The sequence below is a fragment of the Scyliorhinus canicula genome, chromosome 12, assembly GCF_902713615.1.
Source record: "Scyliorhinus canicula chromosome 12, sScyCan1.1, whole genome shotgun sequence".
Lineage (NCBI taxonomy): Eukaryota > Metazoa > Chordata > Chondrichthyes > Carcharhiniformes > Scyliorhinidae > Scyliorhinus > Scyliorhinus canicula.
In genome coordinates this window covers 143,284,418-143,428,596 of record NC_052157.1, presented here as the reverse complement: position 1 = coordinate 143,428,596, position 144,179 = coordinate 143,284,418, and positions in this window count along the sequence as shown.

Here is a 144,179-nt window from a genome sequence, read left to right as displayed (position 1 = left end):
AATTTAATTTGGGGTACGAGCCCCAGGGGAATTGATTGTGACTTATATTGCTAAACTAAGGCAATTATCAGAACATTGTGATTTTGGAATGACCCTAAATGACATGCTATGGCATTGGTTAGTTTGTGGTTTAAGCAGCCATACATTGCCAATTCCTAGCAGAAGCCAACTTCAATTTCAAATGGACAAGGGAGATAGCGCTGTCCATGGAAAGCTCTGAAAAAGTCTCACAGGAGCTGCAAAGCGTACAAAATGACCAATTAGGGCAGGAACTTGTAGCCAATCATGGCGCCAAAATCACTGAAGCAGCCGTGGAGCGGGAAACGTTGCCAGTCACCCACAGAGGAAAAAGATACAGCAGAGGCAATCAGACAATGATTCTTAAGGTGAACTGTTACCGATGTGAGGGTAACTGCACTCCTGAATCATATGGTTCAAGGAGACTAAGTGCCATTATTGTCACAAAAGAGGACATTTGATAAAACAGAGCAGACCCATGTCAAGATTGCCGAGTAACCAATCAGCCAGGATGTTACAAGTACACAATGTGAAAGAGCCTGATATCATTGATTCTGATATTTACTCTCTTTTTAATCTTAAAGCAGTCCAGCCAGACTCTATGGACTGGATTTTCTCACCCCGCCCGCCACAAGAGCACCACAGGCAAGACGCCGACTATGGAAAAATCCATTGACCTCAGGCCTGATTCCCCGGTCGCCGGGTGAACGAGGCCAGAGAATCTCGCCCTATAACTGTGACACTCCAGGTAAATGGGAAGCCTCTAAGTATGGAAGTGGATGCAGGTGCATCCGCCGCTGTGAGGGGTAAGCACCCATTTCAGTACCTGAGAGAATGCCCAACCATTGAACTTGGAGAGAACTTCTGCTACGTTGACCGTGTACACGGGAGAAGCAATAAAAGTTAAAGGTACCACAATAATACCTGTGAATTATGGGCAGCAGTCTGCTCATCTCCCAGTGATAACAGTGATGGGTGATGGGCTAAGCCTTCTGGACTGTGATTGGCTGAAAGAAATCAAGTTCAATTGATCCAAGATCTTTCAAATGTGGGCAGGTGGACAGTCAGATTTCTTAATAAAATACGGCTGCACATTTTGTGACGAATTAGACAAAATCAAAGGCTTGCAAGCTAAGATTTACGTTGATCCAATGACAACTCCCTGATTCTTTAGGGCAAGACCTGTACCATATGCCTTACAAGAAAAAGGGGGAATGCTAAGTTAAGCAGGTTGAAAACACTAGTCATCGAGTCAGTTCAATTTATGGAAAGGGCAGCACCCATCATCCCTGTATTGAAACCATCCGCATTTGTGGTGATTATACGCTGACAGTTAATTAGGCCATCAAAGTGGGTAAATATCCAATCCCAGGAATTGGAGACACATATGCAAAGCTGGCAGGAGGACAATCTTACACAAAACGGGACATGCGACATTGTACCAGCGACTATAATTAGGTAACACTTCCTGGGGTACGTCACAATAAATAGGCCTATTCCAATACAGGCCCCTGCCTTTTAGCATGTCTGTGACATGTACAATATTTCAAAGGATGATGGACAATCTGCTGTGCACCTTGACGATGCCCTTATAACTGGATTGACATAGAATCCTGCTCAACTGGCGGTCAGCAGCAGCACCACCGAAAGCTACAGATTGGCTGTATCTGAATTTCTCCAAATGGAGAAAATCAAATATCGCCATCCGGGGGTCAGAAGATGGCTTCCTCAGAACATGGGAGCCATTCACCCAACTGCTTCGGGAGCTGTTTGTGGCCAACAAACAAACAAACAGATAAACAAGTAGCCAAGAGCCAGGGGAAAGTAGCCAAAGCATGAGAGAAGAGAAGGAAGGGAGGGAGGAACGGGGGGGGGGGGGGGGGGGGGGGGGGGGCAGTGCAAGGGGGTGTAGCCAAACACAGCTGAAAAGGAAAGGGGAGCAGCAGGGAGGGAGGGGAGGGGGGAAAAGCGGGATAGGGGAAGGGGGGAGGGGGGATACAGGGAGGGAGGCAGGACGAGGGGAGGAGAGCAACAGAGGGGAGCCACAGGGAAGGAAAGAGGAAGGAACACAAATTGGAGGGCGAGCACAGGAAATGACAATGACCACAACAAGCACAGCAAGGTAAAAGAGAGTAAGAAAGTACAAGAAGAAGGAACGACAGACGGTTGAAGCGGAGGCAAATAGACGAAAACAAAAAAGAAAACTGATCAAGAGATTCAAGTGACATCGGGGCCGGTTTTGTTTTGCTTGTTTTATGGAAAAAAACCCAGAATAGAAGGTGGGGAGAAAGCCCCCCCCCCCCCCCCCCCCCCAGTGGCATGTGTAATGATGTTTTCTCTTTATTGCTTCTCTGTATATATACTCGCCCTGTTTTTATTTTCCCACCTCTTGGTTTTTTTTAGTTCTGTAGTGTTTTTGTTATTTCTTTTTGGTTTCTCTGTGTGTACATCTGTGAATATACCATGTATAAAACCCCAATAAAAACATTCTTAAAAAAAGAAATAACTGGATTGAAAGAGGCATAGCATCCAGTAAAGAGTTTTCAGTTGGCTCACGAAAGACAAGTGCGCCATTCAAGCTACCGAGGTGACCCACAGAGGATTACCTTTGTGGCAAAAAAGGTCAAGGCAATAAAAGAGACATCTCTCCCCCCCCCCCCCCCCCTCCCCCCCCACACACACACACACACAAAGATAACCAAACTCAAATGGTGTTGGGGGAGGTAAACTGCAATGGATGGTTTTTTACGCTGGTTATCGACTGTACTAGCCCCCTTGCATCTTCTGCGAAAGAAGCACAATTGTTGGACTTGGAAGAATCTGAAATCCCCTCCTCAAAACCATTTTGTCTCCCTCTCTCTCTCTTTCTCTCTCTCTCTCTCTCTCTCTCTCTCCTCCCTTAAAATACTCCTTAAAATCTACCTCTTTGGCTATGCTCTCGATCATCTGTCCAAATATCTCCTTGAGTGACTGGGTGTCAAGTTGGCTTTTATTACAACCCTGTGAAGCACTTGGGAGATGTTTTAAGTATCAACCACTCTGTATAAATGCACTTGTTGTTGTATTTCTCTGGCAACTGCCATTTAATCCTCTCTGATCCATTAACCAGCTTCGCTTTCACAATTCAAATGGGTTTTTCACACAGAACCGCATAACTCCTGGATCCTCGCTGGATAAGAGGCTGCCTTCTAATCACAATGCATCCAACTCATCTTTCTAGTTTCCTATATAGCCCTTTATTTTTTTAAATATTACGGTTGTGAAGAAACAAGCTTGCTAGGTACACGCATTGCCCCCATCACACTAATGGGGCAAGCCTACAAAATTCATTTGTTTGTGAAGATATAGGACGGGCTTTCGCTGGCGGTGGGATTCTCTTCCTGCTGCTTGTCAATGGGATTTCCCATTGAAGCCATCCCAAGCCGCCGGAAAGCCCACGGGCGGGGTTGCACTGCCAATGGGAACAGAGACTCCCAACGGCTGGAGGATTCCAGCCACAGTATTATGGTTGTGGTATTGCCCTGTTCTCCAAATCAAACAGAGTCTTTACATTGCTGCCTGTCGATTATGCGGCATTGGACGTGGGTTACAAAATGTCAAGGCAAAGGAGACGCAGATTTATCATTCCTGAGCATCTTCAATCGGTAGTGATTCATATTTTGCATAAACCTGTTCCGCCAGGTATGTTATTATGGAAAAGGCGAGTCACCTAACGAAATATCACAAATTATCATGGGAAGGTGAAGACGATGACAGATTGCACCCAGCCCACTCTTACTGAAATGGTATGGAATGCAGAGTACAACTTAGCTAATTGTGGTGCTATATTTAGAGTTAAACCAACGTCCAAAGGTCAGGGGGAAGAGCTTTTGCTTTGGACAGTGGCTCGTTGTCAGAAGTGCTTTGTTCATGTTTCTACTCGCGCTCATTTACGTATCGGTCAGCATAAAATCTTCCAAGAACCAGTGCAATCAGGCAATGTTTCAAAACGTTGGGTGGGATTTTCCAAATGTTTCCCACCAACGGGAACTTCCGGTTGCACTGATGTCAACCCTGCAGCAGCGGAGGGCGCAAGCAGCGGGAAACGCTATTGGCAGCGGCAGGACCGGAAGAGCCTGTGACCGGCCAATGGTGGCCCATCGCCGCCAAACACGCTATGGAGGGTACGGAAAATCCCGCTCATTGTTTCCTGCATTGAAAATATCACTCAAGATATTCAAGAGTGGTAATTTAATAGAGACAAAAGTTGGTCTATCGTAAAAAAAAATACGTTTTTAATCAGTGTCTAGTCCACTATCTGTGTGCATTTTTGTTTTGAGTACCTAGAAATGAAACTAGAATGGGGGGGGGGGGGGGATCCAACTCTATTCACCTCCATCCCTAGCAAGCTCTGGGGCTCCTGGTCTCCCTTCTCCGCGTTTTCACTCCAGACGGATGTCTCTGTGGCCTTTTTCAAGTCCAAGGAAGGTTCTGCCAGCAACTTGCGTTGGGTCACTATGTTGTTGATTCCGCACACAAGGCGGTCCCTCAGCATCTCTGGAAGGGATGATTCATAATCACAGTGTTCAGCCAGCTTGCCGAGGCAGTCAAAGATTCCTGACTGACTCTCCCGTGTTGAACCTGCACATTTGTACAGCCACCAATGGTTTTGGGTCATAATGGTTTGCACGAGGGCTGCCAGTTCATCAAAGGTTTTGGAATTTGGGGCCGCAGGGTAGGTTAGGCTTTTGATGATGTTAAAGGTAGAGGCCCCATAGGCGATCATCCCCTATTAATGGCATTCACCCTAAAAAAGTAATGCATTCACTCAGCGTACTGGGCCCAGTCTTCTATGCTCATATCAAAAGCATCAAGCCTTCCGAAGAGCGGCATTTTCAAATCTGTTCTGACCTTGTGCCCTTGTAGCGAAATTCAAACGTGGTCCGGACATCCAGAATCGCAACCTGTAGTTCCGTTTTTCCTTGTAGCCAGTATTACAATCACAGGAGTCCTGAGAAGGAATGGAACTCAGTGGTTTATTGAGTAAATCAATGCAATGGAACTCAGTGGTTTATTGAGTAAATCAATGCAAGGCTGCAGGGCGGCGGGCAGTACATCTAGTTCCAGCCGGGACCATCCGAATATGCCTCCGTCTCTCAATCGGGTCATCACTGTGGGTCTCGTGGGAGTTATTGCATTGAGAAATGTGAATTTCTACATGTGAACCATCATGGTGGATATACCAGAATGATGAGAGAAGAAAGATGGGCCCGATTTTCTCAGGCTGCAGTTTCCCACTGCCGGCTGTTGTAGCAGTTTCCCGGCCCTTATCAGCTTCCAGGCCATTTTTGAACAGGCTGGATTGGGTGCTGAGGGTGCACGGGGCGGCGATGGCCACTTGAAGGGCTCCACCTCACTGAGGGAAAATGCAGCACAGTTCAAGAAGTCTATGGCAAGAGATGGACAGTTAAGTGGAAAATTAATGATAACATAGATAAATTTGAGGAGGAGCACTTTGGTAGGAAAAATAGAAATATTACCTATCCAATATAATAATCTTTATTAGTGTCACAAATAGGCTTAAATTAACACCGCAGTTAAGTTACTGTGAAAATCCCCTAGTCGCCACACTCTGCCGCCTGTTCAGGTACAATGAGGGAGCTTCACCACTCTGATTGCAAGGCGGCGAATTTTGCTGGAGTGGTTGTCGGCATTGCCACCAGGGTTGCGGTTTGGTTGGGTGACCTGTACGACTTCCTGCGATTAGAGAAGATAAAGGATGAGTTACGGGGCTCTGCAGGCAAGGTTTGAGGAAAGGTGAGAGATGTTTGTGACCATGTTTGAGGGGCTGTTCGTCACGGGGAAGGGGGTGGGGGGTGAAAAAGGGGAAAAATCTGTACAGACTGCATAGTTGATTGTTGTGTTTATTCGCTGTAACCTGTTCTGATACATGTTTGTCATAAAATACATTTTTTTTAAAAAATGTCCGATTCACCTAACAAGCACGTCTTTCGGGACTTGTGGGAGGAAACCCACGCAGACATGGGAGAACGTGCAGACTCCACACGGACCCAAACCGGGAATCGAACCCGGGTCCCTGACGCTGTGAAGCAAAAGTGCTAACCACTATGCTACCGTGCCACCCATGCCTGATTGTGGTGGAAGAGCAGGGATCTAATACAGGTGAACACATCATTAAGACATCGTCTTGGCCAGCATAACAATATAAAATGCTGACATAAGACTGGATTTGTTTCTATGAATTTAGAATTCAATAGCGCTGCTGCCTCACGGCGCCGAGGACCCGGATTCGATCCCAGCTCTAGGTCACAGTCCGTGTGGAGTTTGCACATTCTCCCCGTGTTTGCGTGGGTTTCGCCCCCACAACCCAAAGATGTGCAGGGTAGATGGATTGACCACACTAAATTGCCCCTTAATTGGAAAAAAAAAGAACTGGGTACTCTAAATTTATTTATTTTTAAGTCAGTGGGGGCGGAATATCCTGCCCAGTGTTAATTCTGTAAAAGACCCCGTTGAAGCTGCACTTTGAGCAGCGGGCACGATTCTAGCTCCCTGGCTACAAAAAGGACTTAGCAGTCCTGGAGAAAATGCAGAAAAACACTTACGAGATTGAGACAAGAGCTGAGCCATTACAGCAATCGGAGAAGGTTGAATACAATGGGGGTCCTTTTTCTTTCGAAAAGGGAAGGGTTAGAGGTGGCCCAGTAAGGTCTTTAAAGTTATGAACAGGTTGGACAGGGTGGATGCGGAGAGAATGTTTTCACTTGTCAGAGAATCCACAACTGGGGCCATAAATACAAGATAGTTACGAATAAACTCACAAAAGAATGTGGAAACTTGATTTACACTGCGTGTGATTTATGCTTGAGGTTCCTCAATCTTTTGTGCTGGTATGTCCAATTCAGGGCAAATTGCACTGACAAAAGAACCAAGCAGGAACCCAAGGCCCATATTTATAAAGTTTAAAAAAAAAAAAATCTTTATTGTCACAAGTAGGCTTACATTAACACTGCAATTAAGTTATCGGGAAAATCCCCTAGTCACCACACTCCGGAACCTGTTTGGGGACACTGAGGGAGAATTCAGAATGTCCAATTCACTTAACAGCATGTCTTTCGGGACTTGTAGGAGGAAACTGGAGCACCCGGAGGAAACCCACACAGACACGGGGAGAGCGTGGAAACTCCACACAGACAGTGACCCAGCAGGGAATCAAACCTGGGATCATGGTGCTGTGAAGCAACAGTGCTAACCACTATGCTACCATGCCACCCCTTGTTTTATTTATTTACCATGTGGCCCATTGTTTTATTTATTTATCAATAATATTTGAGTACCGACTTTAACTGGACTAAGAAGATGGGTTGGTTGGACGTTTTGCTTTGTAATGTTGAAACTTTAGTCGACTGCGCAGCAAAATCTAAATTTAAACAGATGCAGAGATATGAAAACCATAGCGTCTAACTCAAAGGCAGGAGGGATTTGCTAATGCTCCTCAACATGTGTGAAATAATCCCCCTTTGATCTGAATCCTCAGTTCTTCTCCACTTAGAATCATAGAATTTACAGAGCAGAAGGAGGCCACCGAGTCTGCACCGGTTGTACGAAAGAGCACCCCACCCAAGCCCACATCCCCACCTGATCCCCATAACCCAGCAACCCCACCCAACACTAAGGGCAATTGTGGACACTAAGGGCAATTTAGCATGGCCAATCCACCTAACCTGCACATCTTTAGACTGTGGGAGGAAATCGGAGCACCCGGCGGAAACCCACGCACACACGGGGAGAACATGCAGGTTCCGCACAGACAGTGACCCAAGCCGGGAATCGAACCTGGGACCCTGGAGCTGTGAAGCAATTGTGCTAACCACTATGCTACCGTGCTGCCCACTTCCACCAGTTTACGACAGAAGGAACACCACTTGTGTTGATAGTGCTTAAACTATACCTCAGTTTGCACCGAGGACAGAGGAGATGTTGTAGTTACACTTCTGCAATGCTGCATTTATCCATATGCAATTCCAGGAGCAAATGATATATTCTGCTGCTTCTGGTCTGGCACTTTGATCCAAATCACACGCTGGAGCCCCTGAAATTCAAACCCCATCTGAACTGGGCTTTTAGGAATACACCTTCTACTGTAGAACTTTGTGTGCAGATTCTAATCTAGGCAATTTCTCCAACTCTTTTCACAAATTCTCGAGACGCTGGACCCCAGTATCCGATCGACTTTTATAAATAAAGAAGGGTGATACATAGAATTCCTGTCTTGGACAATATTTATCCCTCATTTCACATCACTTCTAAAATAAAAATAGGGGGTGCGATTCAGCAACCGCCTTGCACCCGGCATGTATCGCGGCTCAACAGGTGAATTGCGTGACAGCCCCAAAACACCGGGCATCAGGGCGATCGCGAGTCACCCGGTGGTATCACCGTGGAGGCACTGCCATGGTGCCCATGTGGCACAGCCAGGGTGCCAGGGCACTGCCAGGGTGCCAGGATGAAAAATTAAAAATGGTCAGGATGGCTGTGCCCAGTGTCCTTGCCCACAGGAACAGGGGTAAGGGGGGTTTTGTGGGCCCCAGAAAAGGTTTTGTTGGGGGGGGGGGGGGGGGGGGGGGGGGAGGGAAGGGGTTGTCCTGAAAGCCGGTGGGGGGTGAAAACAAGAGATTGGAGCAAACTTCACCTGTATCATGGGTCCAGTTTTCTCCCTGCTCCCCAGCAAATATGTCGGTTGGTGCTGCTGGACAATAGCTGATGATTCGCTCCCAGCATCTCCATCCTGTGGGGGATTCTGGCTCAGCATGGGTAACACATTAGCATGGACAGAAGATTGGCTGGCTAATAGGAAACAGAGAGTAGGTATAAATGGGTCGTTTTCTGGTTCACAAGATGCACCGAGTGTTGCGCCACAGGGATCAGTGCTGGGGCCTCATAGTTTTTTACTATTTATAGAGATGACTTGGCCAAAGGTATGGTTGCTAAATGTGCTGATGACCCAAAGATAGGTAGGAAAGTAAGATATGAATCTTACCTGGAATGGGAGGGTTGCCTTATAAGGAAAGGTTGAACAGGCTCGGCTTGTGTCCACTGGAGTTTAGAAGAGTAAGAGACAACTTGATTGAGGGGTCTTGACAGGGTGGAAGTGGAGAGGATGTTTCTCTTGTGGGAGAATCTAGAACAACAAATTTGGGTTATCGCATTTGAGACAAAGATGAGGAGAAATGTTTTCTCTGCATTTTCGGAATTTTGTTTCTCATAAGACATAGGAGCAGAAGTAGGCCATTCCACCCATTGAGTCTGCTCTGCCATTCAAGGAGATCATGACTAATCTGATAGGACAATCCTCATCTCCACTTTCCCGCCTTATCCCATAACCCTTGATTCCGTTACTGAATAAAAATCTGTCTATGTCAACCTCCAATATATTTAATGACCCACCCTCTACAGCCCTTTGTTTCAGATGGTTGTTGCTAACACACTGTCCTCCAAACCAGGCTTTCAGGTTGAGATTTCTGCTTTCCAGTCTGCAATAGTTTTCCTCGTAGATTCATTCAGGTCTCTGTAGTTTCAGCTTTTCTGGAGAAAGCATAAGAGAGAGAGAGAGAGAAGAGCAAGTAATTTCCTCTGAGTGGCCAGGATTCATACCCTTGGGATGGCTCAAAGCACTTCCTGTCCATTGAACTACTTTTGAAGTGTAGAAACTTGTAATATTGCAGCCAATTTGACCACAAACAGCAATGAGATAAATGACAAGATAGTCAGTTCAGAAAAGTCCATGTCCAAATACAGCAAGACCTGGACAATATCCATGCTTGGCTGACAAGTGGCAAGTTGCATTCGCGCCACACGAGTGCCAGGCAATGACCATCTCCTACAAGAGAGGATCTAACCACCACCCCTTGATATTCAATGGCATTACCATCGCTGAAACCCCACAATCAACATCCTAGGGGTTGCCATTGATCAGAAACTGAACTGGACTAGCCATATTAATACTGTGGCTACCAGGGTAGGCCAAAAGCTAGGAATCCTATAGTGAGGAACTCACCTCCTGACCCCCCAAAGCCTGTCCACCATCTACAACGCACAAGTCAAGAGTGTAATGGAATACTGTCCACTTGACTGGATGAGTGCAGCTCCAACAACAATCAAGACGCTCGACACCATCCAGGACAAAACAGTCCGCTTGTTTGCTCCTCATTCCATAAACATTCAAACCCTTCACTACCAATGAACAGTAGCAGCCATGTGTACTATCTACAAGTTGCACTGCTGTAACTCACCAATGTTCCTTTGACAATACCTTCCAACCCCATGACCACTACCATCTAGAAGGACAAGAGCAGCAGATACCTGGGAACCCCACCACCTGGAGGTTCCCCTCCAAGTCACTCACCACCCTGACTTGGAAATATATCGTCCCTCCTTCACTGTCGCTGGGTCAAAATCCTGGAATTCTCTCCCTGACAGCACTGTGGGTGTACCTACACATCAAAGACTGCAGCGGTTCAAGAAGGCAAGTCACCACCACCTTCTGAAGGACAACTAGGGATGGGCAATAAATGCTGTCCTAACCAGCGATGCCCACATCCCATAAATACATTTTTAAAAAGTAGCACATACACCTCGGGTTGAAGCAGCACATTAGCGACCTGAGCAATGTAACCTAGGCTGACACCAGAGTGTATTATCATGGAACTGCTGTGAACTGTGAACTTATGAAATAAACACAAAATGTTAAATTGCCCTTCCTCTGAGGGGAATGTAGAAGATTCCCCCATGGCAATATCTTCTAACTTCCTGATCGATACCCTGTCCTTGGCTGCTCTGCTGTGTGAAGACTGGTTGCTGTCTTTCCCGTTGAAAACAATGACCAGCCACTCATAAAAGTACTTTTGTGGAATTTTGTTTACTAGTTTTTACACTTTGGAACATCCTCGAAAACGCTATAGAAATGCAAATTCCTTTTTTTTTTACTGCACTGTTGTACTGTGACTCATTTACAAGCATTGGGGATATATTTCAAAATTTTAATGGCAAAGCGCAAAAAGATTCAAAGACGCCGAGAAGCAGTTTAAAAATAAAGGTTTCTTGCATAAATGTCTCACCACTTATTTCTGTCGGCTCACCTTTGTTAAAAGTCTACTTGCTATAAGGAAGGAGTCGTGACACATAACAGCTCTTGTTTCCATATATTTGACCTGTACTCTGCTTCTAATTGCAGGCCTTACTGCAGAAGTTACAAGCGTGGGAACATAAATTTGAACACTATCATTTTAAAAATGGTTGCCCACAAAGCTGGAAAATACAAACCTATTTGTCAGAGAAAAAAAGCTCGGTGAGCCTGAGGGGGCGGGTTCTGTTTTATCGTGCTGTCAATCGGTAAGTGTGAAAATCTGTAACATCCATAATCAGATGTCATCCCCAACAGAAAGCCCTGAAGATAGAGGCTTGTAAGTGGAGATTGTAACATACTATTAGTGCAGGAGACTTTAATTTCAATACTTGTAATCATTCATCTTCCGCTATTCATTCTTTTTCTGCCTTTTTACAACTGCTGTGTAATAAGTATTATATGAAGTGGTCACTGGTAGATTTGGGTCTCAGTCTTTTGTTGATATTTATTGGATTTTTTGATCCAATTGAGATTGATATTCTTGTCTGTCTGCAGTGTTTCAGTTCTCAATCAGCCACGTACCTACTGATCTGCTTGACTTGCAGCCACCTTTGGGAAGGCCTCTATTTTGTTTTGTTCTGTGATTTACATTAACCCAACTGCATCGATGATGCCATGAGGTAGCAATAAATCTCTCATTCAGAGGTAAGTGATCTCCAAAGATAAGAAAGTTTGGAGGCGCTAAAATCTTGCATCAGGTATAACCAACAAGAGACGGAGAACCTCCCAAAGTATTTCTGATCCTCGCTGTTGAGTTTAGTTCTCTTTTAGATTGGCAACTAGGGGAGCTCTCAGTCGCCATCTTAACTGTTAGACCTATGCGAGGATGGAACACAAAATGCCACAGGAAGAGTACTTTCACACTGTGGCGCGATTGTCTGTTTTTGGGATGGACAGATGGGGTCACATCGAACGATACGGCATGGTGGCACAATGGTTAGCACTGCTGCCTCATAGTGCCAGGGACCCGGGCTCAATTCCAGCCATGGGACACTATCTGTGTGGAGTTTGTACGTTCTCCCGTGACTGCATAGGTTTCCTCCGGCGGCTCCAGATTCCTCCCACAGTTGACAAATGTGCAGGTGGATTGGCCATGCTAAAATTTCCCCTAGTGTCTAAGAGGTGAGATGGGGTTAGTGGGTTATGGGGATAGCATAGGGTCTCTTTCAGAGGGTCGGTGCAGACTTGATGGGCTGGATGGCCTCTTCTGCACTGCAGTGATTCTATGATTCTAAATAAGCCAACTGGGAGGCCAAGCTCATCACAAACTCTCCCTTTTCCCAGCCTCAGCTCGCACTAGAATAAGGGGGGTGGGGGGTCAGGGCAGGGGGGGGGGGGGGGGGGGGGGGCAGAGTGTAGGATGGATGGTGGATAAATTGGACAACTGTCATCAGAGTCATTTCTGATGGGATTTGTTTGTTTGATTGATTCCGTTTAAAGATATACCCATGGTCTGGGTACGTGGATGAATAATGAAAGAGGGATGAAGCCGAGGTCCCATATGAATACATTTCCGAATGAATGGAGGCATTTCAGTTTTATATGGTTTAAGATTATTAATTCTTTGCTTCTTATTGAACTCGAGGAGAAAGAAGATTTTATACATGGTTAAATTTGACAGAAGAGCTCAGAAAAAGAAAGTTATTGCAACAAGTGTCAAAGCAGAACTCAAAAGCTGGAGGCAAATTACATTTCAGAAATATGTCATCGTCTTGTACATGGCTGGTTTGTCTTTCAATCTGTCTGATGTGACCATCAATTCACGCGACACGTTGTTGGAAGTGAACAGTGGTTTTAATGATCTTACAACGGAGCCTGCCTGTGCCGAGATGAACTGGCAGGCTGGCTCAGACTGCCAGGCTTTATGCTTCCGGTTAGTGGGAGGAGCCACGGGCAGAGCCATGGGCGGAGCCAAGGGTGGAGTTCAGTACAAACTCCTCATCTCCCCCCAGGGGCAGAGCCGCGCATCTGCTCGTATACCGAGCTTACACAGAGACAGTACATCATATATAATAACAGTGTGAATTACACGGACTGTGATTCACCACATTCACCCCCTGTAAAAATTGAGTCCAGCGGGGGTGATGTGTCTACCAATTCCCAATTGCGAATTACAAGTTACAAGTTACAATTTATAGGTTATAAATTACAGGTTAAGTCGATCTGGCGGCCGAGTCGTCCTCTGGGATCGACGAAGCACTGGGGTTTCAGCCTCTTCTGGTGGCTGGGCAGTGGCGGTCGGCGAGGGAACCATGGCGGACTCCGGGGATGATTCGGCCAGAGCTTCGTATCCGACTGGTTCGACTGGTGACGGGGAGCGCCGGAAAGCCAATGGCGCGGAAGCGCGGAGCACGAGCAGCGGAACTGCAGGCGTAGGGGTGCCGGGCGTGGGGGGTTGGGAGGGGTATAGTGTGAGGGGTATCTCAGTGGAGGTAGTGTCGGAGTTGGATCCTGCAGGTGGCAGGTCCCGGAGGGAAACAGTGTCCTGACGGCCGTCAGGGTACTCTATAAATGCGTAGTGTGGGTTTGAAAGGAGCAGGAGCACTCTCTCTACGAGTGGGTCAGTCTTGTGAGTCCGGACGTGCTTCCGGAGGAGAACCGGGCCCGGTGTCTTTAACCATGCTGGGAGCGAAACCCCCGTGGTAGTGCCCCTGGAAAAAACAAATAGCCGCTCGTGTGGTGTCTGGTTGGTGGCCGTACATAGGAGGGACCTAAAAGCATGGAGCGCGTCGGGGAGGACTTCCTGCCAATGGAGGTCGGGAGCTTCCTGGACCTGAGGGTCAGTAGGACGGTCTTCCAGACCATCGCATTCTCCCTCTCCACCTGCCCGTTCGCCCTGGGGTTGTAGCTGGTAGTCCTGCTCGAGGCAATGCCCTTTTCGAGCAGGTACTGACGCAGCTCGTCGCTCATAAAGGATGAACCCCTGTCGCTGTGCACGTAGCTGGGGAAACCAAACAGGGTGAAGATACTATGCAGGGCCCTAATGACTGTGTGGGAGGTCACATCGGGGCACGGGATAGCAAAGGGAAAATGAGAGAACTCGTCGATGACGTTCAGGAAGTACACATTCCTATTGGTCGAGTGGAGTGGCCCTTTGAAATCGATAGTGAGGCGTTCAAAGGGCCGAGAAGCCTTGACCAGGTGGGCCCTGTCTGGTCTATAGAAGTGCGGTTTGCACTCCGCACAGATCGGGCAATCCCTGGTGATGGCTTTCACCTCCTCTGTGTAGAAAGGCAGATTTCGGGCTTTGACGTAGTGGGCGAGCCGGGTGACCCCCGGGTGGCAGAGGTCATCGTGAATAGCTTTCAGGCGGTCGTCTTGCACGCTGGCACACGTGCCGCGGGACAGGGCATCTGGGGGCTCGTTGAGCTTCCCTGGTTGGTACATAATATTGTACTTGTAGGTGGAGAGTTCGATCCTCCACCGTAAGATCTTATCATTTTTGATCTTGCCCCTTTGAGAGTTGTCGAACATAAAGGCAACCGATCTTTGGTCGGTGATGAGGGTGAAGCTCCTACCTGCGAGGTAGTGCCTCCAGTGACGGATCGCTTCCACGATGGCTTGTGCTTCCTTTTCGACCGAGGAGTGTCGAAGTTCCGAAGCGGAGAGGGTTCGGGAGAAGAAGGCAACTGGTCTCCCTGCCTGATTTAGAGTGGCTGCGAGAGCGACCTCTGAGGCATCGCTGTCTACCTGAAAGGGGACAGATTCATCCACCGCCCGCATGGCCGCTTTGGCGATGTCCTCCTTAATACGAGTGAAGGCCTGACGAGCCACATCCGATAGAGGGAAGAGTGTGGCCTTAAATAGTAGGCGGTCTTTGTCCGCATATTGAAGGACCCACTGTGCATAATACGAGAAGAATCCCAGGCCGAGGGCCCTGGGACAATGAGGGAGAGGGAGTTCTAAGAGGGGGCATATACGGTCCGGGTCGGGGCCCAGGACTCCGTTCTCCACGACATAGCCGAGGATGGCTAGCCTGGTCGTGCGGAAAACGCATTTCTCCGTGTTATACGTGAGGTTGAGTTTCTGGGCAGTCTGAAAAATCGATCGAGGTTAACGTCATGGTCCTGCTGGTCTTGGCCGCAGATGGTGACGTTATCCAGGTACGGAAATGTGGCCTGCAGCCCGTACTGGGCCACCATTCGGTCCATTGCGCGTTGGAACACCGAGACCCCATTAGTGACGCCAAAGGGAACCTGGAGGAAGTGGAAGAGGCGGCCGTCGGCCTCAAACACCGTGAAGTGGCGGTCCTCCAGGCGGATTGGGAGCTGGTGGTATGCAGACTTCAGATCCACCGTGGAAAAGACTTTATAGTGGGCGATCTGATTCAACATATCTGCAATTCTGGGGAGGGGATACGCATCAAGGACCGTGAACCGATTAATGGTCTGGCTATAGTCAACTACCATTCGGAATTTTTCTCGGTCTTGATGACCACCACCTGAGCTCTCCAGGGACTGTTACTGGCCTCTTTGATCCCCTCACGTAGGAGCCGATGGACCTCAGTTCTGATAAATACCCTGTCCTGCAGGCTGTATCGCCTGCTGCGAGTGGCTACGGGTTTGCAGTCCGGCGTGAGATTGGCAAAGAGTGGAGGGGGGTCGATTTTTAGGGTGGCGAGGCTGCAAATAGTGAGTGGAGGCAAGGGCCCACCGAAGCTGAGTGTGAAGCGTTTGAGGTTGCACTGGAAATCGAGTCCCAGTAGGAGTGGGGCGCAGAGTTCAGGGAGCACGTACTGCTGGAAATTTGAGTAGCTAGTGCCCTGGATCATTAGGGTCGCGACAGTGCACCCTTGGAGGTGAACGGAGTGTGAGCCCGAAGCGAGGGAGATAGTTTGCTGTGCAGGGAAAATAGGGAGCAAACAGCGTCTTACCAGATCTGGGTGTACGAAGCTCTCAGTGCTCCCGGAGTCAAAGAGGCACGGTGTCCTGTACCCGTTGATTTTAACGGTCATCATTGAGTTGCGGAGGTGCTTTAGACGCGGCTGGTCCAACGTGACCACGCTGAGTTGCGGGTAGTCGGCGGCTCGATCAGCTGTGCTGGAGTGGCCCCGTGATGACTGCCCTCTGAGTTCGTAGTGGTCGAGGTGAGTTTCAGAGTTTGAAGAGGATGGATCCCAAGATGGCCGCCCCCATGAGTCGCACATGGCCGGCCGCATGGAGGAGGATTGCCAAGATGGCCGCCCCCATGAGTCGCACATGGCCGGCCGCATGGAGGAGGATTGCCAAGATGGCCGCCCCCATGAGTCGCACATGTCGGGTGGGGGCGGAGTCGGCATACAGACTGCAGGATTTCGGGGCTTGCGGGCCTGTGAGTTTTGGAAGCGAGTGCTTTGGGCTGCGGGAGAGTTTGGAGAGGGGAATTTCTTCGCCAGGCAGATCCGGGCATAGTGTCCTTTGCGACCAAAGTTGCTGCAGGTCGCGCTGCGGGCCGGGCAGTACTGCCGTGGGTGCTGGGGCTGCCCGCAAAAGTGGCACACTGGGGCTGCGTGATGACTGGGTGGACGCGTGGCGCAGGCCTGGGGCAGTCGCTGGTCGGGGGCCCAGGATGGGGTTGCTTGGTCTGCGGGGAACGAGGTGAGGATGCGGAATGAGACCTCCATAGTGGTAGTTTTACCGTGTCCTCTAAGTTCTGGGCCTCTTTTTCTAACAACCGCTGGTGCACATAATTCGATCCGAGGCCTGCCACGTACACGTCTCTAACGGCAAGTTCCATGTGCTGTTCGGCTGATACAGCCTGGTAATTACAGTTCCGAGCTAAAATCTTTAACTCCCGCAGGAATTCTTCTAACGACTCCGCGGGGCACTGGCGGCGGGTTGTAAAGATATGGCGCGCGTAGACCTCGTTGATGGGCCTCACGTACATTCGATCTAGCATGGCTAGGGCCCCCGTATACGAGTTGGTACTATTTAGTTGAGAAGATATACGGTGGCTCACCCTTGCGTGCAGTAGACTGAGTTTCTGCTCCTCTGTAGTTTCTGGAGTACTTGATTCAGCCAGGTAGGCCTTAAAACATCTGAGCCAGTGCTGGAAGATTTCTCTTGCCTCTGCAGCCTGCGGGTCGCGTTCTAGTCGGTCAGGTTTGAGGGCTGATTCCATAGTTGTTTCTTGAGTTGTTTCTTCGATTTCTTCTTATCGATTTCTTCTTGTTTCCTAAGGTCATTAAATTGATGTGACCATCAATTCACACGACGCGTAGTTGGAAGTGAACAGTGGTTTTAATGATCTTACAACAGAGCCTGCCTGTGCCGAGATGAACTGGCAGGCAGGCTCAGACTGCCAGGTTTTATACTTCCGGTTAGTGGGAGGAGCCATGGGTGGAGCCATGGGCGGGGCCAAGGGTGGAGCCCAGTACAAACTCCTCATCTCCCCCCAGGGGCAGAGCCGCGCAACTGCTCGTATACCTAGCTTACACAGAGACAGTACATCATATATAATAACAGTGTGAATTACACGGGCTGTGATTCACCACACTGTCTCTATGTGTCTTACCCATGTCTCTTTTTTCTTCTATCTTTTGATTTTACAAATGATAAGTCTGTAATATTTCAAAAATTTGCAGTCTATGAAATGGTAACCAGAGAAGGGTAATCAAACCTTTTGTTTGGATTTTGTCAATATTCTCTATAGGTTTCTGAGATACAATATTCAGCAAAGTTGTAAAATGTAGTTGGGATAACCAGTTGAGGAACTTCAAATGATTTTCAACTGAAGAATTTACTGTAAATATGCATTGTTGCCCGCAAGATGATAGATACTGGGCGCGATTCTCCGACCCCCACGCCGGGTGCAATTCTCCCACCCCCACCCAAAACGGCATGCCAAGTTTTACGACAGGCTGCTCGGAGAATCGCCGCTCGCCGTTTCTAACGGTCGAACGGCGATTCTCCGGCCCGAATGGGCCGAACGGCCTGCCCAATCCGACGGATTCACGCCGGCGCCAACCACACCTGGTCGCTGCCGGCATGAACAGAGCGCGAATGCTGCGTTTGCGGCCTGTGGGGGTGGGGGGGGGGGGTGGGGAGACGGAGGATCAAGCACCAGGGGGGTGCTCAGTAGGGGTCTGGCCCGCGATCGGTGCCCACCGATTGGCGGGCCGGCATCTCTAAAGGACGCACTCCGACATGTCTCGCGGGGAGGACGGCAACCGCGCATGCGCGGGTGACGTCATTTAAGTGCCGCCGATTTGACGCGGCGCCAAGGCCCGGCGCGAGAAGTTGACGCGGCGCCGCTCCTCGCCCCCTGGTGGTGGGAGAATAGGGGGTGAGAAGCGGCCTCCGACGCCAGAGTGAAACACACCGGTTTTCACTCCGGCGTCGGCACTTTGTCTCCCGTTGGGAGAAATTCGCCCACTACCTTTTCTGTTGGATTAGCTGCCTGTTAAATATCCTGTGTAACAATATGAAATAAAGCTGGGAGTTCTCTGTTGTCTGGGCCAACATTCCTCCCTCAACCAACAACAAATTAACTGGTCATCACCTCACTACTGCCTGAGGGGCTACACTTAAAATGGCTGCCAGATTCACCTACAAAGCAATAATGTTCACCCTTTTTTGTGATTCATTGGATGTGAAGTTTGATGGATATCCCTGAATGACGTGGTTAGACATAAACTAAATTCCTTTTATTCATTCAAAAATGTTACCATTTACAATTCAAACACTGTGCGATCAGTTTAATCTAATTCATCTGGTGGCAAACTCACAGGACTGGGTCCAATGGAAGTTGAAATCAATTGAAAATAAAATTGGGCAGAGTGTAAAATGTTCTATATCATTTATAATTGTCTGTACCTTCATAAGATCACTGCTTGAACAAGTTCCTTCCAGAAGGGAAAGACCAGGGGCAGGATTCTCTCAGCCCACGGCGGTTCAGAGAATCGCCGGGCCGGTCACCGGAGAATCTGCGCCATTGACACCGGTGCGGCACTGGATGGGGGCCACTCTACGTGCCCCCTCCCCCCCCCCCCCCTCCCCCCCCCCCCCCGGCGATTCTCCGCCGGGATGCCAAAAAAGCTTGAGTCCCGCCTGTGGTGTTCGCATCTGGTCTTACCCAGCGGGACCTCGCCGTCTATCCTGTCAGTGGTGGCCTGATGGGGGGGGGTTCTGACCCCAGGGGGGGGCCTCCATCGTGGCCTGGCCCATGATTGGGGCCTACCGATCGGCGGGCCGGCCTCTCCTGCTGGGGGCCTCCTTTGCTCCACGCTGGCCCCTGTAGCCCCACGCCATGTTGGGCCAGGGCCAGCGCGGAGAAAGAAGCTACCGCGCATGCGTCCATTCGCGCCGGCCTCAGTGAGCATGTGCAGACCCGCAGCGCTCATTTGACGCCGGTATCGGCAGCTGGAGCGACGTGGGTCCCTCCAGTGCTGTGCTGGCCTCCTTTAGGACAGAGGATCGCTACACTTAGCGGTCCGATGAACTCTCCAGTTTTTACAACGGCGTCAACACTCTGCCATCAGAAGTGAGAATCCCGCCCCAGGTTTCACCAGTCCTCCTTCAGAATGCAGATTCGTGACATGGGGGTCAGCTTGAAGGGGGTGATGTGTTAGGCAGGTTGGTTTGACACTGACTGCAACTGGATGCAGGGAAGCTAGAAACAAACGTCTGACACCGGAGATGATCCAACATTGTTTTATTTAACTATGAACTGCTGTACATGTTCAGCTGTGGGTTGACACTCTACTAATCCTACTGATGACCTCTTACTGGCTCGACCAGACTTACTAGCTACCACATGGCAGTAGTGCCCATTAACTTGTGTAATCTGACTGTCTCAGTATCTGGGTCCCGAGAGAGCGGGAGTCTTCATGCCCTGTGGGCTTTATAGTAGTGGTGTCCTGTCTAGTGATTGGTTGTTCTGTCTTGTGTGTTCATTGGTCATCCTGTGTGTCAATCACTGCCTGTCTGCATCTCATTATATACATGAGTGGATATTATGACATCTCCCCTTTTTTAAAAATAAATTTTGGAACGTGGAGGTATATACATGCCTGACGATGTACAAGTGGTGAGTTAATGAACATATGTACATGGGAAGGTGTCTATCGTGCAGATACAGAGCAAACTGAACAAAATTTACAAAAGTAAAGTCTATAGATTCAGACTTTGAGGCGGACGATGAATTCTTGTTGATCGCCGCAGAGGTGGAGCAGGAGATGCCGGCACTTCGACAGGCGGGATTGCTGGCATTGCAGCGGTGCCATGGACAGGCGGGATCGTTGGCAGATCGGTGTCCTCGTGGCAGGAGATGTCCGGAGGAGGCATGATAGCCGGCGGAGCAATGTGGTTAGGCGGTGGGCAGGGAACTCTCCTCAGTGCCCTCCTGTTGTGCCGGAGAATGGAGCCATCAGCCAATTGGACAATGAAAGACCTTGGGGCGGCCTTCCTGATAACAACAGCTGGGGCCAACCAACCTCCCTTAGGCAACTGGACGTAAACATCTGCTGGAGCCAGTGCAGGCAGATCCATGGCATGAGCATCATACGTGATCTTCTGCTGGTCCCTGGACCGATGCACTTTTTGCAGCACCATGAGGTGGTCAAGGTCTGGAATATGGTGGCTGGAACAGTCGTCCTCAGGTTGCGGTTCATGAGCATCTGCGCCGGAGACAAACCAGTTGACAGAGGGGCCGCCCTGTAGGCCAGCAGCGCCAAGTTGAAATCGGAGGCTGAGTCTGCAGCCTTGCACAACAACCGCTTGACGATATGGACCCCTTTCTCGGCCTTCCCGTTTAATTGCGGGTAATGGGGGCTGGAGCTGATGTGTCTGAAGTTGTAGGATCGTGCAAAATTGGACCGCTCCTGGCTGTAGAAACATGGACCATTGTCACTCATTACTGTGAGTGGTATCCCGTGTCTAGCAAACGTCTCTTTGCAGGCTTTGTTGACGGACCTAGACGTGAGGTCCGACAATTTCACCACTTCCGGGTAACTGGAGAAGTAGTCGACCAAGAGCACGTAATCACTCCCATTGGCGTGAAAGAGGCCTACCCCCACTTTAGACCACGGAAAGGTCACAATCTCGTGCTGTTGCAGCGTTTCTTTGGGCTGAGCCGGTTGAAACTTCTGGCAGGTTGGGCAGTTGAGGGCTGTGTCAGCAATGCCCCATTTTGCCAGCCAGGGGTGAGGTGTTGCATCATGCGCTGCAGTAGAGGATCCTTAGCAGTTTCTTCATGTATTTGGACCACTCATTCATCAGTGGCTGGGAGGTTGCTGGCACACAACTGCAACTGTGCCTCTATGTGGCAGATGAAGTCGCCCTGTGCACACGGTGTGGTGATGGACCGGGATAGGGCATCCGCGATGATCAGCTCCATACCCGGTGTGTAGACGAGTTCGAAGTCATATCGGCGTAGACGAAGAAGAATTCGCTGTAGCCAAGGTGTCAATTCATTTAAATCCTTCTGGATTATGTGGACTAAAGGTCTATGGTCTGTTTCCACCGTGAACGTCGGCAGGCCGTATACGTAGTCATGAAACTTGACTATTCCTGTCACGAGACCCAAGCACTCCTTCTTAATCTGGGCATACCATTGCTCGGTCGGAGTCATGGCCCGGGAGGCATATGCCACCAGGATGAGGAGTTGTCTTGCTGGAGGAGCACCGCCCCAATGCTGTTCTGGCTAGCGTCAGTAGATATCTTGGTGTCCTTGGTTGGGTCAAAGAACGCCAGTACTGGGGCTATGGTGAGCTTCGCCTTTAGATCGAGCCGCTCCTTTTCATGGGCGGGCAGCCACAGGAACACTGTTGACTTCTTTACGAGATGCCGGAGGGCTGTGGTGTGGGCTGCCAAATTGGGAATGAAATTCCCGAGAAAAGTTACCATCCCGAGGAAGCGGAGGACTGCCTTCTTGTCCTCCAGGGTCTTCATGGTGTTGATCGGCAGCACCTTGTCGACGTCAGGTTGCACATCCTGCTGTGAAATGTGGTCACCCAGAAACTTGATAGCGGATTGACCAAATGACCATTTGGCCCTGTTGAGCTGGAGGCCATTTTCATGAATCCGCTGGAAGACCTGTCTGAGGCGGGCAATGTGATCCTCGGGCGTTGTGGACCAGATGATCACGTCGTCCACATAGACTCGCACCCCCTCGATGCCCTCCATCATTTGCTCCATGATGCGATGAAATACTTCGGAAGCTGATATGGTACCGAAGGGCATGCGGTTGTAGCAATAGCGGCCGAACGGAGTGTTAAACATGCACAGCTTCCGACTGGACGCATCCAGCTACATTTGCCAGAAGCCACGGGAGGTGTCCAGCTTGGTGAAGAATTTGGCATGAGCCATCTCACTGGTTAACTCTTCACGCTTTGGAATCGGGTAGCGCTCTCGCATGATGTTGCAGTTCAGGTTTTTGGGATTAATGCAAATGCGATGTTCACCAGAGGTTTTTTTTTTACGCAGACCATGGAGCTGACCCAGTCTGTTGGTTCCGTGACCTTTGAGATGATGCCCTGGTCTTGGAGGTCCTGCAGCTGCTTTCTTAGACGATCCTTGAGAGGAGCCGGCACCCGGCGTGGTGCATGGATCAGTGGGGTCGCGTTCGGCTTGAGCACAATTTTGTAGCGATATGGGAGCGTGCCCATTCCATCAAACACGTTGTGGTATTGTGTGGGAAAGTCGTCTATCCCAGCCTGGAGATTCACATGAGGCGAGGCAGTCGCCAGTGTCGAGGACATGGGGCGGAATTCTCCGACCTCCTGCAGGGTCGGGGAATCGCCCCGGGCCGGAGTAAATCCCGCCCCCGCCGTGGCCGGAATTCGGCGTGAGCAGGAATCACGCCCCGCCGATCGGTGGGCCCCCCGCGCCGATCAGCGGGCCCCCCGCGGCGATTCTCCGGCCCGCGATGGGCCGAAGCCCTGCCGCTGACAGGCCTCTCCTGCCGACGTGATTTAAACCACCTCTGTGCCGGCGGGTTAGGCGGCGCGAGCAGGCCCCCGGGGTCCTGGGGGGGGGGAGGGGCGCGGTGCGATCGGACCCCGGGTGGTGCCTCCGCGGAAGCCACTCCGGCGCGGGCCTAGCCCCTAAAGGTGCGGAGAATTCCGCACCTTTGGGGAGGCCCGACGCAGGAGTGGTTAGCGCCACTCTTCTACGCCGGGACCCCCCACCCCACCGGGTAGGGGAGAATTTCGCCCATGGTGTGGACTCGCTGGAACAGATTCAGGAGCTTGCAGGTGCGAGCACCGAGCAGGGACGCCCTGTCAGGCCGGACGATCTTGAATCGTAAATTTGCCTTGATTTCCTTGTGCGATACCCCTAGCCGACACAATCCACTGGCAGCTATGGCATTGCCATTGTAGTCAAGGAGTTGGCAGGCTGGTGGAAGAATGCTTGGTTGGTCACAGATGCTGTCGAGATCTGACTGTGATATGAGGTTCTCAGACGCGCCGATGTCCAGTTTAAATCGGTTGCGAGCCTGGTTGACTGTGAGGATAGCACACCACTCGTCATCGGGATCCACACTGAGGATCGAAAGGCGGGTTGCAGGTGCAGTGGAGACCAGCTCGCGTGTGGTTATGATGCCCACCTGACAAGGAGAGGCGAGGCAGTCAGCATCGGGGTCCGATGAGCTGTCGCGATCAGAATCCTGCATGTCTTGTTGTACCGAGCGGACACTTCTGCGTCGTGTCTGGGATCGCTGGCTGATAATAGGTGGAGCGGACCTGCAGTAGGCCGCGCAATGGCCAGGCTTCCCACACTGTAGGCATCGCCGTCCTTTGGCTGGACATTGCCGCTTTAAATGGGCGGAGCCACAATTCGGACACGTCATAACACTGACGTCAGCACGTTCCGGTCGGCGGACGTACGCACCTGCGCATTAGGGTTTTCAGCCTCGTCGTCCACCCGATCGTGGCGCGCATGCCTAGGGACCCGGGAAAAGCGCACAAAACGGCCACTCTCCTCGATACTCAGGCATTGCATTGTTTCAATGGCCTGCACCCATTCTGCCTCGTGGGAAGCCAGTTTTGCAGTTTCTGCCGCCCTGATGTGGGAATAACGATTCTTGGCATGCTCATGGACTACGCACGTCTCAATAGCGACTGAGAGGGTGAGCTGTACTTGTTCAGCTGTGGGTTGACACTCTACTAATCCTACTGATGACCTCTTACTAGCTCAACCAAACCTACTAGCTACCACATGGCAGTAGTGCCCACTAACCTGTGCACACTGACTGTCTCAGTATCTGGGTCCCGAGAGAGCGGGAGTCTTAATGCCCTGTGGGCTTTATAGTGGTGGTGTCCTGTCTGGTGATTGGTTGTTCTGTCTTGTGTTTTCATTGGTCATCCTGTGTGTCAATCACTGCCTGTCTGCATCTTATTATATACATGAGTGGATATTATGACAGGGGGCATTTCTGCAATGCCTCGTGGAAGTGAATATCTGCTTTGTTTCTTGATGATCAGAACTGGATACAGCTCAAAATATGCCAGCTGATCTGAACTGGGCACATTTCTGTCACAACTTGGTTTATATCAATGATTTGCACTTCGGAAAAGGGAACTTGATATCAAACTTTACAGGCATTGCCAAACTGCTGAGGATCACCAGCACTGAAGGAAATACATAATACCAAAAAACCATAAGAGGACATACAGACTAGGCGATTAATTGGCAAATTAATGTTAATTTTTAAAAACTAAATTTAGAGTACCCAATTCATTTTTTTTCCAATTAAGAGGCAATTTAGCATGGCCAGTCCACATAGCCTGCACATCTTTGGGTTGTGGGGATGAGATCCATGCAGACACAGGGAGAATGTGCAAACTCCTCATGGACAGTGACTCGGGGCCGGGATCGAACCCGGGTCCTTGGCGGCGTGAGGCAGGAGTGCTAACCACTGCGCAACGTGCCGCCCTGCAAATTAATGTTAATGTAGATAAATATGAGGTGATGCATTTTGGGGGGGGGGAAATTAAAACATCACCTATATCTTAGAAAATGAGAAACTGAATGTAGTGGAAGAGCAAAGAGACCTCGGAATGCAGGTGAACAAATCATTAAAAACAGCATTGTAGGTCAACACAGGGCTGAGATGTACTTCTAGGGCTCTAGAATTCAAAAGTAGTGAAGTTATGTTCATCCTTTCTGGGACTCTGGTCAGACCACAAATTCTGGTGCCCAACTATTGAAAAGACAAAGCAACACCAGAGAAAGTACAAAAATGATTTATAAGATTGGTGTCAGAATTAAGAGATTACAGACATCACCAAATATTGAACAAGTTGGGGCTATTTCCTTAAGGAAAGGGAAGGGTTTGAGGTGACCTGATAGAATACCTTTAAAATTATCCACAGGTTGGACAGGGTAGAGGTGGAGAGAATGTTTTCACCTGCGGGTGACTCCAAAACTGGGGATCATAGGTAAAGAATATTTAGTTACTAATAAATCAAGTAGAGAGATAAGGAGACATTTCTTGACCCAGAGAGTGGTTAGAATGTAGAACTCACTACCACAGTGTGGAAGGGAAGTTAATGAGTTACCAATTTAGAGGCATGCTGGGAATATTGACTATATTCTAACACTGCATTTGAGAGAAAATAAGTAGGTCAAGTAATGTAAACTAAATACTGCTTAGTATTTTGTACTCGGTCTTATTATGATAATAAGTTGCTCTTCCGAAGGACAACAAAATGCGTACTCAAATTGTTTTTAAACCAAGGGCAAAACATTCATATTTCCTCTTGTGTATGTTCCCAAGCTTTATCTCTTCAAAGTTGTTTATTTCACACTATAAATATAATGGTTTTTGACTTTTTTTGTAGCTGGAACACTCTCTCTCCACAAATATATTTGTGTCAATAAATTTCCTTAAATCAAACCTCGAGGAATTTGTCTTTATTATGATTTCCACGACACACAGGAAGTGGTAAAGCCATTAGATTATCTCAGATTGAAAGCAGACCACTGCAAGAAAGTAAAAGGAATATAGAAATATGCTGAAAGGATTAGAACAGAGAGAGAAGGAATGCAAAGAGACTCATGTTGAGTATAAACACCAACACAGATTAGTTAGGCTGAATGGTCTTTTTCTCCACCGTATATACAATGTAATTTTGTCCTCTAATCTACTGCTGTGGCTGTGTTGTTCAATATTCTTTACATTGTTGAGTGCTGTGTTGTGTTGGTTCAATATGTAAAGCGTTATTGAGTTTAACTAAGACTCTTGAGTCTCTTTGCACACCACTCTTATCTATTTCAAATAACATTTGTAAAGTACCTAATCTGTATGTTGCCCATTTCTCTTCCTATGTGAAATACTTTACGCGTGTTTGCATTTAGTTTTTACTACCATTGTTCCACCCATTCTCATATTTTGTTTGGGGCATTCTGTAATTTACGGACAGCCTCCTTCAATCCCATTGGTTCTCTTTGTTTTATATTACTTGCATGAAGTTTCAGTATCCTAGCCGGTGTTGCAAATGAGAAATGCACAAGTCTATTCCCAATAATTAATTTCAGTATTTTACATTGAATTATGGTGAGATTAACAGGCCGATAGTTCCCTGCCTCTGCATTGAATGTGGGTATCACGTTAGTTAGGTTCCAAACTACTGGAATGGCTCCAGTGTCCATTGACTTCTTCACAATTCTGGCTTGTTATTTTGATTGTGTATGTGCGACTGTTAAAAAAAAGATGGATTTTGTAATTAGCCGCAAATGAACCATTCATTGCACTTGCAGATTTTCACAGACCTTTGGAGGTTTTTGAGTGACAATTAGCAATAATAATAATAATTGCTTATTGCCACAAGTAGACTTCAATGAAGTTACTGTGAAAAGCCCCTAGTTGCCACATTCCGGCGCCTGTTCGGGGAGGCCGGTGTGGGAATTGCTGCTGACCTTGTTCTGTATTACAAGCCAGCTGTTTAGCCCACTGTGCTAAACCAGCAATTTAGAGGCCTCTTTCAGCGTGACAACCTCTAAAGGGGATCCTTGGTGCCTGCGGCCAGGGCAAGCAACAACAGTCTCTTCAAACAGTCAGATTGAAGAATTTTAATTGAGACAATTAGGGTCCAAAATGGGAAGTATCAATTCGAATAGTTAATTTGTCGGAAAATCATGTTGAGAAAGCAAAACAGAAAGGGAAAGAATAATGGGATATAGAGGAAATGATCAAAGAGGCATAAAGAAAATGTAATAAAACGTTATTCTTATTTTTTTTTAGAAAACCTCCAACAATGATTAAATTCTGAAGGAATGAGACTCAATACTTACAAAATCAAACTTTCCGGACCAGAGTAGTTGTTTGACAATTTATGATACATCATTCTGTTTAAAGGAAAAGTTGCTTACGCCTGAAAGTGCCTTATCTTATTCATAGTTAGAGCACGGTGGCGCAGTGAGTAGCACTGCTGCCTCACAGTGCCGAGGTCCCAGGTTCGATCCCAGCTCTTTCCATATGGAGTTTGCACATTCTCCCCGTGTTTGTGTGGGTTCCCCCCCCCCCCCCCAACAACCCAAAGATGTGCAGGCTAGCTGGATTGGCCACGCTAAATTGCCCCTTAATTGGAAAAAATGAATTGGGTACTCTAAATTTTTTTTAAAAAATCTTATTCTTAGTTGGTAGGTAGCGGACATGTACAGCAACGTCCCACCCTGGCAAATGTTTAATGCCCTGCCAATTGGTGAGGTGTAGCGCAGTTTATGAATTAACAGGACATATTCTGGATTTCTGGGTTTAGCTACGCATGTGCAGACTCCAGAAGCTGCTGCCAGATTTCTATTCATAACGACACATAATTGGCAACCCCACTGTTATTCTTAACACAAAACCAGGTCATTGTGCCGGTGATGCTTTAATTTCACTTAGTTCACTGTAAAAATTAACTCATTGGATCAATTGCTACAAAATAGATGAGGTAGAACACAGAAGAGTAATTTGGGCATTTCCACCTGAGCTTCAGGAGTTCGATATCTCAAGATACAAATGAAATAGCACAGAATGTTATTTTGAAATTAGTTAAGGTAACTTGAAGTAACAATGTAAAGCATTTATCAATGCAAACTATTTTATTTAATGATGTTTGGAATAATCTCCACGAAGGCTAGTCGGGACAAAAGTAAGATTAGAAGCTTAAGGTAGGAAGTTACGCTGGTTACTGTAATAACAGCTTTGATGGACGTAATTATCTTTTTATGCAATTACAATTTTTTGATCAGCTTTTGGGATATGATGCCGGCAATGTTTTCCTAGGGTATTGCGTTACAAAGAAAGGCTTTATGATTTCTTTCATCAGCAAAATGATTCCGAGTGAGATACATTAACAAAAGTACATGACAGTCAAATAGCACTTCACATAAAATAATTGGACAGAAGTTATTTATAAAGGAGTAATTTGATTACCCTCTCTCACTTCAGTTAATTTTATGAATCCAGTCTGTCAGCATCCCGTGTTGAGGATTCATGTTGTGAACTGCTTACAATGTACAAAGCAATTTTGGAAGATTGTTTCTGAAAATCCCAAGGCTCTAATTTGGCAAAATGTATTAGGTTTTTGGTGGCTTAGCACGAAATGGGGCACTTATTCAGGCTTAAGCTTGAGGTCGATTGGGCGTGTTGCTTTGTATTCCTCAGTAACTGGTAAGAGAGAGAAATAATTTGCATTTATGTAGCACCTTTCCTGACCTCAGTTTGATGACCACTTGGTGGAGTGTTTGGAGGTGGGGGAGGCATCTAAATGGGTGGGAAGGGTGCAGGGTGGGAACTGCGCCACCTTCCCGTCTCCGCCCAATTTAAATCCAGTGCCAGAAGGCTAGTGGGCAGCCTTCCCAACCAGATGCTAATTGAGGCGCATGAGTGTGCAGTTAATTATGATTAAAAAGGGCAGCACGGTAGCACAGTGGTTAGCATTGCTGCCTACGGCGCTGAGGACCTGGGTTCGAATCCCGGCACTGGGTCACTGTCTGTGAGGAGTTTGCACATTTTCCCTGTGTCTGCATGGGTTTCGCCCCCACAACCCAAAGATGTGCAGGTTAGGTGGATTGGCCATTCTAAATTGCCCCTTAATTTGTAAAAATAATTGGGTACTCTAAATTTTTTTTAAAAATTCTGATTAAAGGACCCCATCCAACCATGGGGCAAAGGCCAGGCAGGGAGCCCAAAAAGCATACTCTTCCTGGATTTCCGGTAGATAGGGGTGGGGTTCCCTCCTTCGAAGGTACTCAGTGCCTCAATGAGGTATTTGGCACCGGGAAAGGGGGCCCAATGAGAGCCACTCACTGCCCTTTCCTCTGGGCTTCCACCCCTCCTAGCCGGAAACACCCTAACCATGACCCCTCACTCACCTATGGCCTCAGCTCCTTGTCAATCCGAGGTCTCTGGTTGGTGCATGACTGGCAGCAACCACTCCTCCTGGTGATGCTGATGGACAATGGAGAACTGGCAGCTCCTGGGATATAATTTCCATCCCTGATGGCCTAAATCCAGGTAAAGCTTGGTACTGGCTGGTTAAGTGTCTAATGGTTGATTTTTAATCCAGCAAACCTTCCGCAACAAAGGAGCCGTGGGAGTCCCATCGTTTCTGCAGCCAACAGGTGAGATCTTCATGACCAAAATTAAACTCCGCCCAGCATGTGTTTTCCAGGCTATTAAATACTTTTAATATGTAGCCATTATTGTAATGAATGAAATGCAGCAGCCAATTTGCCTACAAACAACAATGAGATAAGATACAGATATTCTGCTTTTAACGATGTCAGATGAGGGATAAATATTAGATCATAGAATCCCTACAGTGCAGAAGGAGGCCAGTTCCGCCCATTGAGTCAGCACCGGCCCTTACTCCACTAGAGCACCCTACCTAGGCCCAAAACCATACCCTTATCCTCATAACCCTACCTAACCTTTTGGGCAATATCAGCATGGTTACTCCACCTAACCTGACATCTTCGGGCTGTGTGAGGAGACAAGAACTCCCATGTGTGGTGATATGCCTATGCACAGTTATGTATATAGTTGTCTCTCAATGTATATGGTTATCAATGTGGCCTCCAACCAGCTGGTGGTGATAGAGATCTACTATGTGACTTGAGATATCCGGCAGTTGGTAGTAAGTCATACAAGAGGATAGTCGCACCAGAAGTGGATCCGGGACAATTCACTGAATTCATTTATTCATTACCATTATAGATCGTTAGTTATCTTTCCACGTGTTCATCGTGTTAATAAATCATCTTACTAGTCAAAGAACTAGACGTTCTGTGTGAATCTTTTTCCTACGGCCATAACACAGAACATAGCCATGTTCTTCCCAGAACAATAACGTAGATTCTTTTACATTCAAAACAGAAAAAACTGGACAATCTCAGCAGGACTGACAGCATTTGTGGAGAGAAAAGGGAGCTAACGTTTCGAGTCTGGATGACTCTTTTACATACCCCTGAGAGGGCAGATATCTCTTTGGTTCAACATTTCATCTGAATCACCCTACCTTCAGCAGTGCTGCACTCCCTCAGCGCTACGTAGGATTGTCAGTTTAGATGTTGAGCTCAAGTTTCTATAGTGACCCAGAGGACAGAGTGTTGACAAAAAATGGACTTCTTCTGTAGCAGAATGTCAGGCATTTGGTTGAATGACGAGTCATTCATCTTCATTTTGGTGGTGTTAATTGAGGGCTGTTGCTGATCAGGGCAACAGGAAATATCCCAGCTCCATCTTGCACAATGCTATGGGATCTTTACTATCCACCTGAACTGGAACAACAGGCAGCTGGTTTAACATCATCTGAAGAATATCGCCACCAACATTGCAATACTCATTCAATAACAATTATGTGTCAACTTAAATTTTGTTGCCACCAATTTTGGTCTGGAGATAGAAGTGCCTTTTTTGACCCAAGGTCAATAGCATGCATACTGCTATTCACTAGGTTAACAATGTTACATAGGCCAGCATTTTTATGATGGCAAGGTTTCCCGTTCAAACCATCCGACGAGTCAGCAGGTACACATTCCGCTGATACTGCCTGCCCCGCGGACATTTAACACCCCAAACAGCATTAAATGGCTAGAAGCGGGACGTTCACCCCTTGCTCGAGGTCCCACCTCACAGTGCTGATGACGAGTCTGATTAGCCAGCAGCTCTCTAGTCCCTGCAGTGCCAGAAGCTGCAGTGGAAAGGACTGGGACTGCACGCAGTCCCTGTGACATTATCATGAATTAAGGGAACTGTAAGGGTTACTGTAATGTCTAAATTGGCCACTAGTGGGAGCTAGATGTACAACTATGTAAGGCAGCGATGCTAAACCTTGGGGGGGGGGGGGGGGGGGGGGGAGAGGTTGAGGAGAAAACTAGAGGACAGACTGAAGGAAAGATAGTGTGAGTGAGAGCAGATCATAGTTAATGCAATAGTGCAGAAATTAGTAGTACAAGAGTGCAGATGATATGTTTATTATCAACTGTGTATTATATAGGCGTGTCAAATCCAATTAAGTATTGCTAATAAATTTATAGCTTTGTTCAATTTTAAAGCTATTTATAGTTTTTGTGAACGCTACGCCAACCATCCTTAAAATTACCAACACAAAGAACACCACAGTCCCCACAGCCTCAGTTCCGGGAGTACAGGATCAGGTAAGGTTTGGGGGGGGGGGGTCTTGGGGCAGGGAGCGTAGGTGAGGCCTAGGCAGGTAGACAGGCGGGAAGGAGAGGGGTTGGGCTGATTGTGGAGAGGCCAAAGAAAAAGGGAGGATAATATAGGGACTGGGTCTTATGGGACTGGGGTGACATGGTTGCCAATATTAAAAGGGGGGGGGTGCTAACAGAGGTGCCGCACCATCTACCCGCCCAAGGCCTGAACCTCATGTATTTTCTGCCCCCACCGGCCATCCCAGAACTCTTCCCCGAAAGTTGAAGCTGGATGTTTGGGCTGGCAGAAGCTTCCCCGCCCTACCCCCATAACCCTACCGAATTTTTGGACACAAAGGGACGATTTATCATGGCCAATCCACCTAACTGCACGTCTTTGGACTGTGGGAGGAAACCAGAGCACCCGGAGGAAACCCACGCAGACGTGAGGAGAACGTGCAAACTCCACACAGACAGTGACCCAAGGCTGGGACCGAACCCGGGTTGAATTGAACTCTCATAATTGCCTGAAGAATTTCTGATAAATTTACAGATTTTGGATAACAATCTACGTTTTTAACAAGTTTAATGAACTGGGAGGGGGCTGAGCGGAAGAGAAGAATTTTACACAGAGCCAGCCAGCATTCTGGGGACACAAGGGCACATTGTACTGTGGCTGCCAGGTTGGAGCAGCTGTTTGACCTCCGTGCATCATTCAACTTTCTGTCATGCCGAATGCATGTATTCAGTGGGAACAATGTGTCAGTTGGTATCAATTATGATTAAAGCATCCCTTCATTTCCTTTCTCTTTAGTAAACGCAATAACCTGTATATTTAAGAACACAAGAAGAAAAATTAATGAACTGGAATAAAGGCCGAAGATGCTGGATGTGAGTAACAGGTAGCTCTGTGTCTAAGAGTGAAAGAGACGTTAATGCTTTGGGTGCATCAACTAGAGGATCCCTACAACCCGTTGCTAACTGATCTTTCTCTCTCCGATGAGGACTGTTGTGTTTTCAGGTCAATATATTTCTGTGGCGTGGAAAATGAGATCTTTGGTTTGTTTACAGTGTGAAAGCACAATTGTACGGGCGTGGGACTGCAGAAATGGTAGCACACATAGGCAGCCCCTGAGGATTACACAAGCTACTGTTTCTTCACATGTTGATACATATATATATTCATTTTAAAATATCCTACTTGGACTGAATTAATTTTCTAAACGGAATCAGCCAGCAGTGTATAATAATAATCGCTTATTGTCACAAATAGGCTTCAACTAAGTTACTGTGAAAAACCCTTAGTCGCCACATTCCGGCGCCTGTCCGGGGAGGCCGGTAGGGGAATTGAACCCGCGCTGCTGCCTTGTTCTACGTTACAAGTCAACTGTTTCGTCCACTGTGCTAAACCAGCCTCTGCCAGCCCAGAGTTGTTACGCCCAATCTTCAGATACAGCTATTATTCAATTCAGATTCTGATCGGAAATATAAATAAATCACAGGGTAGGGTTTGACAGGGCCCCTATAATTAGTACATTTATAGTTGGCGTGGATACTTCCTATATTAATTTGCAAAGTAGGATTCCAGTGCTCACAGCCATACCACAAACTCGAGTAATGCCGCCCTTGTGCATAAATAGTCCTTACTAAGCCATTTGATTTATGCCTGTTTATGACAGATTTATTGCCTCAGGAGGAAAGCAAAAAGTGTGTCTTTGGAAGCTCCTGTGCGTTTCTTTGACAGATAATTCAGAAGTAGTAATTATCAGTCGCCGCGAATAAATCAAATGGTTTATTGTGCAACCCATGGCACCTTTTCAGAAATAACCTTACAAAAACAAAGCTCAATGGCCGTAATATTTTAAAACTTGAAACATGTCCCTTTTAATCACTAGGTTGCTGGACATTATTAAAGGTCTGTGTAATATTTTATAGATCCCCGTTTTGCTGAGTGTAGTTAAAACAGTTAAGTATCAGTTGCTGGTGTGCACCTTCGCTGAGTGTTGGTATGGTAATGACTGATCACTCCAACATTTTTCCGACGTGCTGAGGGCAAAACCTCAGGCTCAGTAGGTATATTTTGAACATTTTCTTCTTTCACCCTTTTGCGTTTGTCAGAATGTTTCAGGATCGGAACCAGTCTGAGAGAATGTTGCCCCGACAAGTAGCGTCTCGTGAAATCTCTTTTAATTGTTCCTGCAGTTATGCTGACTTGAGGATACAACCGCAAACAGAGAGGTGCCATGAAACCTCAACTTGTTGTTTTTTATTTCTCTCATTTTCTTCCCCTCTCCCCGCACCTCCTTGTGATCGTGCCTCCTGTCAGTTTACAATTCCTTGGATACCAGCTGCCCTCGGCTACCTCACCAAGCAGCCATTTTCCATGTCTGAAGCCAGGAGGTAGATTGGTCAATGACAATTGCTGCCATAGTAATGTCTTCAACGAACATTCACCTATGGACAGGACTCGCGGGAGTTACACGGTGGCCCAGTGGTTAGCACTGCTGCCTCACAGCACCATGGGCCTGGGTTCGATTCTGACCTCGGGTGACTGTGTGGAGTTTGCGCTTTCTCCCCATGTTTGCATGGGGTTCCTCCGGGTGCTCCGGTTTCCTCCCACAGGCCAAAGATGTGCAGGTTAGGTGGATTGGCCATGATAAAATTGCCCTTAGTGTCCAAAAGGTTAGGTGGGGTTGATGGGGTACGGGATAGGGTGGGGACGTGGGTCAGTGTCAGGTGCTCGTTCAGTGGGTCAGTGCAGACTCGATCGGCCAAATGGCCTCCTTCTGCACTGTAGGGATTCTAAGAATCTCTTTGGATTAATAATGATAATCTTTATTGTCACAAGCAGGCTTACATTAACACTGCAATGAAGGTACTGTGGAAAGCCCATGGTCGCCACATTCCGGCGCCTGTTTGGGTACACGGAGGGAGAATTCAGAATGTCCAAATTACCCAACAGCATGTCTTTAGGGACTTGTGGGAGGAAACTGGAGCACCCGGAGGAAACCCACGAAGACACGGGGTGAACGTGCAGACTTTACACAGAGTGACCCAAACCGGGAATCAAACCTTGGACCCTGGCGCTGTGAAGCAATAGTGCGAACCACTGTGCTACCATGCCACCCCAAATAAGGGTTGTATTCCCTAGAATTTAGAAGAATGTTCAATATTTTGATCAGACTTTTCATGGTATTAAGGGGCCTCACCAGGGTAGATAGCGAGAAACTGCTCCTGCTGGTAGGGGGAATGTAGGACCAGGTGACATGTCTAGAAAGTAGAGCTTGAGGAGTGAAGCTAGGAAACACCTCTGTGTGCAAAGGATGGTAGAAGCTTGGAACACCCTTCTGCAAATGATGTTTATTATTATTCTTAAATCTGAGATTAATAGTTTTTTGTTAGCCAAAGACGTCAAGATGTATTTGTGGAGTTAGATCGCAGATCAGTTATGGTCTCATTGACTAGCAGAATGGGCTAAGGAGCTGAATAGCCTCCTACTGTTCCTATGCTCTCATAGTCTAAACCTTGGCATTAACAAAGCAGTAATCGCCTCAATTGGCTCAGCATCCATACTGACCCATTAACGCAGTCAAAGAAGTTGGTAATATTATGATAGTTGCCTACCGCTAGGAGCCAGCCAGCCTTTGGTGGAAGATCCCTACTGATGTAGAACTTGGGTTGCTAGGCACCATGCGCACTCTGACCAGCTCCACAGATGATGGGGCCAAATGGCTCCACAAAAGGTAAGTTTGGAATATTTTTGTGGGGCCCAGAGGGATGCCAGCTCATTTGTGGGCCCCACAAAAATAATCTCGGCGACCATGACCCCAGGACCTCAACCCTCCATGACTCTACCCAACAGCCACTTCCCCTGCATCCTCCAATGACTTTGCCAGCATTTGTCATGGCCTGATTAGGGGAGGCCTCAATTCAACCAGGTTAAAAAGAAATCGACAGGGTTTATTCTCCTCATTCCTCATCACTGTTCCTTACTGAAATTGACAAGTCTGCAGGCAAGTCAGTCAAGGTGAGAATTCCAGATTGTCGGACTTAAATGGATGAAAGCTCAATTCCAATGGTGGGATGAAGGGAGTGGAATGAGAAAGGGAATTTTTGTGCTGGTTGTAAAGACAGAAAGTGCATATAAAGATATAAAGCTGAGGAGATGGGCCTTAAAATGAAGGAGTAAGTCAGCAATGACAAAGATGATGGATCAATTCAATTTGGTGTGGGACACCATGCGTGTATCAGAATCTTGGAAAAGTTGGAGTTCACGGAAGGGAGGCCAGCAAGGAAGACAATAGAGTGCTTGATACAGGTCTGGTTGGACGGTACGGTAGCACAGTGGTTAGCACTGTTGCTTCACAGCGCCAGGGTCCCAGGTTCAATTCCGATTTGGGTCACTGCCTGTGTAGAGTCTGCACATTCTCCCCGTGTCTGCGTGGGTTTCCTCCGGGTGCTCCGGTTTCCTCCCAGAAGTCCTGAAAGATGTGCTGTTAGGTAATTTGGACATTCTGAATTCTCCCTCTGTGTACCCGAACAGGCGCCGGAGTGTGGCGACTAGGGGCTTCTCACAGTAACTTCATTGCAGTGTTAATGTAAAGCCTACTTGTGACAATAAGGATTATTCAAAAAATAAATAAAAGTTGAGTTTTGGGCAGTGGAAATCAATATTCTGAGCATGTCCTATCAGCATTGTGATTGCTCTCTGTTTAGCTCAGTTGGCTGGACGGTTGGTTCGTGATGCAGAGCCAGGCCAACAGGGCGGGTTCAATTCCCATACTGGCTGGGGCTATTCATGAAGGCCACGCTGTCTCAACCTTGCCCCTCGCCCGAGGTGTGGTGATCCTCAGTTTAAATCACCCTCAGTCAGCTTTGTCCTTCAAAGGGGAAAGCAGCCTGTGGTCATCTGCCTATGATCATCTGGGACTATGGTGACCTGTTCTCTATTTCCAGGTCAGCAGATGGAGAGATTGGGAGGCTACAGTCATGAAACAGGGAAGGACGAGGGAGAGGTCGTGGAGGGGAGCCTCCTCCTCTGGAGGAGATCAGAAAGGCCACACCGACCACACTGACCAGAACAGTAAGTATGCATCCTTGACTGATTAAATATACTCATTGAGTATTTACAGTACTTGCGTCAACTGGGGATTCACTTGTGCTCCTGAATATAGGAGCAGACCGAACACGTGGCTGTTGGATTAGGCGATGCATGTTTGTAATCTCTGTAAATACAAGTTTATAAAATGGTAAACAGTTAGGTCCCTGTTCTGTCCCTCACCGCCGGGCTTTCTGGAGTCGGCCAGTTGGTTTGGTGGAAAGAAGAGATGAGACTGACGTTATAAGACGTTTCAGATTTCCACTCAGAACAATGTGTTCGGACAGGATTCGTGTGGGTGGGGGTGGAGGGACGGTACAGGGCACAGGAAGCAATTTGATGAAAGCAGGCAAGAGCTTTGTATATGTGTCAGAATTTCTTTTTTTTTATAAATGTTTTTATTCAGTTTTCATATTTTATATTGAACAAATTACAAATTGTTAGGAGAGAGAAAAAAAAAAACAAACACGCAAAAATTAACATACATATTTACAGGTAAGCATCTTCGTAGTAGTAACTGCGCCCCCCCCCCCCCCCCCCCCTCAACATGTTTATTTAGTTTGGTTTTGGGCCTTAGCTAGCCATCGAACCCCCGTAACGAACCTGTAGCCCCCCCCCCTCCCGCTACCTTCCCCCGACTATTCTTCCTCTTGTACATTGGCCACAAATAGGTCCCGGAACAGTTGCATGAATGGCTCCCACGTTCTGTGGAAGCCGTCATCCGACCCTCGGATGGCAAATTTGATTTTCTCCATTTGGAGAGATTCCGAGAGGTCGGACAGCCAGTCCGCAGCTCTGGGCGGTGCTGCTGACCGCCAGTGTCAGAATTTCTGGCTATGCGCTGACGAAGGAGAATCTCACCCAAACAGTAATGCAGATTAGGAAATTGTGGGCTGCAGCCCAACCAGTCATCATGAATTGCTAATCCATCATTGATCACATATCAGTGACCTTACAGGCCAATGCCCCATTTCCCAGGCAATCCACACTGCCCGTCATTCAACTCTCAAAGAAGATTGCAAGGTTGGGGCCTTTGTTGGCAAGAATGTTCTCTTTAAGTCCTGACTCATGAAACACCCACAACAGCTATGGACACTGACTGGACACAGATACAATGAGATGTATGCAGATACCAGAATCAATTCAATGATTACAAATGGCAATGATTACAAATTGCTCCTGTGCTCGGAAGTCCTCCACTTGACTCTACTGCGCATTTGTATCAGGATCTTCAGAGGACGTGCCGCCCCCCCCCCCCCCCCCCCCCCCCCCCCCCCCTTTCTTTACAGCATTAGTTGCCATGTGGTAAGTTTACATGCTCAGTCTGGATCTTAGTGAAAGGGTGAGGTGGGTAGGGGAGGAGGTGGGGAAGTGGGTGGGAGGGAGGTGGATGATCTGGGTTGGTGGGTTAGTGGGTGAGGTGGATAAATGGGTAGATAGGTGGGTAGGTGAGCAGGTAGATAAGTGAGTACGCGAGTAGGGGGCTAGTTGAGTAAGTATGTTACATGGGTGAGGTGGGTAAGGGCATAGATAGGTAAGTGTGTGAAGTGGGTGAGGTGGCTGAGGTGGTCAGTAGGTGAGGTGGGTGAGTGGTATGAACCTCGCCACATAAGGAGATATTGGACATAATGTGCTGGTCTCTCTGGTGGCGAACTTCAGGGACGGAAGCGTTTCCACCAGAAATAAGTTCTGCGCAGGAGGGCCCAATGGTTGAACTTCCCGCCCTATCACAAACTGAGGCCCTTAAGTGGCCACTTAATGACATCATACTGCCACCGCTGGTACTGACCCAGCTGCAGGCTGATCTGTTGCCATGCAGGGCGCACGATGTGTAACATCATGCATCCAGCTTGCCACCTCCAGGGTTAAGGCACTAAGAAAGGCTGGCTGGGCCATTTCAGAGGGCAGTTAAGAGTCAGCCACCTTGCTGTGGGCCTCAGGGGGTCACATGTCGGCCAGACCAGGTTGTTATGATCTGTGTTATGGCCGTGGTAATGATCTACACAGAACGTCTAGTTCTTTGACTAGTAACACAGTTTATTAACAAGATGAACATGTGGAAAGATAACTAACAACTATAATACAAGCGGTAACTCATAATTGAATTCAGTAAATTCTCCTAGAGCTACATCTAGTGTGACTGTCCTCTCGTACGACTTACTACTAACGCCTGAAACTCTCGAGTCACCTGGTGGATTTCTATTGCCACTTGCTGGTCAGAGGTCGTATCGATAACTATATACATTGATAGATAACTATGTACATTTTTAAAAAAAATTCAGAGTACCCAATTCATTTTTTTTCAATTAAGGGGCAATTTAGTATGGCCAATCTACCTACACTGCACATGTTTGGGTTGTGGGGGTGAGACCCACGCAGACACGGGGAGAATGTGCAAATGCCACACGGACAGTGACCCAGGGCCGGGATCAAACCCGGGTCCTCAGCGCCGTGAGGCAGCAGTGCTAACCACTGCGCCACCATGCCGCCCCGATAAGTATATACATTGATGTACACATGCATATCACCACACGGGTAAGGATGGCTGCTTTCCTTCCTTAAAGGATTTTAGTGAACCACGTACATCAATTCATGGTCATCATTATTGCTGATACTAGCTTTCAATTCAGATTTTATTAATGGAGTTTAAATTCCGCTAGCTGTCTTGGTGGGATTGCATCCCGGGTTCCCAGAGCATTACCCTGGGCCTCTGGATTACAAATCCAGTGAGATTACCATCACGCCACCGTCTCCTCTAAATATCTCCACTTATGGAAGAATCCAAGTCTCAGGACCATGAATGAAAACTAGTTACTAATAAAACCAATAGGGGTATAAGGAGAAATTTCTTTGCTTAGAAAGTTGTTAGAATGCGGAACTTGCTATCACAGGAAGTGATTGAGGCAAATAGCTTAGATGCTTTCAAAACGTAATGAAAGGACGTGAGAGAAGGGGGAATATAAAGATTTGCTGAACATATAGGGTAAGGCAGGTGGAATCGAAATAAACTCAAGGGGTATAAACATCAGCAGAAACTAGTTTTTTGCTGTACAATATACTTGTAAGATAATGATCACCTACCGACTAAAGAAAGAAAAATATTAGCGAGGGAATCTTTGAATATAATTTTAAAATAAATTTTGCAAGAGACAATGATACACTTCATCGCCCATGGAATGAAGAATATGCTGTTTATTTTGCAGTTCAAAGGACTGCCTGCACAAGAAGCACTGCAGGGGTTCATAATGAATGAGTTGGCCATTCAACATTTATAAGGTGCTTCTGAACTGAGGAAAAAAAGCTCGTGCCAATATTCTGCTGCACCTTCACCAGATGGGTGAGGAGGAAGCCTGAAGAGTGAGGCTGGAAGCCGGGGCTGGATGCCAGTGCACGAGACGAGGTCAGCAGTGGGGCAGAGCTGCTCCTCCCTCTCGTCTGACAAAAGTCTTTTGCTTTCAAAAGAAAACATAAAAACTTGCATTTTGGGTGAGCGAAGCCACTCTTCAAGGGCCACCGGGTAAAGGGGTGTCAGTGGCTGGAGAAAGTGGGACAGGCATGCGCCTCAGATTCTTCACAGTAAGAAGTCTTACAACACCAGGTTAAAGTCCAACATGTTTGTTTCAAACACTAGCTTTCGGAGCACTGCTCCTTCATTCACCTGAGGAAGGAGCAGTGCTCCGAAAGCTCGTGTTTGAAATAAACCTGTTGGACTTTAACCTGGTGTTGTAAGACTTCTTACTGTGCTCACCCCAGTCCAACGCCGGCATCTCCACATCAGATTCTTCACGCATTTCTCTTGAACGGGCCTTGCAAAAGATGGAAGTGGAGAGGTGGCACAGTGTCCTGTTGGAAAAGGAATCTGATTTAGGAGGGGGGAGCGTTCACAGTGCTGGGAAATGTTGGGGTGGGGGGCCGGGAGTTGGGGAGGAGCTGTGTTGGTGGGAAGAGCGATTGCCTGGTTTTAAGCAGACAGATTAAGGAATTTAAGAGCTGTGCTCAGCCTGGTTTCTCATTGAACCTTTCTTTCTATTGAATGCAGATCCCGGGGATAATGCTCGGAGAACGGACGGGTTCAGCCCCCTCTCTCAGCTGGTTAGATGTTGCTCTTTGGAACCTTTGTTTCCTTCATCACGGAGAGAATTTTGTCCTTGCTCTCACTTCTTCCATGAGGATCTTCAGAGAGGCACCAGCAAACCTGGGGCTAGCTTCGTTTCTCCCCCAGCAGTGTACACAGTAATCTATGAAAGGAGAGCACCATTAAGGGGTACATTCACACTTTAATTAGGCCTGCCATAGGAAAACCTACACTGCAAGTGAACAAGTGACTTGATAGGGCAGGTAACCTGCCGAGCAAATATAAACAAGGCTGGTAGTTGCAATGCACTCAATGTTACTCTGGTGACAGTAATGTGTCTCTTATGCCCTCTTTTGTGGTCTCTCCCAGTTTTTAATTTGTGTCTCCAGCAGGAAGGGTAGTAAATAAAGCACACGCACACCATCCATGATATTAATACCAGTCACACTGCTCTATATATCCAACTGAAGCATGTCTGCTTCTTTCGAGTCCCTGTGCATGAAGGCTCATCTTGTTATATATAGAAAAATATATATAAGTGAGCACTGACAAAGTATATCATCGCTTGCTAGTTAATGGGACAAGACACTGAAACTATTCCTACTCATATATCGGTGCAGAATTTAGAATTAAATTTACAATATCCCGTGATCCTTATATAAAGTTAGGCAACTCCAGACACTGCAGGTTCCAAATAACGTTCGGAACTTCGAGGATAACAAAATATTAGACAGCGATGAGAATTATTTTTTCCCGTTACATGTAACAGTAGAATGACGGGGCATAGATTAGTTTGTTCTTAATCGAGGACAAAAGTTCGGCACAACATCGTGGGCCGAAGGGCCTGTTCTGTGCTGTATTTTTCTATGTTCTATAACTCCTAATGTCTTAATTAAGTCAAGCCATTTTTCCAATTAACAAAAGACTTATTCATCCCTTTGAGGATAAATGCTCTCGGGCTGTCTGCCATCTATATTCAGTGAGCTGCGGGATTGGTGGAATTAACACCATTTTATTAATCTTGTGTGTGCGCGATTTGTAAGAAGTCAAAATGATTCAATGAGGAGCATGTCTATACATATAGTATTACAGCTAAGCTACCTTGCTGGGTTCGGTTAGGCTTTTGTTCCTAAATTGCCATGAAGGAAAATGTTACGTCATTCCTAGACATAAGTACCAAATATAGTTTTTAAAAAAGGAAACCATTTAGCCCCCATGAAGGGCATGACTAAATTACAGCTTCTTGGCATAAATTGGACCTGCAGTATGAGGTGAAATTAACAGCGTTCCGGTTGTACTTGCCAAAGCTGTATATCTGAGGCTGCGTTGCCGTTAGCTGTCCCTCTTATTGGCATGCAAGTACCTGCTGGGGTGCCAAGGCATTTTATTCACTTTGCACATCATTACCAACTACCCACCGCAGACAATAGGCTCCTTGTACAGGTGGTAGCAGCCATTCCTCCGCAATATCGGGGCTGACTCTCTGAGTTACTGGCAAGATGTTTCTAAAACTGTTTACTTCAGTGTTCTTGACCAAGAGGAAAAAAAGGCACAGTCACCCAGTCTTTCTAATGCACTGGGAGTGCGGAGATTAACAGCAATCTTGTTTACAGGAACGGGACAGGGCCACCTTTGCTTTACTCTTTGGACACTTGCTTTAACCATAGAATTTACAGTGCAGAAGGAGGCCATTCGGCCCATCGGGTCTGCACCGGCTCTTGGAAAGAGCGCCCCACCCAAGCCTACACGTCCACTCTATAACCCAGTAACCCCACCCAACATTAAGGGCATGGCCAATCCACCTAACCTGCACATCTTTGGGCTGTGGGAGGAAATCGGAGGAAACCCACGCACACACGGGGAGAACGTGCAGACTCCGCACAGACAGTGACCCAAGCCGGGAATCGAATCTGGGACCCTGGAGCTGTGAAGCAATTGTGCTAACCACTATGCTACACTGCTGCCCTAACCAGTCCTATTCTATTAAACTCAAGTAAAGAACACATTGTTAAATCCTTGCTATTGATCAGAAAACCTACACAAATATATTTGTCGTCTGATGATTTTTCAATTCTATGAGGGTTAATTTGAATAAAAACAGACCTAAATGGGTGCAGTGCTAAGTCACGACTTAGCACACAATTCTGCTCCTAATTGCTGATTACCATAGTTTGAACTTGCCTGGAGGAACTAAACAAGCACATGCAGGTTTAGCATTCAAGTGCTGATTAGACGCAATTTTCATGATGGCCTGATCGAACCCACTTCCACTAAAGAGTGCTCTAGCTGGCCCATGGCAACAGGTTACAGAATGGCTCACGGGCCAACGGGAAGGATGCACAGATTCGTGCGAATGTAGAATTGGAGGTCTTGGCAGAGGAAGTCCAGAGGAGGAACGGTACTCAAATTAGTCAATCTCATCTTCCTGTTCCTTTCTCCTGCAACAACATGATCTTCTTTGTCTGATATTATTTCCTCATCCAGACTTAGCCTGATGCCAGTGAGCCTATACTCCCTCTCCCCTGGAAGATTCCTATAAGGTGCTGAGGTTGTGCGGCCCCTTTAAGGCGGGGGGGGCACCACGGACCACATGACCAGCTTGGGGCCAATCGGGCGGGAGTATGTGACCCTCGGCCAATAAATAGTTTTTGCAGGGCCCTAGGAGCTGACCCCAGGTAGTCAAAGTGTGTTGTGTAGCGCTCTGTGCCTGTTACTTAACTGCCTTTGTCCTTCATCAATAAACCCCTTTGTTAATTATTGGAAGCCTCCAGTGTATGTCTAGAGCTACCACAGGTGCCTGATAAAGTGTATTAGTACAGCACTGATGTTTTTTAGGTAAAGGCCTCAGTGAAGTTTCAGAATAAACATTGATAGACTCATAACAAAATTCTCCACATAGTGCCATGAGATACACTACACATCTCCAGCAACAACGACCATGAAATACTGAGCATCCCTTGAAGTGAAGCTTGAATTAACATCAACGCCATGTTTCCTCCCAGTTGGTTGCTGTTAGTAGACAGTGTTAGCTGAAGTGGATGTGACCAGAAATCTCTGCAGTCTCTTTGATGAGCGTTAGTGGGCAGTTTAAGTAGCAATTAGCCATATAGCAACCCGCTGGGGTTCCAAGCACTTCTTAGCACTGGCTAAGGTGATGGGCAGGATTCTCCGTTTGGGAGATTATGGGCTGGATTTAACTAAACGGGAGCAAAGTCCCATAGCAAGCATGTTGAGCTGCGCAAGCATTAGCAGCCACCCTACCCAAAGGGCATGCACCTGGGGGACCTCCAAATCCCTGGGTGCCGTTCCATCTGATTCGCCAATTTAACCTTTGTGCACTGAGGCGATCTTTAAAAACAGCGCCCTGAATTTTAAAAACCGAAGTTGCTGGTGGGGTCGGCTCAATCAGTGCCTGCCCCACCAGCGTGACACCGTGGGACCCGCCCTTTAACCTTTATGAACTAAGTTCCTAGCAGTGCGGCGGCGAAAGCCGCCATTGGTGCCGGCAGCTTCAACGCTCATTTTCATGTGCACTGCCAGACTCCGCAAAAAAAAATGAAAAATAGGCCCTTGGGGTTTTCTGTCTAAAATGTGCTGGATGGCGGCATGGTGGTGCAGTGGTTAGCACTGCGGCCTCACAGAGCCAAAGACCCGGGTTCGATCCCGGCCAAGGGTCACTGCCCGTGTGGAGTTTGCACCTTCTCCCCGTGTCTGTCTAGGTGGGTCTCAGCCCCAGAACCCAAAGATGTGGAGGGTAGGTGAATTGGCCACGCTAAATTGACCCTTAATTGGGGAAAAAAAAAAGAATTGGGTACTCTAAATCTATTTTTAAAATCTATCCAAATTGGAACTGTCCAAAGTCCCTGAGTCCGAAGAGTGGAATTGTCCATCGGAAGTTCAAACATTCCGGGCAATTCCTATGGAGGTCAGTGTGTTGAGACCTCCACGTCCTGGAGGCTGGAAGATCTGGGCCAAATTATTTCAATATTAATTTGCAGACGTACAGTTGGAAATGGCATCTTTATGGGAAGAACAGAAAGTGCAGAGATGAACATTTAAATACAACATGAGCCTTAAAGAGTGCAGAATTCCCTGGGGCATTTTTCATAGCTGGAAAATGGTTTTTAGTTCCTGTTATCTCAATTGATAAGAGTTCAAAACAATTGAGATAATGAATATAACAAAAGAAAACTGAATTAAGCACACATTCTTCCTGTACACCATCCCAGGCAGGAATGGAAATATAGATTCTGTATGCTATTTAATATGCTGTAATAACTGCACAATGCTTTATTATGAATTTAACTAATTTTCCTCAATTGCTTTTAGTTCGCAACACCTGCTGCCTCCCCCTATCTTCAGCTTTCTTAGTTTCTCTCCAAAAGACAGTGACTAATGTGGAGTGTAGTCTCACATGATCCTGCTTCCTTTAATTCTAAAGGCATGTAATGTTCTTCAATAGGCCCTACGAGGTGAGTGTTGGAAGACCAAATGATTGGCAAGACAGGGCAGCACGGTAGCATTGTGGGTAGCACAATTGCTTCACAGCTCCAGGGTCCCAGGTTCGATTCCGGCTTGGGTCACTGTCTGTGCGGAGTCTGCACATCCTCCCCGTGTGTGCGTGGGTTTCCTCCGGGTGCTCCGGTTTCCTCCCACAGTCCAAAGATGTGCAGATTAGGTGGATTGGCCATGATAAATTGCCCTTAGTGTCCAAAATTGCCGTTAGTGTTGGGTGGGGTTACTGGGTTATGGGGATAGGGTGGAGGTGTTGACCTCGGGTAGGGTGCTCTTTCCAAGAGCCAGTGCAGACTCGATTGGCCGAGTGGCCTCCATCTACACTGTAAATTCTATGATAAAAAAAGAGAAGGTGGGGTTGAGAAGGTGTTTCCCCAATCCTGTCCCCATCTCATTTTTGTTCAATTCTTTCACTGGCAAGATCATCATTTATTGCCCACCCCTAATTGCCCTTGAGAAGGTGGTGGTGAGTGGCCTTCTTGAACTGTTGCAGTCCATGTGGTGTAGGTATACCCACAATGCTGTTCGGGAGGGTGTTCCAGGATTTGGGCCCAGTGGCAGTGAAGGAGCAGCAGATATAGTTCCAAGTCAGGGTGGTGTGTGGCTTTGAGAAGAATCTGCAAGTGGTAGTGATCCCATACAGCCATTGCCCTTGATCCTTGAGGGGCTAGAGGCCGCGGGTTTGGAAGATGGTGTCAAAGGAGCCTTGACAATTTTCTGCAGTGCATCTTGTCAGTGGTACATGCTCCTGCCATTGTGAGCTGGTGGGGGACAGAGTGAATACCAATTAAGCAGGCTGATTTGTCCTGGATGGTGCTAAAATTCTTTTAAAAGGATATTTTATACAGACATTTTCATTGAAACAAACAAAAGCAGAAGAAAAATGATACAGCATTATACGTAACCTTCCCCCCACCCCCTGCTCTCCATTATTGCCCGCTTCTCCCACCCACCCTGCCTTCTAATTTTAACCCCCTTACCCCCCTCCCCCACCCCCCCCATTTGCTGTCCCCCTCAAAGAAGTAAATGAACGGCTTCCATCTCCAAGCGAACCCATCAACTAACCTCCCCCCTGGGGGAACTTGACCTTCTCCAGTCTCAGGATTCCGCCAGGTCACTCACCGACACCCCCGCTTTCGGCGGCTCTGAGTCCCTCCATCCAAGCAAGATCAGTCTCTGGATCATCAGGGAGGCAAAAGCCAAGACATCAGCCTCTCTCGCCCCCTGGACTCCCAGGCCTTCCAACACCCCAAATATCGCTACCTCTGGAGTCGGGGCTACCTTCACCCCCAGCACCTTGGACATTATGTCCGCAACCCCCCAGTGTTAATATTCTTGAATTGTCTTGGGAGTCATGCTAATCTCGGCAAGTGGGGAGTACTCCATCGCACACCTGGCTTGTGCTTTGTTGATGGTGGAATCAGGAGTGAGTTACTCACTGCAGAATTCCAATCTCTGACCTGATCTTGAAGCCACAGGGCGGGATTCTCCGACCCCCACCCCCCCGACCCCACCCCAACCGGGTCAGAGAATCGCCAGGGTTTGGCGTGAATCCCGCCCCCGCCGTCCTCCAAATTCTCCGGCCCCCCAAAAATCAGCTCAGCATGAATCGCGCTGCCCGCCTCGGAGAATGGCGGGGACCGGCGCAACTCAATGGACCCCGGGCTGACCGACTTCTCCGGCCCCCGATGGGCCGGAGTCCTGCCCGTTTTTTGACAGTCCTGCCAGCATAAATTGAAGTAGGTCCCTTACCGGCGGGACCTGGCGGTGCTGGCGGCCTCCGGGGTTCTTGGGGGGGGGGGCGCGGAGGGATCCGGCCCCTGTGGTGCCCCCACGGTTGCCAGGCCCGCGATCAGGGCCCACCAATCCGCCGGCGGGCCTGTGCCGTGGTAGCACTCTATTGTTCTGCACCGGCGACTGTGGCAGTCTGCCATTGCCGGTATGGAAAAGAAGCCCTCTGCGCATGCGCAGGGATGATGCCAGCACACGCTAGCCCTCCCGCGCATGCGCCAACTCGCGCCAGCCGGCGGAGGCCCTTCGGCGCTGATTCGCATGGCGCCAAGCCCCTTTCCCGCTGGCCGGCAGGGCGCAAACCACTCCAGGGCGGGCCTAGCCCCTGAAGGTGCGGAGGATTCCACACCTTTGGGACGGCTCGACGCCGGAGTGGCTCACGCCATTCCGTCCCGCCGGAGTTGCCCGCCCTGCTGATTACGGCAATATCCCGCCCACAGTATTTATAAGGCAAGTAGAGTCAAGTGAGGGTCCAGCGATGGTAATGACGTTGAATACCAAGGGGAGATGGTTAGATTCTGTTTGATAGAGACAGACATTACCTGGCATTTGTGTGGTACCACTGCTACTTACAATATTGATAATATTGTTCATACATCCACTTTGCAGTTGGCATCTTGAGATTAATTATTCCCTTAACCTTGCTCAGCCGGTTGTGTGCTTTTAACTTACTTCTGTGCTCCAGGGCAGTGTAACGGGGTGGGGGGGGGCGGTGGTGGGGCACCCTAAAGATGCGCTGGGGAAAGCACCCCCCCACCCAGAGGTTTCGGGGTAAGGTTTGCAGCGCAATGGCCTGGGACATGCAAACGTCTGATGGGTATTTGCCCTATTCTGGGAACCACCCAAAAATGTGATTGAAATCGCAAACTTCAGATGCTTCCGACTGTGTTACAGCAGTAGTTACCCAGAAAAGGTCAGAAGAATTAAACGCATTTCTAGCTTCAGGGTAACTATTATACAGGCCCACACCAACACCCTCACAGGACTCCCTCAACCCCAAAACCCCCCCAGAGGACGTCCCCTACCCCCGAGTACCACTCACACAGGTCTACCCCCATCTCCCTTCCTCCAGCCCTCCACGGGACAACTCTCTCCCCCCCCCCCCCCCCCCCCCCCCCGCGTGATTTCCCCCAAACCCTGAATACATGTCCCAGGCCTGATCTGACCCGGGCACCCCTGCCAACCCCCCCCCCCCCCCCCCGCCCCCCCCCCGCCGGTTTCCTAACACTCCGCCCCCAGCTGTCTGACCCCCTCGTGACTGTTGGCCCAATACTAACTGACCACCCCCCCCCCCCATGTCTGACCTTCTTCGTATGTCCGACCCCCACCCCTGACTGTCCAACCCCCCCCCCCCCCCCCAACGACTATCCGACTTCCCCTCCCTGACCTCCTGGAATCTTCACCGTCCCTTCCCTGTCACGACTGCCCAATTCCGCCCCTGCCCCCGACAAAAAAATGAAAGAATCCTATCAAATTGGCAAATGAACTAACATGGGCTTAGTAAAAATGCCAGATGTCCATAATTATTTTATTCAACAAAATAACATGAAAAAGAGCTTTACTAACAAGCTCAGTTTTTCAGTGTATCTTTACCAAGTAAAAAAATCAATATCCAATTTTCAAATTTTTATTGATACCTTCCTACAGTATAGCACCAGAATACAACACATATTGCCTTCTTCAGTTGTGTGTTCATACATGTGTCACATAGAGGGAGAGAGATTTATGTATTGAAAAGCTTAAATGTTGAAATCATTCACCAACACATTGGAACTATTGCAAATTAGCAGGCACCCCAGCAGCAATTCCTTGAATGTTTCACTGCCTGCCAATCAAAAGAACATTCCTTTAATCTACGCTCTCTGTCCACTGCCCCCAACCCGTTTCTCAACCCTGCCGTAATATTACCTTCGATTCCAAGAATCTCAATTTTGGCAATCGCGCCATGTTACAATGGTTGACTTTCAAGTACATAAATAAATGCCGATATGACTTCCTCTGAAGGTTTCAAACTCTAGATAGAGTGGCGATCTGAACTGGATCCTTTCAAATGTACATTATTGGTGAAAACTGAAATTGGCCGGGGTTGTGATACCTTTCTGCTTGTCCTGATCCTTGTTTTTGTTACAAGATATGGTACAAATGGGTCTTGCAGTTTCCTGTGCCACCCCATCTTTCTCCCATCACACTATAGTTGTTTTGAATTCTGGCACAGGTTTTCCTTCTGCGGACTATTGATGTTGGGCACATGTTGCTGGAGGGAGTAATTCTGAGCCCAATAAAAATTGAAAGCGTAAAATTTATTTCCAGCAAAGAGATCAGTCAAATGAGCTGCTACACGCTGGTTTTCAACCTGAGTAGCCTTTTTGTTTATACATAATTAAATTAGCGATGGACTAAAACCATTTAGTTTGACATTAAGATACCACGTGCATGTAAATTTGTGTTTGTCTCCTTAAGTATCAGCGGAACCACTCCTGATAATTGTTTCCCTGCTACTTTCCAACTATAGAAAGAACTCAAGCAAAATGTAAGTACATGACAAAAGAAAATGTGTAACCATTAATTACAATATGGCAGATCTGTTTGTTTGAGGCTTTGGGTGTGCCTTTTAATTCATCGAAATACAAACCTCCGACATGTCCTGCAGCCACCTGTCGGAATGTGATTTTATATTTTGGGTTCTTCCCATTCTGCTCCAGGCATATTCCTTCCGGACACTGTCAGCTTTGTAACAAGAGGCAGTGGAAATGGGGACAAGGTTTATGACTGTCTGCAAAGACTAACATTTATCCCCGTAATGGTGAGTTTCTTTCAACACTCCTCCCTCCAGTTGCTTCTGAGTATTCTTTTTTTTAAATGGCTAACCAGTTTACAAGTTGGCATAATCTATCTAATACAGGGAAGAAAACATTAACTAGATTACTATGTGTGCTTCGAATCTTTTTGTTTTCTGGATTGTGACTTTATAACAATTAATACTTGAATTATTTGTGGCAAGCAATTTTTAAACAATTAATAGGTGATGAACACTCTCTTCAGAGCTAAATATTTAACCTATTAACTCATTATTAATAGCATACAAATTATCCCTATGTGTGTCTGATTCACAATTTCAACTTGCTTTTTAAAATAGCAAGCACGGTGGCACAGTGGTTAGCACTGCTGCCTCACAGCTCCAGAGACCCGGGTTCAATTTTACGCTTTGTCTGCGTGGGTTTCCTTCCGGTGCTCCGGTCTCATCCCACAGTCCAAAGATGTGCACGTTAGGTGGATTGGCCATGCTAAATTGCCCCTTAGTGTCCAAAGGGTTAGGTGGGGTACTGAGTTACAGAAATAGGGGAGCAGCATGGGCCTAAATAGAGTGCTCTTTCCAAGGGCCTATGCAGACTCAATGGGCTGAATGGCCTCCTTCAGCACTGTAGGGGTCCTATGATTCTAACAATGCTTAAAATTTGTTCATATAGGGGCAGCACGGTGGTGGAGAGGTTAGCACTGCTGCCTCACGGCTCCAAGGTTCCAGGTTCGGTCCCGGCTCTGGGTCACTGTCTGTGTGGAGTTTGCACATTCTTCCCGTGTTTGCGTGGGTTTTGCCCCCACAATCCAAAAGATGTGCAGGTTAGGTGGATTGGCCACACTAAAACAATTGTCCCTTAATTGGAAAAAAATGAATTGGATGCTCTAAATTTATATTAAAAAAGATAAAAAGTTTGTTCACAGAACTTGGGTGGCGCGATTTGCCTATCCCTAGTTGCCTTGAGAAGGTGATGGCGGCCTACTTCTTCAATTACTGCAGACTGTGTGATGGTGGTGTGTTCGGTCAGGAATTCCAAGTTATGATAGTGTGTGACTTGTTAGAGAACCTGGACGTTCCTGTGACATCGCTGCTCTTTTGCTTTGTGGTGGTAAAGGTCAGAGGGAAGGGAGGTGCTATCAATTTGAGCTCCGTAAGATAATAATAATAATCTTTATTATTGTCACAAGTAGGCTTATATTAACACTGCAGTGAAGTTACTGTGAAAAGCCCCTAGTCGCCACATTCAGGCGCCTGTTCGGGTACACGGAGGGAGAATTCAGAATGTCCAATTCATCCAACAGCACGTCTTTTGGGACTTTTGGGAGGAAACCGGAGCACCCAGAGGAAACCCACACAGACACAGGGAGAACGTGCAGACTCCTCACAGACAGTGACCCAAGCCGGGAATCGAACCTGGGATCCTGCCGCTGTGAAGCAACAGTGCTAACCACTGTGCTACCATGCCGCCCGATGGTGGATGCATGTGGGTTATACGTGCTGCTGCCACAGTGCACCAGTGGTGGAGGGAATGGATATTAAGTTCAGTGGAAGCAAACTGCGTCCTCAGTAAAATCCAACTTGGCTGATTTCAGAGGCATGTTAACCTTTGATCACCCCATAATCACAGTGATTCCGATATCAATCCAGAAACAGCAATCTGCTGGAAACTCACCGCACCACCACTGGCCGTGTCTTTATTGTTTATTACACGTGAATGAATACGTATAAAGTTAATTGTAATTAGTTGACTTACATTTACACTCAATGAATATGCACCTTCGGAAAATGAAAACCAGAATCTGCTCGCAATTCACAGCCGTTTTCAAGGATGAATTTAAATACTACCCCAAAGTTTACTGATTGTAAATCCTGAAAGATCATCTGAAATCCTTACATGAGGCAGAATGCTCAGTCGACCAGAGAAGGTTCCTGTTATGGGAGCGGCGTTTTCAGAACCCCAAAATGTATCATGGAGTTCAACCAACCTCCCCCTTTAATGTATTGTTGCTTTTGAAGCACACGGCTTGGTCTCCAGGTGTGGTATTACAATTATGGACACATGGGTTTTTATACACAAAACAATGTTTATTCCATGAATTCAACTTAACCTTTTTAAAATAAACATTGGATCATTTACCACTCCTTACTCCAAAGATAACCCCGAAAATAATAGAACACTAAATAATGTTCCTTCAAACCTCCAAAAGACTTAACACCTTTAACAACAGAAACACATCAAGTTAAAGACATTACTATTATGAGTTTAAATCACCCAAATGATTCAGAGATAGTCTTTCATGGCAGAGATCACAGCAGATCCAGCTCACTGCAAACACAGATACACCCAAGCTCTTTTTCTCAAAACTGAAACTAAAACTCCCAAAAAGCAGAAGTGAGCTCAACTCAGCTACCCCCACCCTCTGACATCACTTCAGTCATATGAGCTGCTCCATTTCTGAAAGGTTCATTGCTTAAACATACATTTCTTAAAGGCACTCTCACATGACATTCCGGATATTAATTCCGTGTGACAGAAGCATTTAATGAAATGTATATGCCCCGCTATTGCTGACAGCAACCTGAAACTCCTAGCTCACCTAGAAAGTGGGACCCTGAGTGGCCCTAAGCTGGCTAAATGGGCAGAACATTGACAGAATCAACAAATTCTCATCCTTGTTTTCAAACCTCTTCATGGTCTCGCCCCTCCCTACCATCTGTAATCTGCCCCAGTCCCACAGCCCTCTGGGGTATCTGCGCTCCCCTCATGATGGGTCGATTGAACATCCCTGAAGTTAGTGACTCAACACTGGTGGCCGTACCTTCAGCTGCCTCAGCCCTAGGGTGTGGAATTCCCTCTCCCTCTCTACCGCCTCTCCTCCTTGAAGCGACTCAATTAATGCCTAGATCTTTGACAGAAGCTTTTGGTCAGAACTGCCCAGATATCGACCCATGGGACTCGATGTCGAATTTTGACTTATAGCTTTCTTTTGAAGTGAATGGGGTGTTTTATTACATTATAAACGCTATGTGAATGCAAGTGTTGTTTCAAATGTAGAAGAGCAATTCAAAATCTAGAAGGAGTTGAAAGTGTCTTTGTCCACCACCTGGTGGCTGTGTAGGGTCATGTTCCCTCATATGTCCTTTGGAGAAGGAAATCTGCCTGTGACCTGGGTGTGACTCCAGACCCACAGTAATGTGGTTGACTCTTAGCTGCCCTCTGAATTATCGGAGCTGCCAAAGGAGGCCGTTGGAGTGAAACCGAACATGCCGTTGCCAATCGCGTATCTTGTTTATGGTGCAGCGGGACTTTGCATTCACATGTAAGCATTTGGAAAGCACAACCTTTTGAGGGCCAGACTTTGCAAGTAGCTGAGACAATGTGATGAAGCTGGTTCGTGGGTTTTGCCTTTGCTAACTTTAACAGAAAAGAAGGCCTGAATAGATGTTTTATCACCATATGCAGAAATGAGCAAACGCAGGAATTTAAATTCCCCGGAGCACTGAGGGGAATATAGCTGCACCTATTTAATGTCTAAATCCAATGGAAACAGATAAAATCGTAGACACGACTACTCTGGAACTAATGTGCATGTTTTCCACCTCACATCCTGTCTCTGGCAAGCTCTCCTCCCCACGCGGTATTTCCTCCTCATGTCGAACTGAAAACTGGATGTAAAACACAAGGTAGCAGTGGTTGGTCTAAATTCCGGTGACACCCGAAATTTGGGCGTTGCAAGTGTATTTAATCACATCTGGCATCAACTGGGTCTCAGTTGGTAACCCATCCTGCTTCCTAGTGACAAAATTCCACATTCAAATCACAAGCCAGAACACAAACCAATGCTGACGTTCCATTGCAGCACTGAGGGAGCTCAGCACTGTTGGAGGTGCTGTCCTTGTGGTGAAGCCACGGCTCTGACTGTCCTTTCAGCTGAATGGTGTCAGATCCCGTGGCACTCTTTTAAAGAAGAGTAGGAAGGGTTGCTGTCCTGGCCAACAATTATCCCTCGATCGACATCGGAAAAGCAGATTATCTGGTCATTATCACATTGCTATATGTGGGAGCTTGCTGTGAGCAGATTGGCTGCTGCATTTCCTACAGTACAGCAGTGACAACACTTCAAAAGTATTTTATTGGCTGTATGGTGCTTTGAGAGATCCAGTGGTTGTGAAAGGTGCTACGTAAATGCAAGTATTTTTTAAAGCTCCCGGTTTCACTAACATCTTTAAAAAATTGTACCTGCGTACGTCTCGGCTTTGATGTGGTGAGAATAGGAAATGAATGAAATGAAATGAAAATCGCTTATTGTCACAAGTAGACTTCAAATGAAGTTACTGTGAAAAGCCCCTAGTCGCCACATTCCGGCGCCTGTTTGGGGAGGCTGGTACGGGAATTGAACCGTGTTGCTGGCCTGCCTGGGTCTGATTGGCATGGCCAATCCACCTAACGTGCAGAGTGGAAGAGGGAATGGCTGTCTGGGTGCTGTTCAAATATGGCACCCAGATGTTGGAGCCAATGAGGTGTTGGTGGGGCGGGGCACTTCCTGTACACCCTGCCATGAGATTCGCCATGTTCCTCACAACTGCATAACTAATGAGCTGAGCAGCACAAGGTTTCACGTGCTTGGCCATCCCACTCCCCAGGGAACGTCACTCCAAATCCCACACCCGCCATTAATCTCCGGGATGGAAAGTTCCAGACAACATGTTTTTTTTTGGAAAATAATATTATTAAAGTTTTGATTTTACAAAACACAAAATAAACAAACCCCCCCCCCCCCCCCCCCCCCCCCCCCCCCCGGGACCCCAATCCACTGACTGTGACCAATTCTTAGAGTTAAAAGAGGTTGCCACCTCCGGCTGACCCAGAACCAGGACCGCCCAAGACAGCCACCAACCTGCCCCGAAGACAAGACACTGAAAAGCCAGTCACTCCCTCCCAGTCACCCCCTCCCCCTGAAAAAAGCTTTCCAGAGACTCTCTCCTTGCCTCCCCCCCCCCCCCCCCCCCCCCCCCGCCACTCGCTGAACCTTGCCCCAGCCGGTCCAACAAGCAGCAGCCCCTTACCCCCCATCACTCCCATTCACTAGCTGAAAATTGACAGCTAACAAAGGTAACCCCCCCCCCCCCTCCCCCCACGCAGGGCACATGTTCATAGAAAAAAGAAAAATGCCCTGCTCCTCAAAATGCTTCGCAAATTGTTTTTCAAACTCCTGCGCCATCACCCCAGAAAGCGTTTCCACCGTAATATGGGCGGCCACACTCAAGGCCGCTCATATCACTGAGCAGACGCAATGGGCCGAATGGCCTACGTCTGTACCTATGTTTTATGGTCTTATGGTTGACGCATGCAGCCTCCAGCAGCCTTTGTTTTTGCCTTCCTATATCCCCTTTGGCTGGGTACATGCAGAGGGAACTGGTTATTCCCCGTGATTTCGACATGCTTTGGCTGGCTTATGAACTATGCTTAATTTACCAACACGCTATTGTGGCTTTGTCTTGCCTGCAACAAAGTGGTTATTGTGGATTACAATCAGTAGATGGATAATTTTGATTGGTTTTAAGATCTTTTGATGTTTGAAGAAATATGTGCCTCTCCTTTTCGAAGGTTTTGATTTTTTTTTTGGGTGGCATTGACGTGGGAGGCATTGGCACTGGTGTGGTCCCATGTGGAGGCTCTGCGAGACATTTCTTAATAAACAACTTTCCTCACTGACTACAAGATCCCAGAATCAAGCCCGGTGTGTGCTCTGGTTGGTGATCTCAGTTGGCTGGGCCACAGTGGCACTGTGAGTAAAATTATTGTGGGCTGCAGGAGGGAGGAAGGTTTGGTGAGCGTGGGCACATGAGCAAGGAGGGAGGGAGTTGTTGTGTCTAGTTTAACGCTTGTCTCAGTTGGAGCCCTTTCCCCTCTGGGTCAGAAGGTTGTGGATTCATGTTCCAGTCCAGTGATTTAAGCACTGAATCTGGGCTGACACTTCCAGTGCAGGACTGAGAGAATACTGCACTGTGAGGGGTTCTTTGGATAAGACATTAAACCCAGGCCTCTCTGCTCTCGCAGGTGGACTTAAAGGGTCCCATGGTATTGTTTTGAAGAATGACAGGGGAGTTCTTCCCAGCGTGCTGGCCAGTAGTTATCCCTCAACCCACAGCACAAAAACAGACTATCTGGTCATTATCAAATTCAGAGAAAGGTCACAGCACAGAAGGAGGCCATTCAGCCCATCTTGTCCATGCCAGCCCAAGAACACCCAGGTGCCCTTTCTAATCCCACCTTCCTGATACCCGGTCCATAGCCTTAAAGCAATCTTAAAGCAATTAAGGTGCAGATCCAAGTACGTTTTCAAAGAATTTAGGGTCTCTGCCTCCACCACCAACTCGGGCGGCGAATTCCAGACTCCCACTACCCTCTGCGGAAAAAGTTCTTCCTCATATGCCCTCTACATCTTCTGCCATTTATCTTGAATAAATGTCCCCGGTTCTAGAATTCTCCGCCAAAGGAAACAATTTTATTCTGGCCACTCTATCTCTTCCCCTCAGATTCTTCCCCCCTGCACCACCCTCCCGAGGCCCGCTCCCCCCACCCTATCCCTGTAACCTCATCTAACATGCACATCCTTTGGATACTAAGTGGCAATTTTAGCATGGCCAACCCACCTAACCTGCATATCTTTGGACTGTGGGAGGAAACCGGAGCACCCGGAAGAAATCCACACAGTCACAGGGAAAATGTGAAAACACCAAGATGGGCTTTTGGGGCAGCAGGGTAGCATGGTGGTTAGCATAAATGCTTCACAGCTCCAGGGTCCCAGTTTCGATTCCCGGCTGGGTCACTGTCTGTGTGGAGTCTGCACGTCCTCCCCCTGTGTGCGTGGCTTTCCTCCGGGTGCTCCGGTTTCCTCCCACAGTCCAAAGATGTGCGGGTTAGGTGGATTGGCCATGCTAAATTGCCCGTAGTGTCCTAATAAAAAAGTAAGGTTAATGGGGGGGGGGGGGGGGGTTGTTGGGTTACGGGTATAGGGTGGATACGTGGGTTTGAGTAGGGTGATCATGGCTCGGCACAACATTGAGGGCCGAAGGGCCTGTTCTGTGCTGTACTGTTCTATGTTCTATGTCTACTGCACAGTCACCCAAGACTGGAATCAAACCCGTGTCCCTGGCACAGTGAGGCAGCAGTGCTAACCACTGTGCCACCGTGTCACCCATGATCAGGCTCTTGTCCTTCTAGATGGTAGAGGTCGTGGGTTTGGAAGGTACTGCCTAAGGAGCCTTGGTGAGTTACTGCAGTGCATTTTGTAGTTGGCGCACACGGCTGCTACTTTGTGTCGGTAGTGGAGGGAGTGAATGTTTGTGGAAGGGGTGCCAATCAAACAGGTTGCTTTGCCCTGGAGGGTGTTGAGCGTCTTGAGTGTTGTTGCAACTAACTTATCCAGGCAAGTGGAGACTATTCCACAACACTCCAGACTTATGCCTTGCAGCTGGGGGACAGGCTTTGGGAGGTCGGGAGGTGAGGATTCCTAGCCTCTGACCTGCTCTAATAACCACAGTATTTAAATGCCTAGTCCAGTTCAGTTTTTGGTCAATGGTAACCCCCCAGGAACTTGATAATGGGGGATTTAGTGACGGTAATGCCATTGGATGTCAAGGGGCGATGGTTAGATTCTCTTGTTGGAGATGACCATTGCCTGGCACTTGTGTGGCGTGAATGTTACTTGCTACTTGTTAGCTCAAGCCTGGATAATGTTCAGGTCTTGCATTTGGACAAGAACTGCTTCAGTATCTGAGGAGGCATGAATGGTGCCAAACATTGTGCAGTCATCAGCAAACATCTTGAACTCTGGAGTTATGATGAGATTGTAGCTGAAGATGGTTGGGCCGAGGACACAACCCTGAGGAACTCCTGCAGTGATGTCCCGGGACTGAAACGACTGACATCCAACCATCACAACCATCTTCCTTTGCGTTCGGTATGATTCAAAACAGCAATGGTTTCCTTCCCCCATACTCATCAACTCCAGTTTTCGAAGGGCTCCTTGATGTCAAACTCAATCAAATACAGCCTTGATGTCGAGGGCAGTCGAGCCTCACCTCACTACTGGAATTCAGCTCTGTTGTCCATTTTTTGGACCAATTTGTAATGAGGTCAAGAGCTGAGTGACCCTGGCGGAACCCAAACTGAGTGTCAGTGAGCAGATTATTGCTGACTAAGTGCCACTTGATAGCACTGTTGATGGCCGCTTCCATCACTTTACTGATGATCGAGAGTAGACTGATGGAGGCGGTAATTGGCCGGGTTGTATTTGTCCTGCTTTTTGCGTAGAGGACATGCCTGAGCAATTTTCCACATTGACGGGCACTGTGCCAAAGCTTGGAGCTGACACTGCATAATGTCCTTTCATGGTTACTAGATAGCAGTCACAGGAACAGGCATCCAGCCTGCTTCTCTCTAACCTCCCTAACGTAAACACATAGCAGTTCATTGCAGCACCCCAGCTGCTGCTCTGGCTCAGATGAGGTAACTCAGTACATCTTGGAATCAAACCTGGCATCTGACCCATGGCCATCAGGAAAACTAACAAATATAGTTATGATCCTGGCAAATGCTAACAACCACAATAATGTACTCTGTTGCTGAAAATATAGTTTTAAAACCTCTCCCTCCGTTAGCAGACATTAAAAGGAATGTGCAGGGTAACTCTAACACGTGTGGAGACTGAAAACTCAACCCAGGTCTACCATATCCCCTTGATCTGGTTGAGGTGTTTAAAGTGCTAAAATAATTTCTGTGGGTAGCGACAGAGAAACTATTTCCTTTAGCGGAGAAACTAAGAACAAGGGAGTATAATCTTAAAGTTAGAGCCAGGCCATTGAGGACCAAGATCAGCAACCACTTTTTCACACAATAGATATCTGTAACTCTATCTCCTACAGGCTGTGGATGCTAGGACAATTGGAGCTGTTAAGATTGGCATTGATAGGGCAGCACGGTGGCACAAGTGGTTAGAACGGTTGCCTTACGGCGCCGAGGTCCCAGGTTCAATCCCGGCTCTGGGTCATTGTCCGTGTGGAGTTTGCACATTCTCCCCGTGTCTGCGTGGGTTTCGCCCCCACAACACAAAGATGTGCAGGGTAGGTGGATTGGACACGCTAAATAACCCCTTAATTGGAAAAAATGAATTGGACACTCTAAATTTATTTTTTAAAAGATTGGCATTGATACGAGTTTTAGGTTAAACTATCAAAAGATATAGGGTGGGATTCTCCGCGATCGGCACGATGGCCCAACGCCGGCGTCAAAAACGGCGCGGACCACTCCAGCGTCAGGCCAACCGGAAGTAGCGGAATTCTCCGCACTTCTGGGGGCTAGGCCGGCGGCGGAGGGGTTAGCGCCGAAGGGACTGCACGAGTTAGCGCATGCGTAGAACTGCCGGTGTGGTTCCGCGCATGCGCAGACCGGCCAGCGTATCCTGCCGCATGCGCAGGGGGTGTCTTCTCCACGCCGGCCATGGCGGAGCCCTTCAGGGGCCGGCGCGGAACGAAGAAGTGCTCCCATGGCACAGGCCCGCTCACAGATTGGTGGGCCCCAATCGCGGGCCAGGCCACCGTGGGGACCCCTCTGGGGTCGGAACACCCCGCGCCCCCCGAGGACTGCACCAGTCAACTTATCTGCCAAGTCCCGCCATGTGGGACCATATCCAATCCACGCCAGCGGGACTGGCCAAAAACGGGCGGCCGCTCAGCCCATCGGCGCCCGGAGAATTGCCGCGGGGGCCGCTGCCAACGGCCACCGACCGGCGTGGCGTGAATCCCGTCCCACCTGAAAACCGGTGCCGGAGAATACGGCAGCCGGTGTCGGGGCGAGTTTCAGGCCGTCCCCCGGGGATTCTCTGACCCGGCCCCGGGGGGGGGGGGGGGGGGCAGTGAATCCCGTCCATAGAGTTAAGGCTGGTAAATGGAGATGAGGTACCAATCAGTCACAGTCTAATACAAAGACGGAGCTGATTTAAGGGGTTGAATGGCTGTTCTTAATATTGCTAAATTCCTATCAGGTTTAGCACCCAGTACAAAATTATGTTAGATTTACGATCACTGTATGAGATCGGTACTGGGCCCAATGCTCCTCCCAGTGGCTTCTCTCCAAATGACATTCACAGCTAAGCTGTTCTACAAACCAGCTGGAAAGGCAGCACTTGCCTTTATAACCTGTGCTGGAAATTAACCTATAGAGCAAAGCTACTATCTTCTCAGTTGCAATGTTATCTGTAACCCCTGAAAGAAAGAGTATTTCATTTTGGGATCTGAAGAAAATCATGGAAGGACAGTCACGTTATAAAAGTAAATGAGTTAGTTCAAAGTTAGTTGAAATGAAGTTGCCGAGAAATTATTTTTACAAAACAGCCCGGTCCTCACACTGTCACAAAATGGAGAGGTTACCCTGGAATTACAGTGCATTTCCAGTGATGTCTCTGGATTGACCCTGCAAATATAAAGTTAAGGGCAATTGTGACATTGGCAGCTACTGCCATTGCAGTGCCTTTGAAAGTGAGGGCTGAAATTCAGAATCATCTTATCACATGACTCAATGATGGCGTTCTCTGTGACGCACATGTACACAAGCTCCAAGAGCTGGCAGACCCCCTTGTTAATTTTCGGTCATCCCTTTCTTCCAAAGTGAAAATAGATAAATGGGAATTTCCAATGGAACCCATTTTGCCTTGTCTGAAATGAGAGGGTATGGGAAAAATAGTGTTGGTGTCTGACTGAGGGAGACACTAATTAATTAGGGCAATAATGTGGGTGAAAATGCTATATCTATTTTTAATTTATAAGCCTACTGTCACAATGCTGATGTTTATGCATCATATATGCTTGTATAGAGGAAAATATCAGGTTTAGGTACAAAAGCCAAGCAGCTAATTTATGCAATGCGGGCACATCTCCGACACGTGGAAAGACAATTCTCAGGGAAAATGAAGTGAGATCTTCACTTGCGCTTGTCAATTAGCATCTGGCGTAAGGCATTTATTCAGTCTCAAAACCTCACCCTAAGAATCCCAAATGCAAAAGACCAATTGAGATATATGCAGTATAACAGGAAAATAGCCATAGAGAAGGGAATCACAATTGTGTTCGACTCCTGATTAACGTATAGTTTGCATAATTTTTAATTCTATGCTATTTTTCACTAAAAGTCTTACAACACCAGGTTAAAGTCCAGCAGGTTTGTTTTCAATCACTATCTTTTGGAGCACAGCTCCTTCCTCAGGTAAATTGTTCAACTGAATTGCCCACAATTGTTCACAATTTACATAGATGATTTGGAGTTAGGGACCAAGGGCAATGTGTCCAAGTTTGCAGATGACACTAAGGTGAGTGGTAAAGCGAAACGTGCAGAGGATACTGGAAGTCTGCAGAGGGATTTGGATAGGTTAAGTGAATGGGCTAGGGTCTGGCAGATGGAATACAATGTTGACAAATGTGAGGTTATCCATTTTGGTAGGAATAACAGCAAACGGGATTATTATTTAAACGATAAAATATTAAAGCATGCTGCTGTGCAGAGAGACCTGGGTGTGCTAGTGCATGAGTCACAGAAAGTTGGTTTACAGGTGCAACAGGTGATTAAGAAGGCAAATGGAATTTTGTCCTTCATTGCTAGAGGGATGGAGTTTAAGACGAGGGAGGTTATGCTGCAATTGTATAAGGTGATAGTGAGGCCACACCTGGAGTATTTTGGTCTCCTTACTTGAGAAAGGACGTACTGGCACTGGAGGGTGTGCAGAGGAGATTCACTAGGTTAATGCAGGAGCTGAAGGGGTTGGATTACGAGGAGAGGTTGAGTAGACTGGGACTGTACTCGTTGGAATTTAGAAGGACGAGGGAGGATCTTATAGAAACATATAAAATTATGAAGGGAATAGATAGGATAGATGTGGGCAGGTTGTTTCCACTGGCGGGTGAAAGCAGAACTAGGGGGCATAGCCTAAAAATAAGGGGAAGTAGATTTAGGACTGAGTTTAGGAGGAACTTCTTCACCCAAAGGGTTGTGAATCTATGGAATTCCTTGCCCAGTGAAGCAGTAGAGGCTCCTTCATTAAACGTTTTTAAGATAAAGATAGATCGTTTTTTGAAGAATAAAGGGATTAAGGGTTATGGTGTTCGGGCCGGAAAGTGGAGCTGAGTCCACAAAAGATCAGCCATGATCTCATTGAATGGTGGAGCAGGCTCGAGGGGCCAGATGGCCTACTCCTGCTCCTAGTTCTTATGAATGCACCCGAGCATTCACCTGAGGAAGGAGCAGTGCTCCGAAAGTTAGTGATTCGAAACAAAGTTGTTGGACTTTAACTTGCTGTTGTAAGACTTGTTACTGTGCTCACCCCAGCCCAACGTCGGCATCTCCACGTCATTTTTCAATAAAATCACAAAAAGCTTAGCATGCAGGTAGAGCGAGTGATTAGGACAGCAAATGGAATGTTGATGTTTATTGCAAGGGAAATGGAATATAAAAGTCGGGATGTTTTGCTGCAGTTGTACAGGACGTTGGTGAGACCACATCTGGAGTACGGTGTACAGATTTGGTCTCCTTATTGAAGAAAGGATATAACTGCTTCAGAAACAGTTCAGGGAAAGTTCACCCCACTGATTCCTGGGATGGGGGCAGTTATCTTATGAGGAAAGATTGGACGGGTGGTCCTGTATCCAATAGATGATTGAGAAGTGATCCTATTGAAATGTATAAGATCCTGAGGGAACTTGACCGGATGGATGTTGCAAGGATGCTTCCCCTTGGAGGAGAAGCTGGAACAAGGGGGCACCGTTTAAAGATAAGGGGGTGGCATTTTCTGGTCCCGCCTGCCCGGGACTGGACATTCCCACCAGAGGTCAACGGACCTTTGGCTTGACCGTCATTTTGACCGATTCCTGTTGCAGGTGGGTCTGGAAGATTTAGGCTAAGGATCTCCTATTTAAGACGGAAATGAGGAGAAATATTTTCTCTCAGAGGGTCATGGGTCTTTAGAATTCTAAACCCCCGGAGAATGGCAGAGGACATTGACTATTTTTAAGGCACTTTGCCATTGCCAACCATCCTCAGGGGCAGGGTAAAGAGGCACATCCCAAGACTACCTCAGTCTGAATGGGGATTGATCGTGCACTGCTGGCTTTGTTCTAAACCACATACTAGCCACACACTAGCCATCTAGCCGAATGAGCTAACTGGACCCCATTCCTTAGGAATTAGCTCTACATTTCTCCATTCTCAGCCCAGTAACTTTAAATATTAAAACTGTCTTTCATGGTGAAAGTTTTTTGTGGTGATTCACTCTCTAGCTTGAGCTAGGCAAATCTTCCAGCCTCATTTCAAATCCTCATGAATCTGGTCTCATCAACCCAAATTTGAGCTCTCACTCACATTCCCATATGTTGAACCATAGAGATTAAAAAAAAAAAATTTAGAGTACCCAATTTTTTTTTCCAATTAAGGGGCAATTTAGCATGGCCAATTCACCTGCCCTGCACATCTTTTTGGGTTGTGGAAGAATTCGAATTCGACTATGAACTCAGAGGGCAGTCATCATGGGGCCACTCCAGCACAGCTGATCGAGCCACCGACTACCCACAACTCAGCGCGGTCACACTGGACCAATCGCGACCAAAGAATCTACGAAACTCGATGGCAGAGGTGCATATCAACGGGTACAAAACGCCATGCCTCTTCGACTCCGGGAGCACGGAGAGCTTCATACATCCAGAACTGGTAAGACGCTGTTCGCTCCCCGTTTTCCCCGTGCAGCAAACTATCTCGCTCGCTTCAGGCTCCCGCCCACTCGGTCCAGATCCAGGGGCGCACCGCCGTGACACTCACAATCCGAGGCGCTAGCTACTCAAAATTCAAACTCTACGTTTTTCCCGAACTCTGCGCGCCACTCTTATTAGGCCTAGACTTCCAATGCAACCTCAAGAGCCTCACCCTCAGCTTCGGAGGGCCCCTGCCCCCACTCACAATCTGCAGCCTCGCTACGCTGCGAATCCCCCCCCCCCCCTCCTCTCTTTGCCAATCTCACTAAGGACTGTAAACCCGTAGCCACTCGTAGCAGGCGGTATAGCCTGCAGGATAGGGTATTTGTCAGAGCAGAGGTCCGAAGTGAGGGGGTTATAGAGGCCAGCAATAGTCCCTGGAGAGCTCAGGTGGTGGTCGTTAAGACCGGGGAAAAATTCCGTATGGTGGTCGACTACAGTCAGACCATAAATAGATTTACGCTCCTCGACGCGTATCCCCTCCCCATTTCGCTGGATGGTCGCTTGCTGGTCATTGCAGATTCACTCCAGGTAGGTTCGGCAGGGTTAATAGCACTCTGGTACCATGATGTGTTAGGCGGGTTGGTTTGACGTTGACTGCAATTGGATGCAGGGAAGCTAGAAACAAACGTCTGACACCGGAGATGATCCAACACGGTTTTATTTAAACTATGAACTGCTGTACATGTTCAGCTGTGGGTTGACACTCTACTAATCCTACTGACGACCTCTTACTGGCTCGACCAGACCTACTAGCTACCACATGGCAGTAATGTCCACTAACTTGTGCACACTGACTGTCTCAGTGTCTGGGTCCCGAAAGAGCGGGAGTCTTAATGCCCTGTGAGCTTTATAGTGGTGGTGTCTTGTCTGGTGATTGGTTGTTCTGTGTTGTGTGTTCATTGGTCATCCTGTGTGTCAATCACTGCCTGTCTGCCTCTCATTATATACATGAGTGGATATTATGACAGAGACCATGGCTGTTGGGCTGAAGTGACCTCAGAAAAAGGAGCCTCCAAGGAAGCCTGGGCCGAAAGAGAAGCCTGTGAGGAGGGATGGGCCTGAGGAGGGGGAGCCACTCCAGGGACATATAGTGGCCAAAGTAGGCTGAGTGCTGGACTGACTGAGTTGGAGGCATGGAGAGTAGTGAGGTAATCTGTGGCAGAGTGTGCCATCATTGAAACTGGCTGGTGACTGCTGACTCCACACAGGAAGCACAGGTTCAGCCGTGAGATTTCCAGCAGGTGAACTAAAGAGTTAAATGTAAAGCAAATTTCCCCAAAAAGAATGTTTCAGAGTCACAAGCCTTCACCCTTGCTGAAAGTGAGGCATTTCCTCTTCCCATTACTCAGCAAACAAGTCTGCTATGCTTTAAATATTAAAAAAAAAATTATTTAAAAAAAATAAATTTAGAATACCCAATTCATTTTTTTCCAATTAAGGGACAATTTAGTGTGGCCAATTCACCTACCCTGCACATCTTTGGGTTGTGGGGGCGAAACCCATGCAAACACGGGGAGAATGTGCAAACTCCACACGGACAGTGACCCAAAACCAAGATCGAACCTGGGACCTCGGCGCCGTGAGGCAGCAGTGCTAACCCACTGCGCCACCGTGCTGCCCTCCACGCTCTAAATATAAAACAAGCTGAGGTCTCAATGGTTCTTCTGGATTTGTGATGTCGCACAATGGTTGTCCACTGTGAGAAACATGTTTCTTTATGATGTTTCTTTCTTGTGTGTATTTGTATGTCTGCTGCCTGTGGAAAAAAGGGCCACTGAGCTGGACCCCGTGTGTGTTCAGAGTGATTTCCCGTGTCACACTTGTATCCAGGTAGAAGACCTCAGTTCTCTTTTACTTTGGAAGTAAGTGGACAATTTAATACATAAATGTTGACAATATGACATTCCCAACACCTTCCTTGAACTTTGGAGACTACCTGTCTAAACTCTAAACACAGCTGCTGCTGCCATTGTCTCCACTTTAGAAAAACATCTGGGCACTCCTTTCACCTTTACTAGCTCCGAAATCCAGGCCTGTTGTCAGGCACAGGTCACCTGACTGCCTTCATGTTACCCTAAGTTAAAGACACAGGATGGAATCTCCCAGGCCCACTGGCAGCAAGAAGCTAGGCAGGTGAGAGAGCTGAATTTGCCGGGACGCTGGAAGTGTGACTGAATGAATGTTTGCAATAAAGTTCTTCAAACTTTAAAGTTGGGTCGAACTTCCTGATGAACAATGTCGGGGAGCCCTTTTGCAATCATTGTTGTACATGCCGGTTAAAAGGTCAACTCACCGGCACCCGCCCTCCAAATAAAGTTCACAACCAGTCAGAAATTAGAACGTTCATATTTACAGTTGTACATAAGTGGTGTGCACCAGGCGAGCTCCACTGCTTCCCAGGCTTTCAAGTGAGTAGACGCTGGTTTGGCCTTCTTGGGGAACCGCTCATAACTCAGATCGGGTACTGATAGGCCAAGCTGCACACAGGCTGCTTCTCACTTCTGCAGGTGGTCCATGTGCTTCCTGTGGACTTTCTCCTGGACCCGGACTTTATATAAAACTGGGCGTGTTTGTTTCATCACTACTCTTGGGAGCCACCAAAATTTCAAACATAGGCAACGTCCCCGGTGTGAAATGGGCATTTCCTCACCCTGTACTTTTTGTTTATAGTAAAAGTATTTAATCTCTTTTAGGATCACTGTCTGTGCACGTTCTCCACGTGTCTGCGTGTATGTCCTGCGGGTGCTCCGGCTTCCTCCCATGGTCGAACAACGTGCCGGTTAGGTGGATTGGCCATGCTAAATTGTCCTTAGTGTTCAAGAGATTGGTGGGGTTGCTGGGATAAGGGGATGGGGATGGGGTGGGGGCTTAAGTAGGGTGCTCTTTCCAAGGGCCGGTGCAGACTCGATGGGCCGAATCATAGAATAGAATCATCGAGTCTGCACTGGCCCTTGGAAAGAGCACCCTACTTAAGCCCACACCTCCACCCTATCCCCGTAACCCAGTAACCCACCTCACCTTTTTTGGACACTAAGGACAATTTAGCATGGCCAATCCACCTAACGTGCACATCTTTGGACTGTGGGAGGAAACCGGAGCACCCAGAGGAAACCCACGCACGCACACACGGAGAGAACGTGCAGACTCCACACAGACAGTGACCCAAGCCGGGAATCGAACCTGGGACCCAGGAGCTGTGAATCAACTGTGCTAACCACTATGCTACCGTGCTGCCCATGAGGCCTCCCCACAGACCATCCCTTGGCAAAAACCCTTCAGTTCTTTTTTTAAAAAGTATTTTTATTAAGGTTTTGCAGAATTTTCCATAATAAAACAGTAGTAACCATAATAACAAAACTAACTAGAGTGAACATTAATATAGTGCAAAAAGAGAATATACAATAACAATTAAATAGACATTACCCCACGCGACCCAGTCTTCCCACACCATCCCAATGAAGCACTCCCCCCCCCCCCCCAACAGATTGCTGCTGCTGCTGCTGACATTTTAATTTTCCCCAGGAAAGTTGACAAACGGCTGCCACCTCAGGGAGAACTCTAGCGTAGACCCTCTTAAGGCAAACTTTATTTTCTTGAGGCTGAGAAATCCAGCCATGTCGGTAACCCAAGCCTCTACACCCGGGGGCTTCGAGTCCCTCCACATTAATAAAATCCGTCTCCGGGCTACTAGGGAGGCAAATGCCAAGACGTAGGCCTCTTTCGCTCCCTGAACTCCCGGGTCTTCTGACACTCCAAAGATCGCTATCTCTGGACTCGGCACCACCCATGTGTTAAGCACCTTGGACATTGCCCTCGCGAACCCTTGCCAGAACTCTCTAAGCTCCGGGCATGTCCAAAACATGTGGACATGGTTTGCAGGGCTGTCCTTGCACCTCATACCCCAAAAAACTTGCTCATTCTCGCTGCCATCATGTGTGCCCGGTGGACAACCTTAAATTGAATTAGACTGAGCCTGGCACATGATGAGGAGGAATTAATCCTGCCCAGGACCTCTGCCCACAGACCCGCTTCCAACTCCTCACCTACCTCCTCCTCCCACTTGCCCTTGAGCTCCTCCACCGGGGTATCCTCCGCCTCCTGTAGTTCCTGGTAGATATCCGACACCCTCCCCTCCCCCACCCAGGTGCCGGAGACCACCCTGTCCTGTATCCTCAGTGGCGGCAGCGTCGGAAAGGCCACTACCTGTTTTTTCAGGAAGGCTCGTACTTACAGATATTTTAAGGCGTTTCCTGGCGGCAGATTAAATTTGTCCTCTAGCGCCTTCAAACTGGGAAAAACCCTTGAGTTCTAACACATGTCAGAGAAGTCAGCTAAGACCATGGAAGATGTTGCCAGTTGCTTCGTGAAGACCTTGAAATTCCAAATCCAGTCAGATATTAGTCAAGCCAAAGCTGCTGCGAGTAGACCTCCCAACGTTCCGAGTGGTGCCGTGGACATGAGGAGTCACCCATGGGTGGCACGGCAGCACAGTGGTTAGCACTGTTGTTTCACTGTATCAGGGGCCCAGGTTCGATTCCCGGCTCTGGTCACTGTCCGTGCGGAGTCCGCACATTCTCCCCGTGTCTGCGTGGGTCTCCGGGTGCTCCAGTTTCCTCCCAAAAGTCCCAAAAGACATGCTGTTAGGTGAATTGGGCATTCTGAATTCTCCCTGAGTACACCCGAACAGGCGCTGGAGTACGGAATGGCCTCTTTCTGCACTGTAAATTCTATGGGTGGGTTTCTCGGGGCTCCGACTCCAAAATAGCGTTCGGCGATCGGCCGGAGAATCCATGTTGGCGCCGAAATCGGTGGCAGTGTCGCTTTTGCAATGTTCCGCCCCCTCCCAAATGCCATACTCTAGGAGTACACTGGACGGCGTATGGACAGCCACGGGACGTTACCTGAGGCCCTCCCCACGATGCTCCTCCCCCGACCGGGTGAGTGCCCGACCGCGTGGGTCTCTCACGCTATTTTCTTTCGGGAACTCGGTGTGGTGACTGTGGACTGAGTCCAGCATCGCCACAGTCGGGGGAGAGCCGATCGCGGGTCGTGGGGGGCTTTGACAGGGGCTGGGGGCACAGGTGGGGGTGGTCCGGGGATGGCGAGCCTGGCCAAAGGAGCGGTCACTATTTGGCAGGCCGGGTCAGCGTGCGGCCGGCACCATGTTGCAGGAGACGGCCGCTGCAGGCTGCCGCCGTGCGCATGCGCGGCCATGGACCTGGCAATTCTCCAGCTGTCTCGGCAACTAGAGCCGGGTGGTCTACACGGCGTGCCTGCTAGCCCCCTCCAGACAGAGAATCGGTGGCCGTTTTGAACCGATTGTTCAGTCGTAAAACGCCACCGTTCCCACTCCCTCGTCAGGACATTGTCTCCAAATCTGAGAATGCAGCCCGGCGATTCTTGTTGAAAAAATGTTTCGGCAAAGGTATTAAGACATGTTCTCTGAATATACAAGAGATGAATAAAATGTCTGTAGGAGATATCAGATAACGGTTGAGGAGGAATTTCTTCTTTTAGAAAATTGTGAATCTATGGAAATCTTTACCACGGACGGCTGCAGAGGTGGATTGCTAAGGATGTTCATGGCTGAGATAGACAGATTTTTATCAGTAAGGGAATCAAGGGTTAATAATAATCTTTAAATTAGTGTCACAAGTAGGCTTACATTAACACTGCAATGAAGTTACTGTGAAAAGCCCCTAGTCACCACGCTATGGTGACTGTTCGGGTACACTGAGGGAGAATTCAGAGGGCTGGATTCTCCGCAGCCCCGTGCCGAAATCGCATTCGGCGCCGGGGCGGAGAATGGCCATTTACGAGGAAATTGGGACTGGCGCCGCTGAATCACTTGGGAATCGCTCGCGCGCGATCTACACGGCACGGCTAGGGGGCCATTGACAGAGGCCCCCCCTCCCAGCAATTCTCCACGCAAAACTGGCCGAGTTCCCGATGGCGTGGTTCTATCCACATATCAGCCGTCGGGAACATCGGGCGGCAGCTGTGAACTCAGTCCGCGGCCGCCCTTGTGGGGGGTGGGGGTGGGGATCGATCGCTGGGGGGGGGCCCTCATGGACGGCTGCAGGCGCGGACTCCTGACCGGAAGTGTGAGGCTCCCATATCCGCAGCCAGAGCTGCGAGAAGCCCCCTGCAGGGAGGAGAATCACTCTGGACTTTCTTAAGGAAAGTCAAGAGTGAAACGCCAGAGTTTTTACGCTGCCATGGGGACATAGCCCCATTTTTGGAGAATCCAGCCCAGAATGTCCAATTCACCGAACAAGCACGTCTTTCCGGACTTGGGGGAGGAAACCGGAGCACCCGGAGGAAACCCACACAGACATGGAGAACGTGCACAGATAGAGTGACCCAAGCCGAGAATCGAACCGGGTCCCTGGCGCTGTGAAGCAACAGTGCTTACCACTGCGCTACTGTGCGAGACCGGAAAGTGGAGTTGAGGATTATGATTATCAGGTCGATCATAATCCAATTGAATCATGGAGTAGATTCGATGGGCCAAATTGCCTACTTCTGTTCCTGCTTATGGATTAAAATACCAATAGTAATTTCTCCAGCTCTGGAGATGTTCACAATGTATGTTCCATATAATAGCTCACAGGAATCAACCTCTGATCAAGTCAGTGGAGGTGACCTATCAGGAGAGCCGTTATCCCTATGATGCATCTTAAATACACAGGGCGAGATCTTCCGGCTGATCACATCGGCGGGATCTTCTGACAGTGCACCCGCGCTGTTTCCAGCAGCGCGGGGTGGATTCAATTGGAAATCCCATTGTGAGTGGTGGGACCAGGGGATCCTGTCGCCAAGCAACGCCGGGCCGCCTCCCATTGCCGAGAAACAGGCTGCGTGCGGGGAGGCCAGAGAATTCCGCCCTCAAGTCATTTTCTGAATATTTCTCATTTCAGTTTGGACTGGTTATGTAAAGCCCTTTAAATTCTCAATCGAGCTGTTGTCTGCCTGGAGTTGTCATTGTTAAGAGTAACCTGCAGTTAGAATCATAGAATTTACCTGGCAGGAAGAGGCCATTCGGCCCGTGGAGTCTGCCCCAGGACCTGGAAAGAGCATCCCACTCCTCCACCCTACCCCCGTAAACCCAGTGACCCCACCTAACCTTTGGTGGACTCTTTGCCAGTTCCCACCTACGAGCAGGTTCACAGCACCTCAGTAGGAATTGGAACTCTTAATTGAACAAAAACTTGAATTCTTTTGCCCTTTTTTGCAGACAGCACAACCCCAAGTATGCGCAGTATGTGCAGTAACATTGAGTGATAACCAATCCTCAGTACTTACTTATCTGATACAGACTGAGGAAACATGGATGTTGTTACGGGAGGGGCATTCTTTTTTTGAATACCGCATATTCCAGATTTAACTCCTGCAGCCATGCAGAACATGCAGTGAAATGTTCCGACTTCAAACAAATATATAAAAGCGGAGAAAATAAACGAGCTCTGCAATGATTTGCTGTTAGTTAAATACAAGAGCTCACAGAAATAAACTTTTTTTTGTAATTTTGAGGAGGTGTTGAATGCGAGCCTTTGCAGGCCCTGCACAATGGAGAGAAATCCAGGTACCCGTCCTAACCACTACCGCAGAAATGGAAAAGAACCTGCTCCAATATATTGCCTTATCATACAACAACAACTTCCATTGATGTAGTGCCTTAAATGTGGCAAAACATCCCCAGGGTTGTAATCACACAAAAAATAAATTTGACTCCAAATCAAAGGAGGAGATTTAGGATAGTTGGACACAAATCTCGTCAAAAAGGTTAGAGAAGAGAAGACGTTTTGGGGAGAGATTTCAGGATTATAGGGCCTGGACAGGTGAAGCCATGGGCTAAAAGAATAAGAGAGGGCAGCACGGTGGCGCAGTGGGTTAGCCCTGCAGCCTCACAGCGTCGAGGTCCCAGGTTTGATCCCGGCTCTGGGCCACTGTCCGTGGGGAGTTTGCACATTCTCCCCGTGTTTGTGTGTGCACAAACCAGAGATGTGCAGGCTAGATGGATTGGCCACCCTACATTGCCCCTTCATTGGAAAAAATGAATTGGGTACTCTAAATTTATTTTTTGTAAAAGAACAAGAGGACAGAATTGGAGGAATACAAAACTCTTGGAGGGTTGCAGGGCTGGGTGAGATTACTGAGATGAGGAGGCTTTTCAGAAGCACCCCAAAGTATCCTACATACAATAAGCAGCACCCCACTTCCGGCGGAGAATCGGTCAGAGTGCTGGGTTACTTCTCTCTGGGAAGTCTGATACAATCTGAGTGCAAGCAGGCACTTAACTGGCCAGATTTGGGTTTCCTGCGCAATCAGCCCCCCCCCCCCCCCCCCCCCCCCCCGGAGACCAGGCAGCCCACCCCAAGAGTGGTGGCTGCTGCCGGTAATGCTTTGAAGCCATCATCAGGAAGTAGGGCTAGATCCTTGGAGACGGGTGAGTGGCTGGGGGGGGGTCACCGGTGAGGGTGGGAGTCAGAACCAATTCCTGATGCCTTTGGGAGCCACAAGAGACCCATATGGGTCCCATTAAATCCCTGAGCCACCATTAAGTTCCGGTGGTCTCTGGGATAATTGTCTTCAAGTGGCTCATTAATGAGCCTAATTGACATCCCGCTGTCAGTGGATGGGACTGTCTTTCCAATGCCCCGAATCGGAAGTGAGTATCTCGCACGATTCTCCTGCACCCCTCCCCCCGCCATCCTGCGAGTGTGAGCACTCTGAAGGCAGCAAACCATTTGTAACAAGTTAGGTATGTGAAATGGAAAGGAGTAAAGAATGCAATAAATATGATGACAGTTCTGATATGAATGGAGAGCAGGCTTGACGTTTGATTGCTTGAATTTCCAGCCTTGCCTCAGGATTTTTAGCCCATTTCAGAAATGCAATAGGAACGCAATGGATAGCAGGACACTGAGAAAGATTTTTTTAAAAACCTCCTTTCAAATTATTTTGTTAATTTACTGTGGAGCGTTTCACAAACCTCCCTACACGGTGACAGACTAAAAATCCACAATCTGCGTGTTGTGTAATTTGTGAAATTGCCAGAAGAGGGCTCAAAGCTCAGGAAATTGAAGTTGGCCAATATACAATATTTTGGATATTAAATAAACGTTGCATTCGCAGGGTGGCACAGTGGTTCCTCACGGCGCCAAGGACCCGGGTTTGACCCCCTCCCCGGGTCACTGTCCATGTGGAGTTTGCACATTCTCCCCGTGTCACAACCCAGAAAGATGTGCAGGATGGGCGAATTGGTCACGCTAAATTGCCCCTTAATTGGAAAAAAGGGAATTGGATACTCTAAATTTATTTTTAAAAAAGTAAACGTGCATTCGCTAAAACACTTTGAAGAACATACTCCCATTTTGCCAAGCTTTCAAAGGACATATTAAACCAGTTCCCATATTCCGGGTTTACTGAGACGTGAATCGTCCCAGTATCTTTCGAAGATGAGTAGAGAGCTAACCCGGTGTTCTGGCCGACGTCCTTTCCCCGTCCGGTGGCACTGATTTGAAAACCCAGATTAGTTGCCTGTTCGCCTGACTGCTGCCACTGAAGGCCACCTGTGTTTTCCCTATCCAGGTTCAGCGACATCCTACAGCAGCTTGCAGATGTGCTGCTTGCTGTGACTGATTTAAGGCCTTCTTGTTATTATAACTGCCTCTTAGCCACAAAATGGATTGTTACCGCAACCTGCAGACCTCAGGTTTATCATAGAATTTACAGTGCAGAAGGAGGCCTTTCGGCCCATTGAGTCTGCACCGGCTCCTGGAAAGAGCACCCTACCCAAGGTCAACACCTCCACCCTATCCCCATAACCCAGTAACCCCACCCAACACTAAGGGCAATTTTGGACACTAAGGGCAATTTAGCATGGCCAATCCACCTAACCTGCACATCTTTGGGAGGAAACCGGAGCACCCGGAGGAAACCCACGCACACACGGGGAGGATGTGCAGACTCCGCACAGACAGTGACCCAAGCCGGAATCGAACCTGGGACCCTGGAGCTGTGAAGCAATTGTGCTCTCCCACAATGCTACCGTGCTGCCCGAATACGTATGCTGAATATTATGGGATGCCATCGATGTCCATGTCCAAATACCTGGATTACCTTTGTTCAGAAGTCTCACAGCACCAATGCAATGCTGCTTCAAAATTCAGGGACACGACAGGATGGTCAGGTTAGAGAGCTCGATTGCCTTTCCCTTTCCGGAATATAATTCTGTAGATTTCGCAAAGGGTCTGTTGATAAATTGTCAGGTGGTATTTTCTGTTTTTAATGCAGAGTGTCGCAGTGGGCAGCGAATGCCGCGTTGAACCATCCTGCGTCAGTGGTGGCTTCCTCTACATATAATGAGGAACTCTGAAAAAATCCCAAAGTGCAGGTGGGGTCCCAGCAGAAACTTTGGGCGCGATTCTCCGCAATGGCCGACGCCGGCGTGAAACCCAGAGTGTTTCACGACGGCGTCGGAGGCCGCTCCTCGCCCCCTATTCTCCCCCCACCCCCCCCCACCCCCCGAGGGGGGCTAGGAGCGGCGTTGCGGGGAACTCAGCCGCCGGGCCTTGACACTGGCGTCAAGGCGGCGCGCCGAAAATGACGCGGCCGGCGGGGCATTAGTGACGTCAGCCGAGCATGCGCAGTTTGGCCGGCGCCAACCCACGCATGCGCGGTTGCCGTCCTCCCCTCCGCTACCCCGCAAGACGTGGCAGCTTGATCTTGCGGGGCAGCGGAGGGGAAAGAGTGCGTCTCTTAGAGACGCCGGCCCGACGATCGGTGGGCACCGATCGCGGGCCAGTCCCCTCCCGAGCACGGACGCGGTGCTCGATCCCCTCTCCGCCCCCCACAGGCCCCAAACTTACCTTTCGCGCGATGTTCACGCCGGCAGCGACCAGGTCGGGAACGTCAGGCCGCTCGGCCCATCCAGGCCGGAGAATCGCGGGTCGCCATGAAAAACGGCGACACACTCCGAGCAGCGTGTCGCAAAACGCGACACACTATTTTGGGGGGGGGGGGGGGGTGGGGGGGGGGGGGGAGAATCGCGGGGGGTGCCAGAGCGGCCCTCCCGCGATTCTCCCACCCGGCCTGGGGAGCGGAGAATCGCGCCCTTTGTTTTGTTATAGTTCGAGGCTCCAATTTTAAAGGCCACCCTGATACGAAAAAGTAAAAGCAGAACACCCACTCCCCCACGAACCCCTCCAAGGCACCAACCTCCACCCACCCCTCCACACACACACACACCCTTTACATAGGCGTAGAGGGCTGGTAATTAGATTAAAATTTATTCTAATGGGGTTCCCGATGTTGAACAGGAACCTTATTACGAGTGGATTGGCCACGCTAAATTGCCCCTTAACTGGAAAACCTCTAAAAAAAAAATTTAAGCCTGCGTGGTCTTACCCTCCACAACCTAAAAGATGTGCAGGGTGGGTGCATTGGCCACGCCAAATTACCCCTTAATTGGAAAAAATAAATAAATAAAATAAAATAGAATCCCATTACGTGAGAGGAGAAGCAGGGACAATTATGACAGGACGACCCACTGACATGTCTTGGACCTTTAGTGAGATTTAGCGCCCTCGTCGGCATTCACGCCCGATGTAAACGGAAGTGTAAAATCCCGCCGGTCATCTGTTTTCTGGATGGTTTAGGCTGGGTCACAAGTGAATGCTGAAGGGGTAAAAAAAAATAATTATTTAACACCTTCTGTGACTACTGGACATTTCAAAAGTATTTTATAGCCAATGAGAGACTATCAAAGTGTCGTGACGTGGGAAATGTGGCAGCCAATCTGTGCACCGTGAACTCACAAAAGCAGCAACGTGGTAATGGCCAGTTAACCAGGACACCAGGGATAACTCCCCCAGCTCTCCTTCAAAATGCTATCAAGGCATCTTTACTTGAGAGGGGCCGACATCTCAGTGACATCTTATCCAAAGATCAATTCAAAATACCTTCCAATTTTCTGCCTTCTACAAAGATTAGTGATCCAGAGTGTCAATTTGTTGTGGATCAATAAGGAAAAAAAGGCTTATGAAGTGAATTTCCCTCAAATCATTGACTTCAGTGACTGCAACTTGTGTAGAAGTTGACAGATCAAATGGCAGGCACTTCACACAAAGAAGAAAATAAGGTGAAGTTTGCACCACCAGTAGGAAGTGCCAATTGACTAGTTATCTACTTTCAATATCATAACAATGGAAGAAATAGGAGCAAGAATAAGCCACTCAGCCCTTTGAGCCTGTTCCATCATTCAGTAAATGTCTGGTATTCTAGCTTACCTCAACCTTCCCATACAATCCCTATGTTTCCTGTTTGTCTTCAACCCCAAAGGTTATCCTGTACAATTACTCTGAGGATCTGTTCAAAAATAATTGTCAAATGAATGTGTGTAGGTTTTTTAAAAATTAGTTTTAATAAACTTCTGAGAAACCCAGCCATGTGACTAACCCAGGTCTCTACACTCGGGGGCTTTGAGTCCTTCCACATTAACAAGATCCGTCTCCGGGCTACCAGGGAGGCAAAGGCCAAGACGTCGGCCTCTTTCGCCCCCTGAACTCCCGGATCGTCCGACACTCCAAAGTTAACAACCTCCGGACTCGGCACCACCCGTGTTTTTAGCACCGTGGACATTGTCTTAGCAAAACCCTGCCAAAACCCTCTAAGCTTCGGGCATGCCCAAAACATATGGACATGATTTGCTGGGCTTCCTGCGCACCTCGCACACCTATCCACAACCCCGAAGAACTTACACATCCTAGCCACTGTCATGTGTGCCCGGTGGACTACCTTAAATTGTATCAGGCTAAGCCTGGCACATGATGAGGAGGTATTAACCCTGCTTAGGGCATTTGCCCATAGATCCGCCTCTATCTCTCCTCCTAGCTCGTCCTCCCACTTGCCCTTAAGCTCTTCCACTGGAGTTTCCTCTGCCTCCGAAAGCTCCTGGTAAATAACTGATACCTTCCCCTCTCCCACCCAGGTACTGGAAACTACTCTGTCCTGTATCCCCCGTGGCGGCAGCAGCGGAAAGGCCGGCATCTATTTTCTCAGGAAGTCAACAGTCCAAACTCCACCTGTAACCTCTGCCGCTCCTTCAGTAGCCCCGCGTCCAAGACCTCCGAGTATCTCCTATCCACCTGGAGTATCTCCTCCACTAATCTGTCCCTCTCAGCCTGTTCCACCTTTTCTCTGTGGGCCCGTATCGAGATTAATTCCCCTCTGACCACTTCCTTCAGAGCTTCCCAAACCGTCGCTGCAGAGACCTCCCCCGTATTATTTGTTTCCAGCTAGTTCTGGATGGACTTGTTAACCCGCCCACAATATACTTTGTCTGCTAGCAACCCCACATCCAGTCTCCATAGCGGGCGTTGCCCTCTCTCCACACTAACCCATAGATCTACCCAATGTGGGGCATGATCCGACACTGCGATTGCCGAGTACTCAGTATCCACCACCTTCGATATTAGCGCCCTGCTCAGAACAAAAAAGTCGATGCGAGAGTATACCTTGTGGACATGTGAAAAGAAGGAAAACTCCTTCGCCCTTGGCCGTGCAAACCTGCAGGGGTCTACCCCCATCTGTTCCATAAACCCCTTAAATACCTTTGCCGCAGCCGGCCTCCACCTGTCCTGGATTTTGACCGGTCTGATTCCGGATCAATGACTGTGTTGAAGTCCCCTCCCATGATCAGGTTATGTGACTCTAAGTCTGGGATCTTAACTAACACCCGCCTCATAAATTCCATGTCGTCCCAATTGTGATCATATATGTTCACAAGTACCACTCACACCCCCTCCAGCTTCCCACTCACCATTATGTACCTACCCTCCTTGTCTGACACGATTTTCCCTGCCTCGAATGCCACTCGTTTGCTGATCGTTTTCAAGATTGCTACTGCCCTGGTCTTTGAGTCCAGTCCTGAACGGAGCACTTGGCTAAACCCCCCCGTCCCCGACTAGCCATCACCCTTTTTAGGCCAGCCTCGAGCTCGTGCCCTCTGCTTCCTCGAGTCCCCACTCGGGCTGTCGCTGTTTCCAACCTCCCATTTGTCCCCTAGTAACAGTTCCTCCCCTGCCAACAAAGCAGGTCCCCCCCCTCCCACCCCGCTAGCAACAACACTAAAAATCCAATCCCCTAAATCAAGCTCCAGCTTAACACCTGTCCACCCCTCACTGCGCTTCCGAGAGTCAGCTGACCCATTCTGACTCAATAGCTCCCGCCCCTGGCACCAAGCAATCTGTCTCCCTATTGTACTCTCCTCTCTCTCCCCCTCAATGAACAAACATTTTAAAAGCATCACATTCCCCAGTAAACAAACAACAGGAATAAAACAGTGAAGAAACAATCACTTTAGAAAAATAGTCACCCAAGAAGCAGAACTAAATGCTAAGCCCATCCCCCCCTCTAACAAGGTCCCTACAAGACAGATCAACCTTTAACCATCCACACAGCCCATTATTTCACATAGAGCTACTTAAATTTTTACAATCCAGCACCACAAATCGCTGCCACAGTACTTCTCCAACGCTTAAGTGTCTTTTAATTCGCCTCCAGCTTCATTTCTTTAATAAAGGTCCATACCTCGCCTGGCGTTTCAAAGTAGAAATCCCGTTCCTCATGTGTGACCCACAGACGGGCTGGGTACAGCATCCTGAACTTCACCCCCTTCTTAAAGAGGGGGTCGTTTTTGCCCGATTGAACCCAGCTCGCCTCTTGGCCAAATCCGCTCCCAGGTCCTGATAAATGCGCAACTCACAGTTCTCCCACTTGCTTGGCCTTCATTGGCCCACTGCAAAACGTGTTCCTTGTCCATGAAATGGTGAAAACGAACCACCAGGGCTCTCGGCAGTTCATTCGCTCTGGGCTTCGTCACAAGGGCTCTGTGCGCTCTGTCCAATTCCAGGGGCCGAGGGAACGCCCCAGCCCCCATCAACTTCTCCAACATGTCCGTCACATAAGCCCTCGCATCCGATTCCTGACAGCCTTCAGGGAGGCCAACAATTCCGAGATTCTATCTCCTGGACCTATTCTCCAGGTCCTCCAGCTTCTCCTGCATTCTTTTCTGGCGGTCGTTCAACATCTCCACCTTGCTTTCCAGCACGGTTATATACACCTCGTGCTCGGACAACTTTTGTTCGACTTCCTGCATCGTTCTCCCGTGGGTTTCCTGATTCTGAACCACTTGATCAGTCAAAGCCTTAATCGGGTCCAGTGTGTCCTTCTTCAGCTTGGCGAAGCAATCCTTGAAAAACTTCACCAGCTGCTCCGTCGACCACTGTGCCGTCTCCCCGCAGCCCTGCCCTCCGCCATGCTGTCCCGTGTTACCAGCTCTGCTCGTGTCTTCCTTATAGGACTTTGTCTTCTCACACGGCCACTTCTGGTCCAATTCTCCATGCACCGGAGGGGGATTTCTCTTCACTGTCTCACTAAAATTCGACAAAAAACCAGGGGAAAAAGGTCCAAAAGTCCGGTACAGGCAGGAGCTATCAAATGTGTGACCTACCCCTCCATGGCCGCCGCCGGAAGTCTTTAATAACCTTCATAAAGATTGATCAGGAAAGCCCATGCAAAATTTCACAGCTGAATGAAACCGACAAAGTGAATATTTAATTCACCATATTTTTGAAAATTCATTTATTGGTTATGGCATTGCAGGCCAGCCAACATTTATTGCCCATCCCCAGTTTTCCTCTAAGGCGTGGTGGTGAGCTGCCTTCTTGAACCACTGCAGTCCTTGAGGTATAAGTACATCCAGTGCTGTTAGGGAGGGAATACCAAGGTATTTACCCAGTGGCATGGAAGGAACAGCAATTTCTTTCCAAGTCAGGTTGGTGAGTGACTTGGAGGGGAATCTACAGGTGGTGGCATTCCCAAGAACCTGCTACCTTTGTCCTTCTAGATGGTAATGATCGTGGGTTTGGAAGGTGCTGCCTGAGGAATCTTCTTGAAGTCCTGCAATGCCTCTTGTAGATGGTCCACACGGCTGCTACTGTACATCAGTGGTGAAGGGATTGAATGTTTGTGGAAGGGGGAGCAATCAAGCTGGCTGCTTTGTCCTGGATGGTGTCGAGCTTCTTCGGTGTTGTTGGAGCTGCACTCATCCAGGTAAGTGGAGAGTAGTCCATCACATTCCAGACTTGTGCTTTATAGGATGGATAGGCTTTGGACAACAGCCAGGCAAGACAATGTTCGGGATTCCGGTTCCGCAGCAGCTCAGGTACCAAGACAATCTCAGTGAAAACTGGTGTTGGTTCAGGCAGAGATTCGAGATCTACCTGGTAGCGTCCGACCTAGATGGCGTGGCGGATGCAGAGAAAATAAAGCTTCTACTCATCATCGCGGGTCCAGAAGCAGCTGAAATCTTCCAGACCTTCAAATACTCAAAGGGGCAAAACAAGAGCGATTTCCAGGCAGTCCTGGACAAATTCCAAGAATTCTGCAAGGAGAATACAAGAAAAAACGGTAAAAGAAGCACCAAAACTCACCACGAGGTAGGCTTGCAGCAGAAATCTGCAGTTTTGAATAGCAGCATGCGCAATTGAGAAAAGGGCCCCCAGTACAGGAACAACGATATGCGTATGAGCAAACGCTTCCTACGACTGACGTCACACGCTTTGTGACGTCAGAGGCCCCGGACCACGCTCACTTAAAGGGGAAATGTCCCAAAACACAAAAAAATTATTTAAAGCCGTAAAACCAGATTCTTTCACCTGGAACGACAGCACAATGGCTGACATTCGACCAGCAGCTGAAAGTAACCTCCGCAGAACCCTGCAACAAGCAGTTAGCACCACCCAAAGAGATGATACAGTCCTTGAAGACTATGACTCAGACCCTGACTTCTTCTTTGGACATCGCAAGCTTAATGCCAGCTCCGACACAAAACGTGATGATATGGTCTTGGAAGACAACAGTTACCCCAGTACCAAATCCGAACCGCAACGAAATGTGTTGTATATTCAAGACCCTGATGACGAGTTCTTCGGATTTGAGGATCTTCTGCCCAGCACATATGACATCCCGACTCGTGAGTGCAGGATTATGTTGCGACCTGACACCAAGAGACAGAGAGTGGTACAAGCCCACAGAAAGCGGCCTGCTGCCACACGGAGAGTGGTCCACGCACCGCTAAGGGTCCCAGCCTCCACACAGAAAGCGATGAAAGACTCAACAGCAAGACCACTGCACGTCGCCACACGAGAAGTGACTCCAATGACAAAAGTCTCCACAGCGAGCTGGTGGACAGACTCCACGATAGAAGAAATGCAAGATTCCACACCGCAGTCCTTGCATGAACAAAAAGTGACTCAAGTGACACAAGCCTCCACAGCGAGCACGTGGACAGCCTCCACGATAGAAGCAATGCGAGACTCCAAAGCGCAGTCCTTGCATGAACAAGACCATGAGGGTCTAGCAACCTCTTCTGAGCAACCAGCAGCAGACGATGCAAGTCTGCCACGCTCAAGTGAACAACAGAAAGACTATGACAGTCTGCCATGCTCAAGTGCACAGCAAGAAGACTATGACAGTCTACCACACTCCAGTGAACAACAAAGTGACAATGACAGTCCACCCACATTGTTTGAGCCACAAGAAGAAGACTCTGACAGTCTACCCAGCTCACGTGAACAACAACAAGTTACTGAGGCTCTACCCACTGAATGTGAGACAAGTGACAACAGCATCCCGCTTCCCATACAAGATGTGCAATGTGACATACCTCAGCTAGTGTGTACAGAGGTACTCGACGATCACAGTGAGACCACTGGTGACTCCGCTGACACCACATTACTTCAAACCTCATTTGCTCGAGCCTCTCCACAAGCAAATGCATTCCTGGATGTTTTGACTCCTGACGTGGAGCATCAAGAAACCTCAGCTGACTCAGGTGAACCTGAAATGACTCCGGACGTGGAGCATCAAGAAACCTCAGCTGACTCCAGTGAACCTGCTATGACTCCAGACGGGGAGCATCGACAAACCAACACTGACTCAGGTGAAACAGACCAGACTTCAGATGGGGAGCAACCAAACGCCAAAGCTGAGTCAAGTAACCCGGACATGACTCCAGACGGGGAGCGCTGCAAACTCAGTGACGGCACGCTCAAGGAGACAGAAGATGCCACAAAGGACGCTGACACGAGTAACTGTGTGAAGGACTCGTATTATCCACAGAGTGTGGTCCTTGAGCGCAGCAAACACGGCAACAAAGCCAACCAACACAACATCACAACCTATGAAAACCATATCAAAGACAACGACATGACGCATACCAAAGACAACATCGTCGACAGCAAGCACGGCAAAGACTACACCAATGGAACTACGACTGGTACGACATAGTACAACTCTGCCCATGAGGGACACTATTACTGCTCAGCTCAGTACATACCATGACAGGACGATGTATCTTCCCAATTCACGTGTGCTGCACTACCAACAGGCAACTTGGCTTTCATGATAGACGCCATCCAACATCGCTACCACAAGCATCGGAATAAAAAAAGTCTCCAAATCAGACAACAAAGTGATTTGACCACTTCTTGCTTCCTTATGCACAGGGACACTGATGGCGTTCACAAGGACATGCCACCATCAAAATCACCAACTCACCAACCCAACAAGAAAGACATTCGACCATGATAATTGATGGGTTTTGGACTCATACATATGAGTTGGACTTATTGTTTAATGACTGTTATCATAACTTGTACAGAGCATCGCTTATCTACCTGTATTTTTGTTCAATTTTCTTTAAGTGTACAGAAAATATATAACACGAAAAAAGGGGGGATGTGGTGATATGCATCACTGTAGATACATAAGGGGTTAATGTGAGTACACGTAGACTAGCTAGACACTAGAGGGAGCACCAGAGACATGACACACAGACACTCAACCAATAGGTCAGTAAGATAGGACACGACCAATGGGCATTCACGATACACACAGAGGTGACACTACCACAGAGGGGCATTACACCAACCCATATATAAAGGACACAGCACACATAATCTTCATCTTTCCAGTGGAGACACTCAGTGAGCAGACACAGGGTTGATTCAACATTGCACCCACCACGTGGATTGTAGCGGACTGGTTTGTCAGTCTGAGTAGCTGTAGAAGGATTAACAGTAGTGGCAAACGTGAGGAGAATTGTAAATAGTTCAATAAACGTGTTGAAGTTATCTCCACGTCTGAACCTTTCCTTCTCAGAGTGCACATCAAGGAAGCCGCTTATGCTATGCCAAGAGCATAACAAAACATATCCCACCTCTTAAAATTCACCCTGGCCTCCTCCACCAGCTTCGTTAAGTTCCACTTATGAAGCCCCGTCCATTCCCTCACTACTTGAATCCCCAAGTACCTAAACCTATCCCTCGTTACCGTAAATGGCATCCCCCCCTAAATTAGCCCGCTGTCCCAGCTCATTCACCGGGAATACCTCGCTTTTCCCTACATTCACCTTATATCCCGTGAACCCTCCAAACCTCCCCAACAGGTCCACAATGCTTCCCATACTCTCCAACGGATCCGAAACATACAGCAAGAGGTCATTGGCATAGAGCAACACCCGATGCTCCCCCCGTCCCCTCATTATCCCCTGCCACTCTGCTGACCCCCTGAGAGCCATCGGCAACGGATCTATGGCCAGCGCAAACAGCAGCGGTGACAGCAGGCACCCTCATACCCCTGTGTAAGTCAAAGCTTCGTGAGCTCATATCATTCATCCTCACCCTCGCTCTTGGTGCCACATACAGCAACCGCACCCATGCCACAAATCTCGGCCCAAACCCAAACCTTCCCAAAACTTCGAACAAGTACCACCACTCAACCCGATCAAATGCTTTCTCCACGTCCATGGACACCACCACCTCCGGTAACAGAGCTCTCGCCGGATTCATCGCCACATTCAACAGCCGTCTTATACTACTCGTGAGCTGCCTGCCCTTCACGAAGACTGTTTGATCTTCTGCAACCACCCCCGGGACACAATCTTCCATCCTCCCCGCCAATAACATAGCCAATACTTTCACATCCATGTTCAATTGGGTCTATACGACCCACATTACACCGGATCCTTCCTTTTTTTGGGATTAGTGTAATTACTGCCTGCTTCATCTTCACCGGCAACTCCCCCCTTCTCCAGTGCTTCATTAAACGCCCCCAACAGATGTGGTGCCAGGTCCGCCGCAAATTCCTTATAAAATTCTGCCGGGTACCCATCTGGCCGAGGGCCCTTCCCCAACTTCATACCCCTGATACTATCCAGCACCTCCCTCAGCCCCAGGGGCTCCTCCAATGCCTGCCTCTCGCTTCCTCCACCTGGGGAAATTCCAGCTCGTCCAGAAACCACCCCATGTCCCCCTCCTCTCCTCCTGGGTCTGCCTCATAAAGTCCCTGGTAATACTGTTTCAACCTTCCAGCCAAACCTCTCACTGTTTTCTGCCGGGTCCAGTGATCAGAAGACATACCATTCCAGCGGTAAACTACTCCTCTAACATTCACCTACGCCTTTTCATCAAAATTCCACCCAGATCTAGGTAAAAAGAGCCCTTTTCTGTGACTTTGAACAGGAGCAGACCTTTATGTGACCAATCACTCCGTGGTCACAAGCGGAAGTCTCAACACTAACTTTGTTACTAGGATCGAACAACAGATCTGAAAGAGAAAGATGGGTTACAATGTCATGAACTTTTATTAGTCCTCCTGATACTGAATGACTTGCTTTGCATTGTCAGCCTTTCCCTTCCGTGTTTCTGATTTCCGGCGTTTGTGAATTTCCTTCACTCTATTGATGGAGATGTGAGATGTATATTTAATGGCATCACTTACTTGAGCACCAGTCATTTTCCCTTCTCTCTCTCGGACCATGTGTGTAGCGAGAACGACTGAATGAAGAAATGCGTCTCAAGCCGCTGGCATTTTACAGTGAACGTGTTTTACTGGCAGAGGTATCAAATAAATGAAGAGACCAACCGAGGAACTTTGAGAAGGAGCATAAATACTGATGCGGGAGGGGAGAAAAGATGGGTGCTTTGAAGTGTATGGCCATTATTTCTAGCACTTGTTTTGGCCTGCTGCAGTCTGGGAATTTGAATCTTCAGAGCAGGAGAGCTTTATTAGAGAGCGCAGCATCACAAACATGACCAGGGCAGGTGTCGGTCGCCCTGGTGCTTCAGAGATCTGCTGCATCTGTCATGCGAATGTCACTTTAAGAAATGTTTGGCTGCTCATGTTACTGCAGTGACGTCAGAGTGTGGGTGGAGCTGAGCTCTACTTCTGCTTTTTAGTTTCAGTTTGAGAAAAAGCTTGGGTGTGTCTATATTTTTCAGTGAGCTTTATCTGAAGTTTAAACAAAGAGCTATACGGTTGATCTCTGCCATCCAAAGACTATCTATGGATCATTTGGTGAACCAAGAATTGTAAAAGGTCTCAGTATTGAATGTAAACCTAATGTGATCCTGTTTGAAGGTTTGTTAAGTCTTTTGGATGTTAAAAGGACAGCTTACAGCGTTACTTCGGGTTGTAGTCTTTGGGGTTGTATTTGAATTAATGGTTGCTTAGATGTTCACTGTTTGTTTTAAAAAGGGTTAACTTACGTTCATAGAATAATCATTGTTTCGTTTTAAAAAATACTTGTCCATTTTCTGCTGTACCACACCTGTAGAGTGGGCCGTGTGCTCCCCATACCACAATCTATTAAAAGTTGTGGGTCAGGTGAACACCATGATACAATTTGGGGTTCTCTAAACCCTGACCCATAACACATCCAGGAGGTTTACACTGAAATATGTATCAGTTATGCTGCTCAGGCACTAGCCAGGTTGTGTTACGTGTGAAAGGGTTGAAAAGCTTTACAATTGGCAACAGGTATCAAGACAACGGCAAGAAACCGTGACGCCCAGTGTACATATTTTATCGTTGATCCCGACCACACAGACCAAGTAGCAGAAAGATTCATTTCATTGAGAAGGAATTTTTCGGGATTGCCGATTTTGCATTCTCAGCAAACATGGGCATGTTTATCAAGGTGCTTTACTGTTAAGCATGTGGCCAATCACACAACCTGTCCTGTATTTATCAACGATAAGTGTTTGCGGTGAGAAAACGTAAAGTCTGCTGTCAAGTTATTTGTCGTTGCTCAGATCCATTCGGAAACTAGGGTTTAGGAATTGGACTGTGCATGAATTGAGGGGCTGTCCTGCTGCATCACAGTCAAGGACTAGTGAGGTTGGTGGCAGGGCCACGGTCCTTTGGCAGACTCTGGGTACTGGGCATTGCCCCAGTGGCCATACTCGAAATGTGAGCTAATTTTGCCAACTCCAACACTGGTGATTTCCTCAGGAGAGTCTGGGGGGGTGAGGGTGAGGGGATAATGAGGTTAGCAATTTCAAGGGGAGAGAAGCAAGTGGTTTTAATCTAGAACCAAGGAGGAGAAGCGGCCTTTGTTGTTAACTAATTTTTTTTTTGTTTTCTCACTAACTTTTTTTTTCGGAGTTGTTTTTGTTTTGTTTCAGAGCAGCAGGAAACCGGACGTCGGCCGCGGGGATTTCTGGGAAGGTGTGTAGTACCTGTATATAATTTGGGCGGTTGCTAAACCCGAGACACTACACTTGTAGCGTCCCTCACCCTTCCACCTCGTCTAACCTAAGGGGTTGAGTGAATATCAGGTAAGCTCTTTCTTTCTTTCTCTTGTTTTATCTAGAGGGGATGGCAGGGAAGGCAGTGCAATGTTCCTCCTGTAGAATGTTTGACGCCGTCAGTGTCCCTGCTGATTCCACCTGTGAGAAGTGCACCCATCTCCAGCTCCTCAGAAACCGTGTTAGGGAACTGGAGCTGGAGTTGGATGAACTTCAGATCATTTGGGAGGCAGAGGTGGCCATAGATAGCAGATTCAGGGATGTAGTTACTCTGAAGAATGAAGATAGATGGGGCTGGGAGAAAGCAGTCAGTACAGAATGTGGTCATTCCCCTTAGTAACAAGTATACCATTTTGGATACTGGTGGGGGGGGGGGGGACTTACCAGGGATAAGCCATGGGGTACAGGTCTCTGGCACAGAGTCTGTCCCTGTTGCTCAGAAGGGAGGGGGTAGAGGAGTAGAGCATTAGTGATTGGAGACTCCATAGTTAGGGGGACAGATAGGAGATTCTGTGGGAACGAAAGAGACTCACGGTTGGTGTGTTGCCTCCCAGGTGCCAGGGTCCGTGATGTCTCGGATCGTGTTTTCGGGATCCTTAAGGGGGAGGGGGAGCAGCCCCAAGTCCTGGTCCACATAGGGACCAACGACATAGGTAGGAAAAGGGATAGGGATGAAAGGCAGGAATTCAGGAAGCTAGGGTGGAAACTTAGAGCTAGAACAAACAGAGTTATTATCTCTGGGTTGTTACCCTTGCCACATGCTAGCGAGACGAGGTATAGGGAGAGAGAGCAGTTGAACATATGGCTACAGGGATGGTGCAGGAGGGAGGGTTTCAGATATCTGGATAATTGGGGCTCATTCTGAGGTAGGTGGGACCTCTACAAACGGGATGGTCTACACCTGGACCAGAGGGATACCAATATCCTGGGGGGGGGGGGGGGGGGGGGGGGGGGGGGGATTTGCTAATGCTCTTCGGGAGGGTTTAAACTAATTCAGCAGGGGGTTGGGAATCTGAATTGTCGCTCAATATACAGGAGGTTGAGAGTAATGAGGTCATGAGTAAGGTTTCAAGGTTGCAGCAGTGTACTGGCAGGCAGGAAGGTGGTTTAAAGTGTGTCTACTTCAACGCCAGGCGCATCCGGAATAAGGTGGGTAAACTTGCAGCATGGGTTGGTACCTGGGACTTCAATGTTGTGGCCATTTCGGAGACATGGCTAGAGCAGGGATAGGAATGGTTGTTGCAGGTTCCGGGGTTTAGGTATTTCATTAAGCTCAGGGAAGGTGGTAAAAGAGGGGGAGGGGTGGCATTGTTTGTCAAGGATAGTATTATGGTGGCAGAAAGGACATTTGATGAGGACTCGCCTACTGAGGTAGTATGTGCTGGGAATAGAAACAGGAAACAGGAAACTCCCTGTTGGGAGTTTTCTTTAGGCCTCCGAAAAGTTCCAAAGATGTAGAGGAAAAGATTGCAAAGATGATTCTGGATAGGAGCAAAAGACCCAGGGTAGTTGTTATGGGGGACTTTAACTTTCCAAATATTGACTGGAAACACTATAGATCGAGTACTTTAGATGGGTCCGTTTTTGTCCAATGTGTGCAGGAGGTTTCCTGACACAGTATGTAGATAGGCCAACAAGAGGCAAGGCCACATTGGATTTGGTACTGGGTAATGAACCAGGACAGGTGCTAGATTTGGAGGTAGGTGAGCACTTTGGTGATAGTGACCACAATTCAGTTACGTTTACTTTAGCGATGGAAAGGGATAGGTATATACCACAGAGCAAGAGTTATAGCTGGGGGAAAGGCAATTATGATGTAATGAGGCAAGACTTAGGATGCATAGGATGAGGAAGGAAACTGCAGGGGATGGGCACAATTGAAATGTGGAGCTCGTTCAAGGAGCAGCTACTGCGTGTCCTTGATAAATATGTACCCGTCAGGCAGGGAGGAAGTGGTTGAGCGAGGGAACCATGGTTTACTAAAGTAGCTGAATCACTTGTCAAGAGGAAGAAGGAGGCTTATGTAAAGGTGAGACGTGAAGGTTCAGTTAGGGCACTCGAGAGTTACAAGTTAGCTAGGAAGGACCTAAAGAGAGAGCTAAGAAGAGCCAGGAGGGGACATGAGAAGTCTTTGGCAGGTAAGATCAAGGATAACCCTAAAACTTTCTATAGGTATGTCAGGAATAAAATAATGACTAAGGTAAGAGTAGGGCCAGTCAAGGATAGTAGTTGGAAGTTGTGCGTGGAGTCCGAGGAGATAGGAGAGGTGCTAAATGATTATTTTTCATCAGTATTCATGCAGGAAAAAGACAATGTTGTCGAGGAGAATACTGAGATACAGGCTACTAGACTAGAAGGGCTTGAGGTTCGTAAGGAGGAGGTGTTAGAAATTCTGGAAAGTGTGAAACTAGATAAGTCCCCTGGGCTGGATGAGATTTATCCTAGGATTCTCTGGGAAGCTAGGGAGGAGATTGCTGAGCCTTTGACTTTGATCTTTATATCATCATTGTCTACAGGAATAGTGCCAGAAGACTGGAGGATAGCAAATGTTGTCCCCTTGTTCAAGAAGGGGAATAGGGACAACCCCGGTAACTATAGACCAGTGAGCCTTACTTCTGTTGTGGGCAAAGTCTTGGAAAGGTTTACAAGAGATAAGATTTATAATCATCTAGAAAGGAATAATTTGATTAGGGATAGTCAACACTGTTTTGTGAAGGGTAGGTCGTGCCTCACAAACCTTATTGAGTTCTTTGAGAAGGTGACCAAACAGCTAGACGAGGGTAAAGCAGTTGATGTGGTGTATATGGATTTCAGTAAAGCGTTTGATAAGGTTCCCCATGGTAGGCTATTGCAGAAAATACGGAGGCATGAGATTCAGGGTGATTTAGCAGTTTGGATCAGAAATTGGCTCGCTGTAAAAAGACAGAGGGTGGTGGTTGATGGGAAATGTTCAGCCTGGAGTTCAGTTACGAGTGGTGTACCACAAGGATCTGTTTTGGGGCCACTGCTGTTTGACATTTTTATAAATGATCTGGAGGAGGGCGTAGAAGGATGGGTGAGTAAATTTGCAGATGACACTAAAGTCGGTGGAGTTGTGGATAGTGCGGAAGGATGTTGCAGGTTACAGAGGGACATAGATAAGCTGCAGAGCTAGGCTAAGAGGTGGCAAATGGAATTTAATGCAGAAAAGTGTGAGGTGATTCATTTTGGAAGGAATAACAGGAAGACAGAGTACTGGGCTAATGGTAAGATTCTTGGTAGTGTGGATGAGCAGAGAGATCTCGGTGTCCATGTACATAGATCCCTCAAAGTTACCACCCAGGTTGATAGGGTTGTTAAGAAGGTGTACGGTGTGTTAGCTTTTATTGGTAGAGGGATTGAGTTTCGGAGCCAGGAGGTCACGTTGCAGCTGTATAAAATTCTGGTGCGGCCGCATTTGGAGTATTGCGTGCAGTTCTGGTCGCCGCATTATAGGAAGGATGTGGAAGCGTTGGAAAGGGTGCAGAGGAGATTTACCCGGATGTTGCCTGGTATGGAGGGAAGATCTTATGAGGAAAGGCTGAGGGACTTAAGGTTGTTTTCGTTAGAGAGAAGGTGAAGAGGTGACTTAATTGAGGCATACACGATGATCAGAGGATGACAGTGGGGTGGACAGTGAGAGCCTTTTTCCTCGGATGGTGATGGCTAGCACGAGGGGACATAGCTTTAAATTGAGGGGAGACAGATATAGGGCAGATGTCAGAGGTAGGTTCTTTACTCAGAGAGTAAGGGCGTGGACTGCCCTGTCTGCAACAGTAGTGGACTCGCCAACATTAAGGCCATTCAAATGGTCATTGGATAAACATATGGATGATAAGGGAATAGTGTAGATGGGCTTTAGAGTGGCTTCACAGGTCGGCGTAACATCGAGGGCCGAAGGACCTGTACTGCGCTGTAATGTTCTATGTTCTATTCCTAATATTCTTTGAATGGTTGAAATACCGAATCCGGTATTTTCAACTATTTTCCATTTTTCAGTTTAGTATCTCTGAGTGTGTATTTGCAATTCAGCTTCACACTTATATAAGAATCAGTGGATTAAATATTTGCCTCGACCTATCCTGACTCCAGAGAAACGCTCGTTCGTCCAGAGACTCCTGTGTCTACTTTACTGAAGAATTAGTCCCTGTCTCCGGGAGGTGTGATCGAATGGTCTCATCAATTCAGTGACGCGAAGAGGCCTCTCGCGAGATTTGCAACTTCCCGGAATATGTCATGAGATCTAACGAAAACCCGCGAGATGTTGCAATCTGGAGATTGCCCTCACTGGGCGAGATCCAGATTTACATATTTAAGTGAGCGATTAGGCACGTTTAAATTTGTCGGCGCCCGATTCTCCCGAGGCCCAGGAACATATGGCTGCGCCTGGGTGAATTCATCATAGCGCCATTTAGCACCTATCCACATGAACATGGACCAGCGTAACGGCACCTGGACGGGTCGCCCAGGCCATTTCAAAGCCCAGGGTGGTCAGGCTCTGGGTGAAGTGGTAATCTGGCACTCCCGCTGCCACCCTGGCAGTGCTACCTGGGCACCCTGCCAGTGCCACCCTTAACTCTACCGATGCCATAGACCCCAGCTGGGCGCCATTTAGCACTGGACCCCACAAACGGCGACCAGGTGGAACGGCACTTGAGGGTGTCTCCCAGACGATCGGAGGCCCCCAGTTGGTTGGTATCTGGATAGGGTGGTACCCTGGCACTGCGTATGCCAACTGGGCACCTTGATACTGTCAGGCTGGCACCATGGCAGTGGTAGAGTGGCCAGGTGGCACTGCCAGGCTAGTTGGGGCGGTCATGGTGCCAGGCTGGAAATGCCAAAGTGCCGAGGTGACATTTTGCCCACGCTGGGGATTGGATCCGGGGATGCCCTGTCTGTATGAGATGGGGTGAAATGAAGGACCCCCCAACAGGTGATTTGCGGCATTGGAGGGTTCCATGAGTGCGGATGGTCAACAGATTGGGGCGCCATTTAAAAATGGAGCTCCTCAGTGCAGGAAATGCAATTGAATGCGGCCTTCTATTGGCCCTCTAGCTTCCCATCCTCTATGGTATGGCAAATCCAAAAACCGTTGATGTTGGGTTCTCGCTCCCACCACTCTGACATTGGGGACCTGACTCCAAACTGAAAATCCTGCCACAGATCAGTTTATTCACTTAAATCTTATTTCTCCCTCTTTACCCTCTTCAACATTTGTTTTTCCTCATCTGAAAGAGAACAAGAGAGTGACATAATCTGATAATGATCTGTTATAACCAGTCACTAAAATAAGCATAGGACGGTTGTTTTTGGTTTGACCGAGAAACAGGGGGTGATTATATATCATTCCTGTTGTTTTTCGTGTTTAGTGGGTGTTTTCGATATTACATTGTTGTTTGTGACTGTATTGTTACTTTTACTGACAATATGGTTGACTCTTCCATCTTTCCTTGAGATCCACAGCTGTTATTCAAAGGTTAGACAAATTGGTAGATTAGTGAGAAATGACAACAGGCCACAAACATGTTAATAAATAGTGTACAATGAGTAAAGCAACAGATTATGTTGTCTAGTCTTTTGCAAAATACGTGCTGGGACATAAAATGTCACTCATGACGTGTTCACTCATCTCAAATGAAATGAGACACAAAGGTCCCACAGAGAAGTCCCAAAAGCCAAGTTACATTCGCACCACACAAGTGCCAGGCAATGACCATCTCCTATCAGAGAGGATCTAACCATCACCCTTGACATTCAATGACATTACCATTGTTGAATCCCCCACAATCAACATCCTGGGTTACCATTGATCAGAAACTGAACTGGATGGTCACATTAATAATGTGACCACCAGGGCAGGTCAAAGGTTGGGAATCCTACATCGAGTAACTCACCTCCTGACCCCCCAAAGCCTGTTCACCAATTTCAAGGCACAAGTGAGGAGTGTAATGGAATATTCTTCCCTTGCCTGGATGAGTGCAGCTCCAACAACACTCAAGAAGCTCGACACCATCCAAGACAAAGCAGCCCACTTGATTGTTACCCCTTCTACAAACATTCAAACCCTCCATCCACCACTGAACAGTGGCAGTTAAATGTATCATCTGCAAGATGCACTGCAGGAAGTCACCAAGGCTCCTTAGGCAGCACCTTCCAAACCCACAACCATTACCATCTACGAGGACAAGAGCTGCAGAGGTTCCCCTCCAAGTCACTCACCACCCTGACTTGGAAATATATCACCGTTCCTTTACTGTTGCTGAGTCAAAACTCCTGGAACTCCCTCCCTAACAGCTCTGTGGGTGTACCTACACCTCGGACTACAGCGGTTGAAGAAGGCAACTCCTGAAGGGCAACTAAGGATGGGCAATAAATGTTAGCCTAACCAGGACATCTCGTCAATGAGTTTTTAAAACTTGTCTGGATTACTGCGGAGTGTAATTCCTGTTCTGGCATCTACATATCAGCCGGGGTGACTGAATAGCAATGATGCTGGAGAAGCCTGAGCACATCTTCTCCCAGTTAGCCCAGAGACATGAGGCCAAATGGGGCCTGGAACCTTCAGGTTTCTATGGCTCAGTTCCATACCACACAATGCGTTTAGCCACTAAGCCAAGAGGTTGGGTGAAGCTGGCAGATTTGCTTGGAGGAGTCTTGTGATTATGGCACCATCACTCAAGATATTGAAGGGATATACTTTCCAAAGGAAATTCACCCTTTTCCAAAAGCTGTACATTATTCTGTTTCTCCTGTAAACAAAGTTCTTGGCCAATTTGTTATTTAGTCAAGCGCAGCGGCCAAAGTACACACAGTGAGATCCTGCAAACAGCAAAGAGATATGAATGACCGGTTAGTCTGCTTGTGGGTGATGTGTTGGCCACTCTGCTGAAGAAGCCCTCTGGGATTTTTAAACGTCCAGCTGAGCCACAGGAACAGGCGGACTGGCTTTGCTTAATGTCTGATCTGAAAGGTGGAAAGAACTATGTGTGGTTCTGGCAAATTTCAAACTTCAGCATTGTGTTGAAGTACGCAGTTTCTTGTTTTGCTGTGCATTCTGGGAAGGTCAACATCACTTTGGCAGCTCAGTTTGCATTTAGTAGCTAGGCTAAAGTACTTTCCACAGCATTTTTGGCTCTCTCTCAGAACAAATATGTAATATACATATATATATATATATATGTGTGTGTGTGTATGAATCACAGTCCTATAGGGACATACATCTATTTGGACACAATTTCTGAGGGACTGTCTTCAAGGTTGCAGCATCAATTAAACAATTGGCGTTCTCTAAAGCACGTTCTGAATAAATTGAATATTTTTGAATTTCAACAAAGTAAACTAGTTGGAAGTAATCCAGGGTTTTTTTTTTGCCCCTGAAGATTATTTCGAACGTACATCACTTCATACAGAAGGTTCCGGACTAATAGTCAGGATATGTTGCAACGGCTCAAATTTCAAAAATTGTTCCAATGCTAATATGAATGTTAAAACGTGATTCTTTTCTTAACTGTATTTCAGTTATCCTCTGGGTGCAAGTCTGTTTATTCATTCAAAACGGATTGACTACTGCAGGAGTCCATTTTCCACCTGGAAGTAATTTCAGTGATTTGTTTTGCCACTCGCATGAAATTTGCCCCGATGCAGGGATTGATGGATGGAGAGACCGTCTATGGTGATTTCTCCTTCCTCTGGGTTTCCCCATGAAGGGCTTACCTACATAATTGTTCAATAAAGGACTCGATATTGAACCATGGTATATATTTTTTTAGATTAGAGGCATACCAATGCAGTAAAAGCTATGGGTAAAGGAAGACCAGACTGTCTGTTTCCTTCTGTTGTGAGACAGAGTGCACTGCTCCCACGTGCTTCCCGAGTTTGCAGTCAAAGGAATGTCGGAAATCACCGAACTGGGATGGAGGTTCTGCTGAGTGGCCTGTGTTGTGCGTATTCTGTTTCTTGCTCTTCTAGGGCCAACTCAGCACCTCAAGGAAAACAAGAGGCTGCCACGCTATGGTTTCTTAAATAATTAAATAGTCCAATCCTGTCTTCACCTGATGTCAAACAGTCTAATTCAATGTAGCCCTTCTCCGAAATTCACTTAAAATCAAATTGTATTTTTTACACTCATTACACTCTGCAATCATCACAAGGAATACCGAGTGGTGAGAGTTGTGGGATATGAATGATACCCCAGAAGGCAAATATAGAGCGGTTGCAGCTGTTTAGTCATTGAGGACAAATCCCTCAAAGATAGTCTTTGGGGTAGATTTATTCCATAGAAATGGTTCAGTTGTTTTACAACGAGAGATAAATTGGATACATTACTTTCTTATCCTCTGTGTCATCCACAAAATGTCTTTTCAGCTAAACTTGGGAAACAGTTATCTAGACTGAGCGAAGGATCGATACTGATAGCCAAAATTCACAAGCCATGAAGGTTCTAGAGGTTGTCTCATTTAAAGGGACATGTAAATTGCCAAAGATTATTGCTGAATAATGCTCCAATTTGACTGAAGTAGTACAGCACTCTACGACTTGAGGCAGTCCTGGTATGCAAGCACTAAAACATTTCTTGGAACATGTCTCTAACTAAATGTCAGTGGCATCAGATCAGGAAGAGGTTTACTGGCACTGCTGAGACTGATCTCTTCCTGATCACTAATACTCCTCCCTTACTGTTAGACCATAATCTGGCACCAAAGAGAGAGGCTAATTTGGAATAATTCTGGATTGATGAATCAAGTGGGATTAAAGGATTGAGTGCAAAAAGGAGAATGGATAAAGCCAATTTGGATCAATTCCAAATGTTAAAAGGCATTATTGCAATGCTGGTTTCATTCAGGATTTTGCATCTGGCAGCACATCACAAGATGATAAATGCAGCATATGGAACTTGAAGCAGTGTATTTAATATCGTCTGTGGTATCCCACATCAGCTCTGTCCTATTCAACTGACTGTGAATTATAGACTCAGTAACAGATCTATTCCACTGTACATACTCACATCAGTGGTGTTGAGGCAACATTGCGATCGACCGACCCAACAAGATGAGTAACTCGATAAACTAGACTGGAGAAACTGGGCAGAAGTTGCACTCGTAGCGAGCTGGCCATTTCAATGTTTTCATGAATATCATGGGGCTATTGCATGGGAGCATCTGGGGCGGCTAATAGCCGACGGTACCAGAGCACCATGGGAGTTGTATGGGATATTTCACAGGCAGGAAACAGAAGTTTTACTGTTTCACTCCTGACCCATTTGAATGGAGAGAAATTGGTCTGTATTAGAAAAGCATGGTCTGGCTTTGCACAGGATCTGCTGCTATTTTTGAAATCCCCCATCAGTGTAGATGGCTTTACCTTTAAGACATCTACAATGAGAAATAGAACATCCGTTCTAAATTATTTTTTCAATCTCTCATTTATGTTCATTTACTTAATTGATTTCTATCCACTACAATTAGCCTAAGTGTCCCTTGATTAGGGAGGATGGGGAAGTGGGATGGATGGTACCGGGATTTCCACATTATATTAATGCAGAGTAAACCAAATGTAACAGGAGTATGTCTTTCATCCCACTCTGAGCATCATCTGTTGGCTAGATGGCAGAAGTGGCAATTGGGAAAGAAATTGATATTCTACATGTTTTTACAGTCACTCAGAACAGGCACCTGGTCCTCTGGGGAGCAATGAAGTTTAAGTAAATCAACATTATGTCGGCTAGCAATCAAAACTGTGCCACGCAGCATTTATTATGAACACAAAGAAAATACCACAAGGAAATAACGAATTGTGAGGGCAATGGAATCCTCCCACCCCAGCTTGGATAATAGATGCCTTTTTCCATGCCACTTATTTTTGAATAAAATAGCAAGGCCCTTATAGCCTGAATGTTGAAAAAATAAGTCGTAACGACATCACCGAAAAGCAGTGGGGATTTGGAAAGGTTCTTGATAGGTAATCAGACGTTTCCAATTGGTTATTTGGAGGGATGCATTGTGGTGATATGCATCACTGTAAATACGCAAGGGGTTAATGTAAACACACTACAACTAAGTAAACATTAGAGGGAGCACCGGAGATGTCATGATATGCAGACATACATCTAATGAACACAGAGTAGGACACAACCAATGGGCAGTCAAGATACCCAGAGGTGACACTACCACAAGGGGGCATTACAAAACCCATATATAAAAGGACAGGGCACACATGCTCTGTCTCTTTCCACAGGCGACACTTAGAGAATAGGACAGGGGCAGATCAGAAGCATCAAACCCACCATGTGGCTTAGAGCAGACTGGTTAGTTAGACTGAGTTACTGTAGCAAGATTAGCAGGAGAGTCAAACTCATAGAGAATTGTGCTAATAGTTCAATGAATCGCATTGAATTTACTTCAAAGTCTGGAGTATCTTTTGGTCAAAGCTGCATCGAGTTGCAGCCTGTGTTATCCCATAGTACATAACACATCATGCATGTTCTAAATTCTGCCCGTAACATCTCCATTCTTAAGCTCACTCATTTCCCTGGTTATTTTGCTGGTTTGGGGGCCATCGACAGTGGAGTCCCAATGGGGTTCTTACTGTTGAGAGGGAAATTATTCTGTGACCAATTGGGCAGGACAGCAGGTAAAAAGCAGAAGAAGCTGAAAATAAATCATACCCACGATTTCTGGTGGTATTCACTTGCTTTCCGGAAGCCATTGAACCTGACATGCAAGAGAGTACAATTGGACCTCTTTCGTCGTGTTTTTCTTTTCCTTATTTGCAGCTTTCCTTCAGGAAATTTGTTCGCTGAAATTATCCAGGGACGTGCTTTTTAACGCTCCCATTTCTTTGCTTAGGTCCCAGCCCTAAAATGTGGACAATGGGTTTCCGGATAGGACTCTGACTTTCTGGAGGAAGGATGGGAAGTGCAGTGAAGGGATACCGGACGCGACTGGTTGCGCCAATGGAAGACCACATCCAATTACAGTGGTCTACCCAAGAATAGAGGTGGAGCCAAATTTGCTTGGACTTGCCTAAGTATGCCATACCTAACTTGTGAGGGGACAAGTAGCATGCTGGACACTGTAAACTGAACCGTAACCTGAACTGTTGGCGCCAATGCCAATGGCTGTGAAGATTTCATAGAATGTACAGTGCAGAAGGAGGCCATTCAGGCAATTGAGTCTGCACCGGCCCTTGGATAAAGCACCCTACCTAAACATACACCTCCACCCTAATTCCTGTAACCCAGTAACCCCACCTATCCTTTTTGGACACTAAAGGGCAATTTAGCACGGCCAATTCACCTAACCTGTACATCTTTGGACTGTGGGAGGAAACCGGAGCACCCGGAGGAAACCCACGCAGACAAGGGGAGAACGTGCACACTCTGCACAGACAGTGACCCAAGCCAGGAATCGAGCCTGGCACCCTGGAGCTGTGACGCATTGTGCTAACCACTGTGCTACCGATCAGCATCACTATTAGCTTTTTGTCCTTGTGTTTTCCCAGGTGGGCTGCATTGATGTCCGAGTGGGGAGGATACTGTGGAATGGCAGACAGAGTAAAGGTCCTCACGTCGATGCAGTTCACCAACAATGGAACAGATGCTGGATTCCCTTGTCACCGATTGCCTCCGTACCGCCTCATTGGAGTTCCTCACACTTCACTTTTGCCTCGCCCTCCTGTCTCCTGGAAAGGGCCGATGATGGATTGAGCCTTTCCAAACGCTGTAAGAATTTTTGCCCCACCATATGTTACAATTTCCCCATAAAGTACATTTTTTGTTGACATTCCCGGCACCCACACCAACCCGTCACCTGTTTTGGATAGTCCCTCTGATCTGTGAATTCTTTGTTCTCGGCACATAAACAAGAAAATGCTGGAAACATTTCAGCAGGCCTGGCAGCGTCTTCTTCAGAGTCATATGGACTCCAAACGTTAACTTTGTATTCCTCTCTGCAGACGCTGCCAGACATGCTGAGTTTTTTTCCATCGTATTCTGGTTTTATTTCCGAGCTCCAACACCGCAGTGTTTTGCTCTCATCTTGCTTCTCGGTTATTGGGCAGGCTCTGGTACTTGCATAACACTTATTCTTTTCATAACACTTATTCTGCGTGGGTCTCACCCCCACAACCCAAAAAGATGTGTCGGGTAGGTGGATTGGCCAGGCTAAATTGCCCCTGAAATGGAAAAAAAAGAATTGGGTATTCTAAGTTGATTTTAAAGAAGTATTTTGCTCCTGAGCACAGTGTGTTTCAACCTTTCTCTCTTTTAGCTAACACATGAATGATTGGTCATATAATCATAGAATCCCTACAGTGCAGAAGGAGGCCATTCGGCCCATCGAGTCTGCACCGACTCTCCAAAGGTGCACCTCACCCAGGCTCTATCTCCATAACCACGCCACACCTTTTGGACACCAAGGGGCAGTTTATAATGGCCAATCCGCTTAACTTGCATGTCTTGGGACTGTGGGAGGAAACCGGAGCACCCAGAGGAAATCGACGCAGGCACTGGGAGAAAGTGCAAACTCCACACGGCAGTCACCCAAGGCCGGAATTGGACTCGGGTCCCTGGTGCTGTGAAGAAGCAGTGCTAACCACTGTGCCGCCATTTGTCAGTGATGCATCATCATCTCTGTCAGACACTTGGATATCCATTCTTTTCATCCTTTATACGACATCACCCACCCCCATTGAAGAGCCAACACTGCACAGGTAACTATGAATAATTGTGCAAATTACCAGAGCAGCGAAAACTGAGCGTAATCACCTCGCTGTACTTCTGGCTCCCTCTGGCTAGCTTAGCATTAGCACATGGTTTATGTGGGCTTCAAAAGGATCAGAAAGTCAAGCCTGCATTCTTAGTAATCTTTGTGTCCATGAGTCACTTGGCTGTGAATAGGGATTGGGATCAGAAATGCAACATTGTGAACAAGTTAGAGCTGCAATGCCTTGCTCCTCACTGATATCAGGCATTTTACTATCCCCATTTATCCGCCTCACAAAGAAACAAAGCCCTCGCTCACATAGCATCCAATTATCTGGATTCAAATTCCGAAACGCTCAGTCAGCATTTCTGTTTCCGAAATCTGGCCAAGCTGTACAGGGAGGCGCATTAAATTGAAATAATGGATCATTATTGATTCCTTCACCTGCCCATCTTCTGTGCACGTGAAGGTCGTGCGTCCAGAGCCTGTCCGTCACGTCTCAAAATGTTTCCACCGCTAAACGGTCTTCGGGAGGGCACTTAAGAAAAAAAAACAAGGGAAAAGAGCCAAACATTTCCTGGCGAATTTTCTGCTCTTGGCAATTCAGCCTCTTTCCAGTGCTGGAGCCCGATATTTCCAAGCAATTGCTGAACTCCAGTAACTTCTCCCAGCAGTTAGCCTCGAATCTCAGGAATGCTGATTTAGACCACTTCCTCGCAGGGAGTCCCTGAACTGTGGCCTTAAAAGACGCAGGACAGTTTTAAAAACAGCTCCATATTAGCAGTTAAACGGCACAGCCGTGCCCTGGAATACTTAGGAGCAACATCATGGTTGATCGGCTAGTTTTAAATTAAAAGCCAGGGCGGCAAGTTGTAAATAAATGTGATTGCTCCACGTACTGCACTGATGATGAGGGACAGACTGTTGTAACCCCCCCCCCCCCCCCCCCCCCCCCCCCCCCCCCTGCCACTTTCCTTGTTCACGAAGGCACAATAACTGTTCCGATTTCAGCCTAGCTTGTAAAATCAGACATGTGACCTCCAAGTCGCTCTGACTGTTGTACTGCATGATTTAGATGAGGCCAATCACGAGGGCAATTCACGAGGAATGTGACAAAATCTCCAAAGGTATGTGCCCATTCCTTTTTTTCGATTTTGAAAATTATACCTGGGTATGTCGTTTTTTTCAAAATTCATTTCCGGGTTGTGGTCATCGCTGGCTAGGCCGACATTTATTGCCCGAATCCTAGTTGCCCTTCAGAAGGTGGTGCTGAGCTGCCTTCTTGAACCAGTGCAGTCTTGAGGTTAATGCTGTTAGGGAGGGAATTCCAGGATTTTGACCCGGCGATAGTGAAGGAGCGCCGATATATTTCCAAGTCAGGGTGGTGAGTGACTTGGAGGGGAAGCTCCAGGTGGTGGGGTTCCCGGGTATCTGCTGCTCTTGTCCTTCTAGATGGTAGTGGTCGTGGGTTTGGAAGGTGCTGTCGAAGAACTTTATGAGTTACAGCAGTTTGAGGATTTTGACCCAGCGACACTGAATGAACAGCAACATATTTCCAAGTCAGGGTGGTGAGGGACTTGGAATCCCCAGGTGGTGGGGTTCCCAACCACCTGCTGCTTTGTCCTTCTAGATGTTAGTGGCCGTGGGTTTGGAAGGTGCTGCCCTGAGGAATCTTGGTGAGTTACTGCAGTACATCTTGTAGATGGTACACATGCCTGCCACTGTGCGTCGGTGATAGAGAATTTGAATGTTTGAGGAAGGGGAAGCAATCAAGTGGGCTGCTTTGTCCTGGATGGTGTCTTGAGTGCTATTGGAGCTGCACTCATCCAGGTAACTGGAGAGTATTCCATCGCACCCTGACTTGTGCCTTGTAGGTGGTGGACAGTCTTTGGGGAGTCAGAAAGTGAGTTATTTGCCACAGGATTCCTAACCTTTAACCTGCACTGATAGCCACCATATTGATATGGCTCGTGCTTTTCAGTATCCGGTCAATGGTAGCCCCCTGGATATTTACAGTGGGGATTTCAGTGATAGTAATTGTAATGACCCTCGGACGACCCAATTGATCTCCCAGTGGGACCAGTGGAATACGAGCGACCCCGTTATTGGGCGGAGGCCCATAGATATCACCTCATAAAAACCGGCCAGGATTAGGAGCGGCATGATCGGTAGTCCCGGTTAGGACCTATGTGCTGTGTGCTGCGTTGCGGCCTTTTGTTTTGGCTGAAAATAAATTACCGTTTGGATTTACTCTCTCGGGTTTCCTGAGCTTTTATACTGGCGACGAGGGAAACTACAGCTGCGTTTCTGGGTGTCCTGACGGCACCTGAATTCCCCAGCACGAGTGAGGTCGGTGAGATTTTAAAAAGTGCCACTGTTCAGAAGGCGAGAGACCTTTGGCACAGGCATAGAAGATTGGGCCCAGTACACCAAACAGATGCGGCGTTTCTTCCAGGCAAATGGTATAGTTGGAGATGAACGACAAAAGGTAATACCCCTGACTTCCTGCGGAGCCCCAACTTTCAGTGTGATCAAAATCCTCACCTACCCGCCAGCCCCAGACTCGAAAACCTTTAGCAAACTGGTAAAACTTGTAGTGAATCATTATGACCCTAAACCATCAGTGATCGTACAGAGTTACCAATTCAACCATGGGGGAGTCAGTCACGGAATTTCTGACACGCCCTCACAAGCTGGCTGAGCACTGTGACCATGGCCCATCCCTCCTTTGAGATGTGGAGAGACCGCCGAGAGTGTGGCATTAACCACATGGTGAGCCAATGGAAATTTGGTAGAATTGGCCTTGGATCTAAAAAAGGCCATAGAACTATCACTTTCCCGTGACAATGTGGAAGAGGTGGTCCAGGAGCTCCAGGATTCCATGGACTATGACGTACACAGTGTTGCCCCCCCCCCCCCCCCCCCCCCCCCCCCCCCCGCCCCCAAGAGCAGTGCCTCCGGTACCCAGTCGCCACCTGAGCAACGTCATGGTCAGATCTGTTGGGCAAGAGCCATCACAGCCTGGCGAGAAATCTCCCCTGAGGACAAGGAAGAGGACTCACAACAGTGCTGCACTTGAGGCCAAAGGACCTGTGGAGATTGAGTTTACCAGAATCGACACCGAGTGTGTCATCATGGTCAGGTAACACAAGCGCAACGGGCAGCACAGTGGCGCAGCGGGTTAGCACTGCGGGCTCACGGCGCTGAGGTTCCAGGTTCGATCCCGGCTCAGGGTCACTGTCCGTGTGGAGTTTGCGCATTCTCCCCATGTTTGCGTGTGATCCAGGACCTGGGTCTAAAGGACACTAAGGCCCAGGGAGCCATCGACAATTATTGGGACTACGGTGACCCTGGTTACTCATGGACAACAGTCAGTCCGAGTACCACTGGTAGTGGTGCAAGGACCCGGACGCAGCCTTCTGGGCTTTGACTGGTTCCACTCCACCTGTACTGGCAACAAATCTTCCGAATTTGTACAGGCGGATTGTGTGATTCCTGGGAAAATAACCGGAAGTCTTCCAGGAAGGCCTGGGGAAGATAAAGGGGGCCACAACTAAAGTCTACGTTGACCTGGATGCCCAACAATGTATTTCAGGGCCTGTCCCATCCTAAACACCCTGCTATCGAAGGTGAATGATGAGCTGACCTGGCTGGTGAACTTGGGTATTATGCGTACAGTCCTGTTCTCAGAATAGGCAGCACCAGTGGTCCCGGTGCTGAAGCCAGACAAGTCCATTCGCTTATATGGGAACGATGGCCAACAAGGCCTTCCATTTGGACAGGTATCCCATACCAGGTGTGGAAGACCTACACGCAAAGTTAGCTGGGGGCCATTCATTTACAAAGCTGGACATGAGCCACGGGTACCTCCAACTGGATATGGTGTCCAGAACATACGTCACCATTAACACCCACAGGGGGTTGTACGAGTACATCCGGCTCCCATTCGGGGTGTCATCCACATGCACAATTTTCCAGCAGGCAATGGGAAGCATTCTTCAAGGGCTCCCTTAGGATGGCTGTCTACCTGGGTGATGTATTCATTACAGGAGCCACCGAGAAGGAGCACCTGGACAATCTAGAAGTGCCTTGTTGATTGTCAGAAGTAGTGTCGGCCGTAAGAGGGGCAAGTGTGTCTTTTAGGAAAAATAAGTTATATACCTGGGATACCGATTCGAAAAAGACGAGTTGCAGCCAACAGAGGGGAAAGTCCCAGCCATCAAGAATGTCCTGACACCCAAGAGCACGACTGAGTTAAAGTCGTTCCTCGGGCTCGTCAATTATTACAGAAATGTATTCCGAATCTAGCTACCATACTGCCGACTCTGCACGCACTCCTAAAGAAACATCAAAAATGGGTGTGGAAAGCTCCACAAGTGGAAGCATTTGCCAGAATGAAGAGCCAGATACTATCCTTCAGGCCACTGACGCATTATGGCCCATCAAAATAACTTATCCTCACATATAACACCTTCCCATATGGCATCAGGGGAGTGTTGTTCGACTGGTGGGAAGATGTGACAGAATGGCCGATAGGCTATGCATCAAGAACCTTGGTGGATGCAGAGCACCACTTTGAACGGATTGAAAAGGAAAAAGGTTTTCTCAATACGTCTATGGACATCATTTTCCACAAACCCTTACTTGGCCTTTTCAAAGAGGATAAAATCATACAGCCAATAGCTTCAGCCAGGATCCAGTGATGGACATTGCTGTCGGCAGCTTAGAAGTATACTTTGAGTACCGTCCAGGTGCACAGATAGCACACGCGGATGTCCTCCGCTGAATCCCGCTGAATCCCGCTGCCTGTAGTGGTGGACAGGAAATCCCACACACACATCCAAAAGGAAATGCACTGAGAACCATCCTGTGCCTGAAGAAGGCTTACACCCTTTACATTTGCAAATAAGAAGTCTAACATCTGCCTTAGGTTCCTGGATTTCACTGCAGACAGACAATTCATTGTGGACTGAACTCAAGCGGAGCAGTGTTATAGAATGGCTGCCGACCAAGGTAAGTATTCTGAATGTGGAGCTGGGAGAAAAAGGAATGATCTGCCTCTCGACCCGACATTAAAATACTTGATTGTCGTTCCCAAGCCCGATCGTCCACCCTCCCCAGTCAAAGATTCCTTGTTTCCCACCCTCTAATTGTGGAGCCCCCCCCCCCCCCCAGACTCCGGCTTTCCCCGATCCCTAGACATGGACCCCAAATCCGATCCATAGCCATGCATGTGATCTCCACCTCTGCACCCTCCTCAAGCCCGGGACCACTTTTCTGATAGCTGTTCCCTGCGGTAACATGAAGCACCGTGTGCTTACTCTCAAGTCTTATGTAAAAGCTGGGAGATTCATTCTCTTTCCCAGACCACATTTCTCCACAACATCACTCTTGGCAGCATCACAGCATGATTAATGTATGATTCATACCCCATGTCATTCAACTCGTCCTTGTTCTTTGTGCACGTATTTTAGGCCTTAGCTGGCTCAGCAAAGTAAACAAGATTCAGCAGTTGTTTGTGACTTAAGCTCTGTTCCCTCTTTCCATGTCAGACACGGCTTTTTCATTCAATTGCGCAATATATCGAGAATGTGTCTCGGAGTTTTGTAGAGCCAACTCATCCCAGTCTTGGCAAGCGCTGGAAATATTTCTTCATCTTTCTTTCTCTAGTAGATCTTGAGAGGGCCTTAAATTGCATTATGAGATTGCTTACAGTTACTTCATTGAGAAAGAAATTTGTGTAGTACTTTTCACAGCCACTGGACATCTCAAAAAGATATCTTGAAGTGCAGTCACTGTTGTGTTGAGCGAAGCTTTCAATTTGGTTCCATTGTTATGTATATAATAAAGGATATGTTATATTAAAAAACAGCGGTTGTTCTCCAGAATTCTTTTATCTTCACATGTGACATCGTGGATACTTATAAGGAACAGTTTTAATGTCAAGTCTCTGTGAACACGAGGTGGCTTCCCTAGCTTGAAACGTCCCTGAGAGGCCATTCCCCAGCGCTGAAACTTGTTATCACAAGAATTTAACGCCAGCATGTTGGCAATGCAGATTTTAAAAATGCTTGTGTGGTTAGCTGGTAGCCTATGAAAGGGGTTTTCTAAACATGAGTGTATGGAATCTGCCACCCTTAATCTCAAATATTCCATATTATGCCTCAAACTAGATTTTAAAAGATTATTTCATGGAATAAAGGCATCCGTGGCAAAGTCGGTACTCATGGTCGATACTCCATGAACGGAGTAGCTTGCTTGAGAGGGCAGTTAAGAGTCAAACACATTGCAAAGAGGATAAAATGATACAGCCAATAGCTTCAGCCAGGATCCAGTGATGGACATTGCTGTTGGCAGCTTAGAAGTATACTTTGAGTACCGTCAAGATGCACAGATAGCACACGCGGATGTCCTCCGCTGAATCCCGCTGCCTGTAGTGGTGGACAGGAAATCCCACACACACTTGCCCGCAGGGCAGACCGGGTAAGGGATTTATTATAATAATAATAATAATCTTTATTGTCACACGTAGGCATACATTAACACTGCAATGAAGTTACTGTGAAAAGCCCCTAATCGCCACATTCCAGCGCGTGTTTGGGTACACGGAGGGAGAATTCAGAATGTCCAATTCACCTAACAGCATGTCTTTTGGGACTTGTAGGAGGAAACCCACGCAGACACGGGGGAACGTGCAGGCTCCGCACAGACAGTGACCCAAGCCGGGAATCGAACCTGGCACCCTGGCGCTGTGATGTAACAGTGTTAACCACTGTGATTTCCTTCCCTTATGGAAATACGTGAACCAGATGTGTTTTTACAACAATCAGGAATGGTCACCATTACTGCAACGACCTTCGTATTGCAATTTTTTTCAATTACTCAATTTAATTTTAAACAATAATTATTTCAATTCAAAGTCCAACAGCTACCGATAGGGGATTGAACCCATGCTCCTTCCAGCACAGCCTTGGTCTCCGGGCTGGTGCCATTTACCACTACACCACCATCTCCCCATAATTTGATATCTTTAAAGATGTTGGACATGTTTTTGTTATAGAACAAAGGGTGCAACAGCACCATATGTAATAACCATATGATTTAAGACAAATTTCAATATTCAAGTCTGACGTGAGTTATTGTTGCCCTTGCCCCCTTCATTTCATAGAATAGAATAGAATCTCTACAGTGCAGAAGGCGGCCAATCGGCACCCAAGTCTGAATCAACACTCCGAAAGAGTACTCCACCTGGGCCCACTGCCCTGCCCTAGCCCCGCAACCCCACCTAATCTGCACATCGCTGAACACCCGGGGACAATTCAGCATGGCCAATCCACCTAACCTGTACATCTTTGGACTGTGGGAGGAAACCGGAGCACCCGGAGGAAACCCACGCAGACACGGGGCGAACGTGCAAACTCCACAGACACTCAGGTACTTGCAAGTGGCAAGATAATTACTTTGCCTTGTCCGTTGATTGTGGTGGAATCAGAAGCAGAGGTTTATTTATTTATTTACTCTTTTTTTTGTCTGTTGCACTTCCATCAGCAGAGCTTGCTCAAGGCTTTTCAAGGCCATTGTGTTTGCCTGAGGTTACAGTCAAAAAGAACTTGTATTCATATATATCAACAAAAAGAACTTGTTCAATGACCACCGAGCATCCTAAAGTGCTTTGCAGCCAATTCAATAAATTCAATGTGTAGTCACTGTTGGAATGCGGATAAATGGCAGCCAATTTGCGCACAGCAAGCTCCCACTTGCAGCAAGGCATAATGAACGGGTCATCCATTTTTGTGATATTGATTGAGGGATAAATATTGGTTAGAAGATCATGGAGAACTCCCCTGTTCTCCTTCGAAATACTGCCATGGGATCCTTTACATCTACTCGAGAGAGCAGACAGGGCTTTGGTTTTAAATCCCACGTAAAAGATTGCACGTCCAACAGTCCCGCACTCACTCAGTTATTGCACCTAGAATGTCAGCCTTGACTTTCTGGATTGGGAGTTGAACCCACAGTGACTCAGAAGAAAATGTGTTACTGTGGTGCTAACAATTGCACTCAAAGACGAGAGACAAGTTCAATCGAGGCTTTATTGCTGTGTGATGCTATTCCTCCGGCTGCAACTGTAGACTAGGGTCTGAGTGACTCACACGCATATTTATACACAAGCTCCCTGTGGGTGGAGCTAGCGGCAGGGGCTTACTGGAGGAACCTGTATTACAGGTACAGCCTACATCCCCCTACTGCAAGTATATCTACAATGGTTATCACCACAGTTACCAACCAAGCCAGGTGAAAATTAGCTTGAGCAAGTTGAAAAGGCTCTATGGGCAAGCATCCCACTTGAGTTCAAAAGGGGCTGGTTTAACACACTGGGCTAAATCGCTGGCTTTTAAAGCAGGCCAAGGCAGGCCAGCAGCGCAGGTTCAATTCCCGTACCAGCCTCCCCGAACAGTTGCCGGAATGTGGCGACTAGGGGCTTTTCACAGTTACTTCATTGAAGCCTAGTTGTGACAATAAGCGATATTCATTTCATTTTCAAAAAGCTGGTCTATGACACGCAGAGAATATGGTTGACTAGGACTTAACTGACACATTTGGGAAAGATAATTATTTCAGTAGATTTTAAAATGAGCGTTGTGATTTTCCAGAGATGGTGGGTAGTCCTGTGAAACAGGGAGGTATTGCAGTTAAGAGGGATCATCGAACTGGAAGAGGAGGTTCTCTGATGATTTCCTTCTTGCCCTCAAAATGCACGGCTATTAATTTGACAGAGCTGCGCTGTTTGCTGTCCTAGCTTCACTGAGGCCCCAGATTGGATGCAAACATATCTAAATGAGCAAGTAACATATAATTCAACACTGTGATGAATTTATTATTTTATGTCATGCATCAGTTAGAACTGGAACAAGGAAATCTCCATGGGCGTAGGAACTTAGGAATAGGAGCAGGCCGTTCAGCCCCTTGAGCCTGTCTTGCCATTCTATCTATCTCAGATTTAAAATTAACAGTTGATCGAACTTCCAGTGCTGTCTGTGGGAGAGAGTTCCAAACCTTTACCACCTTTTTAGTGAAGACATTCTTCCTAACATGTCTCCTGACTGGTCTAAGCCCTAATTTTTAAACTATGCCCCCTAGTTTTAGAATCCCCAACGAGTGGAAATAGTTTATCTTTATCTACCCTGTCTTTCCCTGTTAATGGGCGTGATCTACTGGCCATCTTGTGCCCGAACATGACCACAACACAGCCGGGCGAGGCCTCCCGTGGGTTTCCCATCGGCCAGTATGCCTCGCGAGATCTACCCAGACTTCTAGAGACGTCGCAATCAGGATCCCGCCCACGGGTGCCAGGGTGGCATGGCCAAGGGTCAGGGCCTGAGGGGGACCATGCCCATGAAAGGAGGGTGGAGGGCAGGTATGAAGGGTGGGGGGGGGGGGTACAGGGTGGGTAGGAAGAGGCCTCCAGAGCCGGGTAGATCCCGGGAATGGGATCTCCTGGCTTTCGTTGGCCAATCTGTGCTGCGGCGAGCTGCTTTTTATGCGCAGCGTGGCCGTTGAATCATGCCCTAAGTATGGTTAGATGGCGGTGGGGAACTTGCCGACATGTTCTAGCAAAAAAAGGTCTAATTTGAGGAATCTCTTCTCTTAACTCAACCCATGTTGTCTAGGTATCATTTTTGCAAACCTACATTGCACTCTCTCCCGTCCAAAATATCCTTCCTACAGTGCCCAGAACTGCTCACAGCCCAACCCAAGTTGGGTTTAACCAGATTTTGTATAGCTGAAGCATTATCCCTGTGTCTATACTCCAATCCTCTAGATATAAAGGCCTTTTTGATTATTTTCTGCATTTGTTCGTGGCATGTTAAGGATCTATACACCTGGACCCCCAAGTCTTTTTGGCCATCCACTGTACCTAACCTCTTTCCGTTTAGAAAGTACTCCGCTCTATCCTTTTTTGATCCAAAATGGATAACCTCTGCTTACATTGAATGTTCTTAAGTACTGCTGTATATTTTTAATAATGTACCTGGTACCTTTTTCATGGCATTGCATAGTTTAAGACAGTTTCCATATTTCTGATATTTTAATGAATATTTTTATTTCTGAAAACCTCTTGGGTTTTGTCTTTCGATTTACAGTAAGATTGTTTTGATCGACTTCAAACACAATGGGCTGGATTTTCCGTCCCACCGCGCCACATTTCTGCCCCGACCCGCTGGCAGGACACTCCGTTACGCCAGCTGATTAATAGGGTTTCCCATTGTGGGGCAGCCCCACGCCGTCGGGAAACCTCCCCGGGCACCGGATAAACGGAGAATCCCGCCCAGGATTCCATGATTGAATGAGCACATGATGCCAGGGAGATCTGTCAATCCCACATCGTATCTGCAGATCTTGGCACAGCTCCCTGCCAATTACCAAAGGCAACTGTCTCAGCTTACTCTGGGTCAACAAGAGAGCACTTTACCATCTGCAGAAAAGACACCTGTGGCCAGCTCGTAACATAAGTACAGCAATACCCCGAGTTAGCAAGCTTACTTCTAGCCTCAAGTGCTAAGCCGATGACTCATCCCTGGCGAGCGCTGCAGCATCAGATAAAATGCTGACCATACATGCTTTAAACTAGTGACTGAGGGCCAACAAGGTTCTCACCTTTCCCTTGAATAGCACGGCATGGCTGTCATATGTCACAGTCATCCCGTTTGTGTTACAAGAGTAGCTTTTAATTATACATTTTATCTTTACTATGGGGCCTGCTCAGGATAGGACATGCATGAGCTGGAAACGTGGACATTTACATTAGATCACCACCTGGGAACATGAGAAAGTCGGAAAGTCGGATAAAATGAGCCATCTTTATCCCTTAATTGCTCCCAATTGTGGCTTTTGCCCCCTGCCAGACTGATGGTGCACTGATGTCTGAAGGGAAGGATGCGCAATGGGGCAACCTCCTTACACCCACCTCATTCTGTAGCGCAACCACAACACAGTCATGGAAAAGGCAGTCTCGGCAGCTATCGGCCATTTTCCCACAGACTCCCATTTTTTTGTGCGCCATCTGGTCTATCCGTCTTTTCAGCCTCTCCCAACCTTTCTTCTGCCCCCACACAACCCCTTTGGAAAAGGCTGCAAATGTTTTACCAAACTTTGAGGCTTTAAAAGGGTTTACAGCTTTTGTTTAGCCCCGCCCCGTTCTTCAATTTTTACTCATTGATTTTGTGCAGACTCCATTTAGGCTGGCACTGCGCCAACATTCTAAATGGTCCCTTGTATTATTGTCTCTGCATAAGCCTGTGCTGCATTTCCTGGCCAGGATTCTCCGAGGCTCCGCACCACAATCGTGCTCGCCACTGGGGTGGAGAATGGGGCATCAGACCCGCGGTCGGGTCCGACGCCTTCCCGTGATTCTCTGGGGACCGGGGACCAGAGAATCGCCGCCAATCGTGCGCGGTCGACGTGGTGCCGGTCGGGGGTCATTGAAAGAGTCCCCCCGCGACGATTCTCCGCCGACAAATGGCCGAGTTCCCGCCGGCGTGGTTGACTCATAGTTCCACTCGGCGGGAACTCAGCCCGCTGCTGCCCTGGTGGGGGTTGGGGAGATCCGTCACCGGGGCGGCCTCCAGGAGGCAAGGCTTGCGATCGGGGGCCATCGATCGATGGGTGTGCACGATCGGGGGGGGGGGGGGCCTATATTATCGGGGTCAGTCCACTGTGTGGGTCCGCCATGCATGTGGAAGTGCAGGGCCCCGTATCGGCAGCCGGAGCTGCGTGGAGCACTCCGGGGCCCTGCTGGCCCCCTTCAAAACTGAGAATCACCCTGAACTTTCTCCAGGAAAGTCCAGAGTGATTTGCGCCCGTTTACTCGCAGGCGTGGGACATAGCCCCATTATCAGAGAATTCCGCCCCTTATCTGTTTTACTTGAAAGAGGACTTCACTGTGCTAGCAAGCCTGAGGAATGGTGAACTTTTCCTGATATGACTGCTCAGTTCCTTCCGTTACTTTTCCTAAACTTGTTGGATACAGGACTCCTTGTGGAAGACTGAACTCATTGATTTCAGAGGGTTTAGTCTCCTGTAATGAAAATGAAATGAAATGCAGTAGGCCTGGAGACCACCAAATAGATCAACGAATAAGCAGTTTATTTTAAGGTAAGTAACTACTTACAGAGAGTGGGATGAAGTCTACCGTACTCCATGACTCCAGATTCCAAACCGCAAGGAAAACCTGCGCTCAGCCTCAGGATTCGCGCACTCCGGCCCAATTGGCCGAGTGGGTCACATGACCCCCCTGAGACCGTGCCCCTTAAAGGGGCACGATACCGCAGAGGGCTATTTCTACCTCCTTAAAATCGACTGATTCCATCCCTCTCTCATCATGCTGCCCAAACCTCCAGACATACCTTTGTTACCTCGAGATTTGACTATTCCAGCAAACTAGGGGTTATGGTGCCATAACGGTAATTCCGCTGGTTAGTAATCCAGGGGATCAGGCTAATGCTTTGGGGACTCGAGTTCAAAACCAACCACAGCAGCTGGTGGTATTTAAATCCAATCAACAAAATCTGGAATTGAAAATTAGTCTCAGTGTAAAACTATCATTGGTTGTAATAAAAACCCACCTGATTCATAAGTGCCCGTATGGGAAGGAAATGTGTGATCGTTACCTGGTCCGGCCTACATTCTCACAGTTGATCTCAAATCCCTCCCTGGTCTTGCTCCTCCCTATCTCTGTAGCAGGGCTGTAATCTCCTGCAGCCCTCCAAGATAGCTGTGCTCCTTGAACTTTGACCTCGTGAGCATCCCTGTTTGGTTGCCAAGCTTTAAGCTGCCAAGGCCCAAAGCTCTGGAATTCCTTCGTCGTTCTGCCTCCCCAACTCCCTTTCGCCCTTTAATCAGCTGCTTAAAACTGACCTCACTGACCTCGTTTTTGGTCATCTCCACCAGTTTCTCCTTGTGTAGATGAGCATTGAATTTTACTTTGAGGTTTCCATAAAGCACTGTGGGGAAGTTTTGTTGCCACAAAGGTGCTATGGAAGTGCAAGTTGTTGTTGTTTATTGGGAGTGTCGGAATGGAAGGATTCCTAAATGCTATGACTGCAGTTCTGAATATATTAAATATTCTTCTCCTTTGCAGCTCACAAAAGCCTTTCAAACAGTACAGTCCACCATATCTCTGCCCTCAATCTGACTGATTAGTTTACGAATGCTCCATCTGCATACCTTTTAGTTAAGGCAAGGAGCAGTACTAGTCAGGTCTTGTGATCAGTTCTGCAATGGGTCCCTCAGGACACAAAGTTCAGGTTTTAGGAGGATTTCTACTTTTGAAGCCTGTTTTATTTTTATGAAGCTGATTAACCCCCCCTAATTAAGGTTGGACCCTGGGGCAGACCCAGAGAACAAACAAAAGGGTGAATTCATTTATTTGCACATTTCCAGCACCAGAGGGAGTCTCGTGCTTAATTTCTCTGGGATTATGTGAGGTGTAGAATCTCTTCTGCTGTTCGCAACGGTTTTCTACAAATTACTTTTCAATGGAGGGTCTTCTCTTTACCTTCCCATTTGAAACTGCAGAGCATCCGGACACTTCTTCTGCTGCACAACAGGGCTCCAGGGGATGTACTGCTGCTTATTCATTCCTTCCTCTGGGGGAACCCAGCTAGCTTTGAGGATTCCTATGTAAACGATCATGGGCTGGATTCTCCAATTTTGAGGCTATGTCCCCATGCCGCTGTAGGAACGGTGACGTTTTACGACAGATTAAATGGCGTAGAACGGCCACCGATGTTCCGTTTGGCTGGGGGCTAGCATCAAGGCAGCGTAGAGCACCCAGCTCTAGCTGCCGATACAGCCTGCGGCCTGCAGTGGCTGCGCCGTGCAACACGGCGCCGGCCGCTCGTGGACCCCGGCCTGCGAAATAGTGCCCCCCATTTGGCCGACTCGCACCCCCCCCGGACCAGTCTCCAGCAGTGCTCCCAACCCCTGGCAATGTCTCTCCTGCCCACGATCGGCCCTCCCCCAACTGTGGTGGCACTGGACTGAGTCCGCAGCCGCCATGCCGAGTTCCTGACGGATGAGACCTCACGCAATCAATGCCGTTAGAACCTGTCAGTTGGGGGTGGAGCATCGGGGGTGGGCCTCAGGCAATGCCCTGAGGCCGTCGATACGGCGCATGGAGTACTTTCTGAGTATGCCGCTTTGGAGGGGGCGGAGCATCCCGAAAGCGGCGCCGTCCCCGATTCGGTTGTGAACGGGGATTCTCCGGCCGATTGCCGAACACAGTTTCGGCATCGGCGACCGTAAAATCCAGCCCCCGGGCTGTCAACCTCTCTTCTTTCAGTCTACTGGCGCTGTGTAATGTACTATGTTGTTGAGAGAGTAGTCAGCTGCACAATCAATAACGTGGTCCCAAGATTACACGGGAAGATATTGGCGTTACGAACACTAAAATTATTAAACTGAAATGTCTTCCCTTAAGGGCGGCGCAGTGGCGTAGTGGTTAGCACTGCTGCCTCGCGGCGCCGAGGTCCCAGGTTCGATCCCAGCTCTGGGTCACTGTCCATGTAGAGTTTGCACATTCTCCCCGTGTTTGCGTGTGTTTCACCCCCACAACCCAAAAGATGTGCAGGGTAGGTGGATTGGCCACGCTAAATTGCCCCTTAATTGGAAAAAATGAATTGGGTACTCTAAATTTAAAAAACAAAATATCTCCCCTTAACAGACACTGTGGCAAAATTTACATATTTTGGTTTAGTTCATTGTTCTCTTGAATCCAGACGCAGTACATGAGCATTTTACTTTAAATGGCCACAGTCCAGGTTCCAATATCCAGGTTGTTTTAACACATTTATAATATTTCACCCTTATCTACATTGAACTGCATGTGTTACCTCTCTGCCAACTCCTCAAAATGCCTACACATTGATGCTGGATCCGGCATTCTTCCTGGTAATTTGCCATACGTCCTTATTTGCTCCTCTATTCTCATTCCAAAACATTCATGTATCTGGAGAACAAAGGTAGGTCCTGGCATGTACGTATTACATCTTGCTAACCTAAGAAACTCTCAAGGGCTTCTTGAGAGGGTTAACCCCATTAACCCTCTACCAATGACATCACTTTACCTTTCTTACCATGGACATTAATGTGAGGTTTCACTTTATTAAGTGCCTTTTGAAAGCCCATAAATATTATTATTTTTTTATTCACGTGTGGGATGTGGGTGTTGATTTATTGCCCACCCCTAATTGCCCTAATTGTCCGGAGTCACATATAGGCCAGACCAGATAAGGACGGCAGATTTCCATTGGTGAACCAGATGGGTTTTTACGACAATTGACAATGGTTTCACGGTCTTCAATGGACTTCAAATACAGATCCCCAGAGCATTATCCTGGGTTGTTGACTACTGTCCAACAACAAGACCATTACGTAGTGATATTGTCGCTGGTCTACTAGTGCAAAGGCCAGAGGTAATGCTCTGGGGATCTGTGTTTGAATCCCACCATGGCAGTTGTTGGAATTTGAATTCAATAAAAATCTGGGATTAAAAGTCTAATCATGACCGTGAAACCATTGTCGATTGTTGTAAAAACCCAATCTGGTTCACTAATGTCCTTTCGAGAAGGGAATCTATGGTCCTTACCTGGTCTGGCCTACATGTCACTCCAGATCCACAGCAATGTGGTTGACTCTTAAATGCCCTGACGGATGGGCAATAAATGCTGGCCTAGCTGGTGATGCCCACTGTGGTGAATGTGATTCACACTATATATAGTTGCCAATATTACTCCATGTATATATGTTTGTTATCTACCCATTGTAAGTGCAGTTGCACTATCCGACCACCAGGGGGAGTCGCTCTGGGAGTACACGAGAGTTTATACTGGGCTCCTCCCTTGGCTCCGCCCAGGACTTCTCCCCCAGGACCGATGTATAAAGATCAGTGCCTTAGAGTCAGCCTGCCAGTTCACCTGAAGTTCAACGACGAATAGGCTGGCTCTATTGTAAGTGTATTAATTCCTCTGTTCAGATCCAACTACACGTGTTCGCTGAATTGATGGTTCCATCACCCACATCTCATGAACACATTTTTAAAAATATATACTGCCCATTCATTGTCAATTGAATGAAGCGATTCAGGAAAGGCCTGTATCTTTTAGAAAACTATTTTTGTAAGGACTAAATGTAAAAAATATACTCCATGAACCTATTACAGAATAAATGCTATTTACCAGACACATACCTTTATGTTTAGAATGGGCATATAGTTGCTTAAGTATTATTACAGACGTGCTATTTACCTATTTATATTCCTGTAGGTATGCACTGATAGCCTTAGATATTTCAGCCAAGATGCCGCAAGGTGTTAGCTGAATGGAGGACCCAAGGCAATGATAACAGCTCTTGCCCTGGGGCAAGAGTTCATTCAACAGATGGCAACAAACTCTAATGACAGGTCAGACTTCATGTTTTATCTATTATCGTTAAAAGTTGGAGGAGACTAAAAGTAAACCACTTTCAATTGGTGGTTGTTGAAATCATTTCAATTCTGTTTGTGATTTAGTTTCTTGCACTTGTTTTGTTTCATTTCTTAGTTTTATTTCACTCCATTTTTCTCCCACTCGCATCCTTTCCTTAAGTTGTCCGCTGCCGGACTGAGGTATGGTTCCCTCGGTTGCCCACAATGACCTCACTCAAATGACCATCATTACTATGAGCCCTTACGTCGAGTGTCAGCAAAGAGTTCGATTTTGAAGAACATAAGTTCTAGGAGCAGGAGTAGGCCATCTGGCCCCTCGAGCCTGCTCCGCCATTCAACACGATCATGACTGGTCTTTTTGTGTACTCAGCTCCACTTACCCGCCCGCTCACCATAACCCTTAATTTGTCACAGCTGAGCCAAATCTTATCCTTAATGGCTTGTACTTCCACTTGATGCTGCTAGATAATAATCAGGAACAAGGGCCTTAGTCAATTTCTTCTCAAACCCAGAACTGCTGTGTCACTATTAATTCTCCCCACCTGAGATCCGCTCCTCACCAAAAGACCAAAGCAGGACAAGCTGCTCAGTACCAGCACAAGATCTCAGCTATGTAACGGCCCAGACTCCCATCACATGCTGCTGGCGAGTAGTGGGACCTTGCAAGTTCCCAAAGATGGAAAACTAGCTAACTTGCACCTGAGGTGACGGCGTAGTGGCATTGTCACTGGATTAGTAATGCAGAGGCCCTGCAGAGACCCAGCATAATGCTAAGGATTGAAACCCACCACGGTAGATGGTGAAATTTGAATTCAATAAAAATCTGGAATTAATGGTCTAATGATGACCATAACTTAATGGATTTTAGTCCATCAATGCCCTCTGAAATGCCACTCAGTTCATGGCCAGTTAGGGATGGGTAATAAGTGCTGACGTACACTTTGCTCCGCCTAATCTCAGATGTGTTTGAAAAATACGTTTCAGTCATGCCTAACTCATTTTTTTCTTTCTCTTTTAAAAAAAAAATGTAAATGACCCAATTTTATTTTTCAATTAAGGGCCAATTTAGCCTAGCCAATCCACCTACCCTGCACACCTTTGGGCTGTGGAGGTGAAACCCACGCAAACACAGGGAGAATGTGCGAACTCCACACGGACAGTGGCCCGGGGCCGGGATTGAAACCGGGTCCTGAGCCCCATGAGGCAGCAGCGCTAACCACGGCACCACCATGCCGCCCCAGTCATGCATAAGTTTAATGGATAAAGAAAATTATCTGTAATGTATTCGCTTGTAATTAGGTCTTCTGCATTGTAACTGTAAATTGTAATTCTTTAAAGACCATAACAACACAATAGATTGTTAAGACCTCCAGATAGATCTCATTTATTAAAAATAGATCAGTTTGTTCTCAGAATCGTGGAATCATAGATTCCCTACAGTGCAGAAGGAGGTCATTTGGCCTGCACCGACCCTCTGATAGAGCACCGTACCCAGCCCACTCCCCGGCCCTATCCCCATAACTCCACCTCGCCTGGACATCTTTGGAAGGGGCAATTATGAATGGCCAACCCTTCTAACCCGCACATCTTTGGACTGTGGGAGGAAACCGGAGCACCTGGAGGAAGCACACGCCGACGCGGAGAGAATGTGCAAACTCCACGCAGATAGTCAACCAAGGTCAGAATTGAACCCACCTAAGCCCCTGGCCGGGTGCTGTGAGGCAGCAGTGCTAACCACCATGCCACCTTGCTGCCCAGAGTGAAATCTTTTTAGCGTGGTGTTAAAATGTCAAGAGAATGAGGGCACCGCGAGGCCTTTAATGGAGATGAGGAAATACGTTTGCTTTCTTCCATACCACAGGCCCCACTTGATGAAATTTTATCAATTGAATGGGAATGGCAATAGAAATTCACAGAGGGGTTGCATATAACCACAAATCTTTTTCTTGCAGGAAAGATGGAAGAGGAGAAGGAAACGCCAAAACTAAAAAACATCTGCCAAGGTATGATTAGTTCCGAAATTACATTTTATCAAAAGTTTCAGAATTTAATTTTTCAAATGTAATTTGCATACACCCTGAAATGATGACACAAATTTTGTCTCTAAGACGCATCAGAGTAAAATAACAATATTCAACTTCAGAATATATCACTTTAATGTTGACATTTTTTTGGTGTGTTTTCTCTTTGTGGCTATGAATGGAAACTTTTTTGCACATTGGAGAGAGAATCTGAATTATAACATAAGGAAGTTTAAAAACATAGGAAGAAAATTGATATCCGGGGTTTTAACTGATCCCAAATGTTTTAAATTGTCAACTAGCCAAACATTCAATATCAAAATTGCTTGTGTTCCAGAGGCATCTACTAAAGCCTTTCCTGCTCTTGCTGATTCTTCATTGCTAATTCAAATTCTAGTACTATACTGACTACAATGCTGGTAGTACACAAAAAACCCCGAGTAGTTAAGTAATGACTATTCAACTTAGTAGTTAGGTTCCTATTGATGTAAGGCCATACACTGCAGCTCCAGAAGCAATGCCAACTCAACACAAGCGTGAGTAACACATTACATATGATCTATAACTACAGGATACCAACTTTTACCGAGTAAGAATTTCAGAGTACTCGCAAAGGGGTACATGGGGACTAAACGGCTGTCACCAAATTGTCCACATTTCTTACCTTACGTTCGACACAACAGCAATTTCAAGACTACTGGATCACAGTGGTAGACAAGTGGTTCATTGTTGGCACTGCCATCCTTCAACTTGATGAATACATTAGTTCACCAAGAGGAAGTCACTGACAGAAACATTCACAAAGCAAAAATGGAAATCCACCACTGAAATAATTCAAGATGATTAGAGATCCAGTCAAGTTCTGGAAGCACCTTTTGATCAGCTATTAAGACAGCAGTTAACTATGAATCACAAGTAAATTATGCGCTAAGTCATGCGGTAAATTGCAGAGAGTATTGCCAATGTTTATGTCTGCCCATTTGGTTCACAATTGATGTGCTTACAGGTTTGTTACCAAGAACCCAAAAATAAAATATCAGGGTATGACAATAGTGCTGATGGCTTAACCAGAGGACACTCAAGGAAAAATGATGGTTCAGCCCCACCCCCAGCTCAGCATAAAATCATTGAGGTATTTTATTACAATCTAACAGCGTATAGACCAGAAAACATGACAGAGAATTGTTTTGATTACCAATTTTTTAATTGGTAGATTCCTCATTCAATATGTGATTGCCTCATCATAAGTAAACAATACATTAAAAGATCCAAAGAACAAGGGTCACCTTGGGGATGGTGGGAATAGATGGTGTTATTTCATTCAGTTGCAAATGTGATCGGTTACTTTGAGAAAATAATATCTTGGGATATAGTGAAGGAGTAATTTGGCACATGATCAGTGTAGCGTGCCTGGGTAGGACCAGATGACTTTGAACCCACAATTCCTAAAGCACTCTACCACTGAGCGGTTTCCTCCTCTTGTATCTAATCTAAGCGGTTTCCTCCTCTTGTATCTAATGGATAGAGATTGATTGCTATACTTAGTCAACAACTCCCTTGGTGACTACCAGGTGGCAAGAGGGAAACTAGGTGCACCATGGTCTTTTTGTGTCTAGAAATTCCCATGTCCCTATAACTATGCTGATGAGTTGATCAAATGAGGTGAGGATTAAGACAGCAGTTCATTAACAAGGTTGAAAAAGAATTATAAAATTGCAGGTCACTTGCTAAGGCAACAGAAACGTCCATCCAAACATTAGTGAAGAGTTAGGTGCAGGGAAGACTTGAAGCCATGGGATCCAAATCATTGAATCCAAAATTGGCTGAGAGGCAGGAAGCAGAGGGTGATGTTAGAGGGATGGTTCTCTGACTGGAAGTCTGTTTCCAGTGGGGTTCCGCAGGGCTCGGTGCTAGGGCCCTTGCTATCTGTCGTGTACATTAACAATTTGGACTTAAACGTAGGGTGTATGATCAAGAAGTTTGCAGACGAATGAGGCAAGGAACAGAGGGACCCTGCCGCCGACAATGTCGCAAGCCACTATATCACTGATATTGAAGCGGGGTAAAGACCCGGAGGCGTGCGGGTCCTACAGGCCAATCTCCCTGATTAATGTTGACGCCAAGCTCCTGGCAAAGGTACTGGCGGTTAGAATGGAGGACTGCGTACCGGAGGTGATTGGGGAGGACCAAACTGGGTTCGTGAAAGGTAGGCAGCTGGCGGCCAACCTGAGAAGATTACTTAATGTGATAATGATGCCCCCGGTGGGCAGGGAGGTGGAGGTAGTGGTGGCGATGGACGCCGAGAAGGCCTTTGACCGGGTGGAGTGGGACTATCTATGGGAGGTGCTCGGATGGTTTGGGTTCAGGGAGGGACTGGTGAATTGGATCAAATTATTATATCGGGCCCCAAAGGCCAGCGTCAGGACTAACAGAGAAGTGTCGGAGTACTTTAGGCTATACCGAGGAACCAGTCAGGGCTGCCCGCTCTCCCCGCTGCTGTTTGCGCTGGCCATAGAGCAGCTGGCGATTGTGCTGAGAGCCGCAGAGGGATGGAAGGGGATGGTGAGGGGCGGGGTAGAACATAGGGTCTCTCTTTACGCAGACGACCTGCTCCTGTAGGTGTCAGACCCAGTGGCCGGGATGGGAAGTATACTGGGAATGTTGAGGAAGTTCGGCCAGTTTTCAGGATACAAATTAAATACGGCCAAGAGTGAAATGTTTGTGGTACAGGCAAGGGGCTAGGAGAACAGATTGAGAGAGCTATCGTTTAGGCTGGTTGAGGAAAATTTCCGGTATTTGGGAATCCAGGTGGCGCGAGACTGGGGCAGGCTGCACAAATTAAATTTGGCCAGGGTGGTGGAGCAAATGAAGGGAGAGTTTCGGAGATGGGATGCACTCCCGCTGTCGCTGGCAGGGAGGGTGCAGACTGTAAAGATGACAATCCTTCCTAGATTTCTCTTTGTTTTTCAGTGCCTCCCGATCTTTGTCCCACAGTCCTTCTTCAAAAGAGTTAACAGGATGATCATGAGCTTTGTCTGGGTGGAAAAATCCCCGCGGGTGAAGAAGGCGATGCTGGAGAGGAACCGCAGTGAGGGAGGGTTGGCTTTGCCGAGTCTGATTAATTATTACTGGGCGGCCAACATCGCTATGATAAGGAAAAGGATGGTGGGTATGAGGTCTATCTGGGAGCGGGTGGAGGCGGCTTCGTGCAGGGGTTCCAGTTTGGAAGCCCTGGTCACGGCTCCTCTACCGCTGCCGCCGGCCAAGTACTCCACCAGCCCGGTAGTGGTGGCGACCCTGCGGATATGGGGCCGGCGGAGGAGGCATGTAAGGGAGACGGGGGCGTCGGTTTGGGCGCCAATCTGCGACAACCATCGGTTTGCCCCCGGGAGTATGGATGGGGGATTTTGAGTATGGCGGCGGGCGGGGGTGGGAAGGATGGGTGATATGTTCCTGGAAGGGAGCTTTGCGAGTTTGAGGAGCTTGGAGGAGAAATTTGGTCTGGTAAGGGGAAATGATTTTAGGTACCTACAGTTGCGGGACTTTGTCCGTAGACAGGTCCCATCTTTCCCACGCCTCCCGCCAATGGGGATCCAAGACAGAATAGTCTCTAGGGGGGAAGAAGGGGAGGGTAGAGTCTCTGATATTTATAAGGTGCTCATGAGGGAGGAAGGGTCCCAGATGGAGGAACTGAAACTTAAATGGGAGGAGGAGCTAGGCGGGGAAATGGAGGACGGGCTGTGGGCAGAGGCCCTGAGTAGGGTAAATTCGACCGCAACATGTGCCAGGCTCGGGCTGATTCAATTTAAGGTCGTTCATCGGGCCCACATGACGGTGGCTCGGATGAGCAAATTCTTCGGGATAGAGGACAAATGCGCTAAGTGCGCGGGAGGACCAGTGAACCACGTTCACATGTTTTGGGCATGCCCTAAGCTTAGGGGGTACTGGGAGGGATTTGCGGGCGTCATGTCCCGGGTGCTAAAAACAAGGGTGATGATGGGTCCAGGGGTGGCAATTTTTGGGGTTTCGGAAGACCCGGGAGTCCAGGGGGAGAAAGAGGCCGATGTTTTGGCCTTTGCTGCCCTGATAGCCCGGCGACGAATACTATTGGCGTGGAGGGACTCAAAGCCCCCGAAGACTGAGTTGTGGCTTGCGGACATGTCGAGTTTCCTGGGTATGGAAAAAATTAAGTTCGCCTTGAGGGGATCTGTACAGGGGTTCTCCCGGAGGTGGCAACCATTTATTGACTTCTTTGCGGGAGAGTGAGCGTCAGCGGGGAGAGGGGGGGGGGGGGGTAAAATGGCGGGTAGTACCGGTGGGAGAGGAGCGGGCTGGTGCAGTATGTTACGATTGAAGTATTGAATGTGCGTGGATGTTTGCACATTTTTGCCTTTTTTGCTTTCTTTCTGTTGAAGTCTGTAACTGTTTACAAAGCGAGAAACTACCTCAATAAAATTGTTTATTAAAAAAAGAAGTTTGCAGACGACATGAAAATTGGTAGGGTGGTAAACATGAGGAGGGTAGCCATAAACTGCAGGAGGATATCAATGGACTGATCAGGGGGGCAGAGCAGTGGCAAATAAAATTTAACCTGGAAAATTGTGAGGTAATGCACTTGTGGAGGGCAAACAAGGCAAATACACTACGAATGGTAGGGCCCTGGAAAGTACTGAAGATCAGATGGGCCTAGAGTGCCCCTGAATTCCCTGAAGATGGCAGGGCAGGTAGATAAGGTGGTTATGAAGGCATATGGGATATTTGCCCTTATTAGTAAAGGCATAGAACACAAGAGCAGGGAGGTAACGTTAGAATTGTATAAAACAGTGATTGGGCCACAACTGGAGTACTGCATGCAGTTCTGGTCACCACATTATAGGAAGGATGTGATTGCACTGGAGATGGTGCAGACGGCATTTACCAGGATGCTACCTGGGCTGGAGGGTGTGGTAGTATGACTAGGGGTATTACGGTACCTGGAAGTGTGAGCTGTCATTGGTGCAGAGGACTTGCTGCCCATTGGCCCAGGTATCTCATGTGCCTCTCTGCCGATTGGCTGAGAGGTAGGTAGCTCCACCTACGAGGCGCGGTATAAGAACCCGTGTTTCCTGGCAGTCTGCCATTCTTCTGTACGTCTGCTGCCGGGTACACTTCTTGTGTATTAAAGCCTATCGTTCGGACTTTACCTACGTTTCGTGTCCATTGATTGTGCATCAGAGGGTCTGAGCTATGAGGAGAGACTGGAAAGGATGGGGCTGTTTTCCTTGGAGCAGCAAAAGTTGGGAGGGGACCGGATAGAGGTTTATGAAGTTATGGGGGTGTGGAGAGGATGGATAGGAAGGCGCTTTTTCCATGAGTAGAGGGATCAATAACCAGTGGGGATAGAGTTAAGGTAAGAGGTAGAAGGCTCAGAGTGGAGTTGAGGAGAAGGTTTTTGACCCAGAGGGTGGTGGGAGTCTGGAACTCACTGCCTGACAGGCAGTTGAGTCAGAAACCCTGGTAACATTTAAGAAGTATTTAGATATTCACTTGCACTGCCGTAACCTCCAAGGCTATGGGCCAAACCTTGGATAATGGGATTTAGTGTCGTCAGATCTTTTTTGACCGACATGGAGACGATGGGCCAAATGGCCTCCTTCTGTGCTGTAAATGTCTATGAATCTATTTTTTAAAAGTAACAAGGCAAAGCTCAGCCACCAACAGTAGAATGGAAGGAAACAAGAAGCACAAAGAAGATTGAATTAGAAGGACAAAAGCAAAGGATGTTTGGCTGAAAGAGATTGCAAAGGTGGAGAGAAATTAGGCCACGAAGAAAGGTAGCAAATGAGGATGAAAATTCAAAACTGTGAGCAATCATTTAGGTATAGATTTAATTAGCTTTTCTATCTGTCCACGGGGCAATCATTAACAACAGCAACAAAAATAATGTAAGTGTCCAAATAATTCCACTAACTCAATCAGTGTTAATGTACCAGCAAGACCTATTGATATAAATTCTTGTATACTTGGCAATGCAGTTATACTGGAAGGAGCCAGTGGGAACCTGAGCCAGATTTAAGCAATGGCTCAGGCTACTTCTCACATCTGCACTAATACAAAAAACATAGAAGCCAGCAATACTTTGGAACATGAACAGTCCACTGCAGGGGCTTACTAATCCCAGCCACGCCGTAATGGATAATTCAGTCAGCATGGGCAATTGCTTCCCTCCGCACAGGAAGGGACGGGACATTTTGGAATGTCCTTGTGTGACTTCCAGCAGGGGCCTTGAGGCAGATCACCCACACTCTTGGTTATGAATAAAGGAGAGACCATTTGTAAAAACAAGGGGCTAAGTAAAGAGTGCCTGTTTCCAAAACAAAAGAGGACAATGCATTGCATTTATATGTTTGTCAAAGTCGTGGACGTGAGGGATTTATTTGAACAGGAAGCAGTATCGTTAACTGGAGAGCTTCTCTGAGGGAATGTAAGTAGCTGTAAAGACAGATCCAACAAAAATTCCCTTTATTTTCTTTTGTGTGTAACTACAAATTTTTGAACACATGAAAATGTAGCAGCAGGAGGTTGGTGAGGTGGAGGTAGGAATGCATTGCACATTAAGCCGGGCTAGAAGACAAGTCCGGGTATCACAGGTTTTATAAGGTCATGGGCTAGTTGTGTCGATTGGCATGCTTCTATGCTGTAAATACTTGGCAGTAATTTGTAGTATTTTGCCCGCTGCCTTTGGGCAATATGGAACTTTATTTCATTATTTTCAGTCAATGCAAAGCCAGTGTGGTGAGCATTCAAGGGAAACCAAAAATTAATGCAGAAATCGATGAGAAAAAGATAAAGAATTATAAGGATGATACCAGAACTGAGAGGTTGTAGCTACCAGGAAAGACTGAAGTGTTTGGAGCTTCTTTCTCTGGGGCTTGAATTGAAGACTAGATGGAAATATGAGAGTGGAGCTGGATGGTGAAGACCCTTCTGTTCTGAACATCTTTCGTGAAGCGATCTCACACTCGCTGGCCAATTAAAAGCTATCGGGCAGGGAATAAGGCTGCGACTGCATTGACATCCAACACAGAGGGAAGTGCTGGCAGCTGGTTTAAAGGGCCACCAGCTCCCATGTCCGTTAAACAGTGGCCGACAACAAAAACAAAAAATGTTGGGAAATATTCAGCAGGTCAGGCAGCATCCATGGCAAGAAACAGAATAGTTGGGCAGTATCTTCTGTCCTGGAGTATAGATTAGCTGCTGGGAGCGGGAATGAGAGTGATTTCCACTTAGGGAAGATCAGCTGGCCCCCTGTGACCTTGTGCTGTTTAGATCATTACATGTGCATGCGCGAGGATCACGACAAATCTTGCACTGGTGCAGGCAGGAGGTCACCACCTCCATCTTTACCTCATGGGACTGAAGGTCTTGGTGCCACATTTAAAGGGACCCAGGGAGCCACTCACTCACTGCAAGCCAGGAGCATGTATAACATGAAAAACTGCAATAACATTTAAAAAAAAAAAAAATCATTGTGAGCGGTACTGCATTCAGTCCCACATTATCCCTATATGTGCCAGACCCTTACATTACACCTCCCTCAAATCTTTATCCAAAGTATTTCAAGTTATTCTAGTTTATCTCATGTGTTTACATAATTATGATAACCCCATCTCCCCTGTTTCAAGTCTCTGAGTTGATAGGTCCATGCTATCTGGAGGCATTATTACCCTGTCATATCCCTTCCACACTGCTATCGGGACAGTGGGCTCTGTTGTTGCAGGTAATCTCTGTTGATTTGGAGGTTGTTCTGGCAGATAGGTAACTTTTCACTGTCTTTTTCCATTTCTGAGTATTGAACCTCCCTTTGCCGATTCAGCAGTTGCAGAGATAGGCAGTTGTTGATTGATCCCGTTTTTCCCAGGGCGGATGAATGGTGCTGTGCTCGCCCTTCCAGAGTGTTGTTACCCCTTCTTTCACCCTGCGGCTTGCCGTGCCGCACATGGAAAGTTCACGATTCAACAATGGAATCTTCGCTCCCACTCTTTTCACAGTTCTTAGCCAAACTTTTTTGACTTATTTCTTCTTTTCCAGATGTTGTTCGAGCTGATGAATCTTTTCCTTCAGCTCGGAAACTGTGGTGAATGTGATTCACACTATATATAGTTGCCAATATCACTCCATGTATATATGTTCGTTATCTACCCATTGTAAGATCAATGCTGTATATAGTTGCCAATATAACTCCGTGTATATATGTTCACTATCCACCATTGTAAGTGCAGTTGCACTATCCGTCCACCAGGGGGAGTCGCTCTGGGAGTACGCGAGAGTTTGTACTGGGCTCCTCCCTTGGCTCCGCCCAGGACTCCTCCCCCTGGGTCCGATGTATAAAGATCAGTACCTTAGAGCCAGCCTGCCAAGTCATCTGGAGTTCAACGACGAATAGGCTGGCTCTGTTGTAAGTGTATTAAAGCCTCTGTTCAGATCCAACTGCACGTGTTCGCTGAATTGATGGTTCCATCACCCACATCTCATGAACACATTTTAAAAAACATATACTGCCCATTCATTGTCAATTGAATTAAGCGATTCAGGAAAGGCCTGTATCTTTTAGAAAACTATTTTTGTAAGGACTAAATGTAAAAAATATACCCCATGAACCTATTGCAGAATAAATACAAACAACTCTGGTGAATTGGGTTTATTTGGTTGCAGAGTTATCTGCGGAATCCTCAACACTTTAAATGTGCACTCCAGGGAGGGATGAAATAAAGAAAATCCATGTTTGCAAATGCACACCAATCTTCAAAATTGCAGCGTGCATAATTTACATAGAATTTACAGTGCAGAAGGAGGCCATTTGGCCCGTCGAGTCAGCACTGGCTCTTGGAAAGAGCACTCTACCCAAGATTAACACGTCCACCCTATCCCCATAACCCAGCAACCCCACCCAACACTAAGGGCAATTTTGGACACTAAGGGCAATTTATCATGGCCAAAGCACCTAACCTGCACATCTTTGGACAGCTGTTTCCATGCAAATGGTTTTTTTTTCAGTAAAAGAGGTAAGCTTTTTTTTTGCAAGTCCAAAATGATGCACGTTGGGAAGAAAAGGTTGCCCATTCAAACAATTATTCCAAAATTGCACAAAGGTAATTGATTTCCAATTTTGCTTGTGTATCTCTCCACTGCACCAGACAATGACACCACTGGCATATAAATGAGCAGTGGGTAATAGATTGAACTCCAGTCTTAAGATACAAGATAAGTTTGTAACCTGGCTGTATTTCTCTCTTAAGGAGTTTGGAATAATGTAACTTGCTAAGATTCGGCTATAATCCAACTGAATCGCGTTTACGTTACAGCTTGAGACTGGGTTTCCTCCAGATTTACAGGCGGATGAACAGTGTAAATGAGCTTACTTTAATGTGTGCCTGAATATGAACTTCCACTTCATGCTTCGACATCACTCTGGAAAATGTAAGAACGGGCAGAAAATGTAAAAAAGGATCTTTTAAATATTATTAGTTCCAGAAATGTGCGGCCTCCAAAGTCTTAGTAATGTCACTGTTCGTTTGGGTGATGATATGTTGTATATTAGAGGTGAATGAGCCAAAGACTTTCCAGATCATGTGAAGCCAAGCATCTGCCTAGGCTTCCAAAGACAAAATGCTAACAGCCATACCGTATATTCTCCAGCAATAATCGACCTTGTGTAAAAGCCGAGCCCCAATTCTCCAAGTACACTTCGCTGACTCAGCTCACTGGCCCCACTCTGTGTTCAGAGTAGCATGGCAGACACCGAAATTTGAAGCTGGAGTTTTCTGGGGCGCGATTTAACGGCTGCGTGGTGCCCGGCACAGATCTAGGCGCGCCGGTTAAATCATAGGAGAAGCCAAAATCGGGAACCGCACCGGGGGAGGGGATGGATTGGTTTGCAATCTAACCGGCCCACTCCCGTTGGCAGATCCCACCTAGACATGGTGAGACACCAATTGAAACCAATTAAGAGCAATCTCCATCTCAATGAAGTCCAATCTAACGGCTTCACGGGAACTAACCGGCTCCTGAGCGACAGGTCGCGTAGGCACTGTTTAGCACTCCTATTTTAAAACGGAAAGCTAGCACAATGGCTGCTGAGGGGAGTTGAGGAGGTGAGTAGCCATTTCCAAACCCCGGCTCTGGAGTTACTGCCCCAGTGCTTGGGGGGGGAGGTGGGGGAGGCTTCTGTGGGGCCTACAGACCATCCTCCAATATTGTGCCTACTGTAACTGGGGCTACTACAGCTGCTGCCTGCCTGTCCTACCCAACACTTCCAGGACAGAGCCTTGTTCATGGTTATAGCTGAAGGTCACTTTAACTCCCTCTGCCTATGAACAACTGCTCATTTATATGGCAGTGATGTCATGTCTGGTGCAGTGGAGAGATACACAAGCAAAATTGGAAATCAATTACCTTTGTGCAATTTTGGAATAATTGTTTGAATGGGCAACCTTTTCTTCCCAACGTGCATCATTTTGGACTTGCAAAAAAAAAGCTTACCTCATTTTCTGAAAAAAAAAACATTTGCATGGAAACAGCTGTCATTAAGGCTGCACAGCTGAAGGCTATTGCTGGCAAAGATTTGGTATTGTACGTTGTGACAGCTCTCAAGTGCATTCTTAACCTGCTCCTGGGCCTGGCAAAACCTGCCATTGACAGGTCCAGACAGCGGGTGATCGAAGCCCGAATCCAGTCCGAATGCCCCTCTTCCGTGGCTTCATTCGTGGCCGGGTTTTCCTAGAGAGGAAGCATGCGGTGCCAATGGTAGCATTACGGCTTCCATGTCCAGTCGACACTGGAGGGTCTAGCGTGCTTCATAGACCCTTTTCAACACATTTTGGTTATAAAGTAGCCATGATGATATGGATATATATTTTTCTTTCATGTCTTCTTGGCATGACACGCACAATATGTGTACCTTGATTTATGAGAACTAAATTAAACTGCACTACTGAACGGCAGCCCTGCTGGTGAAGAGATCCTTTGCATGCACCAAACTGTGTGATACTGTATCAGATTCCTTGGGCCAAACACACATGGCAGAGCCTGTACGGCACTGCATTTTCCTGCAATCTCAGATATCGGTAAATAGAATTTTTTCTCATGTCTGACAAAGTCCATAAGCATGGCACATTGAAAGCAACATGATTTTGTATCTCGGCAGGAGACTCATGTCACCCTTGCACCTGGCTCCCAATGAGGAGTAGGCAGTGCAGAGAGATGTTTCAGGTGGAACCAGAAACATGGGTGCACAGGGAAGAACAATATGAATAGACCATTTTTACATAGAATTTACAGTACAGAAGGAGGCCATTCGGCCCATCGAGTTTGTACCGGCTCTTGCAAAGAGCATCCTAACCAAGGTCAACACCTCCACCCTATCCCCATAACCCAGTAACCCCACCCAACACTAAGGGCAATTTTGGACACTAAGGGCAATTTATCATGGTCAATCCACCTAACCTGCACATCTTTGGACTGTGGGAGGAAACCGGAGCACCCGGAGGAAACCCACGCACACACGGGGAGGATGTGCAGACTCCGCACAGACAGTGACCCAAGCCGGAATCGAACCTGGGACCCTGGAGCTGTGAAGCGATTGTGCTATCCACAATGCTACCGTGCTGCCTCTCAAATTGCTCTGCCATGCAACTTGATCAGGGAAGTTCTTCTGACTGGTCACCGGTCATCAGCTGCCCTCAGAAGCCCCGATATCCCTTAACATCTTTATCATGCCGAAAAGCATCAAAGTAACTGAGGAGTCCAATCAATGACAGTGCCTCAACTGCACTATAGGATGTGGCGGATCAACGACTCACCACCTCCCAACTGCAGAGTCCTACACATCTCAGTCTGAGATGGCCTCATTATAACTGTGAGCAATATGTTCCCTCATTCTGGACATTCCCACCATTTAAACACCTTTCCTGCTTGGACCCTCTGTACGAGCTCTTAATGCTTCACATAGATAGCCTCTCACTCCTACGTATTGCCCAGCACACAGGCCCAATCTAGTCGCTCTCACCACCTGAGATAATACCCTGGTCCTTTAAAAAATACCACTGCACTTTGGTTGCAATCGTTTTACGTAAGGCCTATTCCTAACTTCGAAGAGGGTAAACAATTCTCCATTTGAGATCTCACAAGGGCTGCAGTCGATGGCACATACATCTCTTTAATCCTGCACTTCACCCTTCTCACAGTCATGGCCAACTTGCCCATTGCCCCTTATTTGCAGCCTTTAGCTGCATATTAGCTTAATATTGCATTTGAATAAGAATAGTCAAGAACAATTTCCTAGCATCTATGAAAGTCTCTGTTTTTTTATTCTTCAGACCACAGAGGAGAGCTTCACTCTTTTCACCCTTACACTGCATCGACAGTGTTCCTTGCCACTCACATAGCTTGTTTAATCATCCCTCTCCCCACTCTGGGACTCTATGCATCCGCCTCACATCCTGCATGAAAGCAACAGCAGCAGGAGATGCAATGACTTCGCTGAACACTCTGCACAGACATCATCCTTGGAGCCTAGAACCTGGTGAGTTGTAACTAATGGATTGCATGATGCATGTCCCTTCTCCAGCCATTCGCTGACAGCGGCATTCTCTGGTTCCACTGCCCCCCCAGCGCCAGGGACCCCGGTTCAATTCCGATCTCAGGCAAAGGTGTGGAGTCTGCACGTTCTCCCCGTGCCTGCGTGTGCTTCCTCCGGGTGCTCCGGTTTCCTCCCACAGCCCAAAGATGTGCAGGTTAGGTGGATTTGATATTCTAAATTGTCCCTTAGTGTCCAAAAGGTTAGGTAGGATAAAGGGGAAGTGGGCCTGGGGTGGGGTGCTCTTTCAGAGGGTTGGTGCAGATTCGATGGACCGAATCGCCTCCTTCTGCACTGTAGGGATTCTATGATATAACCACTCAGAAACTGTACTCCTGTAAGTCAATGGTTATCCAGCTGGGGGCACCTTTACATGGCAGGAGAACAGGCACCCTTCCAGGCTTCTTGAAGGATAGCTAAAGCAGCAGATAGAAGACAGGCTCTATGTTGTCAGCCATGGCTCGAGCTGTTGTGGGGCTGTCTCATGGTTAAAGGCACCATCAAACCCAATCAGATCCCCTCATCCAAGGAGTGCTGAGGCTTAGGTTTGATTTATGAGTAGGAAAAACACATCTTCCAGGGTCAGCAAGAAAATGTGTGGTTGAGAATTTGGAGCAGATAATACAAATTGATCTGTATTTTTATTTAGCTTTACTGCGGACAGTATTTGTTGTGAAGTCTTGGAAAGCTATTAATAGTTGAAAGGGTGCTGACAAATGACAGCTGAGTTTCAGTACAAGGACGACACGGTATATTCTTGTGGGAAGAATCTATGTGCTGTCAGAGCAAAAGTAATGTTGTTCCGGAACAGATTCATCCATTACTGAATACAGTTCTCAATCACAGAGGAGTGCACTCTTTGCCCTGCCCTTAAATCAGTTCACTTCCTGTTGTCTTTCTACTCTCTCTAATCTTCTTCCTGTGCTCTGGAGCCCCATGGACCTCATCCATCATCATACATGTGTTATGGGCCAGGGTTTAGAGAACCCCAAAGTGTATCATGGAGTTCACCTGACCCACAACTTTTAATAGATTGTGGTTATGGGGAGCGCACGGCCCACTCTACAGGTGTGACGCAGCAGAAATGGAAAAGTATTTTTTAAAGCAAAATAATATTTATTCTATGAACTCAAGTTAATCTTCTTAAAACAAACACTGAACATCTTAGCAACCATTAATTCAAATACAACCCCCAAAGTGTACAACACTAAGTAATACTTATGCTGTCCTTTTAACATCCAGAAGACTTAAAAAAAAATAACCTTTAACAGAAGCACATCAGGTTAAAGTCACTAATGAAAAAATTATAATTCTGAATTCACCAAATGATCAAGAGATAGTCTTTTCATTGCAGAGAGAACAGCAGTACAGCTGCTTTGTCTGACTTCAGCTCCAACACGGAAAATGAAACTAAAACACACCCTGCAGCAAACAACCTAAAACGAAAGTAAAAAGTTGACAGACAGCCCAGTTCCACCCACACTCTGACATCACTGATAAATACACGTTTCTTAAAGGTACATTTCTTAAACACCCATTTCTTAAAGGTACTCTCACATGACACATGTTCAATCTCATAGGTCAGTAGATTTGTGCAGTATGCAGGTAATTTTCCAGACTTCAGTTGGACTATAGAACAATACCCCAGCTGTCTCACGGCAAATGTCAGAAGACATTATTAGAACTGTTGTAGCAAGGCAATCAGGCAATGTCAACGTGGTTTTGTGCGAGGTAAATAATTTAAACCAATTTATTGGAGTTCTTTGAAGGAGTCACATATGCTGTGGATAAAGACGTACTGTACTTCGATTTCCAGAAGGTTATTGCGTAAAATCTAAGCTCATGGTGTGTAGAGGGTAACATATTGCCATGGATTGAAGATTGGCTGGCTGACAGGAAACAGAATAGGCATAAACGGGCCATTTTCTGGTTGGCAGGATATGACGAGCGGTGTGCCACAGGGATCAGTGCTGGGTCCTCAACGTTTTACAGTTTATATAAATGGCTTGGATGAGGGGACTGAAGATATGGTTGCTAAATTTGCTGATGACACAAAGGTAGGTAGGAAAGTAAGTTGTGAAGAGGGCATACATAGGCTACAAAGGGAAATAGATAGGTTAGGTTAGTGGGCAAAAATTGAGTATAATGTGGGAAAATGTGAAATTGTCCATTTTGGCAGGAAGGATAAAAAATAAATTTATTATCCAAATGTTGAGAAATTGCAGAGCACTGAGATGCAGAGAGATCTAGGTGTCCAAGTGCATGAATGACAAAAGGCAACAGGTACAGCAAGCAATTAGGACAGCTAATAGAATGTTATCATTTATTGTGAGGGGTACTGATTCCAAAATAGGGAGGTTATGCTTCAGTTGTACAGGGCATTGGTGAGACCAATCTGGAGTATTGTGTAGAGTACTGGTTTCCTTATCTAAGGAAAGATGTAAGGGGCTGGTTTAGCTCACCAGGCTAAATCGCTGGCTTACCAAGCAGACCAGCAGCACGGTTCGATTCCCGTACCAGCCTCCCCGGACAGGCGCCGGAATGTGGCGACTAGGGGCTTTTCACAGTAACTTCATTGAAGCCTACTCGTGACAATAAGCGATTTTCATTTTAATTTCATGTAAATGCATTAGAAGCAGTTCAGAGAAGGTTTACTAGATTAATATCAGGAAAGGTTGGAGTTGTTAGGTTTGTATCCACTAGGGATTAAAAGGGTAAGAGGCGACTTGATCAAAACCTTAAAAATCCTGAGGGATAGTGACAGGGTGGATGTGGAGAGGATGATTCCTCTTGTCAGAGAAACTATAACTAGGAGGTCACTGTTTAAAAAAAAGGGGTCCCTCATTTAAAATGGAGATGGGGGAGAAACGTTTTCTCTCAGAGGGTCATGAGTCTCCTGAACTCTCTTCCTCAAAAAGTCAGTAGAAGCAGAGTCTTTGAATACTTTCAAGACAAAGCTAGATAGAGGCTTGATTAACAAAGGGGTGAAAGGTCATGGGGGGTAGGCAGGAAATCAGATCAGCCGTGATCTTATTGAATGGCGGAGCACGTTCGAGGGGGCGGGGGGGGGAGGGGGGGGGGGGGGGGGGGGGGGGAGTGACCTACACCTGCTCCTAACCTGCATGTTCATATGACATCCAAACACCAGAATTGTTGCTTTAACGTATCTTATGCTGTGAAGGACCATCACTGGGGCTGTTTGCATTCTCCTCATTGTATTTATGCGCTGTTGCTTTGTAATAACTATGACTGCAAAGGTTAGCCCTAGCTTCAACCCCACTTTTCAATAGAATCATAGAATCCCTACAGTGCAGAAGGAGGCCATTGGGTCCTTCAAGTCTGCACCGGCCCTTGGAAAGACCACCATACGTAAGTCTTGATGACCTTGAAATAATTCCAAGACCATGGGTTGCTGGATGTATAACTGCTCTCTGGATAATGGGTATTAATGAGCAGGCTGATATTAAAAAATGGAGAAAGATTCTTTCCTCTGTATGTGTGAAACCCTGATAGGCACTTCCAGATGAGCTGTGACATCTATAATGTTGGAAAGCCTGCCGAGTAGTAAAGTTCTGTCTCTCCATTGAGCTAGGGATAAAGTTAGTTTCCCGTGGTATCAGCTTTCTTTATAAAAGGTATGAACTGCAGACTGACTCATCTGGCTAAAGCTTCAGGCAGTGGCTTGCAAGGAGCCTGTTGAATCCAAGCTTAGAGCTGCTGCAATGTCCACAGCTACTGAAAGAGCTGATCCAGTATTTGAGGTTTCCTGTAAGTCAGCCTGTGATGGACATCATAGCTTATTTAGCGATTTTCCCTGCCGTAACTCGACTGATAGGGCCGCATGTTAAGTAATGGGTTAAGAGACATTCCAATTAGTTGTCTCATTTATGTTAAGTATCCAGTAATTGAAACTGATATGTAAAGGGACTTCAGGTGGCCTTTGTGTCAGGTGATGCGATGTGAGAGTTTTGTGCAGATCTGTTAAAGTGAAATAAAGCTGTTGGTGAAAAGGAGTAGAACTTTTGACTATACAACAGCAGCTAAACGTATAACAAATGGTAGCAGAGGATGGTTGCTGTGCAAATGTGAAGGGTTGAAAGATACAGCTTTTCCAGACCAAACCAAGGAGTGAGTGAGAAGAAAAAAAACCCCAAAGATATATGGCAGAACCTAGGATAAAGATGGCCGGATATGACTGCCACCCCTTCTTATTTTCTGAAAGGAGATTGTATGACCAACGGAGAAATGCAGTAGTTATGCGGACTAGTTATGGGAAAGAGAAAACAAGGTATGGCATTGGCTCTGTCTCTACCTTATGACAATAAAATCCGGAGCAAAGTGTTTTCTGAGCTGAAATTGGAAGATTTAGACTCAGAAGAAGGTCTGTAGACTCTATTATAATATATGGATAAGATTTATAAGAAGGACGACTTGTTAAGTGTGTAAGAAGCATGGTCGGATTTTGATAGGTTCCGGAAAATAAAGGATTTCTCATTTAAGACTATATAATGGAATTTGGCAGACTACATAGAAGGCTGCAGAAACACAACCTGGAATTTCCAGTCTGTGTTGGCCTTTAAATTACTTGACTATGCTAGAGTGAGCAACATGGATAGGCTCCTGGTTTTGACAGGAGTTCAGTTTGCGGATAAGGATTATTTGTGGATTATTCAATCAGATGACGAAGCTTTAAAAGGTTTCTGAGGGAACATTCGATTCCGATGGCTCTGATGACACAAATTTATCAGCCGACAATAAAGCAGAATATGGAAGATACACTATTAACAGGATGGCGAAATTGCACGGCTACGAACAGGTTCCAAAACTATAGAAGGAGATCGAGACCTGGAAATTATGAAGACAGAAACCCAGTTAGAACCTGCAATAGGAAGATGAACCCTAGAAATGCATGGGGCATGATAAATCAATGTTTTCAATGTGACTCTCAATACCATTATGCTTTCAACTGTCCAACATGTTATAATAAAGTGTTTGAAGTGACACATGACACGGAAGAGTCAGAAGAGGAAAAAGATAGTGACCAGAAAGAAGGCATTGTCCTATTAACAAGCAGTTTTACACCGGTAATGAGGGTGTTGGTTGCAGAATCCTTCAATTGTGCTGTATTGGACAGTGGCTGCACATCTACTGTGTGTGGAATTGACTGGTTAAAATGTTACCTGGACTCCTTGAATGCTGAAAATCGTAACAAGGCTGAAGAATTTGAAAGTTCCACAAGTTTCAGGTTTGGGGATGATAATACTCTGAAGTCGCTGAAAAGAGTGGTGATCCCTGGGACACTATTGTATTCCATTACTGACAAATAATATTTCAAGTAGAGTTGTTAAGGATGTGTTAATGGCAGTTGAAAATGGGACTTTAACTGACACAAAGCATGTTGTATTAGAAATGTATAGGCAATTTGCGTATCAATCCCCTCGGAGGCTGAAAAATTTATTATAGGATGCGGGGGTAAAGGATGAACAGGTTAATGATCACTGTGAAGTTTGTAGGAAGTACAGAAGGACACCAGCACAAACAATAGTAACCCTACCTTTGGCCAGGGATTTTAACGACATTGTGGCCATGGACCTTAAGATCTAGGATAAAGCCAATAATATATTTATTTATTTTGCATTTTATAGATTTAGCAACCAGATTTAGTCAATCAACAATTGTACGAAGTAAAGAAAAGAGAGTAATTCTGGATCAAATCGTGGAAATATGGATAGGGACAGGAATGGGCCCACCGGCAAAATTCCTTACGGACAATGGGGGGGGAATTTGCTAATGATGGGTTTAGGGATATGTGTGAAAATGTGAATATCACAGTTATGACTACAGCTGCGGAAAGCCCATTTAGTAATGGTATCTGTGAAAGAAACCATGCTGTAATGAATGACATGCTCCGGAAAATTTTGGCAGATAGACCAAATTGCAGGCTAAATTAAGGTTTAGCATGGGTGGTACATGCAAAGAATTCATTGCAGGTTGTTGGGGGCTATAGTCCCTATCAATGAGTGTTTGGTAGAAATCCTAAAATTCCGTCCATTTTGGGTGGTCAGCCTCCAGCTTGGGAAGGGACTACAGTTAGCTCTGCCTTTGCTGAGCATTTAAATGCATTACATAGCAGTAGAAAAGCCTTTTTGGAAGCAGGAGTCTCAGAAGAATTCACAGAGCTTTAAGGCATAATGTACGGCCATCAAATACCCTTTTTCAAGGAGACATAGTATACTATAAGAGAGACAATTTTAATGAATGGAAAGGCCCAGGGACAATCATAGGCATAGATGGCAAAACAATTATTTTCCAACATGGCAATCAAACTGTTAGGGTACATTCATCAAGGTTAATGGGTACAGACTACACATTTGCAAATTTAGACAGAGCAGACAGATATGAGGAAGAACCATGGTCATCTGGTAGGCAAGTGTTACAGAACTATGAGGACCAGTTAACTGATATAGGCAGGGTTTCTGTAGAAGAACACAACACTTCTGATGAATTAGAATAGGCCATTTTTCCAAAAGGACAACTGCCAAAGGTTGGTACAAAAGTGACATACTTGCCTGAAGGGTCTAGTCAATGGAAGGATGCAACTGTTATTAGTAGAGCAGGGAAGGCCACTGCAAAGTAAAAACATTGGTTGAATGCACAGCATTCAGGGGAAGGAGTCAAGACAATGGATTGGGAACACAAAGTTCCAAAATGGAGGGCACAGAAACACAGTGCCATTTCAGATAGTACATCGGACAGTGAACGGGTCTGCAGGAAAAGGTCGAGAACTATTAAAAGGACATCCCACGCGGATGATCTGCTCCTCTATATGCGGATGATCTGCTCCTCTATATCTCGGACCCACAAAGCAGCATGGACGGAATCATCGCGCTCCTGAAAGAGTTTGGAGCCTTCTCGGGCTACAAACTCAACATGAGCAAAAGTGAGATCTTCCCATTACACCCGCAAGGGGGGGGGGGCAGCACTAAAGGGGCTGCCGTTCAAACAAGCCCGACATAAATTCCGCTACCTGGGGATCCAAATAGCCCATGACTGGAAAGGGATCCACAAATGGAACCTCACCAGCCTGACGGAGGAAGTTAAAAAGGACCTGCAAAGATGGAACACACTCCCGCTCTCCCTCGCGGGGAGAGTTCAGACGATCAAAATGAACGTACTGCCCAGGTTCCTCTTCCTGTTTAGATCCATTCCGATCTACATCCCCAAGGCCTTTTTCAAAGCGCTGGACAAACTCATCATGGCGTTCGTATGGGGGGGTAAAAATGCTAGGATCCCAAAGAAGGTCTTACAAAAAACAAAAACCAGGGGAGGGTTAGCCCTCCCGAATCTACAATTCTACCACTGGGCAGCAACAGCCGAGCGAGTAAGGGGATGGATCCAGGAGCCAGAAGCTGAGTGGGTGCGTGCGGAGGAGGCCTCCTGCATGGGAACCTCCCTCCGGGCCCTCGCCACGGCAGCACTCCCATCCCCACCCAAAAAACACTCCAGCAGCCCAGTGGTGACAGCCACCCTCCAATCCTGGAACCAACTGCGGCAGCAACTTGGCCTGACCAAAATGTCGAACAGGGCTCCCATCTGCAACAACCATAGGTTCAAACCAGCACTGACCGACGCCACCTTCAAAAGGTGGAGGCAGGACGGGGGGACACTGACAGTCAGGGACCTATACACGGACGACAGGATCGCAACACTGGACGAACTGACAGAGAAATTTCAGCTAGCTGGGGGGAACGAGCTACGGTACCTGCAGCTCAAAAACTTCCTACGAAAGGAGACAAGGACGTACCCACAACCGCCACGACAGACACTACTGGAAGACCTACTGGACGCAAGTATCCTAGAGAAAGGGAACTGTAGTGACATGTATGACCGACTGGTAGATAGGGACGACACCGTACTGGACGCAACAAGGAGGAAATGGGAGGACGACCTGGGGATGGAGATCGGGTGGGGACTCTGGAGCGAAGCACTGCATAGGGTCAACTCCACCTCCACGTGCGCAAGGCTCAGCCTGACGCAACTAAAAGTGGTACATAGAGCCCACTTAACAAGAACCCGTATGAGTAGGTTCTTCCCGGAGGTGGAAGACAGATGTGAACGGTGCCAAAGAGGCCCGGCCAACCACGCCCACATGTTCTGGTCCTGCCCCAGACTCGTGGAGTACTGGACAGCCTTCTTCGAGGTAATGTCCAAAGTGGTGGGAGTGAGGGTGGAGCCATGCCCGATAGTGGCGGTCTTCGGGGTTTCAGAACAGCCAGATCTATTCCTGGGGAGGAGGGCGGATGCCCTTGCCTTTGCCTCCCTGATCGCCCGCCGTAGAATCCTGTTTGGCTGGCGGTCAGCAGCACCGCCCAGAGCTGCGGACTGGCTGTCCGACCTCTCGGAATCTCTCCAAATGGAGAAAATCAAATTTGCCATCCGAGGGTCGGACGACGGCTTCCACAGAACGTGGGAGCCATTCATGCGACTGTTCCGGGACCTATTTGTGGCCAATGTACAAGAGGAAGAATAGTCGGGGGAAGGTAGCGGGAGGGGGGGGGGGGCTACAGGTTCGTTACGGGGGTTCGATGGCTAGCTAAGGCCCAAAACCAAGCTAAATAAACATGTTGAGGGGGGGAGGGGGGGGGGGGGGGCGCAGTTACTACTACGAAGATGCTTACCTGTAAATATGTGTGTTAATTTTTCGTGTTTGTTTTTGTTTGTTTTTTTTTTTCTCTCTCCTAACAATTTGTAATTTGTTCAATATAAAATACGAAAACTGAATAAAACATTTATAAAAAAAAAAGGACATCCCACAGCAGAAGGGAAAGATCAAGCAGTAGCAGTACAGAACGAGATACCAGGCGGGAGAGGGGACATAGTTTATCAAGGTCTCGGAACATGAGTAAGACTACAAATACTAATAGGAGTAGAAGCCCACATTCATGTGAGATTTTGGTGGCTTCCAATAAATTAGATGAAAAATTTATCAAAGATGCCAAACAGCAGGAACTGCATAGTTGGAATGAATTTGGGGTATCGGATGTACCGGATAGGGGACAAAGAGCTCTATCCCGCAGATGGATTTGCACGGAAAAGGTTCTTCCGGGTGGAACGTATAAGGCAAAGGCCAGGCTTGTGGCGAGGGGATTTGAAGAAAACTTAGAAGATGAGGATTTAAGGGTAGATTCACCTACGGCAGGAAAAGTTATTTTAAAGATCTTCTTGGCTCTATTAGCCACAAAGGCATGGGAATGCAAATCTATAGATATAAAAGCTGCCTTCTTGCAGGGGCATCAGCTCCAGAGAGACATTTTTCTCCGTCCTCCTAAAAAGGCAGCTAACACAGAAGGGGTACTCTGGAAGTTGAACAAATGTGTATATGGATTAAATGATGAGTCTAGAGTCTGGTATTTTTCGGTAAGGTCAGTTTTGTCAAAGTTAGGCTGTTGCCAGTTGAAAGCAGATCTGGCAATGTTTTACTGGCACTATAAAGGAAATCTTTCTGGCATCTTTATGATGCATGTCGATGATTTTTTGGGGGTGGGACTAGTGATTTCAAAGCTATTGTAATCTCTGATTTGAGGAAAGAATTCAGGGTTGGAAGTCAGGCTTCAGGTGCATTTAAATATATTGGACTGGAAATTGGACAGACTAAGTTAGGGGCAACTTTACGTCAGCAATCTTATTTGGAAAGCATCAGCCCAATAGCAATTAGCCATGGCCGGGTTTCACAAAAAGACGCAATGGTTTCAAGGATGGAAAAAGAGCAACTGGGAAGTTTAATTGGGCAACTGAATTGGTTAGGTAGACAGACTAGACCGGATGTGAGTTTTTATGTCTTAGAGTTGAGTAAATAATGAATGATCCCAAAGTGGAACACATAATAAGAGCAAATAAAGTGTTGGTCAAACTAAAAATGCAGGAGTGTGTTCTGAGGTTCCCAGTTTTAGGTAACCTTCGGCACTTGAAACTCATAGTTTATAGTGATGCGTCCTTTGCAAATTTATGTGATGCAGTTTGAAGCGCAGGAGGTTTTATAATTTTTCTTTTGGGGAACAATGGTAAATGTTGCCTTCTTCTGTGGGAAACAAAGAAAATAAGGAGAGTGGTCAAAAGTAGCTAGGCTGCCGAGACGTTAAGCTTTGTAGAGGCGGTGGATATGGCCTTTTATATATCTCAGATATTGATAGAAATTTTGGGACAAGGGGATTTGGGTAATATACCTATTGAATGTCACATTGACAATAATTCCCTGTGGGAAAATGTGCACTCTACAAAAAGTGTCAATGAAAAAAGGTTAGGGATAGACATCGCAAGTTTGAAGCAGATGTTGTACAGAGGGGAAATAGCAAAAATTACATGGGTAGACATTAGCTATCAATTGTCAGACTGTTTTACAAAAAGAGGGGCTAACAGAAACGTTTGGATATTGTTAATGAAGGGCTCCTGTTTCTGTGACTGTATTTTTCTTCCAAAAAAAAAACGGGGGAAAAAAGGGGGGAAATTGTGTGTCTGTTTTTGAGTTTCTTGTATTTTTGTTTTCACCTAATTCTTTTTTTTCTCCAAGGAAGGGGAGACTGTTAAGTAATGGGTTAAGAGACATTCCAATTAGTTGTCTCATTTATGATAAGTATCCAATAATTGAAACTGATATGTAAAGGGGCTTCAGGTGGCCTTTGTGTCAGGTGATGTGATGTTAGAGTTTTGTGCAGAGTCTGTTAAAGTGAAATAAAGGTGTTGGTGAAAAGTAGCAGAACTTTTGACTCTTTATACAACAGCAGCTAAACGTCTAACACCACATGTAATGTAATAATTTTCACAAGTAGACTTACATTGCAATGCAGTTATGGTGAGAAGCCCCAAGTTGCCACATTCCGGCACCTGTTTGGGTAAACAGAGGGAGAATTCAGAATGTTCAAATTACCCAACACAGGAGCATTGAAGATTCAGGCAAATGTTGAAGTGGATATTTTGTCTTCTCGTGGAATTGTCCTCCTCACAAACTCATGCAGTACAGTGAGACCACTCAAAGGGATACCCAACCTCCTCATTTTGTCAACTGCAAGTTTTAATACTGCAACAAAATGTGGCCAGACTGGAGAGGAGGCTTGCCTAGAAAATTTAATTATCTAACTAAATTATCTAAATAAAAATGTAATCTGCTGAGTACACAGGAGATAATTGCTCACTGGGAAAAAGACTACGGGCGGGATTCTCCGTCTCGAGTCCAACTCACTACAGTTGCCAACGAGGACCGAGGAAGTTGGCGCTCAGCCAAATCTCCACTCACTGCAGCGGCAATGTGGAATCCCGCCAGTGCGAAGGAATAGAGAAACAAAGTCTACAGTTCGCCAGCGACCTTGCTTTAAATTTAATTGAAAGCAGGCCAGCCCTGTTAATTTGTCACATGCTCTCTTTCTATGGACAAGGTGCATATTGAGTATGGAGCCTTGGCCAGAGTAATGATAATCAATGTGCACTTTACTTAAATCATTTGAATTAAAATTGGAGCTGGACTCTATTGCAGTGCAGGTTCTTACTGTCTCCCACCCAGCCCACATTAATCATACCATGCAAAATTCTGCATACTGTAATTAAAGCACACAATTTCAACATTTTAACTATGCCCACCACCAGCAAGGTGTTGAACAATGCTAAGTGCCTTCTGCAGTTGGAAAAGAGGAAGTGAAAGCATTTAGTGGCTGGTTTAGCATACTGGGCTAAATAGCTGGCTTGTAATGCAGAACAGGGCAGCAGCGTGGGTTCAATTCCCATACCAGCTTCCCCGAACAGGCGCTGGAATGTGGCAACTCGGGGCTTTTCACGGTAACTTCATTGAAGCCTACTTGTGACACTAAGTTATTATTATTAGTGCTTTTGAAGTGGCCAGCAGAACAAGGGTGTTTATTTCCATTAGGATCAACTGGAGGGTACTTCAAATGCATTCAAGTGTGAAGGGAAAGATCAATAAACAAGCCTGCAGCTTGCTGTGAATAAACCATTAAGCTGTCAATCAAAGGCTAGTTAAAGGTATTACACTGTGAAATTGAATGAATGCTATCCATTTCAAAGGATACCAGAAGATTTCAAGACTTTCAAGTGTTGTGGGCAGCAGGTTTAAATGCATTGGGCTGAGGGAGCAGGTGTGAGGAAAGGGAAAGTCTTCCTGGGTTGCATTGTCAATGAACTGTCTGATCTGCTCACCAGCTTCAGGCAGAGCAGTTCAGAGTGAGAAAGCCTCTCCAGTGTTTAAACAGGTCAGACACAGATGATGATTTTGAAAAGAGGGTTGCCTCAGATCTCTATCAAATGAATGATCTTCAGGATGCCCAGGGCTGGAAGGGCAGACCAGACATGATACCCCCATCCCAGGGGAGGATCCTGGGATCAATACCCTACTCACAGCATAAGCCCACCCAACCCCCAGGACACTTGGGGGATTCTACCTCTGCAACCTGGCAGCAGCAGAGAGACACATAAGCGATCAACTATCCTCCTTGTGGTAGACAGCTTACCTCGAACATCAGGCGCCTGCTGAACGTGATAATGACCCCCTCCGGGGAGAGAACACAAGAAGTGATCGTCTCCCGGGACGCAGAAAAGGCCTTCGACAGAGTCGAATGGAAATACCTCATAGAGGTACTGGAGCGGTTCGGGCTTGGAACAGGGTTCACCGCGTGGGTAAAGCTCCTATACAACCCTCCCATGGCGAGCGTACGGACCAACAATACCAACTCCCAATACTTCCAGCTGCACAGGGGCACCAGACAAGGATGCCCACTGTCCCCGCTGCAGTTCGCACTAGCAATCGAACCGCTAGCAATTGCGCTCAGGGCAGCAAAAAATTGGAGGGGGATCCGAAGGGGAGGCAGAGAGCACAGAGTCTCACTCTATGCAGATGATCTGCTCCTCTACATCTCGGACCCACAAAGCAGCATGGACGGAATCATCGCGCTCCTGAAAGAGTTTGGAGCCTTCTCGGGCTACAAACTCAACATGAGCAAAAGCGAGATCTTCCCAGTACACCCGCAAGGGAGGGGGGGGGGGGGGGGGGGGGGGGGGCAGCACTAAAGGGGCTGCCGTTCAAACAAGCCCGACACAAATTCCGCTACCTGGGGATCCAAATAGCCCATGACTGGAAAGGGATCCACAAATGGAACCTCACCAGCCTGACGGAGGAAGTAAAAAAAGACCTGCAAAGATGGAACACACTCCCACTCTCCCTCGCGGGGAGAGTCCAGACGATCAAAATGAACGTACTGCCCAGGTTCCTCTTCCTGTTTAGATCCATTCCGATCTACATCCCCAAGGCCTTTTTTAAAGTGCTGGACAAACTTATCATGGCGTTCGTATGGGGGGGAAAAAATGCTAGGATCCCAAAGAAGGTCCTACAAAACACAAAATCCGGGAGGGGGGGGGGGGGGGGGGGCTAGCCCTCCCGAATCTACAATTCTACCACTGGGCGGCAACAGCCGAGCGAGTAAGGGGATGGATCCAGGAGCCAGAAGCCAAGTGGGTGCGTGCGGAGGAGGCCTCCTGCATGGGGACCTCCCTCCAGGCCCTCGCCATGGCAGCACTCCCATCCCCACCCAAAAAACACTCCAGCGGCCCAGTGGTTACAGCCACCCTCCAATCCTGGAACCAACTGCGGCAGCAATTTGGCCTGACCAAAATGTCGGACAAGGCTCCCATCTGCAACAATCATAGGTTCACACCAGCACTGACTGATGCCACCTTCAAAAGGTGGAGGCAGGACGGGGGGATACTGACAGTCAGAGACATATACACGGACGACAGGATCGCAACACTGGACGAACTGACAGAGAAATTTCGGCT